Raw genomic sequence first — 118,654 nt, 5'->3', positions numbered from 1 at the left:
CTAAAAACACACTCAAACATGCTAGCAACACTTACTAAGTGCTAAAGCATCTTGTTAAAGCCATGAAACAGGAAGTTGTTGCAATTCCTGCAAACAATGTCCAATCTTCCCCAAACTTCACATGTTTGATAAGAGTCCTGGCCTGAAGATATCTACATGCTCATATTCAGTTAAAGTCATAGCGCCACCTGCTGGCAACCGGAAGTGACATGTTTAACACTGTGATGGTCTATTAAAAGCACAGCAAAATATGCCATATTGTGCTAAATATGCTAGACACACTTTCTAAGTGCTAATGCATCCTATTAATGCCATGAAACAGGAAGTTGTTGTAACTCAGCCATACAATGTCCGATCTGCCCCAAACTTCATATGTTCGATAAGAGTCCTGGCCTGAACACATCTAAAGGCCAATATTCCATTACAATTATAGCGCCACCAGCTGGCAACAGGAAATGACTTGTCTTACACTAACTCAAGCATACCATGTTCAATCTGCACCAAACTTCATATGTTTGATAAAAGCGCTGACCTGAAGACGTCTACATGCCAATATTCAGTTATAGGCATAGCGCCACCAGCTGGCAGCATGAAGTTTGGCACATCTAAATGACTTTGATATATTCCTCCTAAATTTACTATGTTAAAAGCATAGTGCCCACCGTTCGCTGTTTCCCTAAAGCCACCGGTCGGTGGTGAGCCCGGGTGCGAGGCCCGTTCATCGCTGCTTGCAGCTTTAATTATTCTTCTTCTTCTTCTTCTCCAAAGTAAAAAGTCTTTTTGAGGGCCTAAACATGCTCGAAAACTCATGAAACTTTGCACACGCATCAGTCCTGGCGAAAATTTACATCTGATATGGTTTTCAGAAGTGGGTGTGGCAAAATGGCTCGATAGCGCCACCTATTCACGCTCAATGAAGTGCCCCTCCCGCTACGTTTCACGTACATGTATGAAAATTGGTACACACATGTAACACACCAATACCCACAAAACATGTCTTGGAGCAAAATCCGAAACCTAACAGGAAGTCTGTTATTTTTCATTTTCTCAGCAAATTTTGTGCCATTTTTGCCATTTCCAGGCGTCATACTTGAACGAACTCCTCCTAGAGATTTATTCAGATCAACACCAAATTTGGTCAGTCTACTCTAAAGGCCTTTGCGATGTTAAATTGCGAAGATCTTGAGTTTTCATTGAAGGGCATTGAAGGGTTTGGTAAGAGTACTGGCCTGAAGACACCTAAAGAGCAATATTCAAACATAATCATAGCGCCACCTGTTGGCAGCAGGATATGTCATGTCTTACGCTAGCTCAAGCGTACTATGTTCAAACTGCACCAAACTTCATAGGTTTGATAGAAGTGCTGGCCTGAACACATCTACATTCCAATATTCAGTTATAGGCATAGCGCCACCAGCTGGCAGCAGGAGGTTTGGCACATAAATGACTTTGACATATTCCTTCTAAATTTACTATGTGAAAAGCATAGTGCCCACCTTTCGCCACCGATCGGCGGTGAGCCCGGGTGTGAGGGCCCTTTCATCGCAGCTTGCAGCTTTAATTGTTTGATTGTAATGCTTTTTGCTAACTTTGGTTTAAAGAATGAGTTAATCCAGCCCATCTTCCTGTCTGGCCTGTTCGCAGCATATATTCACTCTGGAGTAACCTCACCAGGAGGAGACAGAGATTTGGAGTTCATTCAAAGGTAATGGCTGTATTCTAAACATTTGAATACTTGCATTTTACATGTAGATATATTAGAAGATGTTTCTCAACTCCAGAATGGAGACAATTTTTTAAGGGAGAATGATTCAGATGTCTCAAAAGCTTAAACTAATCTGAATTACATTGTCTATTTCCTGACTGTTTTGTAGGTATTTATGAGGAACAAAGACGTTGAAAGGAAAAGTGCCATCTAAAACCACAGGGCAAATGGCACAGAAGAAACCAGTTGATGTGAACCCAAGTTGGCACTCTTCTTTGCAAAGTGAAGGATTTTCAGCAGAATTTCTGAAATGTAAGAAGTTCATACACACCAACATTGCCTTTTCCCTTTTATTATATTCTTTTATTATCTACACTGCCATTCAAAAGGCTGGGATTAGTACGATTTTTTTATGTTTCTTATGAAATAGGTTTCTTTTGCTCATCAAGGCTGCATTTAATTTATCAAAAATAATGTTGTGAAATATCATTACAATTTAAAATAATGATTTTTTTCTATTTTAATATACTTTAAAATGTAATTTATTTCTGAATTCTCAGAATTTTAATTACTCTAGTCTTCTCATTTCTCCAGTGTAACATGATCCTTTAGAAATCATTGTAATATTGTCAGGATTATAGTCTTGTCTGTTCTGTTTTCCTTGTGTTTTTCCCCTGTGTTTCTAGTACATTTGGTTTGTTCCGTTTTCTCCCCCTTTTGGTTTAGTATTATTGGTTTAGTCTTGCCCTTATTTGTACTTCCCCTCGTTATCTCGTTTGTAACCACTCCCCTGTTTCCTTGTATTTAATGTTCCTTGTGCCTCACTCCCCTGGTTGGTGATTATATTGTCTTCAGTGTCTTTCCGTTTGTCGTGGTTGCTGGTTCCCTGTGTTTTCCTGAGTTTGTTCATGTTGAATTATTTAATAAAGCCGCATTTGTTGGATCTCCGCTCTCCTCCTGCTCCTTCCACGCACACGCATGACGTACACACCGTGACAGAATCACCGACCACAAAAATTCAAAGGATGACCTGGGCTGAGGACCTCCTCCTAAACCTGCAACAAGGTGAGCGTTCGCTGGAGGAATATGTGGAGGAGTTTTTGAGCGTTTACCATCTGGTGAGATGGAGCGACAAGATGGTTAATGCATGTTTCCAGATGGGACTAAAAGATGATAGTTTGTTTCAACTGATAAGTCCTAATGATTGCTACCATCCTGTAGCAGATTTTATACATTTGTTCTTGATTTATGTGGTTCCTCGTTCCAAGTCATGGTGGAGGATGGTAATCCTCCTCCCATCTGGAGACATGCCATCGCCCCATCTCACCAACAGCCAGAGCCCTCCGCATATCACTCCAGCGACCTCACACCCTCCTTGTCTCCTGCGGGTCCCCAAGTCTGCCATAGCTCCACGATGGTCCTAAGCCCAGCACCTCAGGCTGCCGCCACGCCAGAGTCTGCACGCAAGATGGCCGCCGCCACGCCAGAGTCTGCACGCAAGATGGCCGCCGCCACGCCAGAGTCTGCACGCAAGATGGCCGCCGCCCGCCATGTCCAAGATGGCCGCCGCCACGCCAGAGTCTGCACGCAAGATGGCCGCCGCCATGCCAGAGTCTGCACGCAAGATGGCCGCCGCCACGCCAGAGTCTGCATCTTATGAGTCTAGTCAAGTTGCGGCTACGTTCCCCGAGTCAAATCAAATTGCAGCTGCGTTTCCCGAGGCAAGTCAAGTTTCTGAGTCCAGTCAAGTTACAGCTGTGTCTCCTGAGTCAAGTCAAGTTACAGCTGCATTTCCTGAGTTCAGTCAAGTTTCGGAGTCCAGTCAAGTTGCAGCTGTGTCTCCTAAGTCAAGTTACAGCTGCGGTTCCTGAGTTAAGTCAAGCGGCTGAGTCAAGTCAAGCGGCTGAGTCAAGTCAAGCGGCTGAGTCAAGTCAAGCGGCTGAGTCAAGTCAAGCGGCTGAGTCAAGTCAAGCGGCTGAGTCAAGTCAAGCGGCTGAGTCAAGTCAAGCGGCTGAGTCAAGTCAAGCGGCTGAGTCAAGTCAAGCCAAAGCTGTCGTTCCTGAATCAAGTAAAGTCACAGCGGTTCCCCATGAGTCAAGCCAAGTTGTTGCGGGCGTTCCTGAGTCAAGTCTCATTACCGCTGTGGTTCCTGAGTCAAGTCACGTCACGGCTGAGTCAAGTCACGTCACGGCTACATCTCCTGAGTCAAGTCAAGTTCCTGGTGCATCTCCTGAGACAAGACCAGTTCCTGAGCCCGAACAGCCTCCAGCGCGCACCCCAGAACCTGAGCTGTCTCCAGCGCACCCTCCTGAGGCGGTACTCTCGTCTGGTCTCAAGTCCACTCCCGAAACCTCGTTTGCCGGAGAAGCTGCGCCAATGCCTCCTGAGGTGTCAGCCCAGGCTGTAGAGCCTCATAGGGAGGCGGCGTTAATTTCTGTACTCTCTGCTTCTCCCCTTTCTCTGTCCACCTCCTCTATCCCTGCTCTCTCCAGGTCCCCGTCCTTGACGCGGTTGCCCGCACAGCCCTCCAGAGCCGGAGCTCTGCCCAGCTCGCCCTCCAGAGCCGGAGCTCTGCCCAGCTCGCCCTCCAGAGCCGGAGCTCTGCCCAGCTCGCCCTCCAGAGCCGGAGCTCTGCCCAGCTCGCCCTCCAGAGCCGGAGCTCTGCCCAGCTCGCCCTCCAGAGCCGGAGCTCTGCCCAGCTCGCCCTCCAGAGCCGGAGCTCTGCCCAGCTCGCCCTCCAGAGCCGGAGCTCTGCCCAGCTCGCCCTCCAGAGCCGGAGCTCTGCCCAGCTCGCCCTCCAGAGCCGGAGCTCTGCCCAGCTCGCCCTCCAGAGCCGGAGCTCTGCCCAGCTGTGTGCTAGGCCATGGCTCCCTGAACTCCCCGATCCGCCATGGCCCAATGGACTGTGTGCTAGGCCATGGCTCCCTGAACTCCCCGATCCGCCATGGCCTCCCGAGCTCACTGAACTGCCATGGTCTTCTGGACTGTCTGCCCGGCCATGGCCTCCTGAGCCCCCAGACCCGCCATGGCCTCCTGAACTGTGTGATCCGCCCTGGAGGCCGTCCCTGTATCCTGTGTCTCCTGTGTCCCTGCCTACCGGCCTCCAGGGCGCCCACCCTCCCTCCCCCTTTAGTTTGTATACGGCGCGAGACGCGCCTTTTCGGAGGGGGGCGTTAATGTCAGGATTGTGTGTGTTTTTTTTTTTTTTTTTTTTTTTTTTCCCCTGTGTTTCTAGTACATTTGGTTTGTTCCGTTTTCTCCCCCTTTTGGTTTAGTATTATTGGTTTAGTCTTGCCCTTATTTGTACTTCCCCTCGTTATCTCGTTTGTAACCACTCCCCTGGTTCCTTGTATTTAATGTTCCTTGTGCCTCACTCCTCTGGTCGGTGATTATATTGTCTTCAGTGTCTTTCCGTTCGTTGTGGTTGCTGGTTCCCTGTGTTTTCCTGAGTTTGTTCATGTTGAATTATTTAATAAAGCCGCATTTGTTGGATCTCCGCTCTCCTCCTGCTCCTTCCACGCACACGCACGACGTACACACCGTGACAAATATGTTGATTTATTATTAATTTTAGAAACTGCTTAACACAGTTGTACTGCTTAACTTTTATTTTTTTGGAACCTGTAATACTTTTTTCAGGATTCTTTCATGGTTTAAAAAAAAAAAAAAAAACTATATATAATATAGTGTTTTTTTTTTTTTTTTTTTTTTTTTTTTTTTTATCCAACAAGTATGTGCTACATTGAAAGTGATAGTAAAGACTTATATTGTTAGATAAGATTTCTGTTTTAAATAACTGTTCTTTTAAACCTATTCATCCAAGAATCCTGAAAATTATCACAGGCTCCAAAACATACACTGACAGCATTGACAATGACATTGACAACATTGACAATTGAAAATAAATGAGAATGATCTCTGACAGATCATGTAACACTGGTGTAATGATGCTGAAAATTCAGTTTTGCATCACAGAAATAAATTATATTTTAAAGTATAGTATATATATATAAAATATATATAAAAGAATATTAAAAATCATACTGATCTCCCAAACATTTTAATGGCAGTTTATCTGTATCTAATTGTAACAATCATCACTCTATCTGTCTTTGAATGTATCTGTCATCCCTCTGTCTGTATCTGACCATATCAAGGTTTTATAAAAAAATATCTAATGTATTTTCCTCTTTGTTCTTTTTCAATATTTTTAGCCACTCTTTGCATCCTGGGATGGGACAGCGTCTGGAGCTGAACTGTTCTCCTTTTTTGATCAGAAGTTTTGTTGGACTCACGTGGGACCTTGTTGTTTTGCCATGTTGTGAAAATTCATTACTGTCTTTGTGGTATTTGGAACAAATTATGACCATGTTGGTTAACTTGATGTTGGTAAAACTTTGGCTCAATTAATATTAACCTTCAGCAATCTGGAAAATATATACTGCATATGTAGAATACACAAAAATAAAGTAGTTTACTGTAAAAAAAACAAAAAAAAACAAAAACAAAACAGGAATGTAAAAAGTACAGTTGTACAGCTGTAATCGGAAATACAGGATAATGCTGTAAACTTAAATTACAGCATCACTGCTGTAAAAATTACAGTAACGGGTTGGCAACCCTGCTGCCAGTATTATGCTGTATAATCCTTGATTAATATGAATATTTTTAATTAAAACGTGTCTCCATGTACTATTTAAAAAAATTATGGTGCATTTAATCTATTAAATAACAGTAGAGTGAGTGAGTTTTTGAATATGGTAAGATTAAACTTATTTTAGTGAATAAAGTACCACATTTCAGCTATCATTTTGTTAGGGTGTGTACACAAAATATTATTTTATTCTTGCTTCTAGAAAATCCTCAGTCTGTCTGCTTTCTAACAGCTTCATGTGGCCACAAACGTTTATTTTTAATGTGGCTTTAAACACTATACATTATTAAAGTTTCACTTTCACTGTGACTAAGGCAGTAAATGTGGTGTTTGTATGGAATAATTGTAATATTTATGGTACAAACACAGAGAGAGTCCCTGTATCAGTAGGAAAGCGATAAAACAAGCATCTTCCGTCCGAAGACTTGTGTTGCATTTCAGGGCATAGCAAAACAAAACAAAAATGCAGGAAACTATTAATTGGTTATTCTACAATTAATTGTACTATAAATTGTACTACAATTGGAAAATACTGTAAATTGATAAACTGTTCAGCATGATGTTTCATGTCTCTAACAGGGCCTGTAGTCCAATTTAGCAACATGTTAGCAACCATCTTTTTTAAGAAACATAACAGTTTAAAAAAAAACTCAAAAGTGGGGTGTAACTGGTGTGTTTTATGTCATAGAATAAAACGTGAAAGTAGTGGCACATCAATTGCCTCGAGTTGCTGGCAGTGATTCTCGTGCTTTGTCGGTTCCGGCTGGCGCTGCGGGGGAAAAATGTGCTAGTCCGAATGGACAGCATGGTGACGGTTGCTTACATCAAACACCAAGGAAGTTTACGCTCCCGTCGCATGTCGCAACTCGCCTGTCATCTCCTCCTTTGGAGTCAGAAGTGGCTCAAGTCCCTACGTGCCGTTCATATTCCAGGGGAGCCAAACCATGCAGCCGACACGCTCTCACGGCAGCTCACTCTTCCTGGAGAATGGAGACTCCATCCCCAGATGGTCCAGCTCATTTGGGGATTCGATTCGGGGAAGCTCAGATAGATCTGTTTGCTTCTCCAGAATCCTCCCATTGCCAGCTGTTTTATTCCCTGACCAAAGCTCCCCTCGGCACGGATACAGTGGCACACAGTTGGCCCCGGGGTCTTCTCAAGTATGCGTCTTCCCCAGTGAGCCTCATTGCACAAACCCTGTGCAAGATCAGGGAGGACGAAGACCAGGTCTTGCTGGTTGCGCCTCATTGGCCCACCTGGACCTGGTTCGCGGAACTCATGTTCCTCGTGATAGCCCCTCCCTGGAAGATTCCCCTGAGGAAGGACCTTCTTTCTCAGGGGATGGGCTCCATCTGGCACCCGCACCCTGGTCTGTGGAACCTCCATGTGTGGCTTCTGGACGGGATGCGGCAGACCTCTCTGGCCTTTTCCAGGCCGTGATAGATCACTCAGGCTACAGCCCCCTCTACGAGGCAGGCTTATGCGCTGAGGTGGGGTCTGTTCGTTGATTGGTGTTCCTCTCGCCGAGAGGACCCTCAGAGATGTTCGATCGGAGTAGTGCTTTCCTTTCTTCAGGAAGTGGAGCGGAGAGGAGGCTGTCCCACTCCACTTCGAAAGTTTATGTGGCAGCCATCACGGCGTATCACTGCGCTGTTGATGGTCTGCTGCTGGGAAGTCATACCTGATCGTCAGGTTCCTTAGAGGTGCTAGGAGGCTAAACCCGCCTCGTTCGCACCTCATCCCCTCTTGGGATCTCTCTGTGGTCCTTGCGGGTCTTCGGAGAGATCCCTTTGAGCCGCTAGAATCAGTTGAGCTTAAATATCTGTCACTTAAGATTTCGCTCCTGATCACGCTCACTTCCATCAAAAGAGTGGGGGACCTGCACGCATTCTCTGTCAACGAATCATGCCTTGAGTTTGGTCCGGCTGATTCTCACATTTTCCTGAGACCCCAGCCCGGTTGTGTGCCCAAGGTTCCCACCACTCCTTTTCGAGATCAGGTGGTGAACCTGCAAGCGCTGCCCCCAGAGTAGGCAGACCCGGCCTTAGCATTGCTGTGTCCTGTTCGTGCTCTTTGCATCTACGTGGACTGCACCTGGAGCTTCAGACGCTCTGAGCAGCTCTTTGTTTGCTTTGGTAGACAGCAGAAAGGGAATGCTGTCTCCAAACAGAGGTTGGCCCATTGGGTGGTTGATGCCATCACCCTGGCTTACCAGTGCCAGAGTGAGCTGTGCCCCCTAGGAGTTCGAGCCCACTCCACCCAGAGTGTTGCCTCCTCCTGGGCTCTGGTGCACGGCACCTCTCTGGCAGACATTTGTAGCGCTGCGGGCTGGGCGACACTTAACACCTTCGCGAGATTTTACAATCTCCGCGTAGGGCCAGTTTTCTCCCGTGTGTTAAGGTAAAATCAGGTAATATGCGGGAAGACAGCTCGGTTTTGGCTTGCTGCGCCACCACCCTCCAGTTCGAACTAGGCGGAGTAGTTCGCTACTGAGCTGGTAGAGGGTTTCCTTTGCCCCCTCCAGATGTGGCTCAAAAAAAAAAAAAAAAAAAAAAAAAACACTTATCACATGGTGACTACTTTTTGTCATTGTGCTCCGCCCCCTAACAGTCTGCTTCAGTCTCTGGCATCCCTGCGGGACCCCCTCTAGCTGGCTCCCAGGGCGTTGGGCAGGTTACGTATTGAGTCCATTTGTCCTGACATGCTTGCCTGTCAGCATTTGTCTTTAATGACGTAACGTGGTTCAGGCTTGTGGCATTTTCCATAGAGACCCCAAATACGTCAGTATTGACGTAACGTTGTAGAGTATTGTAGAGTATGACTGAAGGGGAACGTCTCGGTTACAACTGCAAAGGTCACGCAAAGGAAGGGTTTGGAAATATGAATCACTGAGCGAATTGTTTGAGAGATTGTTTGGGAGTTGTTGAGCAAATACGATAAAAATAAATCCATATTATAAGACAAAGAAAGTGTTTTTCGACCTTGCATGCATATCAACCTGTTAATGGGGACTCCCAAAACCAAAGCATGAACCTTTCATAATCCATAATAGGGGCACTTTAATTCTGATGTACAAAAGATCCTGATTATATAAAATAGAAAATTATTTTCAACTAGTCTGCAAGCTTGTCGGCACAACTTTAGATCTTATTTGCTGGAAAACTTAGTACTCTATATGTTCATATAGTACTCTATATGAATGCTCCAAAACAGGGTACTGTACAGAGGATCCAGTGTGAATATGACTTTATTTACAGGTGGGCATAAAGCCAGAAGAACCATTCCAGCCCTCAAGCTCTCACCTTATCTAACCTCAGCTCGGGCAGGCAGTCTGCAGCAGTGCCCGTCCTCCCCTGCAGTCTCACATGCTAAAACAATCACCATCAATCCCCTATCTCTATTCCTACAGGACCTTTCCCTACCAGAGCCCCAGAGGCCCATACAGAACCGGCTGATGGCTGCTAAGAAAATCTGGAGTGGAGCGGTGAAGGATTTTAAGAATACTTACAGAGTTCTCAATTAGAACCCAACTTTCTGCCATTAAATTAGAATCACACTAAAGAAATAAAAAATTAAACATATCTAAAGTTGTGTCCAAGCGTACTAATGCAACCATTCATCTTTAACCAGTGTATACATTGACTTTTGACCCCAAACCTTTGATGACCATATTAGAGCTTTTCAAAAATGGCAAAACCTTTGAAGGTGGCTTGACCTGCACTCAGTGTTATCTACTGTTATCTACAACGTTTAGTATGGCGTGTGTTTATGTCGGGTGTTTCTCTCCATTTCTTGCTCTATGGTAAGTTGAGGTTTTGGGGCTCTGCCCAGCACAATATAACAGTGATAAATAATGGCTGACAAGGGGAACACAGTGAAATGGAGAGCAATGATGGACATAGCTCACAGGAAATGGCCTTAAAAGCTTATTCCCAGCCAAGTGGCCTCTCTTTACCACTTCGTCCAAAAGTTGATGAAAATGCAATGAAGTTAAGCATCTTATCTCTCATCCATTTTGTTTACAGCATATAAAAAATAAAGGCAGAGTGTGGTATTAGAAGCATATTTCTTGACAGTTGTCTAAAATATCAGGTATATGCATCCAAAAAATGTGATAACTCAGCCCCTTCTCATCAGTTCACGAGACACAGGCATGGTAAAGAAGTTTAATTAAAAGAAAAATAATAAATAATAAATAATTACTAGTGTAGTAAGTTTGTTGGTAACTAATATTTAACTAATGATAAATGTGACTCCCTCATGTCTGAAGGCAGGGGGAGACCAGATTTTTAATATTAATCCTAAACCTACAACAATCTTATTTTTTCACTCATATTTCTGGAATGTGCTTTTCTTTGTGACAGCAAATTTGTAGGTGGTTCTATCTAATGTTGGGCCAAGATTGTAACAAATGAGTCCTGCTGGCTGAAAATATAAGACTCCAGAGAGAAAGAAAGGGAGAGTGAGTGTGTGTGTGTGTGTGTGTGTGTGTGTGTGTGTGTGTGTGTGTGTGTGTGAGAGAGAGAGAGAGAGAGAGAGAGAGAGAGAGAGAGAGAAAAAGCTTTACTTCCATAGTGTATCTACAGTGGATTTTAGACTATTTTAAACTTAATTTTAAAGGGGTGCTATTATGCTTCTTCACTTTTTAAACTTTAGTCAGTGTGTGGTGTGTATCTTTGGGCATAAAAAAGATCTACAAAGTTACAAATTAGAGGCTGACATTTTTTCGGGAATCCCGCGGGTCACGGTACGGGATGGGAAACAAAATCACTAATAATCACGGGATAGGAAAAAATGTCAGCGGGAGTGGGCGGGACCGGGAATCGTAACGCTATGAAACCCAAATTTATACACAAATATACCTTTTATATAAATAAACTATAAACGATATATTGTAATTTTGAACGTAATTCTAGTTGACCTGTCTCTTTATGCTCTCCTTCTGTATGCTTTGGTGTGGCTAAGCAAGTGAGTTCACGACGGACAGATCGTTAACGACTGGTAATACAGCAGGACATCCAAATGCTCACCTATCATTCATCGACCATATGGCTTTTTATCTGAAAGATGTTTGTAGTAGCAAGTTTGCATGGCCGCTCAATCTAATGTTAACATAGAAAAATGTGCGCCATTGAAGTGTCAGTGCGAGTACTGCATGACAGACGCGCCGGTGCGGTCACTTGCTCTTAAAATACCGTCATTTTTAGTCATACAGATAAGAGTGATAGCCATCTTTCGAATCTGTAATGACTCAATGTTTATTTGTGTTCACTCAGAAAAACAAGGAAACGTTGCGCTTTTGTAAACTAATTAAAGCAAAAAGGACGCGCTTTCTGCCGTCTGTCTCTGTGAACTTGAGCGCGTCACTTCGAAACTCCCTGTATACTTACTTTAGAGACATGAAAAATATATCTACAGAGTGAAATGTCTACTTTCAAATGGACCAATTCAAATAGGAAACGTGTGTTTGCATGAATGATTTACATGAAATTTAATGTGTGTGCAATGCACACTGTGCATTTGTTTAAGATGGCTTTCAGTTCAATAAAAAAAAAAAAAAAAAAAATACATTTTGCATTTTTATTCAACTAATGTAAAAGAAAAAAAGTTACGGGCATACTGTGATCTGTACTGTATTCTTTACTGTAACTGGCAGATTCCGGCCAAAAAAAACATAATACGGAAGTGGGAGGGAATGGGAGTCATTCTTCCGGGATTGGGATGGGACGGGATTTTCTCCCAGTTTTTTCGTGGGATTGGGATGGGATGGGATTTTTTTTTGTGGGAGTGGGACGGGAGAGGTTTGAAAATCCACTCCCGTGTCACCCTCTATTACAAATCTCAAAGTCCACTCCAAAAGGAGATATTTCGTTTTAAAAAATCCCTTTTCAAGAACTACAACGAACGGCTCCTTTGGACTACAACGTTTGTTTCCGCATGCAATGATGTCACAATGCGGCCATTAGAATATCATTAAAATAAATCTCGCCCACGGAAATTCAAATTGTTGGAGGGAGGGTAGGGACGAGGTGGGGGGTTAGCCTAACTTTAGCGATCCAGCGCAGAGAACCGCTTCAACGAGCCACAGCGCGGCGGGTATAAACACAAGCATTGACCAGAGTGACTGCTTAATAGATGTAACACGCCGCAGACGTGTGCAGTACAGGGGGTCAAACACATCTACTCCGGTTCTTTAAATTTAAAATACTTCTCTAGCAACACATTTACTGCATTTCACATCATCTTTAAAATTAAGAACATTTCTCAATCTCAAGTAAGTTTTACGTAACTTGGCTTTCACCTCATCTCCCATTCCCTTCCTCCATGTTAGTCAAATTCATCCCCCTCCTTGTCAGGGCACACACAATACGTTTAGTGTTCTGAAGTGTGCCCCCACCCCTCCACTGCAGATGGCTAACGAGGCATAAGCATACACACACCGAAATAACACTGGCATGAGAACATATATATTCTCAGTCCATCTCACCCAACAAATTAGCATCCATCACACAGACACAGTTAATAAAAAGTAACTTTTCTTTATTTTTTCACAGGTGTTTTACCTTGTTTTTTTGTTTTTGTTTTTGTTTTTTTAAATTACACATTGCATTATCTTGTGTTTTAGGGATTAAAGGAAATGTCTGTAACTTTAGGTAGTGAGATTAGAGGCTAAAATCTTTCAGATTTTATGTAACTGCTTGTCTCTGATTAAGCTCAGTGTTTGCCCCACTATGCTGTGCCAAGAGTAGTGACTTAATTAGAACTTTGGCAGTTTGTAACCTCCTGCATTTAAACACACACAAGAGTCTCTAGGGACTCTCATTCACACACACTAGTGTGGATGGCTTCTTACTGGATTAAATGCATCTATTAACATGTTTATACAGTGCATCCGGAAGCTATTTACAACGCTTCACTTTTTCCACATTTTGTTGTATTAAATTCATTATTAAATTCTACAAACAATACCTCATAATGACAAAGTGAAAGAAGTTTGTTTGAAATCTTTGCAAATAAAAAAAAATGGGGGGAAAAAGTCACAAGTTTTCACAGCCTTTGCCATGACACTCAAAACTGAGCTTAGATGCATCCTGTTTCCACTGATCAACCTTGAGATGTTTCAACAACTGGATGGGAGTCCACCTGTGGTAAATTCAGCTAATTGGACATGATTTGGAAAGGCACACACCTATAAGGTCCCATAGTTAACAGTGCGTGTCAGAGCACAAACCAAGCCATGAAGTCCAAGGTGTTGTCTGTAGGAAGGGTACAGAAAAATTTCTGCAGCATTGAAGGTCCCAATGAGCACAGTGGCCTCCATCATCTGTAAATGGAAGAAGTTTGGAACCACCAGGACTCTTGCTAGAGTGGGCTGCCTGGCCAAACGATCGGGGGAGAAAGGCCTTATCAGGGAGGTGATGGTCACTCTGAAAGAGCTCCAGCGGGTCTCTGTGGAGAGAGGAGGAATTTCTAGAAGAACAACCATCTCTGCAGCACTCCACCCAGGGCCGCTGCTGGCCAAATGGGTGCCTTAAGCAGAATTGTATTGTTGTGCCTCCTCCCTCAAATATAATGGAAATAAAAATAAAAAGTCTACGATACAGGGTCAAAATAGAACTTAAATAAAATATAAAAGTAAATAAATCAATTGTAATTACATTGTATAATTTATAAATTAAAGTAGTTCTAGACCTATGATTATTAATACAGTTGTCTGACTGATTTTATTGTCTCAAACATTCAGAAATCACAAAAAAGAAAATTAAGCAGTTTTACTTTGTTTACCATGGATAATTTAGGCAAAAGTTGTCATGTCCACATGCTTTTGTTGAAGAAATGTATAGAGGCTGTAGAATTTCTGTTGCAAGATTAAGTTAATAATTGAATTGAATTAAATGTTTGGTCAATATTAAACAAGGATTTGATCGTCCTGTAAGTGTAACCACAGCAATTATCAAGCCTTTGGCGCCCTTTGCAGGCATTTGTAATAAAATGTAATGTATATAAATTGTTTATTTTGTATTAGTCTATGTATTTATTACAGTGTAGTGTAGTGTAGTGTTATTCAATAAAACTATATTATTATTATTATTATTATTAATTAACCAATCATTATTGTTTTTCTATAATCCAGCATTGAAACTAGAATAGTAAGGCAGATGTTGTTGGTGGTGGTAAAATTATTACTAACATAAAACATGTTATTTGCTTGTTAAGTCTAATGTCAAGCGTCACCTCTTCTGTGACTTCTGGGTCCAAACGCTCCATCAGATGACATGAGAAAACAACAAACAGTACTAATTATACAGTCACAATGTGATATTATGCTACCAAAAAATCATAATCCTTAAAAATGTTTATCTTAAGTGTTTAATAGGAATAAACAGTGCTCATAAATGGCTGCTGAGATAGTATTCTCAAGTGAAATTCAGTGAGTTGAGGTTTGGACCCGGAAACAGCATTCGTTGGTGCATTCAGTGGACGCATTATGTCATCACTTAACAAGTCCATTAACTTTAACAGCCACAAAAGTTTCCCAGGATTATGAACGTACCTGAAAGTAATACACAGGCTCCATCTTGGGATTTTTTTCTTTTTCTTTTCTAGGCGCAGGACTGCTTAATATGATCATTTGCATTCAGCTGCAAACATTATGTGAGGGAGGGCACGGGCGCGAATGCGGGAATGGCGCGTCACATGTGCTTAGCCTACCGCCTACTGCGTTCACCGTAAAATGTTAACCGTAACATTTTTATAATTATAAATATATGTTCATGCTTGTATTTTCATTAATGTATATGTACATGTTAATATCAATATAGAACTTGTTGTTGTTTTGTTTTGAGCTGGGATGATGCCCCCCCGGGAGTTGGTGCCCTAAGCAGACTACATACTCTGAGTATAGGAAGCGCCGGTACTGACTCCACCAATCAGACCTGTAAGGTAGAGTGGCCAGACGGAAGCCACTCCTCATTAAAAGACACATTACAGCCTGCCTGCATGAATCTCAGACCATGAGAAACAAAAATCTCTGGTCTGATGAAACAAAGATTGAACTCTTTAGCCTGAATGCCAAGCGTCATGACTGGAGGAAACCAGGCACCATTCATCACCTGGCCAATACCATCCCTACAGTGGAGCATGGTGGCATCATGCTTTGGGGGTGTTTTTCAGCGGCAGAAACTGGGAGACTAGTCAGGATCGAGGGAAAGATGAATGCAGCAATGCACAGAGACATTCTTGATAAAAGCTTGCTCCAGAGTGTTAAGGACCTTAGACTGGGGCAACGGTTCATCTTTCAACAGGATAACGATCCTAGACACACCCAATATAACAAAGTAGTGGCTATGAGACAACTTTGTGAATGTCCTTGAGTGGCCCAGCCAGAGCCCAGACTTGAACCCAATTGAACATCTCTGGAGAGTGTAGTGAATTAGCTCAAAATAAATTATGATTAATTACAATTATTTATATCAGCTGACAGTAGTAACTGTAGCAGTTTTCCATCAACTAATTTGTTCGTTCAGCGAACGTTCAGTATAGTTTCATATCAGCTCTAATAAATTATATTTCCTTGGCCACAGGAAATAACTTTCTTAAAGTACTATTGCATTAGAGCATGTAGCTTGAATCGGAATCATAAAGGGACATTAATTTTACAAGGCAGAATCTTTGTTCTTCAAAACTCAAGTAATTTGTGCACAAGAGTTTTATTAATTAAGGACTAACACATAACTTAATCTAAACAAACAACATGTAATCACTTGTAACGTTCGGCCCTGTTGGTTGAATTTACGTTTGTTAAAATGGGGTCAGATAATACTGTGTGAGATAAAATAAGTGTTTTAAAAGATGAGACAACACCAAAGCACGGTGCATAAATAAAGTGTATTTACATAAATGTACAAGGAACTTAAAACAACACAATAAAACTAGAATAACTTAGGCTGTTAAAAGAGTCCATATGTACCATACCCTAAAACAGTCCATAAGAAATTCAGTGTGTTGAAAGTTCCAATATAAAAATGTCCACCAGTGTATATACAGTCCAATAAATGATAGTCCAAGACAAAGGCGATACTGGAATGGAAAATCTTTAAAACTCCTCAATCCAGCGTTCAGTGTTTGGTCAATGACCCTGATTGTTTGCCATGCTGCCTCCTATATAGGGTTCAGTTCCTCCTTCCTGTCATGTGAGGAGTCACATGACAGGCAGACCCAGAGTGTCTTAAAGACATACACACATTAAAATGTTTAAGAGGAATAAAATGGCTAAGACAACATGAAAACCTATTAAAACTCAAATATACATAAAATCATTATAATACATTGAGCAGGTTAAAACATGTGTCCTGTGTGACAGTGTCACACACTCATATATGGGGGAAGGGTAAGTGAGAAGCCATTAGAGAGACAAGAAAATGAAGCTATAAAAAGAGTCAGTTAATCACCTGAGTGAGATCATCAGTGCCATCTATAGCTTATACTAAACCTCGTTTAGTTAAATGTATGATACTTGCATTGCCTTGGTTGTTGAACAAGCTTCCGAATGTCTTAATGGTCTTTAATAAAAGTCTTGATGGTTTGGAGCAGTGGTGGGTTTGAAATCACGATCATGTTCTTCTGGGTCTGAAGAGTGATGAACTCCAAAGATGTTCTGGCTCAATGGCGACTGGGAGTTTCTTCCTATGTGGAAAGTGAAGAAGAACCAAGAGCTGAGAGAGAGAGACCCAGCTGAAATTTGGTGATTTTTGGGGAATGGAAAGTCCCGAAGAGTTCAAGCTCATCCTCCTCATCCTCTTAGGTTCTAAAAGAACTGCAGACTGACTGGCATTTCCATGAGGATGAATTCCAGGGTTGAGTGAAGATGAACTCCAGTGTTATTAGTCTGACTCTTTGTGGTCGAGAGCCACAGCTCTAAATGTTGTGGCCTGCCGAGTTCACCAAGCACGTCCCGCGCCGGCTCAGGATTCCCGTAAGTCCCTCACACAGGCATCAATCTGAAGATTTTGCAGAAGAGAGAGAGGCGATCACTCGTGCGATGCCTTTAAGGTCTCTGGAGGCTACACCTCCAGGAGGTCCACGAGCCAATGGTGACTTTTAGTTTTGGAGGGCAAGTTTACGACTCTTTGTCTGTGAGCATGGTATTTTACATATGTAATTCGACTGGGTGTTGATGCAAAAACTACTAAGGATTTTTAAAACACTAATATGTTGCAAAGGTATCAACATATAATATACACCATCTTTTAGATCATCAAAATACGAATTCAAAGAGACCAAACATGGCACAGGTAAGTTATACTACACTAGAGATCTATAATAGCAAATGCATACAACAGAATATAATGAAAAACACAAAATACAAGGCAGTACTACTATACACAATGACCTGGGCTATGTGTGATAGGAAGGTCAAGGATAGGTTTGTCGGTGAATTAATAAAATGAGTCATTTCCTATAGCAATATATTTCTGTTTTAGAGAGAATTAAGTAGGGGAAGATTCTCTCTACATACTTGTAGGTTGTAAAGTTTATCTGATCTGACCGAGGTATCCTGGCTGCCATGGTAACCAGGGGGCCTGGTGGGTCATTAAAGGTGTCCCGGTGGCCAGTGTTGTGGATTGAGGGGGTCTGTGATTATTTGTTAATTTAATGAATAATTGATTTAGTAAACCTAATGAACAATTGTGTGTCTGATTGGCCCAAAAGCTACAAGAGATTTGAAAATGGCTGTGCACCGACTCTCCCCATCCAAACTCATGGAGCTTGAGAGGGCCTGCAAAAAAGAATGGAAGAAACTGCCCAAAAAATAGGTGTGCCAAGCCTGTAGCATTATACTCAAAAAGACTTGAGGCTGTAATTGGTGCCAAAGGTGCTTCAACATGTATTGAGCAAAGCCGGTAAATACTTAAGGCCCGATATACTTCAAACACAATCGAAGAACAAATTGATATGATGTGATTTCAAATGGTTTTATTACTCATTTTATGGAGGTAAGATGGGAGAACAACATCCAAAACAACAACAACAACACCAAGTTACTAACAATATGAATACACTGGAGTGTCAAACAGCTGAGCTGTTTCAAATAAATGTCATTACACCATACTTATGCTGCTGTTGTTTTTTTCAGTACGCAAATTTAAAAGGTATACAATACATGAAATGCCAAAAGAACATACGATAATAAATCTTCGTTTTAATCAAAATTAAATCATGACACCGCATAAAATATAAAAAGGTGCAATAATTTACCCAGTTTATTAAAATAATAGAACAATAATAAAATCAAGTAAAAGGTTTGTGCTTTTGAGATTATTATTTTTTTCTTTAGATCATGCTAAAGTTTTCAGACTATGACCCATTCACACTTCCCATAAAGGACTGATTATGGAATGGTTATTTTGTGTTGCAAACATGATACTTTGACTCTGAACTACTGCTAATCATTATTCTTTTGTCTATAATATTCTGACTTATTTGGCAGAAGTGTACCAATGGTCAGAATATTATAGACAAAATATTTCAAACAAGTTTCTTTCATGTTGTCATTATGGGGAATTGTTTGTAGAATTTTGAAGAAAATAATTAAATTAATCCATTTTGGAATAAAGCTGTAACATATCAAATTGTGAAGCACTGTGAATACTTTTTGGATGCACTGTATGTTTACGGAAGCTTTTATCTTAAATTACCTGATCAGACCGACAATTATCTGACCAGACACATAAAGGATTATGTTATTACATCAAGTATTTTATTATCTCTGGATAATGCATGAAAACTAATGGAGGCGATTAACAATTGTCTTTAAAGATCATCCTGAATGGGACAAAAGTTTACATGCTTTGCTACATAAACATACAATGTATGTACACTTAACAGTAAGGTTGCATATGTTAATATTAGTAGAGTGCAATAGTTTTACAGCATTTAATAATGTCGGTGTCATATATCGTGCGAGGAAGGGGCGAACAAAGACAAAGGTCAAAGATAAAGTCTTTATTATATTCCACAGGTAATTCCAAAACAGGTAACTCCACAGGAGGAGGGTAGATACACGCATATATTGACGAGACCAGACGACAAACACAGCGCTGAAGGCAACTAAAATAGACAGGATAATGATACACAGACAGGTGTGGGTGATTAACTAATAATGACTTAACAAGGACAGGAACAGGAAGGACCAAATATGGGCAATAGAATGTGACTTATAAAGACAGGTGATAACAATAAACTTAATTAAGGCACAGGTGAAACAAGGTAAATTAATGATGATAAAATGAGGACAGGAAACAGGAACAACCAAATATGGGCACAAGAGGGAGAAACCAACATGAACAGTCCACAGGGGTGTGACAGTCGGTTATTAGTGTTAAAAATTAATAATAAAATAATAATACATAATAATGTAAAAGGAAGTATATATCAACACTTTTATGTATTATGAACAAACATGGTCTAACATTATGTACGAATTAACATTAACCTATAGTAAAATACACTTACCAAAATTATATCGCAACACTTTTGTTTTTGCCCCCATTTTTCATGAGCTGAACTCAAAGATCTAAGACTTTTTTCTATGTAGACAAAAGGCCTATTTCTCTCAAATATTGTTCACAAATATGTCTAAATCTGTGTTAGTGAGCACTTCTCCTTTGCCAAAATAATCCATTCACCTCACAGGTGTGCATTATTAAGATGCTGATTAGACAGCATGATTATTGCACAGGTGTGCCTTAGGTTGGCCACAATAAAAGACCACTCTAAAATGTGCAGTTTTATCACACAGCACAATACCACAGATGTCGCAAGATTTGAGGGAGCGTGCAATTGGCATGCTGACCGCAGGAATGTCCACCGGAGCTGTTGCCCGTGAATTGAATGTTCATTTTTGTACCATAAGCCATGTCCAAAGGCCTTTCAGAGAATTTGGCAGTACAACCAGCCTCACAACCGCAGACCACGTGTAACCACACCAACCCAGGACCTCCACATCCAGCAACTTCACCTCCAAGATTGTCTGAGACCAGCCACCCGGATAGCTGCTGCAAAAATAGGTTTGCATAACCAAAGAATTTCTGCACAAACTGTCAGAAACTATCTCAGGGAAGTTCATCTGCATGCTTGTCGTCCTCATCGGGGTCTCGACCTGAATGCAGTTCGTCATCGTAACCGACCTGAGTGGGCAAATGCTCACATTCGATGGCGTCTGGCACTTCGGAGAGGTGTTCTTTTCATGGATGAATACCAGTTTTCAGCGTACAGGGCAGATGGCAGACAGCGTGTATGCCGTCGTATGTGAGTGGTTTGCTGATGTCAACGTTGTGGATCGAGTGGCCCATGTTGGCGGTGGGGTTATGGTATTATTATAATGTGTAACCACTGGGTTTGTGTTGTAGGATGCTAAATAAATAAATCACCATTAAAAATAAGGTCTGGTGGAAGTGTTGTGAGAAAAGCAGGTGAGAAAAAAAACTATGTAGTAAAGCAGACACCCCAGGTGTATTAGCATGGTGGTAGAATCTAGAAGTTATTCTTCTCATTACAGAGTAAGTGTGAGGAAAAAGGACAAGTTATAGTTTCTTCATGAAAACATACATTTTGACAGTTCAGAAACAGTAAATACAGCTCTAAACAACGTTTTTGTAAAACACTAAGGAATGTATAAAAATTTCTCAGTGCCTACTGCCATTAAGGACAGTTTAAAATTATTGTAAGATCAAAAGGTTAAGGCCATGAGCAGAATGCATTGGTCAGTTCGTTTGGATGTTGCTCACTATTGTGGAGTTGGACAGCTTGAGGGAAGAAACTATTTTGTTTGTTTTGGCCTGAATTCTCTGGCTGTGGGACTGAAGTTTTATATTACTTAGTAACAAGTATACATATATATTTTTTTTGTTTTGTTTTGTTTTTTTGTTTTTTTGTGAGAAAGAAAATCATTTGCATATATGCAGTGTTTAAATCTCCTAAATGAAAAAAAATTGCACTATGGTTAGCTTCATTCATCTCTGCTTTCAGATTAGTGCAGGGGTCAGCAACCCATAGCACGCATTTTGAAGCAGGGACGTAGTTTACTAACCCAACCAAAAATAATTTTTTACCATGGTTAATGGAAACCTATAATCAGGCTATTTATTAATTATGAGCGCTTTTATGAGCGCTAACTTCACATACGAATCGAATGGACCAGTTATCAGCACAATATTAGTGAAGCAGTTCTTTTAATTGAGCATAAGCAGTGCGCGTATCACTCTATACTCTGCACGCTTTCAATTTCCGTATTGCTCATAACTCCTAAACCATCAGCTGCAGGGTCAAGTGTCTTATGTCGTTGGAATTCTTGGCTTACGCCAGGCGAAATTCGATAGAGAGCTGGCAAATTTTTGAATATTTTGGATTTTTTGAAAAACCTACTTTTGCAAACTAGTCCTAGGTCTAGGATCGGAACCAAACCAGTGCACAAATATTCTGTGGACAGTGAATATCAATAATTATTTCATAATAATTATTATAAAAAAAGTTGAAATTTACATTTGAAATTATTATAAAAAAAGTTGAACATTTGTAACAACTGTATCATCAGCATACAAATGAATACTACAGTCTGAACAAATTTGTGGAAGATCGTTTATAAATAAAGAAAAAAGAAGAGGCCCCAGGGAAGAACCCTGGGGGACACCTTTCTCCATTATCACGGACTGAGATATACAACCATTTAAACAGACACGCTGACGTCTACAGTGAAGATAAGAGTTGAACCAAAGAAGAGAGTCTTTAGAGAGGCCTATTGCTTGTAATTTATCGAGAAGCAGATAGTGGTCGACCATATCAAAGGCCTTAGAAAGATCTATAAATATTGCACCAGTAGACATGTTATTGTCAATGGCAGATGAAACGTCGTTTGTAAATTTTAAAAGAGCTGTGGATGTAGAAAAATTTGGCCCGAAACCAGATTGGTTGGGTGACAAAATAGCAAAATCATTAACATGTTTAAATAATTGTTTAAATATTATTTTTTCGAATACTTTTGCTACACTACTAATAATAGAAATTGGTCTATAGTTGTTAGGATCAAGAACATTGCCACCCTTGTATATTGGTGTAACTCTGGCAGACTTCCACATTGATGGAACCACGCAGGTGGATAATGATAGGTTAAATAAATCTGATAAAGGAAATGCCAGTACATGAGAAGCAAGCTTGATAAACTTGATCTCCAGGCCATCAGGGTCAGCATTACCAGACTTTAATTCAAAGATTGCCTGCTGAACATCAATAGGGTTTATTGTAACAAATGAGAAAGAGCTATGCCGCTCATTTGCCAGACCAGAATAGGAAAAATTAGAGAATTGTGAGCTACAAATAGAGGAAAAATGTTGATTAAAAGCATTGGCAACTGCAAGAGGATCACTAATATGTTAATATGTTAATGTTCAATTTAATTTTGATAGCAGTACTTTTAGTAGAATTGTTGAGTAAAGAATTTATATTTTTCCAAAACTTCTTAGGATTGCTGAAATTGTTGGATAACAAATTTTTATAATAGTTTGATTTGGCATTTCTAGTTTTAGTTGTACACATGTTTCTAAGTTGTTTGTAAACAGCCCCATCTGCTGAGTCCTTTGAATGTCTGTACTTTACCCACGCCTTGTCTCTTTGTTTAAATAAATGTATTAAGTCAGAATCCACCCATGGTAAATGATGGCCCTTAACCTTTACTGAAATCCAAGGGGCATGTTTATCAATGACTTCAAGGACTTCAGTGTGGAAAAAATGCCAAGCATCTTCAATAGACGGAATAAGATTGTCAGGCATTCACCACAGCCACCTCTATCTGCCACGTCACCCACAGCACCAGGTTTAAGCTTTCAAAAAAGTGTCTATCCTTTAGAGATGAGCGATCTAACCAGTTAATATTAAAATCTCCAAGACATAACCGTCCAATTTAATATCCTCATCTAATATATTATCATTCAGCCAGGTCTCAGACATTGTGATAACACTAGGTTTATTGTAAACAAGCCAGGCCCTCAAGAGATCAATTTTGTGTAGCAAGCTTCTTATGTTCAGGTGAATGACAAATAAGCCTTTACCCATGTAAACTATTCAGAGACATGACTGAGAAAGTAGAGGGGGGGAGCAAGGAAAGAGAGAGAGCACTCAAACACCCACACACAGAAACAAAGAGACCAGCAGGGCCAAAACATGAGAGAATGCAGATACTGTCTGCTAAGTTTCTTAATACATGAAGTGAAAACCTAGATATTTCCTTTTTCTTTTTTTTTTTTTTTTTTTTTTTTTTCAATACCATGGCCAAAATTATATAACCTACTAATCGGCAACAAAAGACAGGTAGCAAAGCTACTCAAGTCAAATAATTGGGTTCACTTCAATAGTTATACAAGCCACATTCATATCATATGATAGATCTCCTTATACTGAGCAACTTTGCCTCAATATCAACTGCCGTCAATCAAACCATTCATTAATTATTCTCAATTATGTTAAAAACCTATTTTTGCAAACTAGTTCTAGGTTTTTTGCTCAATCTCAATCAAATCACTGCAGTAATATTCTCTAGATGCTCTAGATCAATCAATTATCAAAAAAAAAAAAAAAAAAGTTGAAGTTTACGCTTTGGGTAGCTATAACAACGTGATTTAGAAAAGGGGTATGGCCTAGACCGTAACAGCACAGAAGCCATAAAGATCTCATGTGCTTGAACCCTGGTAATCACTGCGTGAAGCTATATTTTCTTATAACAAATGCAATATAGATTAATAAAAAAAGTCATTATTAGCCTGGTAATGATAAATAGGCTAGCCTTATTATAACACACGCTACAGTTATGAACTATGCATTTTCATAAGAGCAAATACAAGTCAGAATCGAGAGCATGTGTCGATGATAGCACAAAACCAGGAGAGCTGCCAGGCACCCCCTTGGCTTTTTTTTTTTTTTTAAATAACCTGTGCTAGTTCTGTCCATAGTGTAAATGTGCTTCAATTGATAAGGTGCTCTGAATTATTGATTCAGGCATACACACCCCATGTCCACAGCAATAGTTAGCATTAACATTACAGTCTAGTTATAATGGTGTAGGTAATCTGTTTCTCTATTTTATTTTTGAGAAATAGTGTTTGACTACATTGCACCTTAAAGGGAGTAAAATAAATAGAGCATAGTACCATGTTAAAGTATAACCAGAAAAAATAAAGATATTAAACAAGCTACAATTAACAAAGTACAAAGTAATTTTTTTATTTATTTTTTTTTATTTTTATTTTTTGGCCTGACCAATGGACTGAATCTTTCAAAATAAGTCTGCACGTGAGCAAATCTGAAGCATCTTCCTTCTATGGTTCATTTCTGCCCACTGTAGTTGAGGTCTGGCGGCCTCCCAGCAGCCCACTCAATGTCTCCATCAGCCCGCACTGTGGAAACGGTGTGATTAAAATGGGCGCCACTGGCACACCCAGATGGGCCATTGTTCCATATGCATTCCACCTGCGCCACCGAAACCCACGCCAAGCGCATAGGCACAACAGTTTCTGATTGGGAGTTTCTATAGCAACGCTGGAAGCTGGGTGAGGGGAGGGACTTAAAAAAATGCAACATGGGAGTATTTTTTGCTCTTCTCGCTCTCTTTTTCTAATAGCCAGGCTTGGCACAGGATGCCAAGTAAATAAATCACCATTAATAGTAATTTTCATATGGGTCCTGGTGGAAGTGTGCAGTGTCACTGGCTGCAGGTGAGAAAAGCTCAGCGTATCAAAACTAATGCAGTAAAGCTGTCACTTGTAAGTATATTAGTATAAATGAATACAATCTTTGAGGTCTATTTTAAGTTTTAAGTTGAATTATTTATCTTAATGAAGGCAAAGTGTTAGAAAAAGGACAAATTAAACAACAAATACAGCACTAAACAATACATTGTAAAATACTACGGAATGTATACAAATTTCCCAGTATGCACGTCAAGGGATGGGGAAAGGGATCTGTACTGATGCTGTGGGGCTGAAGTTGTATATAACATTATAAAAGTTTGTGAGAAATTGCATAAGCAACCAAAACCCATTTGATATCTTGAGGTTTGTGCCTTAATATTAACAGATATGTGAAAACAAAATAAAACACTACTTATATGAACTTTAAAACATTTAGCTCCACTCATGTCTGCTTTTCAGCTTACGGCTGGAATACACTACTCAACTTTTAAAATCTGAGAAACACTAGGAATCATACACTTACCGACTTTGGAAATAGTGGCAAAGGAAAACTGACTATCATACACTACACAGCTGAGGATCACACACTAGTAGGCTCTAAAGTCATTCCGATCACAACATGCACCTTGTTGTTAGGAGATGTGTGACAAATGAAATCAATATTTGTTCTAAAATCGGCCTAAAATATCAAAATAAATGTTTGATATCCTCTGACTGAAAGGAATCATAGTCTGAAGCTAAAAAAAATAAAATAAATCAGAGAGACCATCATACACTATGCGATTTTCCATGGAATCCGTCAACTCTAAACTGCAGACTGGCTCTGACTTTCAGCAACTAGCGTCAACTTCTCCAGACTGCAATTTGATGGAAAATCGGGGCAAAAATCATGTAGTGTATTCCAGGCCTTAGTGTGTATGAATGCTGTGCACTGGTTTTGTTACTGAAAAGCAGTGTATTGTGGCTGTGCTCAGCCTGCATGCAGAATTTAATAAGAACATGGCGACCATCCAGTGGCAGCGAGCAAAGGGATTGGCTGAACACCTGGACGAAGAGAGGCAGGAGGAGGTTCTTACGTGATTCAGCTGGATTGAAACCCCCCTCACGTACATCCAAGTGAAAAGCCATTAAACCCACCTCACTCTGAGAGAAACTGGGAAAATTTCCCAGTCATTTTATTCCTTTCATTTTTTTCAAGGCATAAAATTAGGTTTAGGGAAATAAGTCTCTAGTTTCCTATGCCTCCCTGTTCAGGTTTCACTTGCTGTACTGACAGAATGGGTATCATATAAAATAAATATGAATATGTGAAGATGTGTGTGTGTTATAAATGCCTTCATAAACTGGAGGGGGAAGGTGTACTGCAATACATATTTTTAGAGGTGTCTCTTACATGGGCACTAATTTTAGGCCAGTGGCAATATTTACACCAAACAGATTCCTTAGAGAATCAGCACTGTTAAAGCACAGTCAGAGTCACAATGCTGACAGAGACAACTCTCACATACACTTTTGTTTCATTTTTCAATGCCCCAATTCATATTTACACCACATCCTTGGCACAAGCCTCTTTAAGGCGATATGTGGGCAGCCCTCATGCGACATAGGATGATGTCTTTATGGGACAATGTATGTGAGGCAGTGCTTGCCAAATCACCTCAATTACTCTGTGGGCTGCCATTGCACACTCGATTGGTTGGGCATGGAGTCAAGCTATTATTGCACATGTGGTAGGACAATTAATCTCTTCGTTGCTGAGGAGAACAGCTAATTCTGATGAGACCCGATAAGAGCGGGGGTCTGTTATTGAAATCTGGGTGATTTTGCCATAATTTTGTTAAGAGGGTCTTGTGTTGTAGTAATTTTGATGTTGCAGTGCTTCATTGTCCATTCAAGAGTAGTAATAATAACATGGAATGCATTCACATGGTACACTTAAAAAAACAAAAAAAAACAAAAATGTAATTTAATTAATTAATTTGTTTATTAGTTCATTCATTTTTACTAAGGTGATGTGTGTCATTATTTTGATTTTAAAATACTTTTTTATAAAACACCTTATATGTAGACAACTATAAGCATTAAAAAATAAACCATTTAAAAGCATATACATAAAATGTTTACATTGTAAGTTACTTTGGTTGATGTAACCATTTGATATCAATAACATACTACCATACTTCAGATTACACAATAGTTTATTCTAGTGCTCAAATTTGATTGGCTGATCAAATTACTGTCATTGAACAATTAAATTAAATTAATTAGACACAATCGACTCACATGACTCATAAAGACAGTTAATCAAACAATTCATTCTAAAACATTGATTCATTCTGAAACTGCTCTGCTGTCTGATGGTCAGAGATGTGCAACAGATTCTTCTGTTTTTGACTTTGTTTGGAGCTATTTACATTGGCAGAGCAAAAAATAAACAAAGCAACCAACATTTCCATGTCAGATCCCTCAAGATACCCTCACCTTATTTTTTTCTTTTGACTATAGATGGCAAAAAATCTCATCTCAACATTTGTGATGAATGGCTAAGCTATTTTTAATTGTATGATTCCCTCTGAATATCAACATTTGTGAAATTTAGTCAGTCGAAACAGTTTTGAGATTAACTGATCTAATTTTGAGTCTCTGGAAAATGGTGATCTATGACATTGCATTATGTTTAATATCAAAGTATTTATTTAATTAATTAACTAATTAATTAATTCATGTTTGTTAATTAAGTGTTTATGGACATGATTTGTGGGGTAAAAGTTAGTAAAAAGATCAAATTAGATCTTTGGGGTAGAATGTAACCTTCATTCTTTGTGGTAAAATGCTTATTTAATATTTCCATAAATTAGATGTACATTTTGACATCACTTTTATTAAATCCTATAGTCTTATTCAGTGAAATAATTGCATTTGCATTCATAATGTTGCTATTATGACATGTTTTCAATTACAATGTGCGCAATTAAATATGTAAATATTCATATACACATGGAAACTTTTATATAACTGTTTTTATAATTTTATAATTTTATAATCATTCAACAGAGGTTTGCTGTTTTGAATGATCTATGGTCATTTTTTCCCCTTCATTGTGACAACCTTTCAGGTTTACACTACCCACAGCCAGAGATGCTTTTCTATTTGAACAGACACAATGTGACATCGACAACCAATATATCACTTAGTTATAAAATTTCCCACAAAGTCTATCCCAAAAGCTTTAAAATAGTATATGTATTTTTTTTTTGTTTGACCTGATGTGATTTCCTGTTTGTTGCTGCTATGTGGTTTGAGTTTGTTTATTTGATCCTGAATGGTGACAAATAGCAAAGGCTAATCAACTGCCAAAACAATTTGTAAAGTTTATGTTCCTAAACATTAAATCACTCGCATACAAGGCAGTTTTTGTAAACAAGATGATCACAGTTTTGATGTACACTGCCTTACTGAAATCTGGCTTAAACTAAATTATTATATTGGTCTAAATGAGTCTACTCCACCAGGCTACTGTTATAGGCACAAGTCCCGTCTGATTGGCCCCTAAATCTGGACTGTCAATTAATGATGTGACATTTGAACTGAGCTTAAGGGGTGTTAAGGGGTGTGCCAGATGAAACCTCGATTCAAAGCTTGTGTTGTTAACATAGAAATCATGACTACAACATGACAAACGAAGCCTCACTTTCTGTCAAGTCGTGTGCAATTCACTTTGTGCATCGGAATATTTGAAACGTCAGATCTTACTTTAATTCAGATTTATTTAATACCCAGTAATTCAAGTAATATAAAAAAATACAAATTATTTCTGGAAAATTAAATATTTTCCATATGCAATTCATATGGGTACATTATTCTTCTGTTACATCACATTGATATTCGTACTGGAATTTAATGGCACAGTTTAATGGGTAAATTAATTTATCAGAGACAAACAAACACTGTTAGGCTTTTATTTGTGCACGTAACATGAGTCATCTATGGAATATGTGTGGTGAATGTTTCATCCAAAGGAGCTTCTTTCACATGCTTTTGACTGCTTTATTTTTTACTAACCACCAGATTGTGCTGTTTTCGAAACACTGGAAGCTTTGAATCTTTTCCCAAAACAGAGGAAAGTTTCAGTGCTTCACAAGGCTTCATTTGCCCATTACTACTGTCAGTTGTTCATGGTGCAGACATCGCCAGGAGGACCCAGTTAACTGCCTGGTTGGTTCAGTGCTGGAGTTTCTGCAGGCTCGGTTCTCCACAGGGTTAACCCACTCCACTCTGAAGGTTTACATGGTGGCTATCTCAGCCTACCACACCCCTCTGGGTGGCTCCTCAGTGGGCAGGAACCCCCTCGTTACACGTTTCCTCTGCAGCGCGCTGAGGCCTCCGGTACGACCCCGGATCCCTCCTTGGGACCTCACCATGCTGCTAGAGGCTCTTTGTAGGCCCCCTTTCGAGCCTATCGAAGAGATCTTGGATCGTCACCTCACCTTTAAGACGATCCTCCTCGCTTTGACCTCGCTAAAGAGAGTAGGGGATCTCCGTGGCCCCTTCCTACTTGGACTTTGCGCCCGGTCTGGCCAAAGCCTTCCTATACCCTCCTGCTGGGTATGTTCCGAAGGTCCCCTCCTCGGCAACATGGCCTGTTGTACTTCAGGCCTTCTGTCCTCCTCGAATTCGGGAGCCAGACCAGCAGAAGCTTAACTGTATGTGTCCAGTACGAGCACTGGACACATACGTCCACAGAGCTGCCATGTGGAGAAGGACGGACCAGTTGCTCTTCTGTTATGGTCCCCCCTAAGAAGGGTCTTCCAGCATCTAAACAGGCCCTCACCTTCGTCATGTTCTATGACGTAGACCTGCAAGCCACTCCTGGCTCTTCTATCCTTAGCTCTAGCACACACTAGGCAAGGACTTGGAACTCTGGTGCCATGGGCATCTCGTTCACCTAGCGTTTCGACAGCTGCTGAGTTACAGTCAGAGCATGGGCTTCTTGTGTCATCTATAGGAGAGAACGGTTCTCAGCATCGTTGATTTGGTGCACTTCTTCAGTGAAATAAATGTCTGTAAACATTTTATTTAATTTATAAATCTACAAGTCTGTGCTGTTGTGATGATGAACTGGATTATCATCATGTGAACATCAGTTACAGGGTTATATTGTTTATTGATTTTTTGTTTGTTTATGATTTAATGTGGGAGAGCATTTTGATGATTGTATTCTAGCCTTGATTATCAGAATGTGTGTTGAATGTGTATGTTTTAATACTGTTGTTGAACTATCTTCTGTCATCCTGATCTACCCCTGTTAATGGTTTGTCCCATTAGTATTTGGCGGGAAGGTTGAATATATAGGGGAGGGTTTCTGGGTGTAGAGGCGAGTCGGGCCACGGGAGGCCCAAGGCCTTGTATTTTAAGTCAAATCTGGGATTTGAGTGTCAGTCTGTTCTTTGAGGCTAGTGCCTAGGCCTTATTTTGCTGCTCTCAGCATGTTTCTTTTTATGTTTTGTATAGTTATTTTGAAATGTGGTTGGAGCACGAGTGACGAGACAGCTGTCATGAATAAAAGCACTGGGACTTTAATGATTCACTTTGCAGCATTCCACTCTTTCATTCTCATCTCAGGCCCTATGGCAAAAGTACACGTTACAATTTCAGTCAAACGGTACAACAACTAGCCAACCGAGTTCTGGTGGCAGCAGTTTTAAGATCCAATGTGGCAGTGGTTGTAGCGGCACTATGATAGCTGTAAACGATATTATTTTATTCAACGCAAAATACAAGGACGAGATGCCAGTCAGCTGCATTAGCAATGGTTGTTTCAGATGATGAAATCACCTTTTACCTTGCCTAACATAAATTGATTTTATTTGTTATATTACTGAATTTTATTTTATTTTATTTTATTTTATGTTAAAATATGTTCACTAATGTCAGTACTTTTTTATTTCTAAAAATGCTATCTAAAATGCTTGTTAAATGAGTTTATAATATTCTCAGATATGTTGTATTCACCCAAATTATTTAAATTTGTCATATTTTTGTCCGTAGGTGTTCTTGCTTAATAATAAATGTTCATCTTTTGATTATTGCTGTTTCCTCTATAATTCTGTGTGATTTCCAGACCATTTTTAAGTCAGCAATATAATAATTTGTAAACAACAGTTGACTTAAATAAAACAACCAGGCATGTTGGGTAAAAATAACCCAGCATGTTTTCTGTCCAATATTTACCCAGTGCTGGGTTGCCAAATAACCTAGGTTTTGTTATTTTTAACCCAGCATTTTTTAGAGTGCAGGTTTACCAAATTGTATTTGGATAGTAAAGTGAAGACCTGGGCGCTGCTTCATAAAACCAGTTTACCAAATAAGCCAGGCTTATTTCAGTTATTCTGACTTATTTTGAGCAAAAATCAATTGACAATAAGTCGGACTAACTGAAATTAGCCTGGCTTATTTGATAAACTTGTTTTATGAAACACCCCCCTGTTTTTTTACACTTTCTAATTAAGAACTTAACAACAACAACAACAACAACAACAAAAAAAAAAAAAACAATGTAACATTGCTATATAATTGTTATATAAAAGAAATGAACTACACACTCGCAGTCCTGCCATAGTCTGAATATCTGCATGACAGTGTTATTCAATATAACTGCACTCTTGCTTGTGTGATGCTTAATTATACTTAAAGGGGTCATCGGATGCTAAGTTCACAAATTTACCCTATAATGATAAAAACCCATGCAGTGGTTTTTAATGAATCTGTAAAAATAATATCCCCTTTTTCGGTGTGCCGTCACACCGACAGAGACCGCTCCCACAATAGTTGATTGACATGAGCTCTTACCTTAGACCAGCTGTCACAGTCCAGTAACTTTCCATGTTTTGATGCCAGAGCAGGGATGTAAATTAGACAAGAATATCTCCGATTGAGCGATCAAGGTGTTGTGTTGCTGGATGTAATAATGAACATAGTGGTCGTCATTTACTCCTGACATTTAAGCCGCTGAAGATGCAGTAGATTACGTTTGTTTGTGAATGGAATGCGCCTCCCGATCTACATATATCCGTCTATGTACACGTGAATCAATCATGATTTAGCTTCACTTACAGCAGAAGTGAGTATAAGAGTTTTTTTATGAATCTTTGCGATCGTCTTTCCTTATAACTTGGTAGTTAGGAAGTTTAGCGGCTAAATGCGGCTAATGTAAACAAGACCATCTTTCCACAGCGAGAAGAGAGGGGCGGGGTGAGCAGAACTCATTTGCATTTAAAGGAACAGCCCCTTAGAATGAGATGATTTTTGCAGAGCTGATTTTGGCAAGGTAAAAAGGGTGTTGTTTTACACAACCATTGAGAATTTTTAATCAAAGTATATTAGAGACTTTTCATTAAGACCCTAAAGAATCATATCAAGTTGTGGAAAATGGGCATCTGATGACCCCTTTAAGATTAGCCTGGAGCACCTTGGCATTTGGCATCAGTAAGCTCACTTGGAAAGAGCATAAACATTACAAAGCCAAGCAAACTTTCAGTCTACATTCATTACATGCAGAACCTTAGCATCTACAGGGTCTGGAAATAGTCCAGGCATTAAAAATACATTTATTCTGCTGTTGCATATACTTTATGTATATAAGTATTTTTTCAATCACTAAGTCTCAGAAACACACTAAATAAACCAATCCAAGATACGTCATAACCCACTATGGCATCAAGCAGTCAAAACATCCTGGTAAAAACACAACCATCAGCTTCAAAAACTCAATTTCCTCTTAGAAGTATAGCACAAATAAAAGATAAAGCCTTTAGCCATCCCTGTTTACAGTATATCAAAGCCTTGATTTTATCTGTGAGTCAACTTTGTTAGCAGACACAAGTCATCTAGTCTTCTGGCTCCGCCTTAGCGGAAGTGACCTTTTAGGAGCTGCTTGAAAATGCAGAGCCGCTGACCTGCGGTGGAATTAGTGCATCCCTGTGGCCTCGGACAGCTTGGCCTCGCCTGGGTGCTGCTGCACAAAAGACCTACAGTGGGGAACAGTGCTGCTAATCTACCCAAAGCTTCAGTGCAGTGGCTTTCAGCCACAGACTCAAGGGTAAAGCCACACTCCAGGGGTCACTTTTGGCCCCTGATCAGACAGGCAAAGGGTCGGCAGGGGCCACGCTGTCCTGTGTACCTTTGCCCTTGCACCAGATGTTGTTTTACCCTTCGGGGAATGGAATAGCTTGGGAAAGAAGCACCAAAACACCAGAACCAGGGCAAGAGAGGAGGTGGAAGATTGAAATGTTCCGCTGGGGGGGGCGATGACATTTTAGAAAGTGCTTTATAGAGACTTACTGAAGGACAGTCATTACTTCTCCTCTGACTGCAACAGGATAACAAAAGGAAGCACAGGCAGAGATTAAAAGCCCAGCTGGAACACCCTGGGGAAAGGGTGAGGGATTAAATCACAACAGAGTTTTTGCAAATATGTTCCTGCTGTTTCAGTCTGTAAATTAAAATGTAGATACTGTAGTAGTAGTAGTAGTAGTAGTAGTAATACATTTTATTAATAATGTGCTTTTCTAGGACCCAAAGTGCTACAAACAGTTACAAATAAAACAAATAAAATACAAAAAGTATGTAGCAGTACAAAACAATAAATCAATACCAAACATTATAGTACAGGTAATCAATACAATAAATAAATACTAATCATCTCAATCTATGTAGGCAATTTCAAGAAGTAGGGTTTTTAACAGCTATACCAAAAACTTTTAACATGGGAGCACTTCTAACAGTAAGAGGAAGTGCATTCCATAACGTACAGCAACAGAGAAAGCTCTCTCACCCATGGATTTTAATCCACTGAAGAGTAATGCCCCTTTCACAATGGATGCAGAATGCGCTGCCCTGGCACTGGGTTCAGGGTTGCACTTCGGATACAAAGCAGGGCTGTACAGTGCCACATACAGTTGAGGTCAAAGGTTTACATACACCCTGCAGAATCTACAAAATGCATGCTATTTTTGATTTAAGACGGACCTGAATATGATATTTCACATAGATGACCTCAACTATATATGCTGCATGTGCTATGAAAAAACTGGTCTGTGTGATGAATAAATTTACCACTGTAGCATGTGTGCAAAACAGTTTTGCATGTTCATAACATAAACGCTTAATTCAGTGTACTTAAGTTATATTTAGCAGATTCTGGCAAATATAGTAGGTCATCCGGGTATTCCATGCACACAAAAAATTTGCATACTATGCACAGTATACATACTGGGTACTGCAGAAATTAGTATGATAGTATAGCATTTTAAACAAGCTTCTGAGTTTCTGAAGGGCAGTATATATATATATATGATATTTAGGTGAAATAAGAAAAATGTACACATCCACATTCTGTTCAAAAGTTTTCACCCCCAGCTCTTAATGCATCATTTTCCCTTCTGAAGCATCAGTGAGCATGTAACGCCATTCCAGCAGAGGGAGCCCTTGCCCATGTACTGACTGTTACCGCTCCCTCTGCTTCTTGTTTGGTGACTTCCTGTTTGGCAGCCATTTAAGGAGGGCCATGCCAAACAGGACTTCGCAAAGTATTGTTTTGCCTGTGCGGACTCTACCAAGCGTTTTTCCCAGTTTTCATTGCCTAGTTTCTTGTTTTTCCATTGCCTTGTTTCATTGTGTCTGTCTAATTTCATAGCCTTGTTTCATTGCCTTGTTTCATTTGTCACTTTGGACTGATCACTGGTATTTTGACCTTTTTGCCTGTTTTTCTGGATTACGCTCTTGTCTTGCCCTGGATATTACTGTTTGCTGGCATCTGACCCTGCCTTTCTTGACCACGATCTGTACAATAAAGCTCGCACTTGGATCTATCCTAGCTTTTGTCGAGTCCTGTTACAGAGCATTTGAACCTTCTGTAACAGTTGCATATGAGTCCCTCAGTTGTCCTCAGTGTGAAAAGATGCAGCTCAAAAATCTATCTATCTATCTATCTATCTATCTATCTATCTATCTATCTATCTATCTATCATTAAAAATATTACTATGTAACTATCACTAAACAAAACTATGTAACTATCACTAAAAAAAAAAAAAAAAAAAAAAAAAATATATATATATTATTTAAAAACTATTATTTTCTCTTGTGGACTCTATATAAATGTCTTTTATCTTATTCAGGTCAGTACTAAAAAAAATAAAATAAAATAAAATGCATTTTGTATGATCCCTCTTATTTTGGTAAAACATTTTTCAGAGTCTGCACACACACACACACACACACACACACACACACACACACACACATATATATATATATATATATATATATACACTATATTACTATTATTTAATTTACTTTATAATTTACTATTCATTTATTTTTCATTATTGTCTGTTCTGTATTATTCTGTATACAGTACATATTCTACTTGTTATTATTTATGTTTTGTTATTCATTTATTTATTATGGTATTATGCATATAATGTTTGCTATTATATATTACTCATATTATTACTCATGTTGTTACTATTTTATTATATTCACTTTACTACAACATGTACTACATATACTTTTTAATATTACAGATATCACTTTTACTATATCTTTGCTGTGCACCGTATCAGTGCATAATATTTTACCACTGTAACTGTAAGTTTTATTGGATTAGCATAAACGCTCATCAGTTACATTTGTTATTGTTTGTTATGGAGTTTATATCTGCATAGAGCGCTGTGAAAATAGAAAGCACTACCAGTGAGTCACTTTTTGATTTGTATTTGCTGGTTTTATTCCATTTTCTCAATAATGGTAAATTTTAGTATTTAAATATGTATTATTTAGATTTTTTTTTACAGTATTTCAAAGGGAATGAGCTGTGTTCTGACCTGAAGCGCAAGAAAAGCTAAATGTTTGGGTTGAAGACAAAGAAAACAATGAAAAACTTATTTTAATTTATTATACATTAAAACTACATGTATATATATATATCACAGTTATACTACATTAATATTAGAATTGTTAACCGAAAAAACAACCAAATCAACAAGCGTGGCAATTTCTTACGAAAATTTATAATTTTCCAAGCCTAACTAAATAACTGGAGACAGGGTTATTTTTACACTCCATGTAGATCACAATCCACTGAAATCAGCTGATAAATGTAAATGTGTTTTTATCCAAAAAAAAATGCACCTCCCCTTTTACCTCCATTTGTTTTTAAGGCAGTCTTGCCCGGACAAACATGGCGGACGCGTTGATGTATCGCAGCAACAGACCAAAGCGGTCAATGAGGTGTCTAGGTATTTATATATTTCTATGGTCACGACTGATACATCTCTGGCAAGCTGCTTCTTCTTTGGCTTCTGCCGTGGTACTATGGGCAAAGAACATATATTGACAAGAAGTGAAAGCCAATAGAATGTTCCATTGCAACAGCAGCGCGCAGCAGCAGCCCTGCACTTCCGCCATTTTGGAGTAAAAGCGACTTGGCAGTCCACTAGCTTCTTGCTGTCACTATGGCAAATATCAGTTGCTTTGTTTAAAAAAAACGTACAGTAAAGCTAAAATACACAACCTGAATGATGACAACATTTTTTAATATATATTTTTACTCCTTTCCGTACATTTCTCAAGAATTTTTGTACTTCTGTTACAGCTTCCCAGTAAACTGTTTTTTTCAGTATTGTCTTATTTTAATGTCCGTTAAAGCATGACTGTAAACAACAACAAAAAAAATGTTTATGTAAAAAAATAAAAACATAGCCACTGTCTCCAAAATTAATTAATTATTTAGTTATGATAGACACAGCAATGCATCATGCTCTGTAAGATAATCATGTTTGTAGTGTGTTCCAGCAAATTAAAATGTACAATATAATGTATAAATACAATATATATTTCAGATCTATAATAGCAACTAATAATAATAATAGTAATGTGTAATGTTGCATAAAATGAAAATACTCAATAAAGCAGGCTAAAACTGCCTCAAATGTATAATTAATGGTTGGATTCCACAACTGATAACATAAAACATATATAATAATAAATATTTAGGTCAAAATATTTTTTGAGAACATCCCTGTTTTGTCCCTTATCTGCCGTTTCTATAACACTTGAAAAATCCAGTCACCCATGTGCGGGCTTTTATCATCAGACCTGTTTCCTTGCAATTTAGGCAAAGTTATTTAAATTAAAGACAAAATAAAATTAAATCATAAACCAATTTTGGATTTTGAAGGATATAATTCCAAAATCCCTTTATAACTGTGATAATGGAATCCAAAATGCAAAAAAAAAAAAAAAAAAAAAAAAAAAAAAAAAAAAAAGAAAAGAAAAGAAACGAAAAATTGTTTTAGAAAATTGTTTTGCATTTATGTATTTAGATTTAGAATTCATTGTAAAATGAAGTTAATGTTAAAAATTAATAACTTTCATTTCTGGAAAAAGAAAATAGGAGTAAATTCTGTAATTAAAGATGTCATCAAATCTGTTTTCAGCATTTACTGTAAACATCAAAAACATGATACCCTTCAATAATATAACTGTTGGTAAGCTGACAAGAAAAGTTATTTAGGAAAATTATTATTTTAGTTATTGCATTTAAGACTATATCACATGCAGCTCAAAAAAAAAAAAATGCCACTAGATGGCAAGCCTGCAACCATTGGCCAAAAAAGCTGATGGCTTCCGGTCTGGCAGTACATGTGAAAGGAGACCTGAGGCCATTTTCTTAATGGATGTCAACGGAGGAGCGGCTGTACTATGCTGAATGAACAACTTTTTAGAGGAAATGGCTTATCATTTGATGAATGGACAGCTTCTGCTAATCTTGAAGATTAGCATCTGCTAATCTTCAACATGTTTTACACTAAACAATACTTTTGGATTGAGCTATTTTTAGAGTTTACCACAGTTTGGCTGAGGAGGGCGTGTTCCGGCGGGAAAGTGATGGCAATGCATGCCCTCTATACAAGCAAGTGTCCATCAAATGAGCACATGCTCAAATGACATCACTTTCAGGGTATGCAGCATGTATCCATGGAAATGCTCAGCTGCTTTGAGTTCCCCTTCAGGAACTCGAGCTGTATCTGAAAATGCTAGGGGAACGCCTGCAGCGAGACCACGCTCTGAACACATGTGTAATCTGACCAATAGAAGTGCGAGACAACACGGGTGGGTGACGTAAGCGACCAGGAAGCTTAAAAGCACATGCAGCGGAGCTGGCGTCTGCTTCAGTCTTTCAGTGGTGTCAATCGATGAAAAAAAGATTAACTAATTAATCACACTTTTTTTTTTCTTTCATAAATTAATAGATTAATCCTACCTGACATTAACGTTTTTAGTTATACTTTTTATTGCAACATTCAAGCTTCAAATTAATGTAGAAACAACATAAAGGAGGTATATTTATATGTATTTGTATGTATTAATATGTGTTTAATGCCATCTTTTTTTTTCTGAAGGCAAATATCATTGATTTCAACTGATGTCTCTATGTTTTTTTTTCTCTAATATTTAACCATTGACTATAGCCATCGACATTACTGTATAACTGAGAGCTATCACTTTAACATTTATTAGACTTTAAAAAATAACTTCTAATTTAAGTGAACTTAAAACAATCTTCACATAAACCTATTATAATAAACATCATATATCTACCTGTGCCCTTCAGCAAGAAAATATAGTCTAATTTAATAAAGTTATTAAACACTAAATTATATAAAATTCTAAATTATATTAAAAATATAAAGCTTAAAAGTAAGTTATTGATTTCTGTTTTAAATTTTGCTCTTTGATTAACAAACATCACAACATCTGGTTATTAAGATATTTTGACCACTGTTACTTTAAAAGCTGCAGATGCTGAGCTTGACCTGGATCTGACACTGCTTTAAATGTGACTCATAAACAGTAAATACTTATATGCACAGTGTTAAGGCAGCTTTAATCGCCTCTTTTGTAACTCCACGCCTTAACTGACGACATAACTACGGCTAACTGCATACTCATAGTTTCATTTGGGTTTGAATATGATACAGCCCTTTCATATAGCTTAATACAACGCACATTTGTGTATGCGCTTGAAGAGCAGGAAGATTCGTTTTTACAACACCGGTTTCATTCCAAGTCTAAATAAACGCAATTCTTTAGCAGTTGTGAGTGGGGTGGCCAGAGCTAGCCCTGCCCCTGCGTTAACTGTGTTAAATATTTTTTACGTGTTAAACTGAAAAAAAATAATTGACTGCATTAACGCGCTAATTTTGACACCACTAATAATTATATTTTCAGAATTATATTTTTTTTTTTTCTAAACGTAGTCTGTGGGGTAAAATGCCCCCAGGGGTCATTCTGAGTATTTGATAAAAAATATAAAAAAAAATATTTAGGGGGCATTTTCCCCCATTCTACCCTGTTCGAGACGCTGTACTGTAAGCTGCTGTGTGAACGGGACATTTCAAGATTCACACCTGTAACTAAATGTGGTTGTAAAACCCAACAACAGACAATGTAAATGTAGCCTAAAAGAATCAGCAGAACAAAAAGAACGAGAAGGCAGGTAAAGAGTAATTAAAGCCCTATTCGCACAGGATTTGTATTATCTGGGGACCTCATGTGATTTAAAAATGATCCCCCCACATCTGAATTTCGTGTGGTGCATTCACACGGAATAAACAAAACCTGTGATTTTACTCAAATTTACAGACTTATCTCCTGGATGTGATGTCAAAGCTTTGCATAACATTATACATCATAAACAAACAAAAAAATGTACATCCATCTCCATCTAATCGTTCTTGTTTTCGCACTTCTGATGGTTTTCCGCTTTCTCTTTATGCAAAAGTGCAAACTGTAAATTAGTATGGTTTATAGTGATATGACCCAGCACCCCAGATACTTTCAAAACACTTCACAGCATCCAGTCACCATGAAAGATGGATAAAAACGCATTATTGTCTATTATCAAATTAAAACTGCTACCTTTATGAATAGCTCCTGTAGATCTGATGTACAATAATAACAATAACAATAATCTGATGTCCTTATGTCTAAATTGATGGTTACCTTGATTTTCTTCTTTAGCCAAATATTACTCTTCAAAGAGGGGAGACTGTGTTTGACTGTTAAGGTTTCCCAGTACCTCTCTAAACATCCAGACCTGGGAATGTGATGCTGAGTGTTTATTTTCTTTCACAAGTGTCAGACCTGCATCATTCTCTAGTTGCCTAGGAATAAATAAATAAATATACAAATAAATAAATAAATGGCAGAGAACTTGGCTATTATAACTTGCCTGTTGTGGGAGTTTGGTAATATCAAGTATGTTTTATGCACTTGGTTAGAATGACAAGTGAAAAGTTAGGTCAGTGCCTCATGCTTGATGATTTTCTCCTGACAGTACTTTAGTGAAATCCCATGTTAAACATCTGTTAATGAGCAGTCGGGGGGCTAACACACTCAGAGGACACCTGGCTCTTGTGTATGCTGATTGGCAATCACTCCATGCATTGTCCTTAGTACAAACACTCAGCAATAAGAGGATAAACCATTAGCAACATGTTAATGGAGAGTACCATTTACACTAATAAGACTATGACTGAACATTTGTGTACTATACATTTGTGACTCGTTTATTTAACTTGGAAATATATTTCTCTGCGACTCATATCAATGCATTACAGTTCCTGTCAAACACTTGCTTTAAGCTGCTCATGATGTGCTGGTGAGCATAAAGGCAAGATGAGGGGCTGTGGTAGACTCAATTCAATGGCTTGGTTCTACCCAGGCAGAAACTCCAAATTAAAGCTCGTCTTACAAAATGGAGGTGCCCAGGCAGTGGTCTTGGTCATTGTCTGTGGAGGGTCACATACTGTATACTGTACACCTGCAGCGGGATCATGAGATGAAAGAATGCCACTGAAGGGAAGCAGCTGTGTATAATTCTGGGTATTAATCACAGGGATAGGGACTACAATGTATTTTTGCACGCAGTTGTTTCAGTGGACTTGAGTGCTTCTGCTATGAGAAGAACTGCAGGAGCTGGGATTTTACGTTGACTTGGAAATGTTGCTTTTTACTGCACTGTAAAAAATAAAAAACACAATTTGTTGAGTCAACTAAAAATAATTTGTTACCCTGCTGCCTTAAAATTTTAAGTTCAGTCAACTAAAATAAGTTTAGTCAACTTGAAATGTTAAGTTGTACTAAGTAACAACTTAGATATTTGTGTTTGCTAAGCTTAACAGATGGGTAAGTAACCCAGCTGCCTTAAAATTTTAAGTTGATTCAATTCAAATATCTAAATTGTCACTTAGTATAATTTATCATTTTAAGTTGAATAAACTTTTTTTGAGTTGACTGAACTTAACATTTTAAGGTAGCCAGGTTACAAATTATTTTAAGTTGACTCAACAAATTGTTTTTTACAGTGTGGAGTCATCTAAAAGGGTTAGTTAATCACATCAAACCACAAATATGAAAGGAAATGGCAGAGGTAAGGTCTGGGTTTCTCATGTGCTTTGCCATTATGAGCCTCAGCTAGGTTTGATCTCTATCATTTTGTGGTATTATGAGAGCGTTGTTGGTGCATTTGAATCCTAATCCTGCCCTTCACTCCCCCTGATAAAACGCTATACTATAGGGAAGACTTAATCCTTTGCGTAGGGTTTATCATCCCTCTTCCAGCTTGAGCCGGAGAGAGCTCATGATTAATTTATATAAGCCAAGGCCAAGGACTAACGGTATCAATAATCAAATTTATTTTAGCAACTGACAGTGATGATTAGATGCATCTCACTGATATCTCTCTTGCACTGAACTGACCGAGATCTAACATGACACAACATCATATAGGATGGAGGGCCTGTGTGAATCTTTATCCTGTTTAAACTGGTGGGGATTCTTTTACCCTGTATGAAATGCTCTCAGAGTTGAAGAGGGAATGTTGAAGCTTGATCCAGCACTGGATCAGAAAGCCCATCTCTTTCCCTGAGCAGCAGGTGACAAGCAAACACACAACACAAATGCCACCAGGGCCACAGGAGCCGAATCATCTCTGGAGGCATAACTGGCTCATCTAAGCACCGTGGAGCGGCAAGGCTTTAATACATATTATTCACAAAGAGCATGATTGATAATGCAAATGTGTCCAGCTGCTAGGGTTGGCAGGCAGAGGCAGGTTTCGCCTCAAATCACAGAGCCACATTAAAGCCGTGTCCTCTGACACCGAAGTGGCATGTGGGAAGACCTTACTCTCCTGTAGATGCTTTCTCCCAGATGCTTGTTTGTGTCCTTGCTTACAATCAGGGATCCGTATGGTACTGAGAGGTCCACTGGGACAATGCATTGTGCAAAGGCTTTGTTTTTGTCTATCAAAATGCCCGTCAATACAACATGAGAGATCTGAGCCAGAAAAACGATTTTTATGCTTAGTATCACAGCACCCCCTTGTGAACGTTCCATAGCCATAACTGATATGGTTTCCTAAGAAACATGCAGGTTTTTAGATTCCCTACTGGGCTCTGCTGGTTTCTTGTAGTAAATTTGCTTAATAATAATAATAATAATAATAATATAGAAGGACCAGAACATGCAATCTGACTAAAATATCCTTTCAACCCATTAAATAAAAAATATTAGAAAGACATTCTCATCAAATAAAATAGAATCTTAAGTTGAATTTTCTTTATTGAACTCATAATAAATTATAAATTTGACAACATTTTAAAGAAGTGATCAATATATTGTCTAAATTATATTTGATAAACAGTAGCAGTGAAGGCTGCAAAAGATCTTAGTATTAAACATTTTTTACAACTACTACAATCTTGAGCAGTCAGTCAATTAAAAAGAAGAAACAGAGGGATAAAGAAATAAAGAATAGGGGGTAACACTTTAGATTTGGGAACCCATATTCACTATTAACTAAGAGTTTTATCTCAATAAACCGCTGCTTATTGATAGTAGGCATGTTGTTTGTAGTAGTCTTGTTTAGTATTGGGATAGTGTTAAGGGATCTAGAAAATGGTCATGCAGAATAATGCATTAATTTGTTATTTGTACTGTAAGTACTAAGAAACAGCCAATATGCTAGTAATATCCATACAATGTCAGAAAAAAAGGTACAGTTCTGTCGCTGGGGCAGTACCCTAAGGTACAAAGTGAAAAGGTACAAACATGTACTTTTAAAGTACTAATATGTACTTTTAAGGTACCAATATGTACTTTCAAAGTACTAAAATGCACCTTTAAGGTACTAATATGTACTGTTTAGGGGTAGGTAAGATACAAAAACGCATCTTTTCACTTTTGTACCTTAGGGTACCACCCCAGCGACAGAACTGTATCTTTTTCTCTGAGAGTGTACTGTTAAACAACTAGTTAATAGTGAATAGTGTTCCCTATTCTAAAGTGTTACCATAGTGGGATATAAATAAAAGTGAAAAAAAATATTTATTATTGCTCTGATACTGGATATTAACCAACCGGATCTAATGAGAAAACTTCACTATTTTAGGCACTTTCATGTGAATTCATACAATATGATTTGTATGAAAAATTTCAGAAAAAAAAGTAAGCATAAACATCCACCACTAACCCCACACCTAAACAGTCAGTAAATCAGATCAAACAAAAGCGTACAAATGGCATCATACAAATTCGAATTAACCACCATTGAGAAAAATGTGAAATAGTTATAAATTGCCATAAAATTGTTATTATTAATGTACACTATATTGTATCAGTTGCTGTTTAGTGAATTTCTTTGACAGATCACTGCTTTCATAATCAGGATGACTGAAAGAAGACGAAAATGTGATCAATTAAGGTCAACAGCACACAATGAAACCTTTTTTCTATATTTTTCATATAAAAGGAAATATTAAATGGTTTGTTTGTTTATACTTACTCTTACTGTTTGTCTGCCTTTCTGAAGCAATTTGACTATTAAGAAGGAACAAATTAAACAACTTAATGGGTAAAATCATCTGCTAGAATCAAAGTATTATTGTATTCTTGAGAAACAGCAAATGCATGTACCAAATGAAAACTCACATTCTGTCCTTTTAAAGGTTTACTGTAGAACTCTGTGTCTGCTTGCTGACTTGCTCTTTGACACTCATTTGCAGATGCAGCTACAACAGGAATAAATAAAAAAACAAAAATCAAAAAAATCTGTCTGAGTAGACAGAGCTTGGTGTTGGGGAGTAACTAGTTACATGTAATAGAATTACGTAATTTAATAAATGTACAAAATAAATGTAACCGTCACAAATCCTGTTCATGGTCTTCTGTCTGCTTGCTACCAGGGGCCGCCTTCCATTTATATTGACTCTCACACTACACAGACTGTTACACGTTACCCTGGACTACACTACTCCTGATTCTAGTTTAGTCTTGCTCATAGTCTTACCCCCAGTCTTGTATCCTAGCCTGTTTATCTCGTCTTGTCTGTCTGCTGCCTGCCCTGGAATTATTGTCTGCCTTGGATTATTCCTTTGTCATGCCATTTCAGACTTTGTCTGCACCTCATTTGGACTATTGCCTGTCTGTGAATTATCCGTTTTCCTCGCCCTTTGGATTACGTTTGCCGTTGTTTGACCCACACCTGACCTTCCCAACATTGTAAAATTGCAAAAACACTTTTACAGTAGTACAGAAGGTACTATTGTATCTCAAAGTCTTCACTGTTACAGTTTCCTAGACATAAAGACCAAACCACCTGTGTATGAGCCAACAGATCTAAGGCAATGCTGCTCAAAAAAGTTGCCCCGTGTATCATCACCCTAACATTTTCCCTGAGACACAAAAGCTACATTGCCACAGATACAGAGGAGACAGCTACAAAAAAAAAAAAAGTAACTGCAGCATGTAAAACACTCTTACTTTTATGGCAGGGTATTTCTTACTTACTTGGTGTGTGATGAACAATGCTGATTTTATCTGATGGAGAGAAAAGATGCCTGTTAGTTCACACACACACACACACTTGCATTTCATCTAGCTCACCTAAGGCCACTTTCTTTTTCTCTTTCTCATATTCTCACTGTAATCTTTACATTGAGGAATCACGCTGATCTATGAGATGTTTTCTCAACTGACAAGGACTGATTAATCATTGAGCAAAATCAACAACACAAGCAGCTTTTCTACAGAGAAAAATTATTTTGATGCATGTGCAATCAGAAAAAAAAAAAAAAAAAAAAACCTGGTCGAACTTTATTTTAAGGTCCAGTTTTCAACAACAGTTATTAACAAACTATGGCTTTTGTTTTAATAAACTCCTTATTTGCTGCTTATTAATAGTTAGTAAGGTAGTTGTTAAGTTCAGTTATTGGGTAGGATTGAGGATGTAGAATATGGTCATGCAGAATAGGTGATTTATAAGTACTAATAAACAGCCAATAAGTTAATAATAGGCATGTTAATAAGTAACTAGTTAATAGTGAGAATTGTTCCCTATACTAAAGTGTTACCAAAAATATTTTTGTAATTGCTTATAAATTAATTTTTCATTTTCATTTTAATATTAATAATGAATATTAAATTAATAATGAATGATCTGTTTCAAATATATTTACTGAGCAGATGCTAAAAAACCTACCGTAGACACTTTCATCATCCTCTCTGTTGCTGATGATACTTGACCTCAGCTGCTGTATTTTCTCCTGGGGAAAACAATTTGACAGGCTTAATAAACAGGCTTTAATATGCACTTTTTAGTTTTCTGTAACGGGACTCTATTGACAGCGTAGAGAGATCCAAATGCGAGCTTTATTGTACAGATCGTAGTCAGACAGGCAAGGTCGATCTCCAACAAACAGTGATTTCCAGGGCAAGACAAAAGCGTAATCCAATAAACAGGCAGAAGGTCAAAATACCAGAGAGCAGTCCAAAGTATCAATATAAACAAGGCAATGAAACAAGGCTATAAAACTATGACAAAAACGATGGCAAAAACAAGAACAATGAAACAATGACCATGGAAATAACGCAATGAAACAAGGAAAACGCTTGGTAGAGTCTGCACAGGCAAAACAATATTTTGCGAGGGTCTGTTTGGCATGGCCCTCTTTATATGGCCACCAAACAGGAAGTAACCATAGAAGCAGTAGAGGGAGCGGTAACAGACAGTACTAGGGTAAGGACTCCCTCTGTTGGCATGACGTTACAGAATCCCCCCCTCTAGGAGCGACTCTTGGTGCTCAAAAAACAACAGTCCAGGAGAGGAGGGTGGGGGAACAGAGGGTGGGACGGAGGACCAGGTCCATGCAGAGGAAGTGGACCTGGATCGTAGAGCACTGACAGACAGTGAAGCACTGGAGGACCTGGGCCATGGAGCAGTGGCAGGCAGTGAAGCACTGGAGGACCTGGGCCATGGAACAGTGGTAGACAGTGGAACACTGGAGCAGAAGTCCACCATGTTAGATTCTGAGGAGTCTGGAGCCATGGTGGAGCAGGCAGAGCAGGGAGCCATGGCGGGGCAGGCTGAGCAGACAGGAGCAAAGATACCCACAGTGGAACAAATGACATCCATAGCAGAGCAGATATCCACCAACGTGGGGCTAACGAGGCAGGTGAACTTCTTAGAGCCGTGGCTGAACAATCAGAGGGTTCAGGACCAGCCTTCTTGGCCAGAACGGGACAGGTCGGGAGTTCATGATTGTCCTCCTTGGCTGTGACATGGCAGGCAGAGAGTTCATGATTGGCCTCCTTGGCCATGACATGGCAGGGAGACAGTTCAGAGGTGGCCTCCATGGTCATGACAGGACGGGCAGAGAGTTCATAGGAGGACGCCGCCCCCTTAGGAGGTTCTGCAGCCGAAGCTGCCACCTCTGGGGGCACTGGCGAAGACTCATGGTCAGACGAGATCTCTGGAGTGGACTCGTGGACAGACGAGACAGTGAGTTCATGAATGGACGCCACCTCCTTGGGAGGTTCTACAGCATAAGCTGACACCTCTGGAGGCACTGGCGCAAATTCGTGGACAGGAGAGGCCTCTGGCACAGACTCGTGGACAGACGAGGCCTCAGGAGCAGACTTGTGGTCAGACGAGTCCTTTGGAGCAGATTCGTGGACAGATGAGGCATCCGAAGTGCACTGTGCAGCCCACACGCTCAAAATTGCAACCGCCATTACAGGCAGCACAGTAGACAGTGGGATGCCTGCCGGGCTTGAGGGTGTGGAGGCTGCGAGGTTAGAGAGCATCAAGACTGTGTGGCTTGGGAGCGTGGGCTCTGCGTGGCTTGGGAGTGTGGGCTCTACGAGACCTGCCGAGGCTCTGGTAGGTGAGATGAGACCTGGCGAGGCTCTGGGATGTCAGCTGATACTTGACGAGGCTCTGGGAGGTCAGCTGAGAAGTGACGAGGCTCTAGACAATCAGCTGAGACGTGAAAAGGCTCTAGGAGGTCAGCTGAGACATGACGAGGCTCTAGGAGGTTAGCTGAGACATGACAAGGCTCTAGGAGGTCAGCTGAGACATGACGAGGCTCTAGGAGGTCAGCTGAGACGTGATGTGGCTTTGGAAAGTCAGACGGGACCTGGCAAGGCTTTGGCAGGACAGCCGTGGCTTGGCGAGGCTCTATGATAGTAGCCATGTCGTGAAGAGGCTCTGTTAGGAGTGCAGCAGGGAGGTCTGCTGTGACTTGACTCGACTCGACTCAGGGAGGTCTGCCCTGACTTGACTCAGCTCGGGAACAACAGCAGTAACTTGACTTGGCTCATGAAGATCAGCTGTGACTTGGCTTGGCTCATGAAGATCAGCTGTGGCTTGACTTGACACAGGAAACATAGCTGTAACTTGACTTGACTCAGGAACAACGGCTGTAACATGACTTGACTCAGGAACAACAGCTGTAACTTGACTTAACTCAGGAACAACAGCTGTAACTTCACTTGACTCAGGAACAACAGCTGTAACTTCACTCGACTCAGGAACAACAGCTGTAACTTGACGTGGCTCAGGAGACACAGCTGTAACTTGACTTGGCACTGAAAGTGCAGCTCTGACTTGACTTGACACCAGAAGATCAGCCATCACTTGACTTGCTTTGGGTATGGCAGCCATGTCAGGACGAGATTCTGGTAGGATGACCTTGGCCTCAGGCGTGGCGGCCATCTTGGCTGGAGACTCAGATGGGGTGGCCATTTTGTGAATTGGCTTAGGGATGGTGGCCATCTTGTGAACTGGCTTGGGGATGGCGGGCATCTTGTGAATTGACTTGGGGATGGCTGCCATCTTGTGCGCTGGCTGTGGGAGGGCAGCCATGACAGGTGCAGACTCTGGAAGGGCGGCCATGACAGGTGCAGGCTGTGGCTTGACAGACATGACGAGTGCAGGCTGTGGCTTGGTAGACGTGACGAGTGCAGGCTGTGGCTTGGCAGACGTGACGAGTGCAGGCTGTGGCTTGGCAGACGTGACGTGAGCAGGCCCTGGAGCGGCAGGCATGGCGTGAGCAGGCCCTGGAGCGGCAGGCATGGCGTGAGCAGGCTTTGGCTTGGCGGACATGACGTGAGCAGGCTTTGGCTTGGCAGACATGACGTGAGCAGGCTTTGGCTTGGCGGACATGACGTGAGCAGGCTTTGGCTTGGTGGACATGACGTGAGCAGGCTTTGGTTGGGTAGGTATGACATGAACAGGCTTTGGCTTGGCAGGTATGACGTGAACAGACTTTGGCTTGATTGGCTTGGCGTGAGAGGTCTCTGGCTTGGTAGACATGACATGAGCAGGCTTGGCATGAGAGGGCTCTGGCATGATGTTAACAATTCCAGACGTGACAGAAAAATACCCTGGTTTAGCAGATACTGGGGTATAACAGGGTTCCTTATGAGTAATCCCCACAGTAAATGGAGAGCCACTTAATAGCAGAGCATGATCAATATATTGTTCCAGTGACCAATGAATTTTCCCTCCAGGTAGACAGGAATGAATGGGTTCATTTAATCCATGGCAAAAAAATGTCCTTAAGCACCACATCATTGAAGTCCACCAAGTGACATAGTTCACAAAAGTCCTTACCATAATCCTCTATACAACGATTACCTTGACGAAGGCAAAAGAGGCGTGATGCTGGATCCATGGTTGATCTGTGTCCAAAAGCTGTTGGATCTGTGGTGCGGCAAAGTATTCTGTAATGGGACTCTATTGACAGCGTGGAGAGATCCAAATGTGAGCTTTATTGTACAGATCGTAGTCAGACAGGCAAGGTCGATCTCCAACAAACAGTGATTTCCAGGGCAAGACAAAAAAGCGTAATCCAATAAACAGGCAGAAGGTCAAAATACCAGAGAGCAGTCCAAAGTATCAAAATAAACAAGGCAATGAAACAAGGCTATGAAACTATGACAAGAATGATGGCAAAAACAAGAACAATAAAACAATTACCATGAAAATAACGCAATGAAACAAGGAAAATGCTTGGTACAGTCCGCACAAGCAAAACAATACTTCACCAGGGTCTGTTTGGCATGGCCCTCTTTATATGGCCACCAAACAGGAAGTAACCATAGAAGCAACAGAGGGAGCGGTAACAGACAGTACTTGGGTAAGGGCGCTCTCTGCTGGCATGGCGTTACATTTTCTTGTCATGAGGAATCAAAAATTAATTTGCATTAAACAAACATTATACAACGCTTAACAAATCATTAGTTAATGAAAATTTTAGTAATTGTAAACCATCTGTCATAATAATTTGTAAATTTGCAAGTAGTGCATGATCATATGAATATATATATATATATATACAGTACTGTGCAAAAGTATTAGGCCACTAGTATTTTCACCAGCTAAAAAAAATGGTTAAAAGTAAGTTATTTCTATCTTTTGCTGTAGTGTGTCAGTAAAAAAATATCGGTTTACATTTCCAAACATTCTGTTTGCCATTAATTGTAATAATCTAGTGAGATTTTTGTTTGCACAAGGAGTCTGACAACAGCCAGTGCTCCACACTGATCTAATCTCATCATCATCCAGTCTTCCTGGAATGACATGAAGACACAGAACAAACTGAAACAGAGTAAATCCAGAAGAACTGTGGCAACGTCTCCAAGATGCTTCAAGAGACCTACCTGCAATGCTACCTGAAAAATTTTGCGCAAGTACACCTAAGGCAAAAGCTGCTGTAAATGCAAAGAATGGTCGCACCAAATGTTGATTTCATTTAGTTAACAGAGGGTAATTGATAAAGAAAATTTATTTATGACAGCATCCCATTTTACAGCATTTTTACACAAGTGCCTAAAACTTTTAACAGTGCTGCAGCTTTGCAGGTAGGTTTCTTGAAGCATCCTGGAGACTTTGTCACAGTTCTTCTGGATTTAGTCTGTCTGAGTTTGTTCTGTTTCTTCATGTCATTCCAGACAGACTGGATGATGGTGAGATCAGATCTCTGTGCAGAGCACTCGCTGTTGTCAGACTCCTTGTGCAAAACAAAAATCTCACTGGATTATTACGATTAATGGCAAAATGAATGTTTGGAAACGTAATCTGATATTTCCTATTGACACACTACAGCAAAAGACAGACTTTAACTGACTTTAAACCATTTTTTAGCTGATGAAAATACTAGTGGCCTAAGACTTTTGCACAGTACTGTATATATATATATATACATATATATATATATATATATATATATACATATATATATAATCCTTTCAAATGTCATTAAAATTTCAATATATATATATATATATATATATATATATATATATATATTCAACTTTTATTAATTATTTGTCTTTTGTCCCAGTTCAATTTAATTTTGTACTCAATTCAAAGCTGACTTTTAATCAGTTGTAAATGTTTATAAATGTTTACTAATCATTAATGCCTTTATTAGCAGTTATCTCGATGGCAAAAGTATCCCAAATGACCTGAATTCACCCTATTTACACAACTTTACAAATCATTTATTAATTATGTGTTCATGTTTTTGCAGCACCCAATCTAAAGTTGAGATTATTCATCATCTGTAAATAATTATAAACATTTACTAATTATTTAGTATCTTTATAGGTATTAGACTTTTAGTTACTGTAACAACTTTTATGTAAAGGGTGGTTAGTTAAATTTAGCCAAATGCTTACTAAAAACATAAAACACTGTAATTTGGGGGCAAAACATGTTTTTACACCTCAGTAGCAGCAAAATATTTATTCACTGTATAAAATCAATGTATCTGTTAAAATAAAAAAAAATCAAGAGGTGCATGATCATCAGAATTGAAAGTTCGATGACATTTGTAAGCATATTAATTTATATGAAATAATAATCTGTTAATCATTATATAATGTTTTTTAATGATTTATTAATGAAAGTTATTATAAAGTGTTAACAATTATGGACTGTATGTATAAATAATGTGTGTGTAAAGCACAACATGTCTCATGCACATATGAAATCATAGTGCTTTACACTATGGCCCATATTTACTAAACAGGGCAAATTGGTGTGAGACCGATATCCCATAAAGTGCAGATGAAAGTGTAAAGTTCTGTGGAGATCTACTGACAATGCGCAAATTAAAGAACACAGATGCAGCTGTATTATTTCCATAATGACCAACGCAGTCTACTAAAAGCAGCACAAATTAGCATAGGGTTGCAAACAAGCAGAGCTGATGATAATCAGGTGCAGGTAATCTATTAACAACACAGTCATATAATGGGTTAAGATACATTTTTGGGGTAGTACACTGACTACTGCAAACCTTGGTAAATAATTAAGCTGCTGTTGGATATAGGAAGCCTGACAATCCTTGCACACTTTCCTCCACCAGTTCAGGACTTTCTATTGACAGCATTGAGAGCAGAACCATGAACTCAAGCTGGGGCCCCCAAAAATTATCATCTCAGTCTAAGTAGAGCAAGACCTTCTTTTGGTCCAAGCACTCTGCTGGCATGGTGGAAGCCAACACTGGAAGTCAGGGTTGGACTTCTGCTGAATCCGGCCATTTAAAGCAATCTACAGTCTCGTCTGCAGTGGTGTAGTGGTGCCTGGAGAAGTGGCTATATGCCCCAAATACACGCTAAAAAGAATAACTTACTGACATCTGGACGTGACTCTCCCCATTCTCTGATTAAATCGGTTGGGTTTTCTCTGTCTTAAAGCCATTTTGAACTTACTATTTGAACGCATTTTTTTACTGGATCCTTCGCCTGAAAAGTTAACAGGGGTTAACTGGTTTTAGAAATTTCTGATTGTAAAAAACTGCTTCTTTTTATTTTTAAGGTATTGTATTTGCTATAATGTACTGATTCAAATGAGCAATCAATAATAATTATTATTTTACCAATCTGCGCACCAACCCTGACATGCTCTCACATATTAACAGAGCAGGCGCGGGCACGTCAGGCGCAATCATCAAACATATTTCAAAAGAAACCGGTGAGACGGTCCTGACTGTATCACTGTCTTTACTGGGTGTTTTTTAGGGAATATTTGCATTTATTCACATGCGATGTGGTGGACTGTCATGATTTTAGGTAATGCAGGACACTACTGAATGATGCGCATCAGAGGGGATTTAGAAGCGGGTATACGCAAAGCCGACTGATAAAGAAGTGCACTACATCACTGCTCATCAGGTGCCGTTTCCCTCTCTGGCTCAACATCCTTCAGGACCGATTGCGCACCGCCCTGAAAAACTACGAGACCTCATCCATTACCTGAAATACAAGACTGGACCATGCCACACTTTCCACTCCATTGGCTTCTGTCCCTATGGCATCCACTGCCATTTCGTGCACAACAATCACTCGCAATCTCAACCCCAGACCTCCAACCCAGCTGTCCAACGGCCTCCCCTCCTCAAGCAGAGCTTCACCTTCGCCAGGTTTCCCAAACAACCCAAGTAAGAGCACGTAAGGGATGAAAACACAACAAAACAGGTCATAGGTGTGACATTTCACCCCATTCTGGAAGGCACAACCTCACGCTGCAGGAACAACAAAGGGTGGGATGGAGAGGGGCTTATGAGGAGGACAAAGGAGTGGATTTGGGATGGTGACAGGGGACGGCACAGGGCTGGAAGGAAGGCAGGCAGACAATGCTGGTGAAGTTCTGGAGGAGGACGGACCCCCCGGGAGGATGATGACGAACAGGGTTCAGGGTGGAGACAATGGAGGGAAGTAGAAAACAGGAGGAGCCAGGGTGGATCAGATGCTGGGAAGAGCCAGGGAGAAGACATGAGAGACTTGGAGCAGGAGGAGATAGATGGGACCCAGGCCACAGCCATGAAGGCGACCCAAGGTGGAGCCGACAGAGGGAGGAGCCATGGTGGAGGAAGGGCTGATGACTACAGGGGGCCGACTGACGGCAGCGGAGCAGGTGGGAGCCCAAGGCAGAGATGGAGAGCCAACGAGCCAGGATGACACTGAGGATCCGGAGGGCCAAGGCAGAGCAGATGGCTCTGGTGACTGAAGCGAAGATCTAGAAAGCCGCTGTGGAGCCGGAGCAGCAGAGGACCAAGTTGGAGCTGGAGGGATGGAGAAACGAGGCGCCCCAAGTTATGAGCTACTTTTAGCTCTAAGATGTTTTGTGAATACGGGCCCAGGTTTGAAGTATAACTTTGAAGTAATCACAAAGTTTAAAGTAATCCCCTGTGACATTTGTACTGGCTTCTGTATACAGGCCACCAGGGCACCATACAGACTTACATTTATTTATTTGGCAGATGCTTTTATCCAAAGCAACTTACAGTTGAGGAATACAAAAAGCAATTTACCATAAGATGGCAATAAACACAAGAGTTCCCATAATACAAGGTTTCCGTCACCATTCAAAATGGTAAAAGCTAGGACAGGAAGGGATAAAGATAATAAGAAAACAGATAAAGTAAAGAAATAGTTTTTTTGTTTTTGTTTTTTTGAGGAGGCAGTTTGATGCTCACAGAAAAGATGTGTTTTCTTGAAGATTGTGAGGGATTGAAACAGTTGTTTCTTGAAGATTGTGACTGTCAGGATGGAGTTAGGTAGGTCATTTAACCAACAGGGTATGGTGAAAGAGAACGTCCAGGAGAGTGATTTTGTGCATGAGCTGCTGCTTGTTTACTGACCATAGGCTTCTAGAGGGGATGTAGATGCATAGGAGAGAGCAGAGGTAGGAGAGTGTAGGAGAGGCTGTTCTGTAGGCATGCACCAATGACTTGGATTTGATGCGAGCCGCAATTGGTAGCCAGTGCAGAGAGATCAGAAACGGTGTGACATGGGCTCTCTTGGGAAAACAAGACATGCTGCTGCATTTTGAATAATTTGCAGAGGTCTGATTGCACATGTTCAGCCAGAAGAGCATTGCAATAGTTCAGCCTAGAGATGACAAGGGCCTGGATGAGAAGCTGTGTTGCAGGCTCTGTTGCTCTCTGGTCGGATCTTCCTGATGTTGTATAATGCAAACCTACATGATCGTGCTGTTTTTGCAATATGATCTTTAAAGGTCAGCTGATCATCAACGTTCCTAGCCGAACTTAGCGGGATTACTACTAATGAGCCCAGTTGGATGGTAAACTGGTGCTGTACTGATGGGGTGGCTGGGAAGATGAGAAGCTCTGTCTTTGCCATGTTGAGTTGCAGGTGATGTTCTTTCATCCATGCTGAGATGTCTGTCAGGCAGTCTGAGAGGTACTGAGCAGGTACTGTTGGATTATCTAGTTAAAATGAGAGGCAGCTGTGTGTCATCAGCATAGTAATGGTAGGAAAAAGAATGTGCCTGAATGATGGGTCCCAGTGATGAAGTGTATATAGAAAGGAGGAAGGTCCAAAAACTGATTCCTGAGGAACCCCAGTGACCAGGTGATGTGATTTGGATACCTCTCCTTCCCAAGACACTCTGAAGGACCTACCTGTGAGTTAAGACTCAAACCAGTGGAGTGCAGTTCCGGTGATGCCCAGTAATAAGAGGGTGGACAGAAGGATTAGCTGATTTTCTATCTGTGTTAGTGCTGACTGCAGATAAAGTCTTAGTAGTTGGGGATTTTAATATTCATGTTGATAATGAAAAAGATGCATTGGGATCAGCATTAATAGACATTCTGAACTCTACTGAGGTTAGACAACACGTGTCAGGACCTACGCATTGTCAAAATCATACTCTAGATTTATTACTGTCACATATTACTCAGCTAGATGATGACATCATTGAATCCAATTACCTGAAAATTGAGTGTTTACTGTTGCCCTTTTGCATTATTGATGCACTATTTCCTATTTAATACTGTACAGCCGCTTTGTCACAATTCTGTATTGTTAAAAAGCACTACATATAAATAAATAAAGGTGACTTGACTTGACATATTAGAAACTGCTAGATCCATTTACTGCTAGATCTCTTTTAGAAGAAAACAAACATAACTCCAGGTATTCATTCAATACAGTGGCTAAATTAATTAAAACTAAAGCAACAGGTGTTGACATTTCCCAACAGCACAGCAGTAATGAACCAAGATTGATACTATTAGACATAAAATTGTAACCATGCAGCTGTCATCTACAGTATCGCATCAGATAGTACACTGTAGATTCTCTGAGGAACAATTCCACTCATTCTCTGCTATAGGAGAGGAAGAATTGTATAATCTTGTAAAATCATCTAAACCAACAACATGTATGTTAGCCTTCCAGTCCTGTGTCCCGTGATGCAGTGTGGTGTGCGTTTGTGCGTCTGTTGTTTAAAGTGATAAAATATAGCTTTATTCCCACCAGATTTCTGATATTATCCATCAAACTAATCCGATCGTTCACTTTTATTCTATAACTGCGAGTGCAACGCCATGCTGTGCGTTAGCATTCCATTTGCCGGTTAGCCTGCCATTTGCGTTCCCACTCACGTCTCTATTCACATCTACTACCGCATTCCTTTTTCCCTCGTTCTCGTTGATCGCTTGTTTTTATTCTACAACCGCGAGTGCAGCGTGCCTGCAGTGTGTTAGCCGACTAGCTTGCCATTCACTTTTATTTTTTTCTATCCGCATCTACAACCGTTGTTGTTTTCTCCCCCTGCTTTTTTCTTCACAAGTTCATCAAACAACAGTGGTGAGTTGAAATCAATCCACAACTACGGTGAGTAATGGCTTCTTCTCCTTTTTTGATAATCTGCAACACCTGTCATATGTATAGCTTATCAATCTTTGTCGGCAGCGAGGGATTCACATGTGATAAGTGCAGGGAAATAGTTAGGCTAACAGAGAAGATTTCAGAACTAGAGACACGCATCCAAACTTTAATCGAGGATAGTAAGAATGTGAGGGCCTTAGATACGGTGTTGGATGCGACTAGCTCAGGGAGTCCTGTAGATTGTTCGGTTTCGGTAACTTCGCCTTTGCAGCAGGGCAACTGGGTGACTGTGAGATGACATAGTCGCGGGTCAAAACACCGCTCTTCCGTTCCGATCAGAACATCGAACAGGTTCTCCCCACTCAGTGACGCACCCACTGAGAAACCTGATGAAAGTGCTCTAGTTATTGGCGATTCTATTGTACGGAACGTGAAAATAGAGACACCAGCCACCATAGTCCAATGTTTACCGGGAGCCAGAGTGCCTGACATCTTGGCAAATTTAAAAGTGCTGGCTAATGCTAAATGTAAATTCAGTAAGATTGTTATTCATGTCGGTACAAATGATGTTCGACTTCGCCAGTCGGACGAAGCTGTTGAAAAGAGATGGTCTTCATCCCTCCAAGGGTGGTGCCGCTCTTTTCTCTAGTAATATGGCATATAGTCTTAGAGTTTGCACTTGACTAACTGGGGCCCAGGTCGGGAAGCGGACAGACTTGCTAATCCGACCATCTGCTAGCTGCCTCACGTCACCAAAATCAGTTATTTCTCAGCACATAGAGACCCTTTCACCTAGATATCATACTATAGAGACTGTGTCTGTTCCCCGAGCTAGACAATACAAAAGACGTCCAAACCAATTTAAGAGTAACAATCTAATCAACGTTCAACAAATAAAAAATGTACATAATACAGAGAAACAAATGATAAAACTTGGCTTACTGGATATCAGGTCCCTTTCTACAAAAGTGCTTTTTGTAAATGATGTGATCATTGATCATAACCTAGATGTGCTATGTTTGACAGAAACCTGGCTAAAGATGATTACATTATTACGTTATCTTAAACGAGTCTACCCCTCATGATTACTGTTTTAAACATGAGCCACATCTAAAAGGTAAAGGGGGAGGTGTTTCTACAATTTATAGCAATATTTTCAGTGTTTCTCAGAGAGCGGGCTTCAAGTATAACTCGTTTGAAGTAATGGTGCTTCGTGTAACATTATCCAGACAGACAAGTGTTAATGATAAATCCCCCATTACGTTTGTACTTGCTACTGTATACAGGCCACCAGGGCACCATACAGATTTTCTTAAAGAATTTGCTTATTTTCTATCTGAGTTAGTGTTGGCTACAGATAATGTCTTAATAGTAGGTGACTTTAACATCCATGTTGATAATGTAAACGATGCACTGGGAGCAGCATTTATAGACATTCTAAATTCTATTGGAGTTAGACAATACGTGTCAGGCCCCACTCATTGTCGAAATCATACTCTAGACTTAATACTGTCACATGGAATTGATGTCAATGCCGTTGAGATTCTGCAGCAAAGTGATGATATCTCTGATCATTATCTAGTCTCGTGTGTACTCCAGATAACTAAAACTGTAAATTCAACTCCTTATTACAAGTATGGTAGAACCATCACTTCTAATAAAGATTGCTTTCTAAGTAATCTTCCTGACTTATCTGAATTCCTCAGCATGTCCAATAGCTCAGAAAAACTTGATGATGTAACAGAAACTATTGACTCTCTCTTTTCCAGGACTCTAGATATGGTCGCTCCTCTGCGCCTAGGGAAGATTAAAGATAACAGTCCGCCCCCATGGTATAACGAGCACACTCGCGCCCTAAAGAGAGCAGCCCGGAAAATGGAGCGCAGCTGGAGGAAAACAAAATTAGAGGTTTTTCGTACTGCTTGGCGTGAATGTACCCTATCATATAGAAAAGCGTTAAAAACGGCAAGATCTGATTACTTTTCGACTCATTTAGAAGAAAACAAACATAACCCTAGGTATTTATTCAATACAGTGGCTAAGTTAACAAAAAATAAAGAACCAACAGGCACTGACTGTGCCCCTCAGCATAGCTGTAATGACTTTATGAACTACTGTGAGATTGTACTAATCCTGACCTCCTGTGCCCTTCTCATACTAACCTGAAAAGCAGACATGACATAAGTCTAGCCTGGAGAATCATAAGACATGATGTACATGTCTTGACATGTGTTTCCTAAAGGGTGTGATGTTTGATCTTTCACTTCCCTATTTTACCATATAAATATTGGAGTCTTTCTTCAATAAAGTGCCTTTGAGTGAATTACACTTTTTCTGTGTGTGGTCATCTCAATGGTCCAGGATCCTGACTCTGTGCTCCATCGCTCAACTAAAAACGAATCTCGGCAGTTAATCAAGTTAGATATTAAATTCTAACAGTTGGGGGCTCGTCCGCGAAGGGGGGGGAATTATTTTCCTAATCTCCCTGCAAACCGGGAACACTGTCCCGAGGTCAAGTGGGAAAGACACGCCGGGGATCAGAAAAGGAGCCTACGATAAAGGGGGGTAAGTGTTTTTTTATATTTCTTAAAGGAAATACAGTGCTTGCCCCTTGTAGGTTCCTAACATTGGGTAATCACTAGTCGTTAGTGGAACTTCGGTTCCATTGTTGTATCACTTCGGCTGGCAACAGTAATTTTAAGTTAATTATTAACGTGGAGAGTGATTAGGTAATCACTAGTCGCTAGTGGAATTTTCTTCCATTGTTGTAACACTTCGGCTGGCAACAGTAGTTACGTGGTAACTATTAGCGTGGAGAGTGATTTGGATATACAGTACTGATCACACTGTATTTTTGGATCACGGCTGCGTAAATTATTTCGCGGGAATAACAAAATAAGGAAATTATTAATAATCACATATTTGTAATTTTTTTTTTTTTTCCAATTGTTACTGCATGTTGATATATTGTGACAAAAAGAAGGTGCTTTAGGGGCGACCCGAATGCGGTTTGCGAATGCGGTTTGCGGTTTGGCGAAAGCCCAAAAGAAATAGGGAAGCACCCAAACAAAAGAAGGTGATTTAGAGGCGATCAGGACGTAAAGTCTTGTGTGAGCTGAAATATAGGACCATCACCCAAAGTCACGATACGATACATGTACTACAATTGAGGTTGAGCAATAGAGTGCAGAAAATTTATGCTTACTAACCGCTAATACTAACTCCTAAAAGTGGAAGATGGGGGGGTTCAGTATCAAGACCACTACCGGGGGGAAACGCCAGTTGATTTTATCAAGAAATAAATCAGGGAATTTATACAGAACCATATGTCAGTAATATGGCAGGATGGTCAGAAAAAATGAAACCGCAAATTGAAATACCGTATCCACGAGAGGGTTCATTCACAGATGAGGGCATGCGGTTGGCTAAAAGTCTAGTCAAAGAGGGCTGGGGCGATCCTAATTGGGATTACAACTATATGAATAAGAGTTATGGTATATGGAAAGAGATTAAACAAGTTTGGGACCAGGCTCCAGAGAAAAAACAAGTGGCTGCTTATGTGGCAAGACAAAACTGCCCCATAGGGGATAAACCCCCACCCTACTGCACGCCTAAAATTACCGCACCGTCTGCGCCTAAATTTAAAATGACAGAGATGAACACAGAAACTGCAAAATTTGCTAAAGTTAGCAATGAAATGGAAGTGTTCAATGAGAGATCCAACGGTGCAATGGTATGGCTAAGATCTGGTAACGCAATAACCGTTAAGCCTATAAAAATGGCAGATATGGAAGCAATATGCAAAAGTTTGCCTTCTCCTCAGAACCCCAGCAAATTTGTGACTATTCCGCAAACACATACAAGGTATTCTCACTTTACTGGTGCAGATTATAGGGCGGTTCTGGCGAGAACGCTAGAAGCAGATGTCACTGAATCAATGTTGATTACTGAATGTCCAACACTATGCTATGAGAATGATAAAATATTGGGCACAGCTACGGCCAGTAGCCCTCATGAGTTTTTTTGGGAGAAGTCTGAAAATCATGACACGTTCTTTAAAGAACTGAGAATTTTCCTAGATAAACGAATGGGGAACAGACAAGATCTATCATTTGCTGCAAATACAAAGCAGAAACCTAAAGAATCAGCTTCTGATTTCTACCTATGGTTTAAAAAGGCCTGGGTAGAGGAGTCTAAACTCCCACTGAATGCTGAAATGCGAGCTTTGTTTATTAATACATTCTTGAACAACATGCAATGCAAGCAAGCTCAACTAATCAGAATTACAACTACAAATCTATTTGACATGGAGATAGATGCTTTAGGGAAGCGAGTTAGGGAACTAGATTCCTCTGGAGGGTTTGTGGTTAAAACTGAGGCTGCGATGTTTACAGGCCAGGAAGTGAAAGGGATTCAGTATGGCCAGGGAGTAGAAGTGAAACCACGATTGGTGCAACCAAAAAACACAAGAATAGTGTGCTATTTATGTGGCCGACCAGGGCACATACAGCGCTTTTGTCGGTCAGAAGGTCAAAGAGAAAGGGGTTGGATAAAGAGGAAGTTTCAAATGAGACAGCCACAGCCACAGCAGGGTAGAGACAGGCCACAGCCACAGCCACAACAGAGAGGCTTAGCATCAGCCCAATATCCAACTACATGGGATAACAAACAACAATAGGGATGCCTACAGAGTAATGTCAGTTCCGATTTATCTATCATGACCTTACATTTTCAAATCATGGTGAAGAACTACCATATTTTACATTAATGGTGCATGGTCAACCTCAAACTTTCCTTTTTGATACAGGGGCAGATAGATCATCTATGACCTCTGCACATTATGAGGGTCCCATTTCTAATCAAATAGTTAACTCTGTGGGAATTTCAGGAACTGACATTGCATGTCCTGTAACGCCCCCTTTGGAAGTAAGAGCTCCTGGATGCAAGCCATTTTTTCATAAATTCACAATCATACCAGGAGCTCCACTAAATTTACTAGGAAGAGATATCATGCATAAATTGAATATGGATATTAAATTTACTGATAATCAGGTTGTGTTTTCTTTCCTATCAAGCTTACAGGCTTTAATGAATCCTTTGCCACCATGGGAAGAACACGGTGAACCACAACCTGCTGAATCCAAGGCTGACATATCACCAATGGTAGAGACTATGATTGATCCATCATTATGGTCACAATATAAAGACGAAACAGGTTTTATTGACATGGAACCGTATAAAGCAAAGCTTAAAACTAAACAGCCAGTCTACATTAAACAATATCCTTTGTCAAAAGACAAGGAACTTGGTATTAAACCATTGATTGACAATTTTGTCCAGCAGGGTGTCCTCATGCCGACTCATTCGCCATACAACACACCCATTAATCCGGTGGTAAAAGCTGATGGAAAAACATGGCGTCTGACTCAAGATTTGAGGGCCATAAACAAATTGATAATGCCATTAGCACCAATTGTGCCTGATGTTCCAATTGTTATCAATTCTATACCATGTATGCATAAGTATTTTACGGTCATTGATTTGTGTGCAGCTTTCTTCTCTGTACCTGTGCATCCAGAGATGCAGCCGATTCTAGCTGTGTCAGCGGCTGCTATAGTGGTGCAGATGGCTGAGAAGATTGTCCTGTCGCATCCAATGATTGTATATACTTCACATCAGGTAGGAGCAATCCTACACAACATGCAGACGCAACACATGACAGCACAACGACGTTCAGGCTACGAGGCAGTTCTGCTGGCCACAAAAAACCTCACCATTCAGCCAACATCATCAATTAATCCTGCTTTATTAGGGGTTCTTGGAATGGCTGACATGATAGATGGTAATGAAAATCATGATTGTATCATTGAATTGACTTCCTCACGTTCTTCCAGGGCTGATCTCTTGGATTCGCCCCTGGATCGGGGGGGAGCACATATATGTTGATGGATCATGTTCAAAACCTTTTGATGGTGTCTACCTTTGTGGGTATGCTGTGGTGTCAGAAACTGGGGAAACAATAGAGGCTTATGCCTTAGACTATAATTCAGCGCAAGCTGCAGAATTGGTAGCATTAATAAGAGCATGTAAGCTGATGGAGGGAAAACGGGTAACAATTCATACTGATTCAAAGTATGCATGGGGGGGTGGTGCATCACTTTGCCGGAACATGGGAAGCTAGGGATTTTAAGACAGCAGATGGTAAACCAATAGCGCATTCAAATCTAATAGGGCAGTTAACTGAAGCAGTACAGCTACCTGTCGAAGTGGCCATAGTAAAAGTGGAAGGTCACGCAGCAGGAGATGATGAACAAGCTCTAGGAAATAGAAAAGCAGATGAGGCTGCAAAGCAAGCGGCAAAGGCCCAGATTAAACCGACATTTGATATGAGTAACAAAAGTCAGGTAACTATGGCTGTGCACATAACTAATGTACCTGAAATTGACATTAAGATTCTGCAAAGTCAGCCGACACAAACTGACTTAGAACATTGGAGTAAACACGGGTGTGCCCCAGATAAAGATGGTATTGTGAGGGATGAAAAGGGAAGAATAGCACTCCCAAAGTTAGGATTGGTAATCCTTATTAGGCATTACCATGGTTTGTCGCATACAAGCTGTGCAAAAGTAGTACAAGTAATAAATCGTTTGTACTGCATTGCAGATGTACATAAAACAGCCAAGCTTATTCTAGACTCGTGTCTTACGTGTGCTAAGGTAAATCCGCACAGACCGATTAAACATGAAGCATTACTGCACCCAGAAGCACCTTTTCAGCATGTGCAGATTGATTTTACGCATATGCCACCAATAGGTAATTTAAAGTACCTTCTGGTTATAGTAGACCGATTTTCAAAGTGGCCAGAAGCGTTCCCATGTACGAAAGAGGACGCTAAGACCGTGGTTAAAATTCTAACTAAAGAGATAATTCCCAGATTTGGTATACCTACTACCATTGAGAGTGACAATGGGACGCCATTTGCGACAGTTTTTGGCCAAATCATTGTCCATCGATTGGCATTTCTCTATACCGTACCATCCGCAATCATGTTCGGACGTGGAACGTTTAAACAAAACCATTAAGGGACGCCTGACAAAAGCCGTCCTGGAAACGGGGAAAAAATGGGTAGATTTGCTACCAGCAGTGTTAACAGAAATAAGAATGACTCCATCTTCCACCACTAAACTGTCACCATTTGAAATACTAATGGGTAGGCCTTTCCCGACCCCATGGGTCAAAGGCCGCGCAGGCATTGCTTCTTTAGGAGACCTGGAGGTGATACAGGAGGACTATGTGACTTCCTTAATAGAAAAACTTAACTCTGTATGTGCTGATGTTTCTTTGTGTCTTCCTCTCCCCTCAGAAAAGCCTACTCATTCTTTTGTTCCAGGCCAGAGTGTGCTGATCAAAAGTCTGAAGCCAACGAGGATAGGAGAGCCGAAGTATCTTGGACCAGCCACTGTGATTGCAGTAACCAGGACGGGAGTTCTGACGGACTACCAGCCGCAGTGGATACACGCCTCAAGAGTAAAGCAGTATTCTACAGGAGAGCAGGAAAGCTCCAATTTAAAATAGAATCCTGAAAAGGGGATTCACCTTAATGCTTAACAGGTAGGAGGAAAAACACTGATTAAGCTGAGGAGGGAACTACCTCTTATAGTGAGGTGGGGCTTATCCGAGGCTAGAAGATAGGTGGCCCATTGAGCCAAACAGTGCTAACTCCTTATATAACCCTGTACGCATTAAGGGCCAAATTGATGGATTATCCGCCACTAGAGAGTTTCACGCAGTGTTCAATTGTAGAAGCTATTCTTGCATTTGACAAATTTATTGTTCAATTGACGAAAGAGGTCTTAGAGGGTATAGATCCATGATTTCAGGTGAGCATAGTAGAAAAGATTATTTGGAAAAACAGGAAGATACAACATATGTGGTTGTTAAAAGTTACTATATACAACGTTAAGCTCACTGATGCTGGGTTATATTATTGTGCATGGGCTAGGGAGAACAGGGATGCTTATCAAGAAGTACAGATTGATGTAATCCATCCAGAACCCGACTTGACAATACGAGAGGTAATGACGGGACTTTTTCCGAATCCAGTTGATACGCCGTGTGATGTTTCACCAACCGATATAGAATTTATTATGAATTCAGATATTAATGTTGGTATGAAGGAGGTTAGGGCAGAGAAAGCTAAGTGTGAAGGAAATTATGCATGTGCATTGGCACTACTGCAAAGAAGTGTTTTGAGGAATGAGGTAGGAGGAGAGTGTTGGATCTGTATGCAACTCCCAACATAATCACTTGCTTTTTATGCATCTTATGCACTTTATTCCTTCTTCATTCATGATATTCATTTAGTAGTTGTTGATTACTCTTGTCTATCTTTTGTTAATAAAATTTATTTTATTACAACTTGTGTCTCCCTTGTGTTGATAATACAGAAGATGTTCTACAAGTTAGAGAACCCACCAGTCTTTCTTATGTGATGTACTCATAACCACACATTAATTGACGTGATCCAAGAATCATAATGTCAGCTGTGACATAAGTACCCATCACTACCCTATTTCACCTCCCTAGGTTGGCAAAAGTTAAATTCACTACCTTAATTGGCGGCCCTAGGTTGGCGAAAGCGAAATTTATTACATAATAGATTACCTGCAGCAAAATTACTTGTTCGATTTACCCAAAACTAATTTTATCTCACATTCCTCAAGGCTCAGTACTTAGGACCACTACTTTTCACACTTTACATGTTACCCCTGGGAGGCATCATCAGGAAACATGGAGTTAGCTTTCACTGTTATGCTGATGATACTTTGCTTTATATTTTTTTGCGGCCCAACAAAGCATACCAATTTGCAAAACTAACGGAATGCATAGTTGATATAAAAACTGGATAATTGTAATTTCCTACTTCTAATTTCTCATAAAAAAAAAAAACAAAACAGAGGTGTTAATTCCTGAAATTCTGCACGTAATAACCTAGAACACTGTTTATCACTTGATGATTGCTCTGTCAATTCTTCATCATCAGTTAGGAACCTAGGTGTGCTATTTGATAACAATGATACCTATGCTCTCAGAGTCAAATGCAGAAATGTTAATTCATGCGTTCATGACCTCAAGGTTAGATTATTGTCATGCTTTATTGGGTGGTTGCTCTTTGTGCACATGCAGCAGCTAGAGTTCTTACTAGAACCAGGAAGTATGACCATATTAGACCGGGTCTGTCCCACACTGCACTGGCTTCCTATTAAACATCATACTGTCAATATTGGCAACAGGAAGTCAGTGTAGGAAGAGGCTCTGGCGGAGGATGGACTCCCAGGAGGAGGACAACAAACAAAGTCCAGGGTGGTGACGATGGAGGGAGGAGCCAAGGAGGAGACAGAAGGGTCCAGGATGGATCAGACAAAGGAAGGAGCCAGGGTGGAGACAGAAGGGACCTGGAGCAGGAGGAGCCAGGCGAAACCCAGGCTGCAGCCATGATGGCGGCCCACGGCAGAGCCGACAGAGGGAGGAACCATGGTGGAGGAAGGGCTGATGACTCCAGCCTGCGAGGAAAGAGATAATCTACGTTCAGAGTCTTCGTCCAACGAGACAACAACTGATGCAGCATCCTCAGTCTCCATTCTAGAGAGACAAAGCGGATTGACCAAGTTCTAAGTCTCTAGCCCAGAGAGGCAGAAGACACACAGACATTTGCAACAAGGTTAAGCTCCGGCGAGCAAACCTTCACTTCAGGTACTTTTGCTGGCGTGTTTCAAGCTAAGGACCTTCAGCACCTACTCCAGGGCCACATCTGCGTGTTCCAGATCTTAGGACCCTTGGTGCTCCAGGAGATCCTACAGCGCTTCATCTTCAAGGCTGTCGAAACGGATTCCTGCTCCTTTCCCCACTGTACTGCCACCAGCGCAACCAGTGGAAGAAGTCGCCACCACTGGACTGCTCACTCAACCACAGCGAACGTGAATATCACTTCCAAACCTCTTCCAGGGACCTTGGCATTGTTGTATATTATCAGTATATGATTTTCTAATTTACCTTAGATATTATATAGCTGATTGCAGTTGATAACAAATCTTACACATATTTGTTTGATGCATAGTAAGGTTATTCATCTTGTTTCAGAGTAGCAACAGTTTATCTTTCCAGATAACATAGCTCTGACATAGGGACTCCCAACATAATCACTTGCTTTTTATGCATCTTATGCATTTTATTCCTTCTTCATTCATGATATTCATTTAGTAGTTGTTGATTACTCTTGTCTATCTTTTGTTAATAAAATTTATTTTATTACAACTTGTGCCTCCCTTGTGTTGATAATACAGAAGATGTTCTACAAGTTAGAGAACGCACCAGTCTTTCTTATGTGATGTACTCATAACCACACATTAATTGACGTGATCCAAGAATCATAATGTCAGCTGTGACATAAGTACCCATCACTACCCTATTTCACCTCCCTAGGTTGGCAAAAGTTAAATTCATTACCTTAATTGGCGGCCCTAGGTTGATGAAAGCGAAATTTATTACATAATAGATTACCTGCAGCAAAAATTACTTGTTCGATTTACCCAAAACTAATTTTATCTCACATTCCTCAAGGCTCAGTACTTAGGACCACTACTTTTCACACTTTACATGTTACCCCTGGGAGGCATCATCAGGAAACATGGAGTTGCTTTTTCAGAGCAACAGAGGACTGAGGCAGAGCTGGAGGGAGGGAGGAGCCCAGTGGAGGCGGTGGAACAGAGCAACGAGGCGTGGCCGGAGAAATGGCGGGTCGACGACCGACCAAGGCGGAGCCAGAGGGATTGCAGTCCATGGTCATCTGTGATCTGGTGGGCCGATGGGTGATGGTGGAGATGAGGGAGCCAGGAGCCAGGATGGAGTCGCTGGGTCAGAGGGCGGAGGCGGAGTCCAGGACTCGGAGGCTGGAGGTGGATCTTCCAGCCACAACACCGATGGAGAATGGCAGACCCGTGGCGAGCCCACCGCACAGATGGTGGGCTGAGGGTGAGCAAAGGGGCTACCAGGAAACAGAGGTGGCGTGGCTGAGGCAGAGATGAGTGGATGATGCAAAAGAGGGAGGGTGGGTGGGAAATCCAGGCAGGCAGACAGATCAGGGTAGACAGAGGTTTCAGGATCAACTGACAGTTCTGATGATGGTGGGATAATAGAGGGCATGTCTGCATATATATTATCATCAAAATTTATTAGGTCCATTAGTTCCAGTTCCAGTTTTAGCTCACCCTCAGGGAGGTGCAGTGGGTGGGGCCTTCCTCTGTATCCTCATGCTCCACTGAGAACTCCTCCGTTGCAAGCGATGTTCCTGGCTCTCGCACCTGGTCGGATGTGATGGGCTCATGCTCCGGGGCGATCCTCAGCTCTGTTGCTCCTCTCCTGGACTTTGGCTCTCCATCCGCGGTGGGCTCGGGCAGACGCTCCACACTGCGGGGTGATGTTAGTCTGGGCATTGGGTCAGGAGTGGGGCTGGTGTCGTTGTCTGCGAAGTCCATGGTCATCTGCAATCTGCAGGACACCAGCACCCACTCCACAAAGGCAGCGAGGCTTTCTCGAGTAACCTCTCCGGACAGCTGCGCTCATGTGGTGGTGTTAAGTCCAGCGTGATAGAACGTGCGGAGGCAGCTGTCCAGACAGTGTGTTAGGTTGGCTAGAAACACAAAGTCCGTGGTGTCGTCCTCGAGAGCTGAGAGGGAATAAATGTGCAGATAGAATGCAGACTTTGTTGGATATTTAGGAAATGTCTCTCTTGAAAAGGAATGTATCGGAGGCAGACGAAGGGTAGACAGATCGCTGATAATAGAAGACGAGTACGAATTCCCAGTCTTGGGATCGTATCTGGTAGGGAGTCTGTAGAGTTCGTTAGGACGAGACCAGACAAGAGATTGCAGAAGAGGTAACTAGAGAGAGTGCTGATGATGTGATGCAGGTGCCGTGAATCAGAATTCCATGGAAAGGGAGCAAGAGGGTGGAGCGTGCTCCCTTTCCATGGACGATGGGTTGTAATTGGTCTGTGAAGGTCTGTGAAGGTTGTGATTTCGTGACACATATACATTTTAAAATCTTGCTAATTACTTATAAAGACCCAAATGGTTTAGCTCCTCAGCACTTGAGCAAGCTTTTATCGCAGTATAGCCTTTAACGTCTAATGCGTTCTCAGAAATCTGGTCATTTGATAATACCTAGAATATCAAAAGCAACTGCGGGCAGCAGATCCTTTTCCTTTTCAGCACCCAAACTCTGGAACAATCTACCTAACGATGTTCGGGAGGCAGACACACTCTGTCAATTTTAAATCTAGATTAAAGACCAATCTCTTTAAAATGGCCTACACATAACACACTAACACATTTCTATTATTCAAATCAGTTAAAGGATTGTTAGGCTGCATTAGTTAGGTCAACCGGAAACGGGAAAACTTCATAACACCCAATGTAGTTGTCACATCATAAGAAGAATATCATCTACGCTAATATTCTTCTGTTTCGTTTTTATTTCGAGGTCACCGCAGCCACCCAGATCCAGTCCGTATACAGATCAGATTGTCACTCTAGTCACCTGGATCCAGTCCGTATCCAGTCCAGATGGTGGATCAGCACCTAGAGACGACCTCAACGTCCCTGAATATCAACGGACACCATGACAACTAAATGAGCCACAGAGACAGACCCCCAGTGAAGGCGAAAGAACACAGGAAAAGACGAGTCTGACTTGACCTTAGTAAATTGCATGATTCATTTAAATACCCTTCTCCCATACATTTTACATCTGAAAGGGAAACTCCTACAAATGCACATACACTATGCCCAGCTGAATGCATATTATATATAACCTTATAAAAAAAAACCTTATATGTTACATCAACTCATGAATAATCATAACAACAATTATAACACATAATAATACTGATGTGTTTGTGGTTATAACTTTTAGGAGTATGATTATTTATAACACAATGAACACCATATTAAATCTACTTCATTTACAGTATAATGGACTGTATCGTATCTTGACATCATTTATTTAAGATCTGCACAGTATCTTACATCTTGTGAGTGGTTAGGTTAATTAATATTAATGTTAACTAATTGATGTGAGCTAGGTAATACTCTTCAGCTAAAAAAAAAAAAAACTTTTATATGACTACATTTTATTTTGTTGATCCCCTTAGTCTATTGACTATAAAAAAAGTTGCAACTACATCAACTAACTCTCAATAGAGAATTAGGTTAAGATTAGGTAGAATGTTGATGTACTTGCAAAGTTAGTTATAAGTATGTCTGTTGTTGGACCATCAACCAACATATGCATGTTAGCATATATTTACAGTCAATGTTAGGGGTAACGCATTACAAGTAACGTGAGTTACGTAATGAGTTACATACTTTTTTTTAAATAACTAGTAAAGTAACGCATTACTTTTTAATTTACACGAACATATCTGAGTTACTTTTTCAAATAGGTAACGCCAGTTCTCTATCTGTCATTCACTCCGACGTTGTGTCAACACACAGGGGTCCCTCTTCGGAGCCCAAACACCTATGACAACTTTGAGAAAAGGCCAATGAAATTGGGTGTGCAGAATTTGCATAGCTGAGAACAGCAAGGCTGCGAGGCTGAAAACCCCGCAAACCTCTCACTTCTCGCGTCCCTCGGTCAAGCTTCCGGATGAGTTTGTTAGTCTGTCTCAGCACAGCTGATTTTCTTATTCGGGGGTCCTAAACGGGCAGAATGGTTGGCGGCAGCATCGCTAGGAGGGCGTGAGCCATTTGAAGCTGAAGCTTCAGCTGAGCAAGCCTCTGCGGGGGGCTGACTCTCAGTTTGAGGCGGACGCTAAAATGGCGGCCGTGCTTAAACGGGCAGCCAAGGAGGGGCTGAATAATAGACATCTGGGTAACGATTGAAGCTGATGAAATCGTGGAAGGCTCGGTTTTCCTCCTTCACCACCCTTGATGGGGGTCCAGTGAGGGGGCTTACGAAGGTTCCCCAAGCGGAGAGGGTGATTGCGGTACACTCCCTGCAAAAATGCCGCCACTTGATGGGATCCCCCCCAAGGCTCCCGTCCAGGGCCTGTAAATTCTGTCCGGGCAAAGGCTTACACGGCTTCTGGACAAGCTGTGTCCGAAGGTGGTTCCAACCTAAAGCTACAGGAACTGCATCCAGTGACCAATTATGCAGTTGAAGTGCAGGCTTTGGGAAGGGCGATGTCCACTTTGTTGGTCCAGGAGCGCCACCCGTGGCTTAACCTGGCAGAAATGCGGGAAGTTAAGAAGTCTGCTTCTTGAACCCCCATTTCCCAGGTCGGTCCATTCAACGACACCATGATAGAATTTGCACGCCAGTTCTTCACGGTAATAAAAATTTTTAAAAAAGCAGACGAAGGCCATCATATATCTGGCCTCAGGTGTGGGTCGGGCTCCGGCCCCGTACCCCCGGCTACCCTCGTCTGCTTGTCGCCACAGACGGCCCCCTGCAGAACTGCCAGCCAGACCCGCCCAATGGTCAAAGTTCTTGCGGGAGGGTGGCAATATCAGGTCGTCAGTAGGTTACCTAGAACCCTCGTTAGGTTTCTAAGTCTTCCTCAGACGAGCAACCCAGAGGAGGCGGACTAACTGACCTGCCCAGATCCACTCTCGACCCGGGGATGAGAGATGGGTCTGGCCCCATTCCGACCGTCTGTCATCCAGCAGACAGTCTCTACGTGGTCAGTAAGAGCGTTCTTCCTCTTGGTTATCTTACAGCACTATGGCCCTCCATGAGACGGCCAGATGCTGAGTCTGCAGACCAGGATGTGTTGGGCACTCACCTGGTATCTCTACATGTTGGCAAAGGCACCCCGTATTCCTTGGGGCTTTCATCTCTTGGCACGGCGCCCTTTGCTCTATTAAACAGCCACGACATCCCCACTCCAGGTACGACGGGTTTAGTTCCTCTCAGACTGCTAGCAGAGTCCCGAGATGACTGGGGCCCAATCCCTCCTGTTGGCTTCTCAGGACTACCCAACTTGGCTACACGACTCTGCCAAGTTCCCCTTTGGGAACTCGAGCTGCGTCCGAAAATGCTAGGGGAACGCCTCCAGCGTAACCACGCTCTGAAACTCGTGTGCATACAGTCCAATGGAGAAGCGAGACGTCACAGGCGGGGTGACGTAGAGACCAGAGAGCTTAAAGCACGTGCGGTGCATGCAGCCGGCAGCTTCTGTCTTTCAGCAAGCGCTCTGTGTGTGTGTGTCACTCTGTTTTTTGTGCTAGTTCGCACAGCTTTTATTTGAGAGTGTCACTATGTCCTACAAAGCATTCTTACGAATATAAGCAGCGGCATTTGGACTGTGTGTTCCTCTCTGCCTGCGCCATTTCGGCTGCGCCATCTATTTGTTGTCTGTCTGGGAGCGAAGCATTGGAGTCAGTTTTCGAGGGAGCTGACTGCCCGCGTTTGCATTCCCCGCACTCAGCTCCCGCTTCTGCCGAGGCAGGGCAGTGGCTGTGATCGTGGGGATCTTATATAGATCTACGGACGGGTTAGAGACGGGTCCACTCTATCTCTGCCTTTCTCCCTAGATCTAGCGCTCTCTTTTTGGGTTCGGAAGCCCGCGCTGCGGTCCTTCCCCCTCTGAATGAGAGCTCGCGGCGAAGCCGGCTGTGTCAGCTCCCGAGGGCTGCCCGCACTCTCGCTGCGCACGCTTAAGTAATGTAGACATGGCCAGCTATGCAAATTCTGCACACCCAATTTCATTGGCCTTTTCTCAAAGTTGTCAGAGGTGTTTGGGCTCCCAAGAGCGACCCCTAGTGTCGTACACTTGACACAACGTCTCCGTTCCCTCCATCAGGGAACGAGGGCTACCCTACATAACCAAGACGTTACTTTTTTCCCCCATTTATTGATTGAAAGCTCTCCTGTCCCCATATTGAGAGAAATCGTGAGTAAGAGAAGAACCTTTTTATATTAAAACAAACAAGCATGCCCTGCCCAGATTAAAAAGTAAAGCAAAGGTAACGTAATGCATTACTTTCTGTAAATAAGTAATGTAATTAGTTACTTTTTTTAGGGAATAATGCAAAATTGTAATGCATTACTTTTAAAAGTAACTTTCCCCAACACCTTTTACAGTCACAGACATACTACTAATACTCTAATGATTGCTAGTTGACGTAGTTGCAGAGTTACTTATCAACAGCTGTCTAAAGGGTACCATCAAAATAATCAAACTGATATTACAATAAATATAGTTCAAAACAAATGTGTCGTATTACAAATTCATCTGATCTTGTGGCTGTGTTAGAAAAATATTATTATTATTATTATTACTTAAGTGGTCTTAGTCTGCTGTAAGTAATGTAGCATAAGAAATATGGCAAGATATGAGACTTATAATACATGATAGCCATGAGAAATATAATCCATTGTAACTTAAGTGCAGTGTTGGGAGGGTTAGTTTGGAAATGTAATAGGTTACAGATTACAAGTTACTCTATTTAAAATGTAATAAGTAGTGTAACTTTTCAATTACTTTATTAAAGTAATGTAACTTATTACATTTGATTACTTTTTGATTACATTCCTAAATTTCTAATATTTTCAACTGTTAATCATTTTGAAACCAGGCAGAGTTTACCTTACAGTAGCACTCAACACTGATTACTGTCAGACTTTCAAGATCGCTTGAAGATAAGATAATATTAAGATAATAATAAGTAAGGGACAATATACATCTTTATTTTGTGATACCAACTGGTTGGATGTACATTATCCCACTTATTATACAGCTGCTTGTCACAAAAGAACGCAAAGCTTCCACTAAGGAAAACTATCAAGCATGTAGTGCTGACTTAAGCTGCCCAAATGAGTCTGTGTTATTAGCTTTTACCAGATGTTATCGAAGAGTAATATACCTTGAAATGCCATGACTAACCAATCAAAATTAAACATTCCACAGAGCCGTGTAATAATTTAAAGCACAGCCACCACAAATTCAGACTTAACACCTCTTATTTATTTTTAGATCATTCTGAGATTAAATACAGATTTGAAATTACAACAAGAAAGAGTTTAATAGCTATGATACTGGTTTTGAAATCAAATGTTTGCATAGTTACAGGAAACACTGGCATCTAATAGTGCCTTAGAATAAACCCAAATATGACATAAAACAGTTATCGAATAAGCATGTGTCCTATTCTGTGTCCTAAACTCCTGAAAATTCAGATGTAAGTTAACCCCCTTAGTAATCATTAACATTTTAAAAAGTAAGTGTAACTTAATTACAGTTTTTTCTACGTAACTGTAACTAATTACAGTTACATTTATTTTGTAATTAAATTCCGTAATTCCGTTACATGTAACTAGTTACTCCCAAACACTGAGTGGATGCAGCATGTTCATTGTGTGTTATAAATCATCACACTCTTAAAAGCTATAACCACAAATAAGAAAATATTATAATACATTAAAATTCCTATAAATATTCATGAGATGATATAACATATCATAAGGGCCTTTTGTTTTTTGTTTTGTTTTTTTGTAATGCATTATGCATTCATTATAATGCCTTAAGAATACCCTTATAATGTATTATAAATACGGGCTTCATAGAAAGTGTTACCAATGTGTCCACACCTTTTTTTGTCATTAAAATGATGTGTAATTATTTTAATGACAAAAAAGTTACCCATTTGTATTAAAAAAAAATGTTTATAATGTCAGTTTCCACCACATACACAAACTAGTGAGAATGTGAAAAGTATCATATTAGTATTCTATTAACATTCTAAAGGACCACAGGGTCATCCATGTCTACTACCTGTTGTATGCTATCCATTCCCTTCTGAAGCCTCTGCCAGTCGTTGAATCGATCCAGAGCATCATCTATACTCAGAGATCCCATCTTCACTTCCTCCTGAAGTTTTATCAGTTCGTCCAGTCCTGGTGGCTGACTGGGCACAAACGTGTCATAAGTGGATGAGATGCTGTCCCTCTGCCTCGCTGTCACCATGGAGACCACAAAGCAGTTAAAACATCAGCTGTATGATTTAATATGTTTTATTATTATTTAAAGAAAAGATCAAAAACATAACTTCATAGTCCACATAAAAAGATTCAGTTTTTAGACAGACAAATCTCACCCTGTCTTGTGGGAAGAGAGTATAGTGTTTCAGCATCTCCTTGGGACTTTTTCTTCTGAAAAACTATTTTAAAAATCCACATAAATACAACATATCATTATTAGAGTTCCAGTTATTGCTTCCACACCTCAGCAGTGCACCACACGCATCTGAGAATAAATCGTAATTATCCTGGATAGTCCACTAGGTGGAGGCATGTATTTAAAAACAATCAGTATGAACAGTGCATTTCAAGATATGAGACAAGACAATACTGGATAATAAGCAGTTGCTTCCAGATAAACATGAAGCTGTCTTCCAACTCAGTGAGGGTTAAATAGTCAAATGAATGAGATGCAAAGCCCACAGAGATCAGTGAAAGTAAGCAAACTGAATTTAAGGGAAGGATATACTCAGTGATTGTGATTGATTGTGCTTTAAATGATATGCTGCATGTGTTCTGCAGAGCACTATGTCAACATGTCCCACTCTCATGGGTTAGGGTTAACTCTAACCCTTTGTTAGAAAACCTTGTCTCTTGTTCATCATTTAAGACATTCCTTATAACATACTCATAAAGAGCACCATAATGTCCCAGCATTTGATTTGACAAAGATTTCAAAACTAGCTTCAATCATGTGGAATTTTATGCAGCAATCCTGCATTCTTGGGAATGTTCTTTCATTTTGTCGTTATCTCCTGAGATCGATTGTGCTGTCATTTTCTGTTATCTTGGGTTCGTTACACTTGTAAAGACCAAGCTGCTGTAGCTTAAGTCCAAAGGCACAACATACACTAGCCCCTCCCCTAGAGGCTTTTAGCCTCTTTGAGTAGGCGAATAAATCTGATCAGTGCGTAGGCGAGAGACCCTCTGTACGAATGAATGGAAAAACCTTGCTTTCTCTTTCCTTGTATTTTCATGTTGTGAAATAAGAGCGATGGAAAACATGTAATGTGCAATGCTAACCCTTTTTGGCCTGTTAGGCTGCTCTGGGGTGTGTTTCCCAAAAGCATTGTTAGCTAACTATGGCCGTTAGTTCCACTGAACTCTATTGGTAATGATGGAATGTGTGACCATAGTTGCTTTTGGGAAACACACCCCTGATTGGTTGCATTTCTTATTGATTTAAGGAAACTGTGCATGTTTCGCACATGTGTGGAAACTAGCAAGTACGGTCATCTACAATTTGCACAATATCTACATGACATTGCTTGTTAATCACAACTAATGAGTCGATTCTCAGTGAAACTGCCTGCAACACAATCACAACCATTTTTGAACATGGAGGGACGTTACAACCATTAACAACAGCCACATGTAATAAGAAGACATGACAATATCTTCGCTAATATCAATTCTTTCAGCATTTCCTCTTAAAAAACAATCAAATATCTATGAAACAACTCTATAAGCTGCCATTAGAGAGGAATTGGAATAGTATGAAGGACCTGTGGTAATGATAAAGTGTGTGTGTTCAGATGAACCATTGGTGTACTTAGTAGATTGTACAGGGAGCTTTACTCTTCTTCAGAGATGCCTGTGCATACTTTTTGAAGTTGTAGATATCCATAAGAACAGGGGGGAAAAAAATAAACATTTACTTAACTGTCTAGAATAAGCTAAGCATTTCTGATAAATAATAGTGATGGAAAGACATGAAATAACCCACATTTTTGTTTTTGTATATGAGGCTGGGTATGTATATCTGGCCAAAGGCTGCAATCTCATTGGACACTGAACCACATCTGGTATATTTGCCAGATTATTTTATGTTCAGTATGACTTTACATGTAAGAAATGTATTAAAAAATGAACAAGCAACTGAATTTTTTGTTTGCATGTAACACATTTCAGTAACAATAAATGTCCTATATAAATACAAATGTTCATATTACTTTTCTGTGTATTGCAGTATTTACCATTCCCAGATTTTTTTTTCCTACTGTCAAAATCTGTATTTGAAAATCTCATTGTCATACACAAGCATTCATCTAAACTAATTCATAAAACTGACATTCTTGTATAGTACATGATCACATTCACAATCACAATCATTGTCAACTAATTTGTTTATGTAATTAGTTTAAAACAAACATTTGCTTAGTTGACTGATATGCTGAAATAAAAAAAAAATAATAAAATAAAACATTTTGACCTGTACAGCTCACAAAATGATAAAATCCATTTCCATTTTGGCATCATTGGCCACAATAACTGACACAATAACTAGGTTTTGAAGCATGGATTATTATTATTTTATTTTATTTTTTTGCAGACATGCAGTAAAGTGTTAATGTTCCAGCAAACAGCTGTGACAATTGCACTTACAGTTTAAACAATGTCAAACAATTTAAAAAGCTAATGATGAGCCAAAGTGATTAAGGGGAAAAAAAATAAAAACTTTGAGCATTGTGTGCATGGAATGGATAATGCATAATTGTAACGGCACGCCAGCAGAGGGAGCCCTTACCCTAGTACTGTCTGTTACCGCTCCCTCTGCTGCTTCTATGGTTACTTCCTGTTTGGTGGCCATATAAGGAGGGCCATGCCAAACAGGACTCTGCAAAGTATTGTTTTGCCTGTGCGGACTCTACCAAGCGTTTTCCTTGTTTCTTGCTATTGTTTCCATGTTCATAGTTTTGTTTCCTTGCCATAGATTTTGCCTTGTTCATTGCCATAGTTTCTGCTTGTTTCATTGCCTTGTTTATTTTGTTACTTTGGACTGCTCTCTTGGATTTTGACCTTTTGCATGTTTTTTGGATTACGCTTTTGTCTTGCCCTGGATGTTACTGTTTGCTGGTGTCTGACCCTGCCTGTCTTGACCACGATCTGTACAATAAAGCTCGCACTTGGATCTATCCACGCTTTTGATGAGTCCCATTTCAATAATGCACTCTGATGAAAATACATGTGACATATGAGGTCATTTAACCTGGTCCATGTTATTCTTTCTAAATATATCACTATACTTCAGTTTAAATCTGTTAAAAAAAACAATGACGACTCCCTCCATGATATAAATATAAATACCCAGTGTGATGCCTATACGAGCACTAAATGAGTTTGTACATAAGAGAGAGGGAATTTCAGAGAGAAACAGATAATTACTATATTGCAGAAATAGAACACATGTTTGGCTTCCTTTTTGTCCTTCATTTCCTTTTGATGAAGAGGCTTGTTAAACTTACTTTTCATTCTCTTCATCATTTAGTCAGACATGAAGGCTTAGGTAGGATTTTGATTGTTCATAAAAAGTCTTTGTGACTTCTACAACAGATATTTTAAAAAGTTAAAAGACAGTTCATTGCATATGTTTCAATCCACTCCGAATTAAAATATGAAATATGATGCTTTTATTTTATAGCACTAGCTAGATACCATCTGTTTCATGCAAAATAGCCTCTGATAGTGCTGTAAATACATCTCATTACTTTGCCTGACAGTGTTGTCTAAATGACGCATACAGTACAACCAGTGTTGGGGAGTAACTAATTACATGTAACGGAATTACGTAATTTAATTACAAAATAAATGTAATTGTAATTAGTTACAGTTACTGAGAAAAACTATGTAATTAAATTACAGTTACTTTTAAAAAATGCCAGTGATTACAAAGGGGATTACATCTGAATTTTTTCACACACGCACCCCCACTTACAGATTTAATTGACTTATTTCATAAATTGCATTGACTGATCTAAAATGAGACACCAATGTTTCAGGAGTTTAGGACACAGAATAGGACACATGCTTATTCGATAACTGTTTTATTTCCTATTTGGGTTTATGCATAAACTTTATTTTTAAGATGTTTTTCCAAGGCATTGTTAGATGCTAGTGTTTTCTGTCATAACTATGCAAACATTTGATTTCAAACCCAGTATCATAGCTATTAAACTATTTCTTGTTATGATGTTATTTATGTTATGATCTTGTTATGACATATAGTGCAACTGCGCTCACGGTGACCCGAGTTCGATTCCCGTCTCGAGGTCCTTTGCCGATCCCGCTCCCCTCTCTCCTCCAAGCTCTTTTCTGTCATCTCTCTACTGTCCTATCACAATAAAAGGCATAAAAAGCCCCCAAAAAACAAGTAAGAAAAAAAACAAGCCTGAACTTATGTGGCTGTGCTTTAAATTCAATTATTACACAGCTCAGACTCGGGGCAACTTAAGTCAGTGTTATATGTTTGATAATTTTTCTTGGCGGAAGCTTTGCGTTTGGTTAGCTAATAAAATATTGAAGCTTAATTCAATATTATGTGTACAATTTCTTATTTCTGTCATCCTGGTATCGTGGACTTGCTCTATTGTTTCATACAAACGCAGCTGCTGCCATTTTTTTATTTTTTTTTGTACACTGTAATGGATTATAAGATAACTAACAAACTAGTACTACTACTTCATTATTTATGTGGTGAAATGTTGTGTAAGAAAAGTGGTATGACTGCACTGTGTCCCTAAAATGTCTAGTTTGAACTTGTCGTTTGCCAGCAACTGATTTCTTCATGGAAGCTTTGCGTTCAAATATTTCAACTCAGTGTTTTGTGTCTAATAATTTTGACATGAAACATCTAAATAATCTATCAAGCAGCTGTGTAATAAGTGAGATAATGTACATTCAGCCAGTTGTTATTACAAAATAAAGATGTATGTTATCCCTTACTTATTATAATCTTAATTCAAGTGATAAAGGATTTTGAAAGTCTGACAGTAATCAGTGTTGAATGTTACTGTAAGGTTAACTCTGCCTGGTTTAAATGTTTCAAATGATTAACAGTTGAAAATATTTGAAATTTGAAAAGTAATTAAAAGTAATAAGTTACATTACTTTAATAAAGTAATTGAAAAGTTACACTACTTATTACATTTTAAATCAAGTAACTTGTAATCTGTAACCTATTACATTTCCAAAGTAACCTTCCCAACATTGAGTACAACTGGCTAATTGTTACGGAGTGCGCAGAGATGAAGCGTGAACGCATTTAAAGGACGAGACAAAGACATGGTCAAGGCAGGCAGGGTCAGACAATGACAGACAGGTATATAGACAGCAAGACAAAGAGTAATCCGTAACACAGGCAAGGGTCGATCCACGGCGAACGTTATCCAAAGGGCGAGACAAAGAATAATCCAGACAGGCAAGAGTTTCAATAGGCAGGCAGCGAGAAAGACCAGACGATATAACAAAGCAAAGGTTCAAGACTCGGATGACTAAGAACAAGGCAAGACTAAACTAGGAAACAAGACTGAAAACAAACTGACTTAGGCTCCGTACAGTTGCTAACACATAACAAGTGCTAAATGCAATCCAATACTCGGCAGTGACTGACAGGAAGACCGGGTTTTAAATAGTGTCTCTGATTGGTTACAGGTGATGGCCACAATGGCTGATGGGGAACGTAGTCCGGGGTGTGGTGTAACAGTTAGTGGGATGTAAATGTCACAGCGACCTCTGGTGGCAGACAGACTGGCGTTCAGGTGTGGGTTCGTGACAGAGCCCTCCCCCCAAGGAGCGGCTTCCAGATGCTCCAAACACAAAACAATCCGAGTGAGCGGTGGAGCGGGGGCGGGACAAGGCAAGGGAAGGAGGACCAGGACCATGTGGTGGTCCAGGGGACTGAGGCAGAACCGGCAGAGCAGAGAACCCAGGCGGAGCTGGCGGGACAGACAGGGCTGAGGACCACCACAACAGGACAGACAGACCAGGAGCCCTCCAGGGCGGGGCAGGCGGACCAGGAGCCCACCGGGGTGGAACAGACAGGACAGGCGCTGGAGGAGGCGCGAGAGCCCTCCAGGGTGAAGCAGGAGGCGCGGGAGCCCTCCAGGGTGGAGCAGGAGGCGCGGGAGCCCTCCAGGGCGGAACAAACAGGACAGGCAGGGCTGAGGACCACCACAACAGGACAGATGGACCAGGAACCCTCCAGGGTAAAGCAGGAGGCACAGGGGCCCTCCAGGGCAGAGCAGGAGGCACAGGGGCCCTCCAGGGCAGAGCAGGAGGCACAGGGGCCTGTGTCATGGACTGGGACCTGGGGAGAGCAGGGACAGAGGAGGCAGACAGAACAGGGAGAGAAGCAGAGAGTTCATAGGAGAACGCCGCCTCCATAGGAGGTTCTACAGCAGATGCTGACACCTCTGGAGGCATTGGCGCAGCTTCTCCGACCGGAGAGGCCTCTGGGGCTGACTCGTGGTCAGACGAGACCTCTGGTACAGACTTGGTGGCAGACGGGACCTCTGGAAGAGACTTGTGAACAGACGAGGCCTCTGGAGCGTAGTGCGCAGCCCACATACTGAGAATGGTGACCACCATCATACTGGCAGACATAACGTGACGAGGCTCAGGGGGGTCAGATGAGACCTCTGGCGCAGGCTTGTGAACAGACGAGACCTCTGGAGCGTAGTGTGCGGCCCACATACTGAGAATGGTGATCGCCATCACACTGGCAGACATGACGTGACGAGGCTCTGGGAGGCCAGACGAGATGTGACTAGGCTCTGGACAGGCAGATGAAATGTGACGAGACTCTAGGAGGTCAGACGAGACGTGACAAGGCATTGGGCAGACAGACGAGACGTAACAGAGCTCTGGGAGGTCAGACGAGACGTGAGAAGGCTCTGGACAGACAGACGAAACGTGACAAGGCACTGGGTGGTCTGACGAGACGTGACTTGGCTCTGGACAGGCAGATGAGACGTGACGAGACTCTAGGAGGCCGGACGAGACGTGACTTGGCTCTGGGCGGTCAGACGAGACGTGACTTGGCTCTGGGCGGACAGACGAGACGTGACTTGGCTCTGGGCGGACAGACGAGACGTGACTTGACTCTGGACGACCAGACGAGACGTGGCTTGACTCAGAAACAACAGCAATAACTTGACTTGGCTCATTAAGAACTGCTGTGACTTGAGTTGGCTTGTGGAGACCAGCTGTGACTTGACCTGGCTCGTGTTGATCAACTGTGACTTGACTTGTCTCATGGAGATCAGTTGTGACTTGACCTGACTCATGGAGATCAGCAGTGACCTGACTTGGCTCATGGAGATCAGCAGTGACTTGACTTGACTCATGGAGATCAGTGGTGACTTGACCTGACACGCGAAGACCAGTGGTGACTTGACTTAGCTTATGAGGATCAGCAGTGACTTGACTTGGTTCGTAGAGACCAGCTGTGGCTTTGCTTGACTCAGGAACGACGGATCTGACTTTGCTTGACTCAGGAACGACGGCTGTGACTTTGCTTGACTCAGGAATGGCAGCTTTGACTCTGCTTGACTCAGAAACGGCAGTTCTGACTTGACTTGGCTCAGGAAACACAGCTTTAACTTGACTTGACATGGGAAACACAGCTGTAAGTTGACTTGACACAGGAACGACCGCTGTAATTTGACTTGACTTGGGAAGAGCGGCTCTGACTTGACTTGACACAGGAAACACAGCTTTAACTTGACTTGCCTTAGGAAGAGCAGCTCTGGCTTGACTTAACACAGGAAACACAGCTTTAACTTGACTTGACACAGGAACAACAGCTGTAACTTGACTTGACTTAGGAAGAGCGGCTCTGACTTCACACAGGAACAGCAGCTGTGGCTTGACTTGACACTGGAACAGCAGCTGTAGCTTGACTTGACTCTGGAACAGCAGCTGTAGCTTGACTTGACTCTGGAACAACAGCCGTAGCTTGACTTGACTCTGGAACAGCAGCTGTAGCTTGACTTGACTCTGGAGCAGCAGCTGCAACTTGACTTGACTCTGGAAATGCAGCTGTAACTTGACTGGGCTCTGATATGGCAGCAGTGACATGACGGAGCTTTGTTTTCGCCGCCATTTTGTGCACTGGGTCCGCTGTCGCCGCCATTACATGAGCGTGCACTGGCGTGGCCGCCATCTTGCGAGCGGGCACCGCTGTCGCCGCCATTTTGTGCACGGGCTCCGTTGTCGCTGCCATGGTATGAACGCGCTCCGGCGCGGCCGCCATTTTGCGAGCGGGATGCACGGCCGCCATTACCGCGTTGTCGCGTTCCTCCTCCGCGACACCCACAGTAAACGGCGAGCCCACACACAACAGAGCAAAGTCCATGAATAAACAAAGTGAAGATCGCGGACCCTCGCGTCTGAGCCGCGACTTTAGCGGCTGATTAATTCCCTCGTGGAAAAAGTCTATCAGCACGCAGTCCGGCAAATCAGAATGCTGTGCGATGTTCAAATATTCTTGGAAGTAGCCCTCGAGCGATCGTGTGCCCTGCTCGAGTGCTAACAACAGTCTTGCAGTGTCCATACCTGGGTTATGTCCTTGTGAAAAGTTGCTGGATCCTTTAGTGGCTGAGTATTCTGTTACGGAGTGCGCAGAGATGAAGCGTGAAGCGGGCGGATCCAATTGCATACTTTTATTTAAAGGACGAGACAAAGACATGGTCATGGCAGGCAGGGTCAGACAATGGCAGACAGGTATATAGACAGCAAAACAAAGAGTAATCCGTAACACAGGCAAGGGTCGATCCACGGCAAACGTTATCCGAAGGGCGAGAGGAAAGAATAATCCAGACAGGCGAGAGTTTCAATAGGCAGGCAGCGAGACAGACCAGACGATATAACAAAGCAAAGGTTCAAGACTCATGTCACTGCTGCCATGACTAAGAACAAGGCAAGACTAAACTAGGAAACATGACTGAAAACAAACTGACTTAGGCTCCGTACAGTTGCTAACACATAACAAGTGCTAAATGCAATCCAATACTCGACAGTGACTGACAGGAAGACAAGGGTTTAAATCTCTGATTGGTTACAGGTGATGGCCACAATGGCTGATGGGGAACGTAGTCCGTAGTCCAGTTAGTGGGATGTATATGTCACAGTGACCTGCAGACGGACTGACGTTCAGGTGTGGGTTCGTGACACTAATAATCACGAACATGTTAACGTTGTATCTATAATCAGCTATCTATAAGTGCTGGTCAAAGGTAATGAAGGAATTGATGTTGAAAAACTAAATAGCATTTATCGCATTCCAACCTGTTCTCACTCCCAACTCATCACATATTGATGCTTGGTCAGGACCCCATTGAGTCACTTTTTGAAGCTCAGAGTACCCCTTTAGCGTCAAGTTTGGATGTGAAGGGTCCTCCACTGCTTCTAGTTGTTTGCATTATGCATTGCATTTAATGGTTTGCATGCATTTGCAAAAATCATTTTATATAAATTCATATTGTCATAGATATTTTGGAGCACCTAACCCCACACCTACCCTAAACCTACCCACTTCTGAACAATATAAAACAGAGAAAATCCAAAAAAAAAAAAAAAAGTACAATGACAGGTATTTATTGCAAAAAGTAACTATAAAAAGCAGTATAACAGTATTACAAACAAGTCGCGTTGCATTCCAAGTCTTCCGATATCATTATGTGAAGAAAAGAGTCAGTCATAAGGTTTTAATTGCTGAAAATGGTCTCGCTCCTGCACATATCAGATTCGAAAAGATACTCCCGGACAAGCTTAGCATGACGCAATCAGCCACGAGACACACAAGAGCCAATGGCATTTCACAACCAAAGCTGATGTAACACTTCTTCTGGCAGCGGTTTTTAAATTTGTACACTGCACACAGGATGAGCTGTATGGCGGATAGAGACAGCGTTCGTGTCTATTCCTCTCAGAAATCAATCAGACGACTTGGGATATTAATACTTTTTAAATAAACTGTGACTGTAGTTGTATCTGACTGTTATATTCTGTGTTTTATATTGACAAATGGTTAAGTTAAGGGGCAGTGGTTGGGTTAAATTCTCATAAATGTGCAAGTACATTGTAATAAATTTCGCTTTCGCCAACCTAGGGATGCCAATTAAGGCAGTGAATTTAGCTTTCGCCAACCTAGGGAGGTGAAATACGGTAGTGATGGGTACTCATGTCAAAGCTGACGTTATGATTCTTGGATCACGTGTCAATTAATGTGTGGTTATGAGTACATCACATAAGAAAGATTGGTGGGATCTCTAACTTGTAGAACCTCTTCTGTATTATCAACACAAAGAAGACACAAGTTGTAATAAAATAAATTTTATTAACAAGATAGACAAGAGTAATCAACAACTACTAAATGAATACCATGAATGAAGAAGGAATAAAGTGCATAAGTGCATAAAAAGCAAGTGATTATGTTGGGAGTTGCTATATCAGAGCTACGTTATCTGGAAAGATAAACTGTTGCTACTCTGAAACAAGGTGAATAACCTTACTATGCATCAAACAAATATGTGTAATTTGTTATCAACTGCAATCAGCTATATAATACCTAATGTAACTTAGAAAATTATATACTGATAATATACGACAATGCCAAGGTCTCTGGAAGAGGTTTGGAAGTGATATTTACGTTCGCTGTGGTTGAGTGAGCAGTCTGGTGGCGGCGACTTCTTCCACTGGTTGCTCTGGTGGCAGTACAGTGGGGAAAGGAGCAGGAATCCATTTCGACAGCCTTGAAGATGAAGCGCTGTAGGATGCTGATCTCCTGGAGCACCAAGGGTCCTAAGATCTGGAACACGCAGATGTGGCCCTGAAGTAGGTGCTGAAGGTCCTTAGCTTGGAACACGCAAGCAAAAGTACCTGAAGTGAAGGTTTGCTTGCCGGAGCTTAACCTTGTTGCAAATGTCTGTGTGTCTTCTGCCTCTCTGGGCTAGAGACTCAGAACTTGGTCAATCCGCTTTGTCTCTCTAGGATGGAGACTCAGGATGCTGCATCAATTGTTGTCTCACTGGACGAAGACTCTGAACGTAGATTATCTCTTTCCTCGCAGGCTAGAGGCTCAGAACGTGGTCGTATCTGTTGCTGCCTCAAAAGCTGGAGACTTGGACTTGGTATCTGTTGTTGTCTCACCTTTGCAGGCCGGAGACTCAGAACGTTGGTTGTCCTGTTGCAGTCTCTTCCCTTAACGGACGGCAGACTCAGAACTGGTATGTTTCCTCGACTGGCCGCAGACTCAGAACGTTGTTGTTCTGTTACAGTCCTCTCCTTAATGGGCGGCAGACTCAGAACTGGTGTGTTTCCTCGACCGGCCGCAGACTCAAAACTGAGGTTGATCTGCTATCGTGTCACCGGAAGGTGATCTGTTTCTGTCTCATCCCTTACAGGACTCAGAACAAGGAGTGTCTTTTGGAAGGGTACCTTTATCCCTTTCCGATGAGGAGGAGATTGCAATTTGGCGCTTCTCCATTTCCGTGCTGTGATTGGCTGGTTCCATCAGAGTGGGGGGACATGGGGTGGCCCACCCTTCTTTCCTCCCGTGGAATTTATTTGCATAATCCAAACACAAAGCTAGAAAAATGTCACTAAAGTTTTACCGGTGCATTTATCACTTTCCAAACCATAACCAGAATGCCAAAGTCCAAACATGATGGGAAAAGATTGAACTGTCATGCATGCATTAATTTGTCCATTAACAGCTAAATTTGTGTAAGATGTTGCACTACACGTTGCTGTCACAAGGAATACTTATTTCTCTGAATAAGTATAAGATGTGTGTGTTGTAGTGTACATCAGTTTTAAGGTTTGAAAACAGTTATGAATGGATTTGGATGGATCTCCATGATCTCTCTTAGTTTCACCCACTGCTGCTGCATCTGGAGGTCTTAAGGAATTTTTATGGTCGGTCACAGGCCAAACCCTTAGGAACAGTCTCAAGGTGGGTGAAGGGCACAAACTGCATTTTGACCAATAGGAAGTTCTGTCCTTCCCGGGCTTTGCACCAAAGGTGGTCTTCTTGTGCTCTAAGAGGTGTCTGGCTGTTGTCCTGGCATCTTTATCTGATGCCGCTGGACAGTCTGTTTATGTTAGTTCACCAAGATCCAATCAAAATGTAGCAAACCTATGTCCAGTATTGTGGTCATAAACTGGGCCCTGGAATGTGCTGTCCACTACAACATTGTCAGAAAAAAAAGTACAGTTCTGTCACTGGGGCTAAGGTACAAAGTGAAAAGGTACAAATATGTACTTTTAAACTACTAATATTTACCTTTAAGGTACCAATATGTACTTCCAAAGTACTAACATGTACCTTTAAGGAACTAATATGTACTCTTTAGGGGTAGGTAAGGTACAAAGATGTACCTTTTCACTTTTGTACCTTAGGGTACCACCCCAGCGACAGAACTGTACCTTTTTTTCTGAGAGTGTAGTGTAATTTAAAAATAATTGTTTTGACTGTGTACATTGAAAAAAAAAAAAAAACATGCACCAACATTAAATTATTACCAATATGTAATTTAATCATGTCGATAAAATTCCCATTGCCTTTTGCGACAACATATTGGCGCCAAAGGTTTCTTATTTAAAGCAGTGGAAGACCATGCAAGTCAAAAAATTACGCCAAAGGGGTCCTGACCAAGCATCAATATGTGACACGTTTGGAGTTTGGAATGTTGTGTTGCCTATCTAAGTGCACATAGAGCAGTGAGTAGTGAACACACACACCTTGAACAAACATCCGGAACAGTGGGCAGCCATTTTTGGCTTACTTTAGTTGTGGTATTGAGAGTAGAAGACAGTGTCATGGTATATGGGGTGGAAGAGAGAGCACTGGTCATTCACTCCCCCACCTACAATCTCTGCCAGTACCGAGACTCAAACCCACAACCTTTGGTTTACAAGTCTGACTCTCTAACCACAGGCCATGACCTCCCTAGTTTATAGATGGTGAGATTAACATTGCAAGTGTCAATTCTCTACACTTCTCATATTTTCTCTCATTTTCTTGATTATTGCACTTTATCTTTATGCTGTTGTATTGTTTTACAAAAATAAGGGAATCATGCTTTCTGGAATCATGCTCTAAATTTGTAAGAAATGTATACCAAGGGTCTGTTACTGTTTTTCACAAGATCAAGAGACCTGACTGTCATAAGAGGCAAAAGTGATCGTGATCTAGGAACAACACTGCTTCTTTGATGCTTTATGAATACAGCTCCAGGACTGTATACATGATTTATAAAGCTCTAACAATACAAGTCATTTGGCACCTTCCTCTTATTGAATTATTAATGAAACTGAAATTGAACATTTAAGATTGCTGTAATGAATGGTCCATATTTGGGTCTTTTTTTCTCCCTAGTCTATTAAAGGATTAGAGGGGCAAATAACAGTCAGAAATTTTATTAAGTATTTATTAACACTGAGAACTGACTGAACTGGGGAAACATAGCAACATTGACTATTGTAATGGGTAAAATGAGAGCTTTGTGGTATCATTTAGAACCACATTGGGGGAATTATTATAATTATGTTTTAACGTCATCGAAGACAATAGTGTTTGTTAAAGAGCTCGCATGGGAATGAAATAAGTGCATTTGCTGTCAGTGTCAACCACTGATTAAAGAAAAACACAAATTGTCCAATAATTCAGAAAACTAAAAATTCAAACCTTGTGCAATGAAGGGAGTCTTGTCCTCTGGGGTAGGTAGGGAGTCAGGCCGAGGGGTTGGTGCAGGGGGGCGGTTCACTATTACTACAGAGCTGCTGGATGTCAGGATGGTGTCATACTCTTCCTCATCTCTACCCAGAGGAGTATAAACATTTTCATCTTCATTGTTTTGGTGTTCTTCATTAGGATCAACCACCTGAAGATTATCTGTGTAAAGGTCAAATGGGTGTTGATTTCTGTAACATCAGCATTTATTAGATTTTGAATAATGAGGAAATAAATTACACAACAGGTCCCAATCTACTTGTCTGTGTTTGCAATTGTATGAGTCTTTATGAGTGAGTCACTGATTCATTCACTAAACCATTTTTTTCAAAACACTGATTCGTTTCAGAATAAAATAAATGGGTCCTTCTCAGCCAGAAAGCTGAATCCAAGTGAGGTTGTGTCCTTCCTAGTTTAGTCCTTCTGAGGCTTCTAACTGCTTCTCAGCATTGAACACTAGAATTAAATAGTCTAGTAAGTAATATCAGGCTTCCCCTTCAGAAACTCGAGCTGCGTCCGAAAACGCTAGGGGAATGCCTTTGGCGGAAGCACGCTCTGAATACATGTGTAATCTGGCCAATCGAAGGAAGCATAAAAGCACGTGCGACGCTGCCGGCGTCAGCTTCTGTCTTTCAGCGGAGCGCTCTCTGTGTGTCTTGTCACCCTGTTTTTTCGTGCAAGTTTTAGCACAACTTTTATTTGAGGGTGATGTCTAGTAGAGAAATAATTATGAAAAAGGCAAAAGATAAGAGTGGCGAGAGCGGATCACGTTACAAGCTGTGTGTTCCTCCCTGCAAATGCTACATCACTAGTAGGGATACACACAGCATGTGCGTGGTCTGCTTGGGAGCAGAGCACGCTGCGTCAGCCCTCGAGGGGGCATTGTGGGCTCCTTCCTTTGCGGACGCTCCGCTCCCGGAAGGCTCTCTTCGAGGAGAGAGCCTTCACCAGCGTTCCCCAGGGTGCTGGCCCCGCTGCCGCCAAGGCGGAGCGGCTGCTACATTCCTGGGGTTCGCAACTGGATTTGTTGGAGGGAATGGAGACGGGTGACCCCCTATCTCCTTCCTTACCCGACAGATCCGTGGTCCATTCTGAGGGATCGGAAGCCCGCTCTGCGGCTACTTCCTCCCATGGGACGGGCTCTTCTCTCCATCTGTCGTCCTCCGAGGAGGTCGACCTAGAGAGCGTGGTTGAGAAGCCACTTCCTCAATCGCCGCAGTACGAGGAGCTCTTGGAGGTGGTTACTCGTGCGGTGGCCAAATAAAAAATTGATTGGCCCGCCGAGGAAAAAACTGCCCCACAGAAAAGTAGACTCGATGAACGCTTTCTGCGGAGTAAGCCCCCATCTCAAAGAAGGAGCCTTCCCTTCTTCCCCGACCTCCATGCAGAAATCTCGAGGTCGTGGGCAAGACCGTTTTCGGCTCGCTTATTCGCCCCCGCCTCAGACTATTACGGAAACGTGGCGGGGCTCGATGAGCGAGCCTACAAGGCGATGCCCCGGGTGGAACAGACATTAGCCAGCTATCTGTCCCCCGGCGCGGCATCGTCTTTGAAGGCTCCCACCTTACCCTCCAAGCCGCTCTGCGCTACATCTGCGCTTGTGGGTAAGGGGTACACGGCAGCAGGTCAGGCTGGAGCATGCCTTCATACCATGGCTGTGCTCCAAGCCTATCAAGCCGACCTGCTGATGGGGCTAGATGAGGGCGAGAAAGTAGATCTGGAGGAACTCCGCAGGACACCTGACTTAGCTCTCCGCGCCACCAAGGAGACCGCCCGGGCAGTGGGGCGGTCTATGGCAGTCATAGTGGCGGCGGAGAGGCATTTGTGGTTGACCCTGTCCGACATGAAAGAGAAGGACAGAGTCTGGCCTGTTTGGCGACGCAGTAGACTCTGTCGTCAGCAGGTACCAGGAGGTTCGCAAGCAGGCGGCGGCATTCCAGCGGTTCCTGCCTCGCCGCTCTCTAGCTTCTGCGGCTGCTGGGCGTGAGCAGCCACAACCGTGAAACTGAGTGTCGCTACTCGCGCTCCCCCGTCCCGGGACCGAGATCAGCGGCACTCTAGGCCAGGGTCCTCTAAGGCGAGGCCCGACCTGCGGGTCGTGCTTCAGTCTTGGAGGCCCCCGGCAAAGCGGTCCTGACACCAGCTCAGGACCGCCAAGGGCAGCCCCTACCGGGGAAGAGTGGGTTGCACCGTATTACACGGTGTCCGTCTCTCCTCGGTGCCCTTGGGAGGTCAGTCTGCTACCCCTGCCAGTGTTACAGGGCGCAGCGGCCTCCGGCGAGCGCTTGTCCCAGATCTCTCCGCCCGAGGACGTAGCGGAACCGGGACGCTCGTCACCCCCTCGGGGGTCTCTAGAACAGTTAGTTCGGCAGTCTCCTGCCGGTCTGCCGTTACAGGTCTCCGAGCTAGCATTGAAATACCGTTCACAAAAAGAAGCTCTGGGAAGCAGAGAACACAAATCCCAAATTAGGGAGGTTCTAAGCTCTCAGGGAGCAGAATCGTGCTCAAAGTGACCCTTCTGTAAGAGGGATGCCCCGGAGCAGAGGAAGTAAACTCTCTTAGGACAAGAGGAATCTTAGTTGCTCAACAGGGAACAGCATGCTTACAGGAGACCCTCATACTTTGAGAGGCTGGTTTAACATCCCACCAGGCGCTTCCACCTGGAATAGCCAGAGCCATGGGGAGCGAAGGCCCTTCTCTCGATATAGAGAGGTACCTATGAGCTCCAATTAGGAGTGACATGCTTACAGAAGACCCTCAGTGAGGGAAGCATTGCCAAGCTCACGCAATGTCAGGAGAGACATCACAAGGGCAGAAAAAGAGGCCTAAAGACCTAGGCTGCTGTCTATGGAGCTTCCAGGAGACCAAGCCGCCACAGTCAAAGTGGCGAAAGGCAAAACACATTGGGCGGAAGCAAACGGCCGATTTATCAGATGAGACTGTAACAAAAGCTTAGTCCTAATAACCAAGGTGAGCATTTAACAGCCGCAGGGTAGACACCTCACCAACAGTGGGGAGGACCTGTTCGTTCTGCCCAAGAATGGTGTGCTTAAATGACCCTACTTAGTGAGGGAAGCACTGCCACGCTCATCTCCTGACAGGAGAGATACAAGGGCAAAAACGAGGTCAAGTGACCTAGGCTGCTGATTCTATGAAGCTCCAAGAGGCCAGAGACCTTTAATACCCAAATGGGGTAGTACAACTTCTGTACACACTGTGACAGAAGCAGAGACACATTGGGCGGCAGCAAGCGGCAGACTTATCCAATGTGACAGCAATGGAATGCACAGCAGCTGTAGGGTAGGTACCTAACCTACTATAGAGAGGAGGACCTACCCCTTCTGCCCAAAAACGGCTTGCTTTAATGACCCTGCATTAGCGAGAGGAGCACAGCCCTGCTCATCTCATGTCAGGAGAGACATGAGAAGGGTAGACAAGAGGTCTAAAGACCTAGGTTGTTGATTCTATGTAGCTCCAGAAGGAAAACGCCTCAAGTACCCAACTAGGGTAGTGCATCTTCCATACAAACATAATGTGATGGGAGGAGGAACACATCGGGCGACAGCAAGCGGCCGATTTATCCGATGAAGTCATCGTGGAGCGTCAGCAGCCATAGGGAAGGTACCTAACCCCCAAGAGGGGGAGGATCTACCCACTCTACCGAAGGATAGTGTGCTCCAAAAAACCCCGTCCCAGCGAGGTGAGCACTACCGTATCCTGGGATGAGCATCCAGAAGTAGGTATAGAACGAGATCCAGCATCGAGGGGGAGTCGAATCGTTCTTAGAAAAATGAGTTGAAATCAACTCATATGAGATAAAGTGCTCTAGTACCTTCAGCCTGTAGCTGAGGCAAGCACCAAGACTAGCCCTCCATGGAGGGGAGCCTAACCAGGGCAACCAACAATGGCTAGAAAGAGGCATCGCCATGCCCTGCCAAAGAGGGGCATTAGCTATTATCAACCCAAGTAATCCGTGCTTTCTTTCTCAAAAGAAAGCGTGGGCCCTGTTCTAGCCAACCCTCAGGTGTGCACGAATAGAATGGGCCTAATCATGCCTTGCAGGCTGCTGCTCCTCAGAGCCAGCACTAAAAGGGGTTTCCGCAGAAACGCCTTAAAGCATGAGGATTGGGTGAATAGCTCGGCAACAGGGTGTCCTACCCCGAAATATAAGATGAACACACAACCCAGCCGAACATACTGCAACACTAGCCTAAGCGGCTAAGAACAATACCAGTTCTAGTGAGATAAAAGAAAAGGATCATACTCATCACCATGGCTCCCCAGCATGATTCATCCACAGACATACTAGAAGGGCTAGTCTGAAGACTGAGTCCGGACCATCAGTTAGGCTGTTCTATACATGATAGAACATAACCCTGCACATCAAGGTCAATGTGCCAGAGGGGGACCAGCTGAGACAAACACACAGAAAGTGTGCTGTCTACTTACAACCCTAGCAGGGGAGAGAGCACTGTCTGGATAAAAGCTCAAGAGACCACTACTTAAAAAACCCTAAAAAGGGGAGCAATCACTGAGTTATCAGCAGCAAGTCCCACATAGCCAGTTCGAAGAACCCGATAAACCCTCCTAAACACAACCCAGACCACCAGAGTGGGCCATCTACTTACAACCCTAGCAGGGGAGAAGGCGCTATCTAGGCGAGGGCTCAAGGAAACCGCTACTTAAAAGATCCCAGAAAGGAGAGCAGTCATTGAGCTAGCACATAGATATCCTCAGATACCGATGTGTGTAGGAAGGGCTATCATGTAGAACTGAATGAAACCATCCGGACTACAGAAAGTAAAGCTGTCCAACTAAAATCCAAAGAGGGGCAACAGCATTGCTAAGTAAGGGCTCAAGGAGACCGCCAACTAAAAACCCTAGGAAGGGGAGCGATAACCGAACTAGCACATGGCTATCCGCAGATAGCTGGTTTTAGGAAAGGGGACCATGTAACCACCAGGACCATTTCCATTTAAATATAAACCCGAAAAGGGAAGACAGCACCATCTCGGCAGGGCTCCAGGAAGATGCTATTAAGAACACTAAGGAAGGGTCTTAGTAAGCACATAGCTACCCTCAGAAAGCTATGCTTCCAGGAAGGGGCAAGTTGACACACAGCTAACCTCAGATAGCTGCATTTAAGTAAGTCTGTCCCACCATTAACATGGCTGAACTATAACCACCCTCAGATGGCTGTGTTAAGGAGGTGTCCTTTTTTTTGTCCATACACCCGAGTTTTGACACCGCAACCACAACCACAACGCGCAGCATATATTCAGCTCCCACAGGAGCTAAACACGCTCCCCCCACACACTAGATTCCCCCGGGAATCAGGCGAGAACGGAGCCGTCACCGCCGCGAATGCGTTGTTAATGCCGCTACAGGCGAACGCACTCAGGCAAATTCGGATGTTACAACTCGGGTAAACAGTTGAAGACTCACCTCGCGATGAGCACATCCAGTTCCTTGGAAGCAGGACGCGCTGCTCTTAACCACACACACACACACAGCTCGCAAGCTCATGAAAGCGGGTATGAGAGCATGCCTGTCTCATGCAAGAAACAAGCATTGACTGCGACGATCGCATTCAACTCCCTGGAGAGCTGCTATTCGCTTACTCCTCACCATACATACACAGCTTGTGTAGCCGTAAGGAAAGCTGCGGGTATCAGAGCATGCTTGCCTCTCGCAAGAGACAAACAAAGAGCAATAAACTCCCTCGAGAGCTGAAAGTGCTTGCTCTTTACCACACATCGTCACAGATGAGCCGTTTTGGTGAGAGAAATGCACACAGAGAAAAGGTCAGAATTGAAGACGAAGAAGAGGAAGATGTACTATGTGGTCGTGTTGGTATGACGTCATAGGCTGGCGCTGGCCAGTACTGTGTAGTTTTTGTATATAGGCTTCAGACACGGGTCACATAGGAGATGTTCCCCATAGCGACCTCTAGAGGACGCAGTTCGAGTTCCTCAAAAAGGAACAGATTTTCTTGTATAGTACAGTCAGCACTAAGCAAAAAAAAAAGTAAGCAAAAAAAAAAATGTACATACACTGCTTCCCGGACTGAGACAAACATATGATCACACTTTATTTTAAGGTCCAGTTCTCGCTATTAACAAATCATTAACTACATCTTCTTCCTCAATAAACTACTAATTTGCTGCTTATTAATAGTTAGTAAAGTAGTTGTTAAGTTCAGGTATTGGGTAGGATTATGAATGCAGAATATGGTAATACAAAATAGGCGTTTTAGAAGTACTATAGACAACCAATATGTTAATAATAAGCATGCTAATAAGTAACTAGTTAATAGTGAGAATTGTTCCCCATATTAAAGTGTTACCAAACATACCTGCTCTGCCCATCATCTCATATACACCGGTGTCAGTGTTGCCATCATTGTCATCAAGTACCTATGAGAACATTATTAATAACAAATGAATGATTGTCATGATCAAATTAATGATAATTGTAATTAATGATGACAAGACTTTTAAACAGAATATATCTGACCAAAAAAGGAAAACACAAACCTTGCTACATTTAAATACTAAGTACAGAAAAGATTAAAATGTTTGTTAAACTTGCTAATGTGCAGTAGGTCTTCTATGATGATTTAGATCTGAAATGCCTTTTAATATTGTAACACCCCTTGGACTGTTTGTGTTGGTTGTGCCCATATTTGGTTCTTCCTGCCCTTGTTGTGTCCTAATTAGTTAACCTTATTTTACCTGTGCCTTAATTATGTTCATCGTTATCACCTGTCTTTATAAGTTGCATTCAGTTCTGTGTTTGTCGTCCGGTCTCGTCAACGTCAACGTGAATGTATATGTAAGCTACCCTGCCTGTGGATTTGCCTATTTGGAAACTCTGGATTATAATTTACCTGTTTGGAAACTATCTGTGAATTATAATAAAGACTTTATCTTGAACCGTCATCTTCGTTCGCCCTTTCCTTCCACATAACGTGACAAATATGACACAGTCTGAGAAAAATAAAATATATCTAGTTTAATAATGGCAGGCTGTAAAGTTGGTCAGTTCAAATATATAATTTAGACCTGATTCAAAGGCAAAGATTCAGCTATGTACATTTATTATGACTGCTCACTGGTATAGCAGGAGTGACCATTGCAAATTGCATTCAGTGCTTAAGTTTTTTTTTTTTTTTTTTTTTTTTTTTTTGCCAAGCTTGCAGAATTTATTTGTGAATGCCACAAAGTTGGTCAACAGCAAGGTGATGATTGTTGTAGAAACCACTGTCATCCATTTGTGTGGGGGCTGTTGTTATACAGCTAACAATGGGTTTTTTTAAAACCAGTTTTACTCTGTTCAAGTAATACATACAAAATGATGAATGTAGGCACACTACAAAGTGTTCACTTTAGTGTAATGCACACTTCATTCTGACTGCCACTCTCTGTGTTCTGTTGCTTAGCAACGATCTACCATTCACTTGTAATAATAGCTGCTACTTCATTCCCTTCAATACTGATTACGCACATTATGCATTGAGTGTTATGAATATATTCATTAGAGCAGAAAGGGAGACTTAACAAATAGACAAGACAAGCTAATTACACATCACAAGTTGAGGGGCTGTGAAAGACAGCTGCTTTGATGTCAGACATAAGCACAACATAATTTTATCCAAAAGTACTCTCTTGATGTAATACATAATTCAAATATTTTTTGTGCTGTCAGAGAAAGAAACATCGGTGGACTAGCTGACAGACAAGCAATAATGATGATGATAATAATAATAATAATAATAATAATAATAATAATAATAATAAAATAAAACAAATCTGTGGGTTGGTTCACCATGTCAAACTTTACTTTAGAAATGGTTTGACCTGCCTAATGTAGTGCATGACTAGTAGACTAGTTAGAGTGTAAACTACAAAAATGTGTCAGGTGAGTCAAGCAATACCAATTAGTCAATTACAAAGTATGTATAAGCCAAATAAAAAACATTCCTTTTAAAATTATATAGATAGATATTAATAATCCAAAGCAACCTATAGTGTATTTTGTTGTAATCTAACTGATAACCTTCAAATCATTAGCGACATTTTATTCCTGTTGCACAGAGCTAATAAAGTGAAGGTTATGGTTTTGATTAAAAGGCAATGCAAGACAAGGAAAAGGAACAGCAAAAATTTCATAAGACAAGAAGCATGCTGCTCCTTTCTGTATATTGCTTCTACTTATAGCCACTCCTTTTGAATTGTTGTACATGGGCAGGACATGACAAGATAAGAAGGAAATATTAAGACAACAATAGAAATGAATGTTTTTTTGTTTTTTTTGTTGTTGTTGTTTTTTTTTTGTTTGTTTGTTTTGTTTGTTTGTTTTTTGTTAGTTTTTGTTTCTTTTGTTTTCTGGTAAATGTGTTGACGTCGGCATAGGGTCATACATTTTACCCTAGCATTACACTACATCATGCTCCATGCTGGGGCTTCTTTTACCACCAGTGTGGGTTTAAATGATTGCATGATTTTAAATCAAAACAAACCTCTTTTTTATTATTTCTATCCACACTTTTACACATAAATTGTTGTTAACAATACACACACACACAATATATATATATATATATATATATATATATATTTTTTTTTTTTTTTTTTTTTTTTTTTTATTATTATTATTATTATTATTATTATTATTATGGAATTTAGCCCTATTGTATAATATTTCTTTATGCAATTGAACCTGCCACATTCCTTCGTTAAACTATATTTAGAGACCATATTTTGGTATCACATCAAACCAAAGATTATTATCAAGATTAATCATTATTCAGTATTATTCATGTGTTCACTGGACTGAACTATATAAATAAAAAGTTCTGTTTCTCAGTGCCATGAATGCAGTTTGTTTGACTGGTAATATAAAATGATGAAAATGCACAGTAATATTCATTAGCATGAGTCATTAGGCAAACAGTAGTAACCAACAATAATCTGGCAACAAGGCTGAGAGATCACCATAGTAAAGTAACAGATAAAATCAAGGTAAAGAGAGAACAGGGCGAAGTCAATCAGCATGAGCGCTGAGAAGAAAACGATGAGAAGAATCAAACCTGGCTCATGACACACAATGCATCAAAAGCCCACCACTAAGTTGTGATAAGGTTATGTTATTTGTGAATTTTGTAAATATACCATATGATTTGGAAACTGTCAATAACGATACTTTAAAGAAACCCAAATGTCTTATCAGGGAAGTGCGTGAGGTTGATTTGACTATTTGACACTAACTGAAAGCACCCACTGTTAAACATTACTGTGAAAGATGCTGTGAGGCTATTATTCAAATGTCAAACAAATTTCAGTGCCATGCCAGTATCCAGCTGGTAATAACGTATTCAATGACTGTGCTCAAATTGAACTAAACCACTATGAAACTTAACGGCTGTTTGACAAATGATCATTAGTAGAGATGAGACAAACTGCGGATGTTCTAAGGTCATGGGAGACTGATCTATCTGTGAGAAAGTGGAGGCAAGGACCCTAGTTTTCTAGTTTGTTTTATTTAATGATACAAAAGTAATATAATACAAAGTATAGTCATGTAATTAAACATTATACACAATAGTGTCCATTGAAAGACAGAGAGGGAAAAACCTTTTCAAAATTCACTTTTTCTAATTTAAAGTGGAATTACATCATCAAACTCGATAACCTCTTAATTTGGTTTCTTTTCTGTGCAAACACAGTATAATATTGTCAACCATTATTTATAAAGGATCTTAGAAGTCAATTCACCACTCGGTAACACTTTCTATGTAGCCCGTATTTATAATACATTATAAGGGTATTCTTAAGGCATTATAATGAATGCATAATGCATTACAAAAAAAAAAAACCTTATAGTATGTTGTATCATCTCATGAGTATTCATAAGAACAGTTTTAATGTATTATAATTTTTACTTATTTGTGGTTATAGCTTTTAAGAGTATGATTATCTCCTCATAGTTATAATGTATTATAAGTCCCATATCTTGCCATGTTACACATCACTTTACTTAAAGGGGTCATCGGATGCCCATTTTCCACAAGTTGATATGATTCTTTAGGGTCTTAATGAAAAGTCTTTAATATACTTTGATTAAAAATTCTCAATGGTTTTGTAAAACAACACCCTTTTACCTTGTCAAAATGAGAAAATGAGCTCTGCAAAAATCATCTCATTCTAAGGGGTTGTTCCTTTAAATGCAAATGAGCTCTGTTCACCCCGCCCCTCTCTTCTCTCTGTGGAATGACGATCTTGTTTACTTTAGCCGCATTTAGCCACATTTAGCCACGTTTAGCCACGAAACTTCCTAACTACCACGTTATAAGGAAAGGTGATCACAAAGATTCATAAAAAAAAACGCTTATACACACTTCTGCTGTAAGTGAAGCTGGATCATGAATGATTCGCACGAACATAGACAGATATATGTAGATCGGGGGGCACATTCCATTCACAAACAAATGTAATCTACTGCATCTTCAGCGGCTCAGATGTCGGGAGTAAATAACGACCACTATGTTCATTATTACATCCAGCAACACAACACCTCAATCGCTCAATTGGAGATATTCTTGTCTAACTTACATCCCTGCTTCGGCATCAAAACAAGGAAAGTTACAGCTGGTCTGAGGTAAAATGCTCATGTCAATCAACTATCGTGGCACCGACAGGCATCTGAGAACGGCTCGATTTGAAAAAGGGGATATTATTTTTACAGATTAATTAAAAACCACTGCATGGATTTTTATCATTATAGGGTAGATTTGTACATACACTGCCAACACACATTAATGTTCAAACAACATGAAAAAGTTAACTTAGCATCAGATGACCCCTTTAAAGCATACAAAGACCACTTATAAGTAATAATAATAATAATAATTATAATAATAATATTTCTCAAAGAGCCATAAGATCAGGTATCAGATCAGACAAATGTGTAATATGACACATTTGTATTATCAGTTCGATTATTTTGATGGTACTGCATGTCAGCTAGCAGTAATTATTATTAGTAGTATGCTAAATGTATGCTAACACTGTATTTTGATGGCTCACAAGTCTGCTCCAGAGGTCTCGTCTGCTCACAAGTCTGCTCTAGAGGTCTCGTCTGCTCACAAGTCTGCTATAGAGGTCTTGTCTGCTCACAAGTCTGCTACAGAGGTCTCGTCTGCTCACAAGTCTGCTACAGAGGTCTCGTCTGCTCCAGAGGTCTCGTCTGCTCACAAGTCTGCTCTAGAGGTCTCGTCTGACCACAAGTCTACTCCAGAGGTCTCATCCGACAATGAGTCTACCCCAGAGGTCCCGACTGCTCACGAGGCCGCCCCAGAGGCCTCGTCCGTCCATGAGTCCGCGCCAGTGCCCCTGGAGGTGGCAGCTCCGGCTGCAGAACCTTCAAAAGGGGCGGTGTTTCCCTTTGGACTCTCTGCTCGTCCTGTCACGGCCACAACGGCCGCCAATATACTCTCTGCCTCTTTTCTTGTTCTGTCAGCCTCTTCTGTCCCTGTTCTCCCCAGGTCCCAGTCTATGACGCGGGTGCCTGCTCTGCCCTGGAGGGCTCCAGCGCCTCCTGCGCCGCCCTGGAGGACTCCTGCGCCTCCTCCTGTGCCTCCTGCTCCGCCCTGGAGAGCTCTTGCGCCTCCTGCTCCGCCCTGGAGGGCTCCAGCGCCTCCTGCTCCACACTGGAGGGCTCCTGCGCCTCCTGCTCCGCCCTGGAGGGCTCCTGCGCCTCCTCCAGCATCTCCTGCTCCGGCCTGGAGGGCTCCAGCTCCGCCTGCTCTGCCCAGGTGGACCCCTACCCTGCCGGTCTTGCCTCAGTCTCCAGGTCCTCCACAGGGACCTGGTCCTCTTTCCCTCGCCTTACTCCGTCTCTGCTCCATCGCTCGTCTGGTCTGTTTGTTTAGAGCGTCTGGAAGCCGCTTTTTGGCGGGGGGCTATGTTACGAATCTGGCTGGTGACCTTCAGTCTGCTCACCACCGGATGTCGCTCTCTCACATTTACATTACATTGACTGTTTCACCATACCCTGGACTACATTCCCCATCAGCCATTGCTCTTATCACCTGCTTCCAATCAGAGACCCTATTTAAGCCCCGGACTTCTGTTCTCTAGTTGCCGAGTATTGAATTGTTTCTAGCATTCATACAAAGCGTTCTCCGTGTTATCCTGTGTCTAGTTTTCTTGTTTTTGCCTTGCCTTACCAGTCATTTTAATTTAGCCTTGTTATTTTCAGTTTGTCTGTCTCACTGCCTGCCTTCTGAAACCCCTCGCCTGTCTTTTCGGATTACCGTGGATCGACCTTCGCTTGTGTTACGGACTACTCTTTCGTCTTGCTGTCTAAATACCTGTTTGCCATTGTTCTGACCCTGCCTGCTATGACCATGTCTTTGTCGATGTCCTCTAATAAAAGTTCGCAAATGGATCTGCTCGCCTCTCGTCTCACTCCAACTGTAACAGCTACCCAGCACTCTGATCAATGCACCATGATCATTAAGCAATTCTCCTCCTCACCATTTGGTGTTCGACCAGGGGCATTTCTAGCCTTTCAGCAGTACTGGGGCACAGGTCCCCCATCAATACTGCCCATATTTTGAAATGCCTTTTGAATCCTCCTTTGGATATAAATGGATACAAATTGTCTTCAGCTTTTCAAACGAAAAAGAAGAAAAAGAACGTGCATCTTGAATGTTTAGCTCTTCTCCCATTGTCATTTAATTCTGAGGAATTAAATTTATTTACTGCACTCTCACCCTGAACTTTCACTAAGTGTGTGGATGCTGCTGTGGCTCATCTGTGACTGCAGGGCATTTGCATACTAAACCTTGACATTTTGCATCATTCTGAGCAGTGCCGGTTCGGCATCAAGATGTCGTCCTCACCCATATGAAAGAACTGGGGTTGCGACTGAACGCCAAGAAAAGTGTGCTTTCTCCGTTACAGAGAACCACTTATCTAGGCATGGTGTGGGATCGACCACGATGCAGGCACGTCTTTCTCCTGCTCGGATCAAGTCATCCTCGCGGCAGTCAAGAGAGTGAAAGTAGGCTGGTCACTCACTATGAAGCAGTTTCTACAACTGCTGGGTCTGATGGCAGCTGCGTCAAACGTGATACCTTTTGACCTGCTGTTCATGAGACCCCTACAGTGGTGGCTCAAGACCAAGGGGTTCTCCCCGAGGAGAAACCTGTTTTGCATGATCAAGGTCACGCGGCGATGCCGGCATGCCTTGGACATGTAGAGGAGACCTTGGTTCTCGTCTCAGGGCCTGGTGCTGGGAGATCCTTGTCGCTGCGTAACGCTAGCGACTGACGCGTCCCTCATCCAGCTTGGCACATCAGCTCCAGCGAGCTCCAGTGTCGGGTTCTTCCGTCCGGCCATGCACTCTCACCCCACACTTTCACCAAGTGTGTGGATGCTTGGTGAAATCCAGGGCTACCACATACTGAACTATATCAACGATTGTTGATGTTAGCTCATTCAGAGCATATGGCAGTTTGGCATCAAGATGTCATTCTCGCTCATATGAAAGTATTGGGATTGAGACTGAACGGCAAGAAAAGTGTGCTTTCTCCATTACAGAGAACCACTTATCTGGCGTGGTGTGGGATTTGACCATGATGCAGGCACGTCTGTCACCTGCTCGGTTCGAGTCAATCCTCACTGCAGTTGCGAGAGTGAGAGAAGGCCAGTCGCTCACTGTGAAGCAGTTTCAACAGCTGCTGGGTCTGATGGCAGCTGCGTCCAACATGATAACTTTTGGTCTGCTGTACATAAGACCCCTACAGTGGTGGCTCAGGACCAATCAGTTCTCCCTGAGGGGAAATCCGTTTCACAACATCAAGGTCATGCGGGGATGCCTACATGCCTTGGACATGTGGAGGAAGCCTTGGTTCCTTTCTCAGGGAAATGCAAGCGACAAATGAGTCTCTCACCAGTTGGGGAGTGGTCATGAGTGGCCACCCTGCCCGTGGTCTGTGGAGTGGTTGCCATCTCACGTGGCACATCAACTGCCTGGAGATGCTGGCCGTGTTTCGGGGAAACACTTTCTCCCGGACCTAAGAGACCGCCATGTGTTGGTGCGCACACACACAACACAGCGTTTGTCTACCACAGGGAGATCTGCGTTTGCGCCCCTTGTACAAGCTGGCGCACCAGATCCTTGTGTGGTCCCAGGACAAACTGTTGAGGCAGGGGCTGAGGCCCGGGGAATGGATGCTTCACCCCGAGATGGTGAAGCAGATTTGGAGAGTGATTTTGGCATTGCAATGTTCCTTCTGGTTCTCTCTGACTCATCCAGCTTCCCTGGGGCTAGATGCTATGGTACAGACATGGCCGAGGCTTCATCTGTACGCCTTTCCCCCGATCGTTCTGCTCTCGGGAGTTCTGGAGAGAGTGCACCGGGACGGGGTCTTTCTACTCCTAGTAGCCCAATGCTGGCCAGCCCGAGTATGTTTCCCGGACCTGATTTCCCTTCTCGACTCCATGGAGATTCCCGTCAGGAGAGATCTCCTCTCTCAGGTGGGGGCACAAAGATTCCCCCGCCCAGAGTTGTGGAAGTTGTGGGTGTGGCCCCTTGGGGGCACACATCATAGCTTCCGGTCTCTCAGCTGAGGTTGTTGAGACCATCCTTCATCCACTCTTCACTTCATGGTGCGGACACCACCAGCAGGACCCAGTTAACTGCCTGATGGTACAGTGCTGGAGTTTCTGCAGGATCGGTTCTCCACAGGATTAGCCCACTCCACCCTGAAGGTCTATGTGGCGGCTATTTTGGCCTACCATGCCCCTGTGGGTGGCTCCAACCTGAGTCCTCTGATCCCCCCCCCCCACTCTATTTGAGGGTCAGGGCTCACTCCTCTCTAAGTATGGTGGCCTCCAAGGCCTTCTCGTCAGGAGTACCCCTCTCTGCCATTTCAATGCTATGGGTTTTTCCATGCTACTCACATGAGATTCTCTGCCTTACATTTACGCCACTCTCGGCTCCTCTGTTCTCTCGTCCTAGCTGTGCTCAGTGATACACACTAGGCAGGGATTTGAAAGTCTGGCAGCGTTCGCATATCGTTCCCTATAGCGTTCCGATGCAGCTCGAGTTCCTGAAAGGGAACGTCCCAGGTTACGTGCGTAACCATGGTTCCCCGAGGGAATGAGACGCTGTGTCTTGGGCCATACTTCCGGCATCCCTGCAGCGCTTGCTTCTTTATTCAGAAGCTGCTGGTTGCACGCACTGCACATGCTTTTAACCCTCTGGGGTCTGAGGGTGTTTTGGCACCCTGGAGAAGTTTTGACATGCCCTGACATTTGTACTTTTTTCAGTATCTTAAAAACATATTAATGGCTAATGTCTGATTACATTGTAATCAGCACAAACTGGGCTACAATAATACGTAAGCAACATTAATGTACATATTTGTGTTTTTGAGAAAACAACGTTTATGCGTGGTTAGTGAAAAACTAAAATTTTTAAGTCACTGAAATAAGGCCATAAAACACATTCAGAACATTAGTTCACAAGACTTTTGAAAACTGGATGTAGTGGTCTAGTGTTTTTTCTACAAAATGATGTGAAAATCATCTCATTCACTCGTACAGAAAACAATATGTTGATTTAAATTTTCTAAGACATGTTTTGTGATCGAAAGGAAATATGGAAGGGAGTGACAACGGCCATGAATATTTAGTGATTCACACCTGAGAGACAAAAGGCCCTTCCCTAATGGCCCATCAATGAGACTGTGACTGTCAGGTAGAAACAATGAGAGATTCAAAGAATGGAGTTTTAGACTATTTGTATTTTATTTACAGCACAGTATCATCAAAACATACATAATAAAGGTCAAAAGCACATTATTGACTACACTGATCTAACCATAGAGACGTGAACAGACTTTGTGTCACAACTGAAAACTGTTTTCTGAATTCTGTTGAATTCAAGTGAAACAAGTAAATTATACCTGATATTTAAGTGATCGCTGCTTTTTTCCATGGATTTAAGAAACAAAACTTATCATCAGTAGTCCAGGAAATTGTTTTACAATGAAATATCAGTGTAGTTGAACATCTGATATTGGTACATTCATGTAGCATTCATCTGTGGTGCAGGTATCAGATCACTAGGGAAAAAAAAAAAACTAACAAAAAAAAAAAACATCTGTAAGCATGTTAATATCAGGATCATCTGTAATATATACATATAGTATGATTTTGTAGTTATAGACTCACGCATGCTATATACTATCTTAAAAAAAATTGCATTTTATATCTGAGAAACTAATTATTATTGTTTAGCATGTTAAACATCTATTCATGAACAAAGTATTAATAATAAACTAATATTATCCTATTGTTATACAATAAATAAATAAATAAATATGATTTTATAGTCATAAACACAAGCATGCTTTGTATGTTTTATACAATACAAAACCATTTTATGTCTGGGAAACTAATTTATTATTGTTAAGCACGTCATAAACATCTATTGGTGAACACAGTATATAACAGTAGTTTTGTCTAAACAACCTTAGACTTTATCATTCAGTGTTACAGTGTAAACACTATTACTTTTATATTGCGTCATTTTTATTTTATAGAACATTAAAAACATCCTGGCGTCATGAAACATTTCGATGCAATGAAATGAAACATACTTCATAACGTTTCATTTGACTGCACACGTAGTCAGGAATTATAGTTTGGAAAAAATCTAACTACTATAATGTGTACAAGTTATGTCACAGTAACACAACAACTAACATAAGTAGGCTAATAAAAGAAAGACATACTCTTTCGGTGGATCTCGCCGTGCATGGCATCACGTTCTTCCTCTGAGGGAAATATAAATCTTTCTCCTCACAGCGTGTCTTCTTCCAGTAACAAGATGCAAGTAGCCGAGATAAACAATGGAGCCAAGTCTTGCTGCTTTGTTTACGTTGATGTGGGCAGCACGCCGCTTGCGCCTCCACGTGGCTGATTATAATATCAAAAGTGTTAGCTCGTGGGCGTGATCAAATTAAAAATAATTAGGTCTGACGAGAAAGACTGGACATGGGGTTGGTTTCATACAGATTACTTTAACACATGATATTTGTTTTCGATAAGACTTACTTCATAGTAGACATGTCAGGCTTTCTACAGATATATCTTTCATGTCTCTGTGTTGAGTATTCGCTGAGTTTTAGTTCATTTAAGTGACACATTTCTTATTGACGATCACAGAGAACAAAGAAGCAGTTTGTTTTCTTTTTTTCATAAAACCACAGAGTGTTGTTGTTATTATGAGTGTACACAAATAAAAGTAGATTTCTTACAGATTCAATTGATGTATTGCTCTTATCTGTACAATCAAAAATGACGGAGTAATTGAAGTTCTTTTTGGCGTTTTCAGAAAAACTGCCACAAACCACGAAGAACTTGCAAACAACAGCACTCTCAACAGCACTTTTATGGAATTGCACTCTAATGCTAATTTGCCTTGTTTAGTAAATCTGGCCCTATGTGACCATGGTATTAACCCAGAAGTAAGAAAAAATCTAAAGTGAACTCTCTTTAACTTCTCAAGTATTTATCCTAGACAGAAATTAGGTTACTTTAAAAATCGAATGGAGACTTTTGCTTGAGCCTCATGCTTTTCAAACTTGTCTCCTAAAGACAAAAACTTTAACATTCTCGCAATGGTCTCCTTTAAAGTTTTAGTAGAGATCTCAACAACATGTCAAGTCAAGTCAAGTCACCTTTATTTATATACCGCCTGTAACAATACAGAATTGTGACAAGGCGGCTGTACAGTATTAAATAGGAAACAGTACATCAACAATGCCAAAGGCAACATTAAACACTCGCTTTATAGGTAAAGGTAGTTAATCAAAAACAATAAAATAAAATGCAATATTGTGTTAAGAGAAAGTGTCCCCAACTAAGCAAGCCAGAGGCGACAGCGGCAAGGAACCAAAACTCCATCGGTGACAAATGGAAAAAACCTTGGGAGAAACCAGGCTCAGTCGGGGGGCCAGTTCTCCTCTGGCCAAAGTTCCTGTGGTCATCACATACTGTGCTCAGATTTTTAAACTAAAGACTCAGCTGGTCTTAAATTTGTCTCTTCCAGTGTTTCAAACAAGATTGTTTTGCCCAATTTTTTTTTTCTTTTTTTTTTTTTTGCCATATGGGTTAATATATTGGCTGTTTATTATTACTTATAAAGCACCTATTCTGCATGACCATATTCCACATCCCTAATCCTACCCAATACCTGAACTTAACAACTATCTTACTAACTATTAATAAGACGCAAATTAGGAGTTTATTAAGACAAAAGCCGTAGTTAATGGTTTGTTAATAGTGAGAACTGGACCTTGAAGTAACCCTTGATATTCTGAAATGTATAATGCTATTTAAAAGATAGTTTTAGTATTTACAACATTAGTAAAAGTTTAACATTTCTCCTAAAATAAAATTGCAGACGTCTTAAGATAAAGCTGATATCTCAGTGAGACATATAAGAGAATCTCCCCTTAATACCCTGAGCTTAGAGTAGGCTATGGTCTCTGTCAGAGCCATAGCCTTGTGGGCAACACATCGGTGTCGAGGCACAATTGCACCTCAGATAGCATGAGTTTGTGTCCCAGCAGAAGGTACTTTCCTGCTCCTGTTCAGTTCTCACCTGTCCAATTGTTTCCTGTCTCCTACTGTCCTGATCGTTACAGGTGAAAAACCCCAGTATAATCAAGAAAAAAGAAAAGCAACCTCTGAGCAGTAAAACATTTTAATAATAGGGACTTGAAAGAGACTACAGCAAGACAATAAAGAGATCTCCCATGTTTCTCTCCCATTGTCATTTTGGACTCATTTCTCTCAAAAATGTCTTGTGTCTCATTTGTGCCTACTTTTATCTGCTTTTATATGGAATTTTAGGAGAAACATCTGAGACACCATTGATACTAAAATGAGAAATACATGAGAATCACAACTAAGTCGCCTCAGCAACCACTGAGCAATAAAACACAATAAAGAGATATTCTATATTTCTTCCACCATATTCTCAGTTTTGACTCTTTTTGTTTGTTTCTAATCTAAAAGTCTCCTGAGTTTAGAAGGAGCAATCAGGATTAGGAGCTAGTTGGCACCAAGATCAGCTAAGCAGAAATTGAAAAAAAAACCCTTGGAAAAAAACCTTGGAATTTGCCAAAATCAGATGTGTTAACAATGTGAAATATGTCACTACTTACCAGCATGAAAAACAGAGGTAAGTAAAAAGGTTGTTATATCTGAAAGATTATGTATCATAATATTGAGAGGTCTTAACAGCATCTGATGTTTGTAGCCATTTGTTTTTAGCTATAAATTTCTGTCTTACAGAGAGAACTTTGGGAGAAGCTATGGAGAACTTTGGAAGAAACCAGTAAGAAGGGTTAAGACAGGGGCCACCACACTCGGTCCTGGAGGGCCGGTGTCCTACAGAGTTTATCTCCAACCTTAATCAAACACACCTGAACCAGCTAATTAAGGTCTTAATAAGTATAGAGGGTATCCCACTTGTAAGTCGCTTTGGATAAAAGCGTCTGCTAAATGAATAAATGTAATGCATTGACGTCACTTTCCCGCCGGGACATGCCCCCTCAGTCGGACTGAGTGGCAAAAGAGCCTTCAGCGTGAATGGATTTAATAGGGAAGATGCAAAAACGCAAGTAAAACAAACAATAATCAGTTTAAACTAAAGGTTGATATAAACTTGATATAATGTTCCTAACTTCATAAATATCCAGTGGTCAATGGATATTGATTCAGCCAGGAATCGTGTTTTCTAACAGTTATATGTGTCTGATTTTGACGTTGGGGAAAATAAATAAAGCAAATTTGCCTGAGAACAAAATAGGTTGGTCTTAATCTCAGTGATCACTTATATCAGTGTTATATACAATGTCATATCGTCCTGAAAAACGTATATAGTTTTTGTCAGTGTTTATTTAAAAACATCCACTTTAAGACATCCAGAATTTAAGATGGTAAATATTTAGTTGGTGAGTTGTCAATACGATATACTATAATACAATATATAGTATATGATTTTAATGCACAATTCAACATATTATCATGAAATGATAACTGCAAATCCGAGCTTCGCTGCCTGGAGACCATTTGTTTCTTTGAATTGCAACAATTAATTTCCTTCTCTTTTCAGTAGCTTTCAGCAGTCTGTAAAATATACCTCAGGTCTGTTGAAAAGAACTGGAGGCTAAAAAATTAAGCTTTGCTAGAAGTTTTGATAGACCTGGTATTGAGTGACTCCTAGTTGAGCAAAAATAACATGGCTTGGCAAACAATAAGTTCGGGTAATGTATTCTTCTGGCATTTCAAATAAATTAATACATGTGGAAAAAAATCCTCTCCCTTCTGCCACAAACTCTCTGTTCTCTGCAGTGCCTCCTCCTAGCAACAATAATTACAGCCATTTCAAGCACAAAATAGTTTAAGACATGCTTTTTGGGCATTTAATAATGGCGCAAATGCCAGTAATTTGACGAGCGCAAACGTTAGTAAAACACATTGTATGATTAATTTGAATACTCTCCTCCCATACATTTTGCGTCTGAAAGGGAAACTCCTAGTTTAAAGCATGTATTGTGCTTGTAGTTTTGCAAACTTGGTCTAAAGATTCAGTATATAAATGAATGGCTTCACTAAGTGGGCCTCAAGTACCACTTTTAGTGTCTAAGCAATTAAAAAAAAATGTAATTTGTATAAAATTTGAATAAAATTTCATCTAAAACTTCATCTAAATACTACAGAAAATTATTGTGTGGTGTATTTCTCACTCTCACATTCTTCCACAGCAGTGTAGGAGCAATTTCAAAATAGAGGTGACATTAAAACTTTTTAAAGTAATGGAACTTTCTAAATCCTTCACAGCTATAATAATAGGTACACCCCTGATTTCCCACCATCAGTCATGCAGAAAGACTACTATGTTCAGTTGCCACTGTAGTTATTAAATCATTTTTTTAGCCATGAACGCTGATCAGATGCCTCCCTAGATATTTAAATATGCTATGTTGGAATGAATACCATTTACAGCCATGTGGCTCCCAAAATAGCTTCCGTAGTTCTTCTATTTATAAAGTGTGTGATCGATCATGTCACACTTTCACTGGCCTTTCTCCATAAACACAAGGTTATAGCATAACAATCGTCAATTCTATCCATACAAAGCTAAGGATAAAAACCCAGTGCAAAGTTTAACACAAATCAATGAATCACCTGTCCGGGTATCATAGTGCATGGCTTGAAGTCAAGATACTGATGAGGATAGAAAGAGATGATGCAACTGCCAAAAAAAAAAAAAAAACAGCACTCAGTTCAGGTAGAAGGACTTTTTAATAAGTTGTCTGTCTCAAGGCTATGCTGTTTGCAAAGCAAAACAAGTTTAATTAGATGGCTAAAGGCTAACACAAATCCAGGGTGAAGCCATGTCTCTTTGACATTACTCTGGTGCAAACCTTGATGGCATATTAACAATCAGCCCTGTAGATTTTTTTTTCCTTGCATAATTAACCTCTATTGATACATTCATTAAATATGCATTGTAATATTGTTGTCTTTTTGTTTGAATATTACATAAGGCCAATAAAAATTGAGCAGAGATTTGAAAGAAATGTTCTGGCTTGTCACGGTTGTTCATCACATTTCTACAATGGATTTGTAATTCTGTTGATAAGATTAAATTAAATAAATGTATTCACATTATATAAAGTAATTATATAAAGATGAATTTAGTTAATTTTATCCACAAATTAACTGAAGGTAACAATGAATTAGGTTTGACTGGTAAATGTGTTTGGCTGTGTGAAATGTACACGTACAGATATTGGAGAAGTGAAAGAAAGAAAACTTCACTGCAAAAAAAAGTGTTGTCACCTCGCACAATTTTTAAGGGGTTTTCATTTTTATCCTTTCAAACAGTACCAATATGTACAATTCACATTTTATGAATGGGCTCCGCTGTTGCTGCCATTATGTGAGTGTGCACCGGCACGGCCGCCATTTCACTAGTGGGTTTAATCACTGGAGCAATCGTTCGCTTTGCTTGAGGGCTACTAACAGTCTTGCAACATCCATACCTTGCCAGTGTCCTCATGAAAAACAGCTGGATCCTTTTGTGGGTAGTATTCTGTTATGGAAGGAATGAGGCGAGGAGCAGGTGGATCCATATGCAAGCTTTTATTGACTTTAGACAGAGATATGGTTGTAAACAGGCTGGGTCGAACACAGGCAAACGGGTATACAGACAGCAAGACACAAGAGTATTTCAGGTTGGATGAGGGAGAGGACTGGTTGGACCAGGGAGAGGAGTAGTTGGACCAGGACTGTCTGGTTTGGTTCAGCTACCAAATCAGACATCAAGAGACTACAACAGACAGTTAGGACTGCTGAGAAGATTATTGGTGCTCCTCTGCCCAACTTCCAAGATCTTTACATCTCCAGAGTGAGGAAAAGGGCTAATAAAATCACTTTGGACCACACATACCCAACTCACTCCCTCTTCGAACTTTTGCCTTCTTGTCTGCACTACAGAGCACCGACAACAGCCAGACACAAGAACAATAACAACATTTATTACTATAAACTGTCATAACTGACACATTTATACATATAAACCAAAAATTGTACATGTGCAAACTGCACACTCACTTGTAAATAATATCTGTACATTTATTTAAACAATTAATTTTTTTCAGTAAATTTCTACTTCTGTATATAGTGCATTATTTAATTTGCTGTTTTTATTATGTAGTGTTATATTACAGTAGTGTTATAATTCATATGCATGTCTGCACCATCATGTTTGCACTATGTCTGTATACTTTCTGCACTGGAAGCTTCTGTCATCATATCATCTTGTGTGTGTAAACATATTTGGAAATATAGGTCTTTCTGACATTCTGACTAGGGAGAAGGAGAGGCAGGGGGCAAAAGGCAAGGGGCTATATGTTTTTTTGCTTTTGTTTTTGTTTTGTTTTGTTTAAATTTATGATCATGGCTTTCTTGGCAAATTCATTTTACAAAAAAAAAAAAAAAAAAAAAAAAAAAATCCTTTACTGCACCAATTCTGTCACTTTCCATTTACATTCAATAAAGTACTGATGACTCCTTCACAATGCTGTACACATACTATCTAAAATAAATCCACGCATTCACATACACAAAAAATGAAGAGTTTAGCTGACTGAATTTTTATTTATTTATTTATAATGGATCTCATATAGTATGCTCTATACACAAGTGAAAATGCAAGTTTTTGTAATGCCATTAATTGTTAGCATTTTGACAGTCTATACACTATGATTGACCATATGTTCCTTTTGGATAGAAAACTAATGTTCATGTTTTGACCGAATGACTCTATTTTGAATCGGGTTTGCTGTGTTATGATAGAGTTAGTATAGAAAAAGGTATTCAGCATTTTTAAATGTAGAGTTTACATTTATTTAACAAAATGTGGTTTTGGCCAAAAAATTAATTGTTTGGCTAACTGTGTGATGTAGGTGTGTTGCTGTGTTAAAAAAAAAGGTACTTTAAGTATTGGGAAATGCTTGTAAGCAATTGAAAAAAACTGTAAGAGAGCCTAGCAGAAAATGGCTTCCTCTGGGTTCAGTTAATGGATTCCTAGATACACATTAGGATACATATTAAATGAGGACTGTGTCCATAGAAACTAAATGTTCCATGCAATACATTCCTTCTTGCTTTTATCTTAGTCATAAATAAAGGGTTGAACATAACCAAGCTTTCTGCATATTAGCATAGCGATGGAAGAAAAGAAAAACATTAGTGAACGGAAACTAAGCATTACAATTTTCCCGAAACTCCCCTCTGACCCTTTTAGCTGAAGAGTGCCTCCCACTACATTCAGAGCAGCCAAACCTGAAGTAAGCAATGCTGCATGCACTGGGTTTCTTTTTTTGTTAGTTTTTTTTAAAGAAGATAATTTTAACAAATGTTAACGATACGATATGTTCTATATATACATTCATTAATATGTGGTCAACTTGAATGGTAAGGTGGAATGGAAAGACAAAAACAAACCTCACTGACCCTTATTTTAGGAGTCCTCCATCTGGTTTACCTGCCAGGTCTTATCTATGTTAATTTCTATTGTTCTATTTGTTGTGCAGTAATTTTAACTTGAAAAACACTGACAATTTGCAACATTACAAGCAATATAAAATATTTTGTCACTTTTTCTTATCTTCTAAGAAATTATTTTTAACAAAAAGTTCAGCTTGACAGCATACTTTCTATGTCTTCCAATATAATGTAATACACTTTAGGGTTTATGCATTAAATGGTCATGTGCTATGATTCTTGACATTTCTACCAATTGTACTGTTCGTAGTACTTTTTTACATTTTTCAATTATGTCTTTTTCTTGAGGTTGAATGGACACCAAACAAATAGAAATCATGTCACTATATTGTATAACAGCTACTTTTATGAGAATTGCATGTCTATTTTGTGCTAAAACAGAGGGCTTCATGTCAGAAGAATTTGAAGGGAAAATTTGAGGTTAATTTCAAAATTACTATTAATTTTGTATATATATCATTGGGGCCTCTGAAAAAAATCAACAGAACATGAGGGGTAAGAGCTTTTTTTTTTTTTTTTTTTTAAATCTGACATCTTGGCATCTTTACATTGTGGCTATGTTGTATGAAGTCTTGTATCGAAGCTGTTGTGTTTCAGTGACGTTATTTAAGTCGGTTTGCTCTGCTTAGATAACTAACATTTTAAAATGGGGAAGGTAATAATTATAATATTATAATACTTATTATAATAATATGTGTAATAATTACGTTTTAGAACTTTTACTTACCAGTGACTCTTGTAGGAGAATATAGAGCTGGTTGTGTCCATGTACGTGTGCAAGATCCAGTGGTGTGTGTCCATGACTGTTGGGGACCTTAAGGGCCTGCCAGGATCCAGGACACTGCAGCAGAGCACTGGCCAGATCTCGCAATCCATGTTGGGCTGCAAAATGCATAAGAGTAGGAATGTCCTCTGAACGACACTCTAGAAAAGAGAAAACAAATAACATACATTCAAAAATCTTTTTCTTAATGCATACTATAACAAAGAATGTGATTTTCAGTACATTCAATACAGTACATTTTCACGTTTTCCAGTATAGATTTTCCTAAAGGAGCTCCATTTAAAGGAATTGACATCCATTAATTAAACACAGTGGGAAAGATTAGCTTACTTCATGATCCCAATAGCTCCATCTGTACTTTAACCCAGTGAGTAGGTGTCTTAAAAATGTTTATGTCATGAGTGACCATCTAAAATCGAGTGCATTATAGCGCTAGAAAATGTGTAGAAACTAAACGAAACAAGAACATTAAACTGCATCACTTGCTAGGTAGACCTACAGATATATATCAGAAAGATAGACATCAATAGTCATATTCTTCTATTACTTCTAATATGCACTAATCTCAGGTGAGTCACAGAACTGCGACTTCAGACTTAATGTATTCAAGGTCTTTAGAGATTTAAAAGCTTGCTTGGTAAATTAATCTTTTAAGTAAACATTTCCATAAGAATGGTAAGCAAACTCAAAATGATAGATGTTAGTTTTTCTTAAAGTGTCTGGTCATTTTTCTCATAGTGATTGATCAATGTGCTAAGCAATCTTTTAGGGCATACACAAGCATAGGAACTGGGACACATTAGGCACAGGAAATATGGGAACATGTCAATATACATAATCTTTTTAAAACTAATGTGAAAGTGCACACATATGCTTATACAACGATACAATAACAAGGTTTCACAAGATTAAAAGTTCCCTTATATGGATTACAGTGTTGTGCCTGAACGAGTTCATTGAACGATCGTTCATGAACTCGTTCATATTCTGGGTGAACGTGAACTGAACGTGCTGTATATCTGCCTGATGAACGTGAACGTGAACGTGAACGTGAACGTGAACGCGCTCATTCTGGCGTTTATGAACGTCGTTCTCTCGTAGTTCAATTTTGTTCTAGAGAGTGCCAGATTTCCATGGAGCCAAGGAAAATCCCGGCTATAACCACTGACTGTACAATATCTAGGCTACAACCGCTACAACACAATCTAAAATGGGCCTTATTATATAGGGGGAAAGACCAGATCTGGCAACACCAGCCACCACAGAGTCGCACCGCGCATGCGTCATCAAATTGCGAAGAATGAATGGAGGCAAAATCCGATGAAGGCAGCGGCACTACTTCTGTCTCAATGATGAATGAAACTTCATATGTCCACCTAAAAGAATTTTTTGAAAAGGTCAGTGATGATCCAGGTGGGAAAAATCTTACCTTTTTGTGTAAACTGTGCCCGCCGGGTCTCAAGAAGCAACTCCGCACATCAACAACGTCAACAGCAAACTTGAAACGGCATACTGAAATAAAGCACCCGTCTAACCTTTTAAGGTATGTGCAGGTCACTAAAAAATCAAAAGACACGGCAACGGCGTGCCAAAACAGATCCTGTTCTACCACCCAAAACCAAATAACAGCGTACAGTAACGGCAGCTCCGTTATCTCCCAGCCGCAGCTGGACAACCTGGTTTTGCAGTATATTGTTGGAGACCTGCAGCCTTTGAGGAAAGTGGAAAACCCAGCTTTCATAAACTTAATAAAGGGGTTGCAGCCATCCAAAAAGGTGACATCAAGAAAAAAAAAGTACAAACACTGCTGAACAAGAAATTTGAAGAAAACATGTGAACTTAAAACTAAACTCTCTGCGATCGATGCTGTGTGCACAACAGCAGATTGCTGGTCAGCTGTGAACAAAGCATTTATGGGCATCACTATCCACTGGCTGAACAAAAATGATGTTTCTAAGAGACATTCTGCAGTCCTGGCATGTCGGCGTATTAAAGGAGCACATACACATGATGTGTTGGAAAAATTATTGTCAGATGTCAACAAAGAATTCAAAATCCACAACAAGATTGTGTGTACAGTTACAGACAACGCTTCAAATTTTGTCAAGGCGTTCAATTGTTTTGGGATGGATGTTGCTATTGATACTGAAGAGCCAGAGACAGTGGTCCACTTTGATGAAACTAAAAGTGAAGATGACAGTGAACCAGAGTCAGCCTTTGCTGCTGCCAGTGAGAACTCAGATGAAGATGACCAGATGGAGCCTCATTCTCTCTCAGGTCTGGATCATCCCTCTCTCCCCCCTCATAGAAGGTGCATAGCTCACACCTTGAATCTAGTGGCCAAAGATACAGAAAAAGTAACTGAACCACGTTACAAAACAATGTCGAGAGCTGTTTTTGCAAAAGCTTCTGCTTTGTGGAACCGAGTTAAGCAAAGTCCAAAGGCTTCTGATACTGTGGAGGAAAAGCTTGGGATTAGCTTTATTGTGCCAAATGACACAAGATGGAACTCTGTATTTCTTGCCATGGAGAGACTGTCTCGCATAGCAACATTAACTACCAGGGCAGAAATAAATGTGGCTGAGGTCCCCCCTGCAAATGATGCCACTCCCCTACATGACGAGCTGATTCTGCACACTGTGAGTGATGAGTTTGGCTTTCGCCGATTCTCTCCACATGAAGTCAACTTCATTCACAAATTTGTGGACGTGATGAGGCCTTTAGCACTTGCATTAAACATCCTCCAAGCAGAGAAAAACATCTTTCTTGGCTACCTGGCTCCAACCATCGTGCAACTGCAATGTCTTATGAATGACCTGTTGGATGAGAGCATGAAGCCCACTGCTGCAGAGGGTCTCATTACATGCCATCCCCTTATAGAGAGCATCTTGCAGTCACTGAGTACAAGGTTGGCAGATCTTCTGGAGAAGAGGGAGCACATACTCTCCGCTATGCTGATGCCAAGATTCAAGCTAGACTGGGTCCAAGATGAGGAAAAACGTGTGCTGTACAGATTGATGCTGAAAAGAGAATTTCAAACCCTCAGCTCTGATGACTCAGCTGCAAGAGACTTAGGTCAACCCCAGTCCAGTGGTGAAATGGAGAAGAAAGATTCTGCAGCTTCATTCTTCAGATTTAACAGAAAAACTCCGGTTTCTCAAAAAACTGAAGTGGACACCTATTTGGATGCTCCAACCACAGATGGGTTTGATGAATACATGCAGTTTTCAAAGCTCAAAAGGCTGTTCATAAAACACAACACTGCACTTCCCTCAAGCGCCCCAGGAGAGAGGCTCTTCAGCATCGGTGGTCTAATATTCAGGTATGGACAAACTGTGATTATATTCCATAATTAATATGCTTTGGTCATAAGTACAGTAAATACCCTCAATCATAGTTATGTCTTGGTGATATTATTTTAATGCTGCTTATGTAGCTAATAGTAATTGTGGTTTTCAATATAAAATTTGATCAAATTATTTCAGTGATTGCCTCAGTACACAATTCTTTTTAATACAGATTACTGTTACCATTTTTTGCACAATAATCATGATGTTAAAATTTCTTGTTTCGTCTCATTCAGGCCCAGGAGAAACCGACTGGGAGATGCCAACTTTGAGAAGCAGCTGATCTCGAATGCCAACAAAAAGATCTGAAGGTATCTTAAATATTGTTCTGACCTATTTATTGGGCTATAGAAGTACAATGGAGATGAGTGTGTGGGTGTGCAGAGGTGAGCTGCATAAAAATAACAGAGCATATCTTGTTTTTACAGGAAGCAAGACACAGCAGATCTAGCAGGGAGAGACCACTGGGACCAGTGACAGAGGATCTTCATTCAGATAAGGGGTTTTCAAGCTGGATAGAAGGTAACACTGTCCTTGACCCAGCACGTGTTGGACTTTTTTTTTTCCCCACTGATGATTATTATTATTATTTGAGTTATTTATGTCCATGGCCTTGGACTCTGATTTACTCTTTTTAAGTTATTGAGGGGTTTTTTTTGTTTAGTTTTTTCTCATTCATTTGGACTAAATATTTCACTTTTATTACCCAAGTTCTAGATCTGTTCTTTTTCTTTGGGCAAACAACTCAGAAAAAAATACATTCACAAAAAATTGAAAAGTGACTTACTGAGAAGAAAATGTTTTGCGCTTTGAGGTACATCCTTGTTTCCTACCTCAGCCTGGTTCCTACCTCAGATTGTTTCTTAATTCCTCATTAAAAAAAAACATTCAAGCAGCACGTTCTTCCTCATGTTTCTGAGAATATACTGTAGGGTGAAAGCTGAAGCTGGATACGAGTGTGGACTGAATGGGGGGCAACAACTGGAAAATGCCAGTATTCTTAGGGTAACAGCTTGCAGCAACATACTGGAAAAAATAAAAGAACTATGAACTAGTTCATTTTGGAACCTGCAAACTTAGTTCAAAAAATTTGAATTATGAACTATGAACTGAACTAGTTCATTGTAAAATGTGTGAACTGAACTTTGAACTAGTTCATGTAGAAAATGAAGTTTCCCAACACTGATGGATTATGAAATTTTCATATTTTGAGTCGCCAACAACAGGTTGACATGCATGCAAGGTCAAAAAACACTTTCATTTTCTTATAATATGCATTTATTTTCCTTATTTGCTCAACGACTCCCAATGATTCGCTCAAGGATAAATTTTTCCAAACCCCTCCTTTGCGTGACATTAATCTGTGGTGATTGGTCCGATGACCCCGTCTGTTGTGATTGGTCTACTGCATGCAGCGCATGTCAGAAACAAAACACCCATCACCATTACATTGAACACCCAAACAGCCATGGTATATGCGTTAGCCCAACGCAGAAACGTATTGATAAAGCACTGCAGTTTGTACACCAACGTATTGCTCTATTCTTTATCATAAGTCCAAGTAATAACAATGACAAACATTCTCTATTCATCGACACATTTCTAGATAATTGCAAGCGAACACAAAACACACACAACTAAAATCCAAATAAATTAACTCCCCCACATGCCATCCAAGATATTGTTGTCTGTCTTTCTTCACTTTCATTGCGCAAAAAATTAAGGTTTTTGAGGAAAACATTCAAGGATTTTTGTCCACATAGTAGACTTTAATTGTGTTCAGTGGATTGAAGGTTAAATATGCAGTTTCAATGCAGCTTCAAAGGGCTTGAAACAATCCCAGCCGAGGAATAAGGGTCTTATCTAGTTAAATTATCGGCCATTTTCTTTAATATATATATATATATATATATATATATATGTATACATGTTGTCTAGTACTGTGATGTGCATGCTGTAACACCACGCCAGCAAAGGGAGCCCTTACCCATGAACTGACTGTTGCTGCTCCCTCTGCTGCTTCGTTGGTGGCCATAAAAGGAGGCCATTTACAAACTGACTTCGCGAAGTATTGTTTTGCCTAGCAGACTCTACCAAGTGTTTCTCCGCTGTTGTTTATCTGGTTTGTTTTTGCTACAGTTTTTGTTCTTTTGTCATAGTTTAGTCTTTGTTTTCTGTCATAGTTTTGCCCTGTTCATTGCCATTGATTTTGCCCCGTTTGATAGCCTTGTTTATTTGATATTTTGGATTGCTCTCCCTGGTTTTTGACTTTCTGCCTGCTTGAAGGATTACGCCATTGCTCTGTCTTCGTTGCCACTGTCTGTTTGGATATCGACCCTGCCTGTATTAACCATGATCTGTTTGAATAAAGCCTGCACTTGGATTTGAAATGCTTCCTACGAGTCCTGCCTGTTACAGAATACTTCGCCTCCCAAAAATCCAGTGGCTTTTGGAATCACGATCGCGATCCTGGTATGAACCAGGCAACTTCTCGTCTCCTCTGCCTTCGTCAAGGTAACCGAGCAATAGAGGAGTATGTAGAGGATTTTTGTGGACTGTGTCATTTAGTCGATTTTAATGATATTGCTCTGAAGGACCTTTTCCGCTATGGGTTA

At 40.8% G+C, this 118,654-nt stretch overlaps 1 protein-coding gene across 1 annotated transcript; it reads right to left on the bottom strand.

Annotated features, from left to right (window-relative positions):
- Positions 1-42,843: 42,843 nt before the first annotated feature.
- Positions 42,844-113,972, bottom strand: LOC127168750 (B-cell scaffold protein with ankyrin repeats-like). The gene is made up of 11 exons (XM_051115810.1): positions 113,966-113,972; positions 112,636-112,832; positions 94,100-94,160; positions 87,700-87,906; positions 74,309-74,371; positions 73,987-74,168; positions 45,706-45,769; positions 45,015-45,044; positions 44,157-44,236; positions 44,011-44,045; positions 42,844-43,898 (listed from the first exon to the last, which is right to left on the bottom strand). The coding sequence occupies exons 1-10, from the start codon at positions 113,970-113,972 to the stop codon at positions 44,013-44,015; spliced, it is 924 nt and encodes a 307-aa protein (XP_050971767.1). The 3' UTR covers positions 42,844-43,898; positions 44,011-44,012.
- Between the last annotated feature and the right edge of the window lie 4,682 nt (positions 113,973-118,654).

This window comes from Labeo rohita, chromosome 7 (assembly GCF_022985175.1).
Source record: "Labeo rohita strain BAU-BD-2019 chromosome 7, IGBB_LRoh.1.0, whole genome shotgun sequence".
Taxonomy (NCBI): Eukaryota; Metazoa; Chordata; class Actinopteri; order Cypriniformes; family Cyprinidae; genus Labeo; species Labeo rohita.
The sequence above is the reverse complement of the archived record's forward strand: the minus strand, read 5'-3'. Positions and strand labels throughout refer to the sequence as shown.

What these genes read in the sequence shown, in the direction of transcription:
- LOC127168750 (XM_051115810.1), bottom strand. An exon ending in GACTCCCTTCATTGCACAAG is followed by an intron (nt 74,372 to 87,699) that starts GTTTGAATTTTT and finishes TTTTTAAAATAG; the next exon opens with TTTTTCAGAAGAAAAAGTCC. An exon ending in AACCTTTAAAAGGACAGAAT is followed by an intron (nt 44,046 to 44,156) that starts GTGAGTTTTCAT and finishes CCTTCTTAATAG; the next exon opens with TCAAATTGCTTCAGAAAGGC.